This window comes from Mustela putorius, unplaced genomic scaffold (genome assembly GCF_011764305.1).
Source record: "Mustela putorius furo isolate JIRA1106 unplaced genomic scaffold, ASM1176430v1.1 tig00000127_pilon_pilon_pilon, whole genome shotgun sequence".
NCBI classification, from domain to species: domain Eukaryota; kingdom Metazoa; phylum Chordata; class Mammalia; order Carnivora; family Mustelidae; genus Mustela; species Mustela putorius.
Window position 1 is genome coordinate 11,831,194 of NW_025421288.1, and position 121,896 is coordinate 11,953,089.

Genomic DNA, 121,896 nt, shown 5'->3' on the forward strand with positions numbered 1-121,896 from the left:
TGCCCTCCAATTCTCTCAAAGCGATCCACGGAACACCTGAATTTTCTCTCCAGCACTCTGCTTTTGCATGAGAGTTCTTTCTGAAACATAAACTTGACCTTGTCCTCTCCTTGCGTCCACAACCACCGTGGGCTGCCCCGGCCCTAAGAGTATACTCCCAGCCTGTGGCAAGCTCCATATGGCCCAGCCTGGCCACTCTGACGCCATCTCGCTCCAGTCTCCACCTCTGCCCCTCTGGTCCGTGGCTTTCTCGGTACACGGACTCCTGCACCCACTCAAGCAGTTCCCTTTCCCCAGAACATTCCTTTCTGTTCTCAACTCCAATGTCACTACCTCAGAGAAGCCTTCCTATTTCCTTCTTTTTCTTCCTATTTTCTTTATACAATTTTGCCAGGAATTAATTTGCTGTGGTTCTCCCGACTAACTCGGTTAGTCACAAACTAACCGGTTTGTTTCACAAACTCGTAGAGCGCTTCCTATGTTCCAGGGGACTGTTAACCCGTTTAGATCCTGTGACAGCCACCTTATGAGGACAGACTAGTCCCCATTTTGCAGGTGAGGAAACAGAACCCCCAAGAGCTCCGTGGCTTGAGCGATGTGATGTGTTCACTGCATGATGCAGCTGGACTGGGGAATACAATCTGCGCATCTCCAGGGTCCCTGCCAGACCACACACCAGACCCTGCCTATCATGTCTGCAGTCTTCCCAGGGACTGCCTGCTACCTAGTGGATCCTCAGTAAATATTTGCTGTTGGGATGACCAAATACCTGCTGGGATCCAAGGGAGACTGTGCCCCTATCTGCTGGCTGAATATGGTGGGAGAGGTCCTCAGGATAGGAATTCTTCCTTTTGCTGGCTGTCCTGCTCTGTCCAGGGCATGCCAGACGTAGGAAATGCTTTTCCCCCATTGTTTTCTTGGTTAATATCACAGCCCCAGTAACTTGCAAGCATCACCTCCTCCAAGAAGCCTTTCGGGACTGAGCACCCCTCCCCCCACAGTAGAACCGACCCCTCCCACCTTTGTGCCCTCACGGTATCCTATACAGACTGCATATATCCTGCAAAGACCCGATGTCCATGATGGCACTTGTCCTAGTTTATACCTGATGTACATACCACTATTATTAGACCATTTTGCTGTTTCTTTTTTTTAAGGTTTTATTTATTTATCTGAGAGAGAGAGAGAGAGAGTGAGAGAGAGATCACAAGTGGGGGTGGGGGGAAGGGGTAGAGGGAGAAGCAGGCTCCCCACTGAACAAGGAGCCTGATGTGGGACTCTATCCCAAGACCCTGGGATCATGACCTGAGCCAAAGGCAAACACTTAACTGATTGAGCCACCCTGGTGTCCACTTTCACTGTTTCAAACGGTCTCAGTTTGGAGGCTAATTTACATGGTCACTGGACCCCCCAGGCCCTGGCCCCCACACAATGTGGGTCTCATGCACACCACGTTGCAATTAACCCCAGTGCCAAGCACAGTGTCCTGCACAGGCTGGCGCACTCTCTGGGGGAGGAACGAATGAATGAATGATGTTGGGTCCGATGATTAAAACTGCCATCTATTTGAGTAGCAGCAGAAAAAGCAACTATCAGAAGACATGGTTTATAGTTCCAATTTCATTACTAAACTAGCTGCATGACCTTGGCCAAGCTGTTAAACATCTTGGGGTCTTAGACTGCCAGTTTTTAAAATGAGTGGGTGGGATTAGATGACCTCGAAGCTCCATGCCAGCTCTAAGATTTTGTGATTCAATGCTAATGTCCCCTCAGAGATGAGGCTCTAACAGACTATAAGAGAGAAGTTAGTGCAGCACCAAGTAAATGCACCAGCAAGTCCTAGGAAAGAGACAAGAATACGGATGCAGCTCCGGAAATGTCTAGAAATACTCCCCACTTTTCTCTCGCCCAGCCCTGCCCTGCTGCTGGCAGTTTTGACGTAGTTCATTTCTTCCCCCTTTCTCTCTCCTTTTTTAAAAAAAAAAAAGATTTATTTATTTGAAAGACAGAGATCACAAGTAGGCAGAGAGGCAGGCAGAGAGAGAGGAAGGGAAGCAGGCTCCCTACTGAGCAGAGAGCCCGATGATGCGATGATGTAGGGCTCCATCCCAGGGTCCTGGGATCATGACCTTAGCTGAAGGCAGAGGCTTTAACTCACTGAGCCACCCAGGCACTACCACCCCCTTTTCTCTTTAAACAGGAAGCTCCTTGAGGGCAAGGGCCAAGTTTTAGACTTTAAAATCTCGAGGACCCAGCAGGGAGTTAAAAACTGGCCCGTATTTTTTGGTTGCTGACCCTAATGGTCATACGGAGATCCAATCAAATGTGAGACAGTGGGCAGCGGGGTTCATCAGAAGTGCCCTTGAGAATGAGGAGACGGTATTGGAAATGAGGGGCATTGCTCTATCGATAGCAGCCAAATTACATGCCTGTGTATTCAAGAGCAACTTAAAAGGCATATAGAGAGGAAGAAATATGGTCCCTTCAAGAGGAATAATGTAGATTCAGAAAAAAGAAGACATTGCAGATTCTATATTTATCTCCCAGCAAGCTGGACTTGAGAATTCGATATGCCCACTTTTCTGAATTGGTTGACTACAAAAATGCATGAAATATAGGAAATAGTAAATGGGGGTGCCTGGGTGGCTCAGTCGGTTAAGCAACTGCCTTTGGCTCAGGTCATGATCAGGAACCTGATTGAGCTCAGCCTTGGGCTCCCAGCTCAGCAGGGAGTCTGCTTCTCTCTCTCCCACAACTCCTCCCCCCTACTCATTCTCTCTGGAGCGTGCTCTCTCTCTCTCAAATAAATAAATGAAAAATCCTTTTTAAAAATATTTTATTTATTTATTTGACAGACAGAGATCATAATTAGGCAGACAGGCAGGCAGAGAGAGAGAGGGAGAAGCAGGCTCTCCGCTGAGCAGAGAGCCTGATGCGGGGCTCGATCCCCAAGGCAGAGGCTTTAACCCACTGAGGCACCCAGGTGCCCCAATAAATGAAAAATCTTTAAAAAGGAAAAAGGAATAGTAAATGAGTACTGGGGCTATGGAAAATACTAACCTTTATGCAAAACATAAGCCTTCACCATTATAAACATGTTTATTAAAAGCTTGGATATTGGTAAATCTTGTAATCAGTTTCAATAATAAAGACTAAGGCATAGACATATAGTGTCTCCCACTTTCCTCAAACCAATAAATTATACAGAGATAGAAAGTTTACTAAGGACACGCAACTCACCAACGAGACAATAACTAGATCAACTGTAGAAGCAGAACTAGTAATTGTGACAAAATCAAAACATGAACCCCAAGCTGGGTGGCAAATCAAGTATAATTGCAAAAAATACAACATGAAAATCTCACCTTAAATGCAGTCAATATTTTCTTGTGGTTCCCCCGGGGATTGTGAAAATAGATCTAGCCAGAAAGAAAAAGACAAGTGAATACATTTCAGAGTTTAAATATTTAGCAAGCATTTGGGGGGAAAAAAGAAGATCGTCATTTGAAAATTACACACGTCCAATATTACGAACAATGTAATTAGAGGCATTCGGGGGGAAAAAAGTTGACTGGCGATATTAAGCTCATAATATCACATTGAAAGCTGTGCTTCTGATGTGGACTCTGAAGACAGCACCCAGAAACTGGAGGCGGTAGAGATCAGTGAAACCGAAGGACTAGATCACAAGAGAACCTGGAGTAAAGAGAGCAAAGCACTTGCCCTAAGATCTGCATCCTTACCTCCCGGTAGGGGTTTTGGGTTCCATCAGCTCTATTCTGGCTGAAGGGACAACTGTAAGAACAGTTCACCTCCAACAAGAGCTGTTCCATCAACCCATTGCTTCCGGAACCTATGTGCCTCTCTGTCCAAACCAAGCCTACTTGTGCAGAGGTTCAAAGCCCTCCCGTATCTCAAAAGCACCAGTATGCTACATTATTCAAGGAGTCAATAAACAGGGACAGATTAGTGCCAGCCAAGCCTGGCACTGTTTGAGGCACTGGGGATATACCAATGAACATGAACAGAAATGTGCAACTTTTCCTCTCCCCTGGGGTCCACATCCAAGTGGAATTCTCTCTCCAATTCCTGCTGTCTACACAATCGTCTGGTGATTGACTATAATGATGATTTTTCTCTAAGCAAGTCAAGTCTTCCCAGTATGTCCTCCATGATGTGGAGTGTCCAAGGGTAAAAGCCAAGCTTTCTAATTTTTCAGATCTCCTGTCTCCATCTTAGCGCTCCATTTAGTGTTGACCACAAGGGTACTCAGTAGCAAAACAAATTCTTCATGTAGGAAAAAAGAGAAATGAGAAGAAAGAGGAGAACCAGCAATCCCATCTAAACGTGTTGTCTTCTAGCGTCCATAGGGTGTTTGTGTGCATTTTTCCATTTGATTCCACAATAATCCCAGCAGGAAACAGGGCAGGAGTTGTTATCTCTGTTTTATTAAAGAGAGAACGGGGTTCCTGATAGGTTAAGGGCCTGGATAATAACATACTGGTAAGAACTGGTAAGAACCTCTCATAAAGGGGCCGAAGAAGGACTAGACTTAGCCAAAGCTAATAAAAGGTAGGGGATGTTCTTACAGAAGATGGGCAAAGATCAGACCCACTAGGCAGATCCAGGAACAGGCCCAAGTGTTTAGGTAACTAGCCCCTTGGGGATGCTGCTGCAACACTATAAGCTCTCATCAGCTTAGCCAGTGAACAAGCATAAGGTTGCAAACAGACCTGGAAACCCCAGGGTGCCAAAAAGAGCCCCCAACGAAGCCCAAGTGTGGTGAGGCACAGGGCTTAGCATTTTTGAAGACCCACCCCTGGAAAACGCAGGGAATCCTCCCTTTTAGAAGTGGAAGTGATGGTGGCCTCGCCCTGAGGGGGAAAGCAAGGCGGCTAAAAGGAGCAGGCAGTTCCCAGATGCTGCTGGAGCTGCCCTCGCAGCGGAAGTCAGCCCCTCACGTCAGGAGAGGCAGGTCCGCACAAAGGCAGGCTATATGCCCAGAAAAAAAATGGCAGCAAGGAGGCATTGGGCCAGGGAGAGCTGTGGTCCCATAGTCCTGCAGAACGGATCAACAGCGCTCCACGAAACTTACAAGAATCTCATGTGCTAGTCACGTTCAATACTACGACAATCCTCAGGGCTTTTCTGGCTTCCGTTTTTTCCTCCTGATCACTTGAGATTTTACTTCCATCCTCAAAAGAAAGCCTTCTAATCCCTGAAAACCCACAATCACCCAGCACATTTTTTCTTCTTAACCTTTCCTAAGGTTGACACCGTTAAGTATGTGATATTGATTTTGGAAGGTTTTTGATGGATTCGAATGTGGCCTGACTCCTGTCTTGGAAGAACTTACAGTCTAGTGGAAGGAGGTAGAGGGAGATGTTCAGGAAATGATTAGCAGGAGTACAGAGTATGTGCTTGAGGGCTCCAAATGGATGCGTAAAAGAGACCTCAGGAGGGACGTGATGATGACGGAGACACAGAATCCAGGAAGAGAGGAAAATGGAGATCAGAGACATCAGGGGTGGGGAGGAAAGAAAGGCTAGGAGCTAGAAAGGGAAAGAGAAGCTCTAAGTGACTACTTGCACTCCATGTCAATTTACCTAAACATTGAAGCATCTTTACTCAAAACTTTCCTTAAAACTAGAAGTCAGAAACATAGTAAAACTGGAAGTCAGAAACATAGTAAATGCTCATAATTGGAGACTATTATGTGCTAGACATTGAGCTTTAAAACATTACTCATTTGAGCGTTAGGCATTTTCCCACTTCATAGATGAAAAATGGAGGCTTTGAGGAGTTCATTAGGATCAAAGAGCTGGTAATTTAGTCTCTGACGTCAAAGCTTTTTAACCACTGGTTATGCTACCCCAGGGGCATCTTCAAAACAAACTTCTCTATTTTGGTTTAGACTTCCACTGTTTGGGACATCCCTACTTCCTCCTTAACTTTTAAGGGGTGCAGAGAAATTAGAAATAGTTTGATTTGGTTGAAGAGACTATACAGTTCTCCTTCTACCCACTAAAGTCTCCCAAAAGAAGCAGGTGATCTGGACTTTGACTCTTACCATTTGTTGGGTGTCAGCTTTGCTCAAGAAGGCAGATATTTATTAATATCTTATTAGGTGCCAGCGTATTCCAGCCAGGGATCCTCTCCTCGGTGTTTCTAGAAGGCACCTTTCTTTCCTTCTTCCCATCCACTACTCTGCCTCTCCCTGCAGTCACAGTTGAAGCCACATAGTTTCATGGTACTCGTGTCCTTCTTGGGGAATCACCCAAGCTTTATTCTTTTTTTTTTTTTAAAGATTTTATTTATTTGACAGAGAGACAGTGACAGAGAGCACAAGAGAGGAGAAGGTCGTGGGAGCAGCAGACTCCCCATGGAGCGGGGAACCCGATGTGGGACTCCTTCCCAGGACTTTAGGATCATGATGGGAGCCAAAGGCAGCTGCTTAACCAACTGAGCCACCCAGGCACCCCCAAGCTTTATTCTTGAAAATATCTCTTTAAGAGCAAAGCAGTGAGCTTCAAAACACACACTTGCCAATTGTGATTTTGGGGGCATCATTGCTACCTGACTATCTCTTAACTTACCCCGCACATCTGCTTTCAAATACTAACAAAGATTGCCTGTGGAAAACCCATTGTGTATGTATATCATTTTTTTAAAGATTTTATTAATTTACTTGAGAGAGATAGAGAGCATGAGAGGGGAGAAGGTCAGAGGAAGAAGCAGACTCCCCGTGGAGCTGGGAGATCTATGCGGACTCTGGGATCATGACCGGAGCCAAAGGCAGTTGCTTAACCAACTGAGCCACCCAGGCGCAAGCCCATCGTGTATATCTTTTTAAATACTATCATCCATCCACCCCCCCATCCAGACTAGTTAACAAACGGCTTTCGACTGGAAAAGAGCTGGTTGCATTCTGACAAACCTTTACTTGCAGTACTGTTCCAAGTTGTGTTCTCTTTCCTTGCTAGCCTTTCTGTCCTCCTCATCCCTAATGTCTCTGAGCTCCATTTTCCTCTCTTCCTTGTCAACTGCCCATAGAACCTTCTTAGATTTCCTCCCAGCATACCTACCTGGGTTAAATCTATAGGAGGCATCGGCTGAAGGTGAGGAACTCACACTCAGGGTTGAAGGTTAACAACTTGAGAGGCTCGGGACCTTAAGGAAAAGGGCAAGACCAAGTTGAGCTACTTCGAGAACCCCTTCTCCTTCTCTTTGCCCCCAAGCGTGGGTTATAAGGACAGGTGGGAAGTAAATAAAGCCATTTATTTTGCAAATAGCAATGAGGCCTAACACTTGCTTAATCTGACAATGGCGAAAGTCTTTCTCTTAAAACAAGCTGCTGCCTTTTTCTATACCTGCAGACATCCAGTTGCCTCTGCTGCTTTTAAAATATATTTTACTGTAGTCCGAAGACTTAAAAAGGCTTTAGACCTGAGAAGGTTTTGGTGAAGATCTTCACAACAGTGCCCCTGAAAATCCATGAAGTCTGAACAAAAATGGTATGAGAATAAAGACCATTTCCCAGTGACTGGAACGCAAGAAGTAAGACCATATCAACAAATCATTTTTTTTCTCAAATTTTTAAATTTTAATTCTAGTTAACATACGGTGTAGATTAGTTTCAGGAGTAGAGCACAGGGATTGTGGGGTTCCACACATCGCACGGGGCTCATCACCACAAGAGCACTAACGAACCTGGTTTTGTTGTTGGGAGATGTTGCGGTCGGCTCTCGAAGACCGCTGGACTCCTCTCTGTTCCAGTAATTAGGCAAGCTGTTTAACCTTTCTGTACTTCGGTTGTCTATCTTTAAAATGAGTACAATACTACCAGGCGCATTAGCTTGACTCCCAAGGATGCTGTGAAACAGAGAACATTTTTAAAACTCCCAACATGTGCATGTGGAAAAACACCCTGTGGTAATAAATACTACTACCTCGGGTGTACGTAGTGCCTTTACCCTCGAGTTCAAATCCAGAGTTGTGATAGAAACAGAAGCGATCTTTATTTCAATTGTCTTTCTCCATCGGTCTTCCTGAAAGAGCGGAAGGTCGTTTAAAGAAGTTACATGATTCACTCCATATTCTTTCCCCTCTCCTGCATTCCTGGCTCCCAGGATCAGAGGTTAAAGAGTAGGAACCCAAGGCAGGGAGAAAAAGATCTGGGTGACACCTCTCAGCGAGACCTTAGCGAAGCCGAGAGTGGCGACCCGGATGCGTAACGCCCAAGCCACGGTCCTTTATGGGATTTATAATTTAAACGGGCCCCAAAGCACGAGATTGGCTGGGGAAATGCCCTGATCGCGGTTGGGCTGCTCGCATGGCGCTGCTCAGATACCTCTGGCCGAGCTCCGTCGACGTCCCCAGCCTGCTAGCCCGTCGGGCAGCTGTCGAGCCGCGGGAGCCCGTTCGTGGGCAGGGCAGGCGCGGCTCGGGCGGCCGCTGCCCCGTCGCTGACCCTCGCGCGAAGCTGCGCGCACCGAGAGGAGACATCTTCCCAGCCGGGCCTCCCGCGCCCGCCGCGGCCCGGGGCGGCGGGGTCGGCCCAGGGACTGGGGGCGATCCGCGCACCCCTCCGTGTGGGGCGCCCCGACTCGCCGGGGGCGGGGTCACGTCCCACCCGGGGCGCCGGGGGCACCGGCGCTGCGGAAACCTGAGCGTGGCCGAGGAGCGGGGGCTTGCGGGGCCACCTCCCCGGGCGCCTCGGGCCCGCAGTGGGCGCGCCGGCCGCCGCCGCCCCCGGGCCGTCGCGGAGACCACTCCCGCGCCTGGTACCTGTGGACGCCCTTGTCAAGCGCCCGGAGCTCCCCCGGGGGAGCCGAGCCCAGGACAGACATGCTACTCCCGTTTCCTGCCCCTTCGGAGCGGCGAGGAGTGGGTGAGGCGGGGCCGAGCCGCTGCACCGAGGAGCCCCCCGAGCCGTGGGCGAACGGGCCCCGCGGCGGGGGGCGCTGGGGCCTGCCCGGGGATGGCGGGCAGGCCGCCCTCGGCCCAGCGGCCGGAGGGCGAGGGGAGGGCAACCGGGGGAAGGGGCGTCCCCTCGCCCTGGGCAGGCCCGAACACGGGGCCGAGCTCGGACCGGCCCGGCCCAGCAGCCTGACCCCGGGAGACCCGGCTTTCAGGCGGGCAACGGCCGCTCTGGCCCAGGCCATCCGGCCTTCAGGTTGTGTGACTGTGACGGGCCGACTGGGGCAAAGGGCGGTTGAAGGGGAACGGGGCGCTTCTCCCTTCTGCTTGGGGGGGTTGTTGTGCTTTGTGGGGGGTCGGGGGGGTCACCACCCTCCCGGGAGAGGTGGGGGAGGGCCGCCGCCGCAGCTGGCCGGCGAGGGGCGGGGTCACAGAGGCGAAGTGTGTATGTGTTCGAGCGAGGGCGTGTGGGAGGGGAGGGCGCGCGGAGGAGGATCCTGGTCTGCGCGCAGGCGCGAGCAGCGGGTCGGGCCCGAGCCCAGGAAGAAGGCCCTGGGGGGAGCGGGGGCGGTGGGCCGGCGGGAGGGCGGGCAGGCTGACGCGAAGGGGGGCGGGGAGCCGCGTCGGCGTCGCCGGGCGCGGGCGATTCGAGGCCGACGCATCCGCGCGTGCGCGCGCCGCGGAGTGTCCGCGTTAGAGGGGAGTGACGCGTGCGCGTTCACGTGCGCCCGGGAGAGCGGTAAGAAACGAAGGGAGGCTTGAAGGGGGGTGGGGGTGGAGGCGAGCCGGAGGAGGGGTGGGGGGGCGGCGCCTGCGCAGTGCGCCGCGGAGAGCTGTGTGTATGTGAGAGTCTGACGGGTTCAAAATGGCGGCGGCTGCTTCAGCGGCTCCTCCTGTGTGAGGGAAACAACACCCCTCCCCGGCGGCAGCGGCGGCGGCGGCGGCGGCTGCGGCTCGCAGAGCACCTTCCCAGCGGCTGGGCCTGTCGCCGCTCCGTCTATCCTGGGCAGGGGGCGCTCCGGGAGGAGGGGCAACGCCAGGGGGCCCATCCCCCGGAATCCCTCCTCTGCGACTGGGGAGTAGCCGGGGGCTCGTCCCGCAGCGCGGAGCCCGGGCTGAGGGGGAGACGCGAGGGGAGTCCGGGCCCCCAGCCCGGCGCGCCGCGCCGCTCCCGCCCTCTCCGCCCCCCGGGGCCGGGGCCCGCGTTCCGGGGGGCCGGGGCGGCGCGGGGAGCCTCGGGCCGGCCGGTCTCAGCTGATCGGCCGCCGCTCCTGGGATCCGGAGGCGGCCGGGCGGCTGCTCGCCGAGGGCACAGCGAAGAGGGCGCTCCCCGCGGCCGGGGCTGGCCCGGGGTTCGGGCACGGGCTGCTGACCGCTGGCCCGGGGGAGGCGGGGGCGCCCCGGGCTCGGCGCCGAGGGGTCGCGCTCCCCTCTCCTGACGCCTCCGACTCCCGGTCTCCGAAGCTTGAAGAGGAGGTTTGATTCAGCAACTGTTTCCTCTTTTTCCGGGTCGCTCTGACCCTCTCTGGATACTGGGTTGATCCACGGAAAAAAAACGAAGACGACGTTTGGGATTTAATTTTTCCTCTCAGTTTTTGGAATCTTTTACTTCTCACTTGGACAAGAACTCACGAGCAAAATCCCCGGTGAGATTCCCCCTCCTAGGCCTTCCCCCTGGAAGTTTGGTTCACCGTGTTATCTGAAGTCTTAATGTAAAGTTTCTATTTCTTTTTCCGATGGGTGAACGATTGAAGCGCCTTACCTTCGGGGGGCCCAGCGAGATTTGCCATTTTTCCTCTCCGGCCCTGGCTGCTTTCAGTCCCCGGCGGTCCTCGCCCAGGGGTGCAAACACGGTTTCTTTTCCTCCCGACTTGGGACAAGGGCTTCCTCTAGGAGGGCTCCGCCACGAACTGCTCTTGCAAACTGTGTCATTGGGTCCTTTGGTCTCGTAGCAGTTTTGAAAGGATGCTATTAACGTGGCTGTAATGTAGTTGCAAAAAGGAAAAAAAAATATCTGCATTCCCTATGGAAGCCATTATCCTTGAGAATATTTAGAAAAAAAGAAAAAACCTTTCTTGGCATTACCGCTCGACCCTCGCGCAGTTCGGTCGTAATTTTTGGAAAGCTGTATTTTACTTATTTCTGTAGATGGATTCGGTCATTTTATTACTTTATTCAAAAAGATCTAATGTGATTTTTGTCCCTGATTTGCAACTCTCTTGAATTTGTTTCAGAGTTACATCTTGTGTTGGGGTGGAGTGTTGGTTTGGGAATGAAAAGATCCAGGGACTCTAGGAAGGAAGGCGACGATTGTGTGAGGCTTTCCTAGAGGGGTATGGGAAATTGTTTTGGAATCTTTCTTTATCCTGATTTTTTTTTTTTTTTTAATCATAGTCTGCCCTTTTTTCCTTTTAGTTTCTAATTACCCGTGAGAGAGAGCTAATTTGGTTGGGATCTGGATTTGTTCAGTGCCCGCTTCACCTGGTCAGTTCTCTACAGATAAAAGGCCCCCCCCCCCTTTCTTTTTTTGCCACTGCTGCCATCAAGGGGAGGCTGGCTTATTGTAATCCTGTGGGGAAGAAACAGTGGTGTGTGGCCCATCCACAAGGAACTGAAACCAACATCATCTCCTTTTGCCTAGGCCTCAGACAGTTGTAATGTGATTAATGTTGGTCGTGGCAGGGGAACACTTGCCCCAGAGCAGAGGGGTCCTGAACTGACGAGGAGGAACCAGATTTGTCAGAGAGCCTTTAACTTACACACATCTTAAATCCCCCTCCTGTGAAAAGAAAGCTTGAGTTTGGGGATGAGTTCTCATCTTTGCTTCTATCCTTATTCTTTAGTGTTGTAAACCTGGTTCCCAAGGAAGAGGAAGGCAGCCCTGGAGTGGTTTCTTCACAGTAATTTCAACAGAAGAGTGAGAGATGGAACCCGAAGAAGAAAGGATTCGTTACAGCCAGAGACTGGTTAGTATTTTATTCTCTCTTTTTCTCTCTCTCTCTTTTTTTTTTTTTCAATTTTGAAGTACAATAACTGTTTTGTCTCCATTTGTGAACCTACTGTGATTAAAACTTTCCAGGTGGCTTTTCTGTATACCAGAGGAGAGATGGTGTATTAATATCTCATTTGGTTTTTAGGCCAAGTAGTTAGAGCCTTAATATTCATCCTGTTTGGAAACGGACTTGTATGTAGCCTTAACTTCTATAGAAACTGTTGTAAATCAAAGGATTTTGTGGATTACATTGTGACAGGGATTACTAATTTTGCAATACTGACACTGTAATCTAAGTTAGATTAGAATGTAAATTTTAGGGACAAAACTGAGAAAGGATAGTTCTGTATCATTTTTATAGATTATGGTATGTCAGGATTGTGGCTTTGATCTGGGGGGTAGAACTATGGATTTTATTTTTATTTTTAACACAAGTAACACTGATAGGTTTAGAGGGTTGGTGGGGATTGATTGAGAAAGGGTAGAATACCAGAAGTTCTATATTTTGTATTTTGGGAAGGAAGTATGAAGATACATCATGTTGAAAGAAATTTTTACTTAGTAATGGTTTGGAGGGAATTTGCTTGTATGTGCATATGAATATTTCTTTCTTTAAGCCCTACTTTCCTCTCAGTGTTTCCCTATTGGAGTTTAAAAATTTGGTTTTTGTATCCCCTAGTCAAAGAGAACTTTATTAATATTTTCACCATATATTCATTTCAGAAATTTGCATTTGTATCTTTAGAGTAAGGTATGGGGAAAGCCAAAGAATTGTCTGTATTATGTGAAATTTGGTGAACTGAGAGACCTAAAAGATTACTAAAGGAATTTATGGTGGTTTTCTTTGGCTCTGCATTTTAGACTGAGTTTGGAGGAAAACAGACTGATTCTGTAATCATTTTCTGATGATCTCCACTCTTTTTGAGAAAAGGCTACTTTGTTTAAACGTGACTGTTAGAAAGGTGTGGAGTTCAAGTATATCCAGCAGGAATGTATGTTCTGGCAAGCCTTATTCCAGAGATTTGCCTCGTCTCTTAAAGCATATATTGAGAATATAGTTCTTTAACTTTTATTTATTTATTTAAAGATTTTATTTATTTATTTGTTTGTCAGAAAGAGAGAGAAAGCACACAAGCAGGCAGAGAGGCAGGCAGAGGCGGAGAGAGAGGCAAGCTCCCTGCTGAGCAAGGAGCCTGATGTGGGACTCCATCCCAGGACCCTGGGATCATGACCTGAGCTGAAGGCAGCGTCTTCACCCACTGAGCCACCCAGGTGTCCCAGTTCTTTAACTTTTAGAAATAAACTCTTATTCTTTTACTTTCAGAAATAAACTACGTATGTCAGTAGTGAAATTTTGGGTGCTTGTTTTGACATTCCTTAAACTTTTCTTTGGGACCATAGGAGAAGAAAGAGGATGCTGTAGAGTTCTCTTCCCAGGTGGTTATTCCCAGCTATATGGGGAATCATTTTTATCATGTCAGACTTGCAGAATTGTTGAGCTGTTATGTAAATACTTGAAGGATCTTGGATCTTGGGATCCAGTCTTTCAAAGGATGAGCTTTTCATTCAGCCAGAAAAAGTTCACATTTTTTAACAAAATAGGAAGGTAGTGGTAGAAATCCAGGGAATCTGACTTTTGTCCTGGTAAGATTTTTTTTTTTTAATTGTAAAGTGATTGCTACCTGTTGCACACATTAACCCTTTCCATATCTAGCATATTTTGTTTTTGGTTCATGTGTTGTATGAGAGGGCATCGGATATTTGGGGGAATCTTGGAATTTTGGGTAATAATTCTGAAGTTTAGGGTGACTGATGTCTTTTTCTAAGATTACATGACAGAATTACATCTGAAGTGTAAATTACTTCTGTAACATAACTTTTTTTTTTTTTTTTTTTTAAGATTTCATTCATTCATTTGACAGAGATCACAAGTAGGCAGAGAGGCAGGCAGAGGGAGAGGGGGAGGTAGGCTCCCCTCCCCGCTGAGCAGAGAGCCCGATGCGGGGCTCCATCCCAGGACCCCGAGACCATGACCTGAGCTGAAGGCAGAGGCCTAATCCACTGAACCACCCAGGTGCCCCTGTAACGTAACTTTTTTGATTTGAGAGCATAGTGGCAGTTTATTCGAGTGAAAAGTTTGCCTATTAGACTTTTAATGTTTGTCTCTGTGGTGAGTCCTCATGTTACATTGGTTAAGTTAGATCTCATTTGAGGAATTTTAAGACTACTATAATGGCTAATTTTTATAGTAGTTAGTAGTTTTTAAACACTGTGTCTGTCTTTAAAGTAGGTCAAAGTATAGAACTTACTTTGTTTTGCAGGTATTGGCCATAAAACACAAAGTTTGAAAGAGAGACAAATGACAGGTTTACTTAGCTTACTGATTAAAATTTGTGTGGCCTCATGCAATATATATTTGTCGAATTGAAATGGGTTACTTGGTACATTGATTTTAGTTTTACTAAATGTTACTTCCATGTTGTTTTAAGGGACAAAACCTAAATGGTCATCCCTTATGATACGCCTCTAAAATAGCCTTTCGAGAGACAATATCAGTATTAAGTCCTAGTCCAAGGGTGCCTTTGTCGGTCGGTGCGTTAAGCCTCTGCCTTTGGCTCATATCATGGTCTCGGGGTCCTGGGATCGAGCCCTGCAGCATCTAGCATTGGGCTTTCTGCTCAGCGGGGAGCCTGCTTCCCCTTCCCTCTCTGCCTGCCTCTCTGCCTGCTTGTGATCTCTCTCTCTGTCAAATAAATAAAATCTAAAAAAAAAAAAAGTCTGAGTCCAGACTCATTTCAGAATGATTTTATTGTATTTGGGACCATTTACCTATCTTTGAGAGAAAGAAAAGTTGTATTCTTACTAGTAAGACTACTGTTAAAAATTGAGTAAGTCATTTTAATGCTTTTTACTGAGATAGCTATTTCAAGTGCACAGGCTGAATTTGGTAAATTTTGATATGTTTATATCAATTTTGTGACAGGTAATTAAAGTCAGAAATAGTTAGTTTAAAAAAATGGCTTGCCTCTTGCTAAACTTTACTATTACATATGGAAGAGAATTGTACCTTTGAAGATGGTGTATATGTATAGATTTGGGGCATAAGCTCTACTTTCTGGAACTAGAATGCTTGTTTTGCAATGTGGGAAATGAATGATGTTTGACTATTCTTAAGCAAGACATAGTTTTGTTCTTTAATGAGAAGATGAGTCATTTTGTATATGGATTCCTAGAACAAAGCCAGACAGATCTCTAAGGCACGATGATGTACCTAGAAAGGGTATTCAAGTGAGAGGGGTAGAAGCTTCAGCTTTGGTGATGGGTGGATGTTTGATTGTCCTGAGGTGAAGATTATTTATTTCTGTATTTCTAGTAAATTTAGATGGAGGACTTTTTTGAGAAATATTGACGAGTACTAAAGATGGAACTTCTTTTTTTCTGCATTTTATTTCGGTAGCCAAAGTGTTGGAGTAGTTTTAGTTGTTTGTTTCTGACCATGTATATTAAGTATTGATTTGTAGGGAATATTCAGCATAATGTCTTACAGTTACTTTATCTAAGATGTTAGTTAGATCCTTAGCAATTATAATTGATGATCTTTTAGGTTTTTGAAATCATACCAATTCTGAGTAATCCTTAATTGCATAGAAAATCAAGGGCAGGGCGCCTGGGTGGCTCAGTGGGTTAAGCCGCTGCCTTCGGCTCAGGTCATGATCTCAGGGTCCTGGGATCGAGTCCCGCATCGGGCTCTGCTCAGCAGGGAGCCTGCTTCTCTCTCTCTCTCTCTCTCTCTTTGCCTGCCTCTCCATCTACTTGTGATTTCTCTCTGTCAAATAAATAAATAAATAAAATCTTAAAAAAAAAAAAGAAAGAAAATCAAGGGCAAAATAGCATGCATCTGAATACCATTTATATGCTACGTAGTATCGTTTTAATTAGAGACTTTTTTCATTTTTAATGGAAAAGATGACCTTTGGTATTTATTTATTTATTTTTAAAGATTTTATTTATTTATTTGACAGAGTTCACAAGTAGGCAGAGAGGCAGGCAGAGAGAGAGGGGAAAGCAGGCTCCCTTCTGAGCAGAGAGCCCGATGTGGGGCTTGATTCCAGGATCCTGAGATTATGACCTGAGTGGAAGGCAGAGGCTTAACCCACTGAGCCACCCAGGCGCCTTGTTATTTATTTTAATACACTGGACTATGTGTCCTCAACTTGTATAATATATTATACATATCATTACATTTAGTATGGAAAAATTCACTGGCTCCTGCCAAAGGCAATTGTAGAAATAAACGGACACCTGAACCAATGTAAAAGAAAGTGAAGACAGTATACTTCAGGGTAAGAGAAGTTACGGAATCTTATATGAAGGAGATGTTGATTTTCTTGAGAATTCCTGATTGTCAATGTTGATGATGAGATAAGAGATTTTCTAAAGGGTGTTATTATACTGTTAGATGTTCAATGCTGTTTATTTCTTACATATGTTTTTCTTTGAAATAGCTAAATCATTTATCTTTTTTAAGAAACTGGGGGCATTGAAGCCATAATGATATTTTCACCATTCTTTGGATTACCCTTACAGATTGTCCTCCAAGATTCAGTAGTATTTACCAGACTATCCCTTTTATAAACAGTCCCACTTTGAATGATCCCACTCTAAGTAAGGTTTTTCTGACCAGGAATGGACTTGGCAAAATGAAATCCTTCTTTTTTTAAGCCATATTTTCCGTATCTTGAAAGTGTCATTTTGTTAACAACTGGAAAAAAGTTATAGATGGTCTAAATTGTTGAATTTGTTTATTTATAATTATTTAATTAGATTTAACCTTCAGTCTGTGATGGTAGAGGAGTACATTGTTCTGAGTGTTGCAGCCTCCTTCCTGGAGATGTAGGAAAAACTTGTTGCCCATTTTTGGGTGATTCAAAATGCAGATAATGAGGGAACTAATTCTTTATTCTTATGCATCAGTTTTCCATAGTAAGCTGCATTTTGGGGACCCATAATGAGGACTGTATTTAAGCCCTATCACTTTCTCTTGTTTTATTTTGCTGAGCACTAGTCATTATCATACTTGTTTGTTTTGTTTGTGCGTCTCCATTGGAGTGTAAGCTCCTTGAGAGTTGGGAGTTTGTTTTGTTTATGGTATATACTGGATGCTTCAAATAATGCCTGACACACAGAAAGTGCTCAATAAGTAGCTTCAAAAAAAGAGAAAGTATTCCATCTACAACACAGAAAGTGCTTGATAAGTATCTGTTGATTTTGTTGAAAGCCCTGATAAATACTTTTCTTTGCTACCAGTTTTCTTGAGGCCCAGTGATAAGTCACTAGAATGAAGGAGGGTTTGGTGTGTAGGCATGAGCAGAATATCTGGATATTAGGTCTTGCAGTGTGCATAGAACCAGAAGCTTTAAGCTGTGACAGAAAAAATTTATACTTAGCACACATGCCAGATGAACACATTTATAGTATTTGGGCCATTAGAACAAATGAAAAAAAAAAGTCTAGTTAACTTTAAAAGCTCAGTCTGAATTTTAAGTTCTTCCCTTAATCCTGTAAAAATCTTCTGTTTCGAGGTTTTTGCTGGGTTTTAGACCATCTTAAAGTTGTGAAGTTGCAAGTGATGATATTTTGTATTATTCTGAAGTCCTAGTTTTGGCCATTAAAAAAGTCAAAGAATTGATATATTTACTGTATTCCATACAGAGAAACATACCATTATTTTATGTCCTTTAAAATTTTTCTTCTTGGGGTGCCTGGGTGGCTCATTTGGTTAAGCAGCTGACTCTTGGCTTCAGCTCAGGCTCAGGTCATGATTCCTGGGTCATGAGATTGAGCTCTGCAACAGGCTCCACGTTCAGCAAGGAGTTGGCTTGTCTCTCTTTCTCTCCCCATCTGCTTCACCCCACCTTTAAAATAAATAAATAAAATCTTCAAAAAAAATTTTTTTTTTCTTCTTGGTAAATGGACATCCTTGACTAGATTTGCTCTATGTGAACTCATTTTTGGAATAATACTCTATTGTCCCATTTTGGTTTTACATCAACAAATTCAGTATGTATGTACTGAGTACTGGGCTAAGTTCTCTCATACACAGTACCTTGTTTAATCCTCAAAACTGGCCTGTAAGGTAGATGGTATAGTTTTAAATTTTAATTTCTTTTTTATTATGGAAATAAGAGTTTTAGTCTGTGACTTGCCCAAGATCACAGAGTTGGTGGGGGTGGGGGGAATCAGACCTTGAACCTCATGTTTCTTGTGTTATTTCATACAGAAAACCAATGATACCAATTCCTGTTAAAGGAAGTTGTAGCCCGAGTCCTTTCTGTTTTTTTGAGGCTACTTTTAAAATTTCTTCCCTCACAGATATCTTAACATCCTAAATGAGATAGTTACAAATATTTGACAGTCAGTGTTTCATCATGTCTAGAAAAAGGTGGCACATTCTTTTTGTGAACTTTGAACTTACTGCATTTGATCTAGTAACGGAGCAGTATTTGTGCTGTTTGTATATATGTCAGACTTTTTATTTATGCCTGTCACTCATGTCATTGTTTTCTGTTTTAAATTTTAGATTCTTGGGGGTTTTCTCTATCTGTGAGTACTTGGTAAAAACTTAAGCCATAAAGATAAAAGGCAGCAGATAGTGACCAAGCAAGTGGTTTTGGCAAATAACAGTGGTGAAGGCCACCTTCAGGTAGGTAGAGAGGAGGAGGGAAGGGGGTGGCCTTGCCGGAGGCAAAGACAGCATAAGCTTTGCTATGGAATGGGGTGCTTATAAGGCCTAGTCTGAGGACATTCATTAGATTCATAGGACTAAAGTAGAAGATTTGTTTTGGAAGGCACTGTTGATAATATTGGGAGCACATTTTAAACAATTACGAAGGCCAGACATGGAAAATAGAGAGTTATTGGAAGTTGTGGTTTGTTTTTAATCAGATGGTAATTTGATCAAAGTGGAGTAATGTTTTTGCAGTTTCAGGTCAGGGACATGTCCAAGAATATTGAAATAAGTATCAGGTACCTGATCTCTAGGGCAGGGATTCTTGTAGTGTGGTTCCCTCATCAGCAGCATCAGCATTATCTGGGTATCTGGGAACATGTTAGAAGTACATTTAGGGGGCCCTACCCTATATTTAATGAATTAGAAACTCTGGGATTGGGGCCCAGCAATCTGGGTTTTAACAAGCCAGGTGATTTCAATATAAGCAGAAGTTTGAGAATAACTGTTCTGGGGGTTAGTTAGTAGCAATGGAAAGGAAGAGAAAGTGGGTGCCTGGATGGCTCAGTGGGTTAAGCCTCTGCCTTCAGCTCAGGTCATGATCTCAGGGTCCTGGGATCGAGTCCTGCATCGGGCTCTGCTCAGCAGGAAGCCTGCTTCCTCCTCTCTCTCAGCATGCCTCTCTGCCTACTTGTGATCTCTCTATCAAATAAATAAATAAAATCTTAAAAAAAAAAAAAAGAAAAAAGAAACAGTTTCAAGAGATGGTTGTGGCCCTCAGTGTGAATTCAATATGTAGCCTCAACCTTAATCCATTCTTTAGAGCCCTGGAATACACAACCCTCTCAGGGCAGTAATCTGGCCAACACACTCTTAAAGATTCTGACAATCACCTCAAAAGATTGTAGATTCATCATAAATACAGTGATCATTTATAGTACTTTTATAGTTTCCAAAGTACTTCTCTGTTTCTTGTGTCTTTTGATCATCTTAATACTCTGATCATCATCATTTTGGGGGGTTGCCAGAACTTGAGGATGGTGCCACCATATTTCACAATTCCAGCAGGTGCCATTCACGTATCTTAATCTGTCTGAAAGATGCCCTTGGAGTTGTGTGGTGAACAACAACAGCAAAAAATCGTGAGCCTTTTTGGGTGGATAAGATAAAGGAAAATTCACCCCGTATATTTGAGACAAGGGAAGAAAAAGCCCAATCTGATGGATAATAGTACACATTACTTGAGTGCACACTTTGTGCCTGATACTGGCACTTTTCACATATTAACTGACTTAATTTTAAGCAACCCTTTGAGATAGGTTCTGTGATTCCCATTTTCTAGTTTGGAAATTGAGGCATATTACAATTAAGTAACTTGTCTGAGGTTATCCAGTTAAGAGAAAGAATCAGGATTCAAAGTGGGCAGTCTGGCTCCCAAGCCTTCTAACCTAGATTGCCTCTTTTTCGACTTTGTTGGAAGATAGTTTGTATATCTTTTGTTGATGAACTTTGGATGTTCCCAGGTAGTATTTTCTCATTCAGGAGATTCATTTACATAGATGTCTTTTTTAGGCGCTTACACTGTGACAACTACTTTACTTGGGCCTTACTTTTTTGTAACTTCCAAATGCTGTGGTTTCAAGTAGTGCTGAATGTTTTGAAGAAATTAAGAGGGTGATGGAATACACTTAACCCTTAAATAAGTGGGGATTAAGGGTCCTGACCCTCTGCACAGTTGAAAATCCACATGTAACTTTTGACTCCCCCCAAAACTTAAGTACTAATAGCCTATTTCGACCAGAAGCCTTTTGTAACATATATAGTCAACACATAATTTTTTGTACTTTGTGTTTTTATAATAAAGTAAGAGAAAGGAAAATGTTGAGCAAATCATGAGGAAGAAAAAAATACATTTAAAGTACTGTACTGCATTTATCAAAAAATATCTGCATGTAAATGAACCCTTGTGGTTCAAACCAATGTTGTTCAAGGGTCATCTATACTTATTAGGGTGAGGATCGTTCCTTGAGATTGATGATCCCTAAAGGCTCCCTGAGAAGATGGCATCTTGAGACTGAGACCTGAGTGATGAGGAGCCATTCTTGTGAAGTTCAAAGACTTAGGGACCAGGTCTGGGTCAGCAGAGCTCTGGATAGAGGGACCAGCTAATGCAAAGCCCTGTGGTATGAATGGGAAAATATTACAAGCACTTAGCTTTGCGTCAGACACCATGCAAAACTCTTGGGATACAGTGATAACCAAGACAGGCATGGTCCCTCTGTTGTGAAGCTTCCAGTCTGTTGGGGAGTAACTGAGTACTTCTGTTAGTAACGTCAGTTACAGTTACGCAAAGGACTACAAAGGTGAATAGAGGATGCAGTGAGACTGTATAATAAGTGACCTAATCTAAATATCGGGAGTGGGAGGAGGCATCAGAGAACACTTTCTCTGAGAAAGCTTTTAAAAGGGAGACCTAAAGGATGAGTAAGAGGTAACCTGTCAAAAAGGAAGTGATTAGCATATGGAGAAACCCTGAGGTTGGAAGGAATCTGACCTATGTGAAGAACATATCAACCACACAAAACCAAAAGAGCTAGTGTTAACTGCTGAGAAGTATGTGGAGGAGAGAGTTAAAATCTTGACAAAGTAATAAGGGGTCAGGTCAAGTAGGGCGTTATTCTGAAGACACTGGGAAGGCACAAGTTTAGCAGAGGAGTAATGTGCTTGCACTAGTAACAGCTGCACTTTAGAGAAAGGATTAGGGAGGGAGTGAGAATGGATTTGGTGATGGCCAATTAGGAGGCTGCTACAGTGGTTTAGGTAAGAAACGATGGGAAGTATGGTTGAGAATACGCATAGTGGAGGTAGGGAGGTTTTGAGAAATACTTAGAAAACAAAATCATAGGACTTTGATTCCTTGGATGTGTGGGAGTGACTTTAAGGGAGTATGTGTAAGCAGACTCTCAAGGTTTTCTCATGTGAATAGTTTGTGGTAATAGTCCTTTTATTGAGATAGGGCACACTGAATGAAGAGCAGGTCTGGAGATTTGAGGGCATGAGCATAAACTCAGTTTGGAGCAGGTCTGAACAGATTGAATGTGAGTACCTGTGAAACATCTGGTAGAACTCTTGAGTAGGTAACAGACTGTGATTCTGGACCACAGGAAGGGTTTTTTGGCACATACCTGTGTCTCATTGGCATATGTCTGGTAAATAAAGTTGGGTAGGCATAGAGTAGCTTACAAAGGGAGTGAAGGGAGGCCAGAGAGGAAAATCAAGAGTAGTGGTGTCTTGGAAGCCAAGGCACTGTTGTACTTACAGTTTATCAAGCGCTGTGTTAAGTGTTAGTGTGTTTTTATTCATTTAATGCTTGTAACTATGAAGTAAGTGCTTTTATTATCTCAATTTTATAGATTAGGAAAATGACATAAGAAGGGGCTATATAATTTGTCCAAGACTACCAGATAACTAGAGAGATTACTGGGTTGGTTTTTTTTTTAATAGTTTTTTATATTTTTATTAACATATAATGTATTATTAGCCCCAGGTGTACAGGTCTGTGAATCGCCAGCTTTACGCACTTCACAGCACTCACCATAGCACATACCTTCCCCAGTGTCCATAACCCTACCACCCTCTCCCTACCCCCCACCACCCCCAGCGACCCTCAGTTTGTTTTGTGAGAGTCTCTTATGGTTTGTCTCCCTCCCGACCCCATCTTATTTCATTTATTCCTTTCCTACCCCCAAACCCCCCACGTTCCCTCAACTTCCTCAGATCAGGGAGATCATATGATAATTGTCTTTCTCTGATTGACTTATTTCATTAAGCATAATACCCTCTAGTTCCATCCACGTCATCGCAAATGGCAAGATTTCATTTCTTTTGATGGCTGCATAGTATTGAGATTACTGGTTTTTGAACCCAGGTTTGTCTGGCTCCAGTTTGTATTCTTTTTTTTGTTTTCGCTTTTTTTTTTTTTTTTTAATATTTTGCTTATTTATTTGACAGAGATCACAAGGAGGCAGAGAGGCAGGCAGAGAGAGGGGAATCAGGCTCCCTGCTGTGTGGGGCTCAATCCCAGGACCCTGGGATCATGACCTGAGCCGAAGGCAGAGACTTTAACCCACTGAGCCACCCAGATGCCCCTCCAGTTTGTATTCTTAAACGACGTTTCATACCAATGGTGAAAAAAGGAGGGTGGGTAATCAACTGAGGTGGATGCCACCCAGAGGCTGAGTATATTAAAGATGGAGATTTTCATTGCATTTGGCAACATAGAAGTTAATGGTGATTTTAAACAGGAGGTTCAGTGGCATTTGGAGCAGAAGACATTCTTCAAAGTAAGTGTGAGATTAAACAGATTAAACAGACAGGGAATGAAAAGAAGTTTAGAGAAGTTTGGCTGTGAAGAGAAAAGGTGAGCAGGTCATAGCTGTAAGTTAAAGTGCAGGATCCAAAGAAGTTTCTCTCAGGTTTTTGTTTGTTAGGTTTTATTTTAAGATGGAAGATGCATTTTTTTGTTAATAGCACTGTCATCTGTTATTCCTTCTTCTGTTATCCTTCAAATTTAATCAGTAGCTAAGACCTAATCAGTAGCTAAGATGAATTTGAGAAATTCATCTCTTTGTAGTTCTCACTACTACTACAAATGTTTGGACTCTTAGTCTAGACTATTGTAATAGCCTCTTCCTTGGATTTTTTGCGGGGGAGGGCATATGTTTACCATTATTTTTTAATATTGTGCTTCGAGGATTCAGATCATATAGTTCCTATCCTCCGTTAATATTCCTACTCTTTAAAGTCAGTGGTGGTGTGGGATGGACACTGGACTTTGGTTCACGATACCTGGCTTTGAATTTCAGGTTATTAAACTTAACCTTGATTAACTTAAATTTTTTAAACTTTATTTTTAAATTTTTATTAAGTAAACTCTACCCCTAACATGGGGCTCGAACTTAAAACCCTGAGATCAGAAATCATATGTTCTGCTGACTGAGCCATCCGGTCGCCCCTGTGAACTTTAACTTTTCATGTGTGGATTAGTGAAAATAAAAACGTACCTTTCGGAAAATTTTTTTTTTTTTTAAGATTTTTATTTATCGGTCAGAGAGAGAGAGAGAACACAAGCAGGGGGAATGGCAGGCAGAGGGAGAAGCAGGCTCCCCTATGAGCAAGGAGCCCAATGTGGGGCTCGATCCCAGGTTTGTGGGATCATGACTTGAGCAGAAGGCAGATGCTGAGCCACCCAAGCGTCCCTGGAAAGGGTTTATAAGTGCTTAGTTAACTTGAAGGGTTTTGCCATTGTAGGCACAAATTCCTTAGCCTGATATCAGGCCCCAGTTGACTACTAAGGTCTTATTAGCTACACTTACATTCATTTATCTTCCAGCCAAACCAAACTACCTTCTTGGTTTTTATTTCCACACACTTATGCTATCTTGTCTCCCTGTCCCTACCATAGTTTTCATGTTCTAAAGCCATTTTGTAATACTGTTTCCTTAACCCTGTGTATTGAAGGCAGCCTTTTCTAAATCCTCATGTTTTTTTCTCCCTATCTCTAATGGTATCTAACTGGATACAAGATAGAAAGTTTAATTATGTCTTCTTTTTTTTTAAAGATTTTATTTATTTATTTGACAGACACAGAGATTACAAGTAGGCAGAGAAGAAGGCAGAGAGAGAGAGGGGGGAAGAAGCAGGCTTCTGGCTGAGCAGAGAGCCCGATGCGGGACTTGATCCCAGGACACTGGGATCATGACCTGAGCCGAAGGCAGGGGCTTAACCAACTGAGCCACCCAGGCGCCCCTAATTATGTCTTTTTTATATGTTTTGTGAGGACAAGGCATGACTTCCCTGGCACACATATGGCATAATACCATTAATATCATTGAGACTCAAGTTGCTGGTTGGTTAACATTTCCAGAAGACAAAGTATAATGTAATAAAATTAATCTCCCTTCTGTGTTTCAGTGCTGACAGTTATCAGAAAGATGGTGGTTAGAACAATCAAAGAGGAGAGCCAAGGAACAAAATTTGCCACATCTTGTTCTGGTCATTAGAGAATGGAGGAATGGACTGTTCATTTCTTGAGACCATCTAGTTACCCTTGTTCTTATATTGTGTTCACTGGCCAATTTCATAATTAGTTTTGTTCCCCTGTTTGTTGATATTAGGAAATGGGTTTCCTGGATAATAGGCTCATAATATTCATAGTCTAGACTAGGCATCCTGAAGAAGTTAATTGGCAGTCCTTTTGTCTTGAAGAGTTGAGTGGTAGCTTACCAAGATCCCTCCTTTGAACTTCAAAAGGGCAAAAATGTCCACTTAACAGTAATAATGTCTACAAATACTCTTCATGTGCAACTGTTTGAACATGGTATATAGAATGCTAAGGTACTGTTCTCCAGACCCTTTTCTTAGGGAAGCATTTCTTTGAGTAGATCTTCTAGTTACAAATTCTCATAGGATAGTCTAAAACATCTTTTATGCATGACACCTATCGCAGCTCTATTTACTTGAATTATTGTTTGATTGTCTGTTTCCCTTTCAGATTGTAAGCATCATTAAAGGCTGCTATGATGCCTTTTCTCACCGTTTTATCCCCATGCTTGGTACAGTGTCTGGTCCACAGTAGGCATTAGAAGGGATTTTTTCGTGAATATGCATCTCTGAAATGCTCTCCCTCCAGCCCCATTCTGCCTTCTTGGTGAGCTCCTAATTATCCTCCAAAGCCCGCAGATACTCTCCTCTTGAGTTCTCCTCAGTTAAATTCCTGAGGCACTTTATATGCATTTTTGTTGTGGGACCAGTCACTTTATGTTGTAATTATTTGACCATGAGCCTCTTTTCTTTTTAAAGATTTTATTTATCATTTATTTGACAGAGAGAAAGAGAGGGAGCACAAGCAGGGGAGAGGCAGGCAGAGGGAGAGGGAGAAGCAGGCTCTTCAGAGCAGGGAGCCCAATGTGGGACTCAATCCCAGGACTCTGGGATCATGACCTGAGCCAAAGGCAGATGCTTAACCAACCACCTGAGCCACCCAGGTGCCCTTGACCACGAATCTCTTTTCATCCAGCTAGAGCAGACTTCTTTTTTTGTTTGGTTTTTTTTAAAGATATTTATTTATTTATTTGACAGACAGAGATCACAGGCAGAGAAGAAGGCAGAGGGAGAGGTAGGGAAGCAGGCTCCCTGCTGAGCAGAGAGCCCAATGCAGGGCTCGATCCCAGGACCCTGGGATCATGACCTGAGCCGAAGGCAGAGGCTTTAGCCTACTGAGCCACCCAGGTGCCCCTAGAGTAGACTTCTTTAAGGCAAGGATCATGTCTTAATTTAAGTGTTCAGAAAAATATCTGTTGAATTGAACAAAATGTGTTGTGCACTTGCTAAAAATACATAAATTGTATAACATAATAACTGAACCCTAACAATGGAATGAACCTAACAATGGAAAGAAGGCTATTATCCAAGCTTTATTTTATTCATCTGCAAGGTCTTTCTCAGTTCTGATAGTTTAAACTAGTTGTTTTCAAAGTGTGCTCCTGACCCACGTCATCTGGGAGCTTGTTAGAAATGCAGATAATTAGGTCCTACCCCAAACTTACTGAATCAGAAACTCTGGCGATGGCTGAGTTCAACCAGCCCACCAGGTGATTCTGGTAGATGGTGAAGTTTGAGAACCCCTGGAATTACTTTGGCAGTTTATCTGTTTCCTGTGTGTTCCAGAAAATCATAGTTAACCATCTTAATTTAAACTTCAGAGCTTAAAGTTATTTTTAAAGCTTTCTTCATGTTGTTTCCAACCAGTTGAATTTGTGGACGTTTTTAAACTGATCATAGCTGTGTAACCGGACTGTCTGAATCAGGCAGTCAGTTCAGAAGTGTTGGAAGACTGCGGCTTACAAGCTATGTGCATGTGTATTTATATCTGTATGAATGCACCACACACACACACACGCGCTTTTCTATCAGTGGAAACTCTTCTTGAAGAGTGATTAAAGGAAGGGAAAGTTAAAGTACAGGCTTTACGAGGCAGACTTGAATGAGTGTTATGGCAGAACAAGACATCAAACAGTAGAGGTTGGTTTTTTGCAGTAGCAGTTAGATATACTTAATGCACTTCCTATACCAAGGAGCTTATTATTATTAGCACATAGTATTGAATGAGTTTCAGGTGTACAATATAGTGATTACCAAGGAGATTTCTTAGTGATAAATGTTTGCCTCAGTGTTACCTGTAACAGGTTGTTGTGAACTGAAAGTGCTGATTGTTGGTATTCGTTGACTTCTTGCACAGGGAGTTGTGAGTTGCACACTTTACTGGTAGAAACCGTGTAATAATAGCTTATCTCAGATGTATATTTTGTGCTCAGCGCCATGCTAAGTGTTTCATATGTGGCCCATTTCCACCATTGTTTTGGCTTAATACCTTGAATTTAAATTTACTCTCTTTTTTTTTTAAGATTTTATTTATTTATTTGACAGACAGAGATCATAAGTAGGCAGAGAGGCAGGCAGAGAGAGAGGAGGAAGCAGGCTCCCTGCTGAGCAGAGAATCCAATGTGGGGCTCCGATCCCAGGACCCTGAGACCATGACCTGAGCCGAAGGCAGAGGCTTTAACCCACTGAGCCACCCAGGCGCCCCAAATTTACTCTCTCTTTAAATAAAGGGAATCTTTTAGAAATGGAATTCCTAAAAAGAACTACTTTTAAGGTACAGTGTTGCTGCCTGGTTGAATGGTTCCAGGATTTAGAAAACAGTATCATTTTTTTCCATTTACCTTTCGTACCTTTATTTATAGCAGCATCTCAGACTTTGTAACAGAGAGGCAGGTGGAGGGCGGGGTGGGGGGGGGGAGACGCAGACTCCCTGCTGAGCAGAGAGCCCGATGTGGGGCTCTGTCCCAGGACCCTGGGATCATGATGTGGGCCGAAGGCAGAGACTTTAACCCACTGAGCCACCCAGGTGCCACGCTTTTTTTTTCTTTCTTTCTTTTTTTCTTTAATTATAATTGCCTTTCTCCACGTCTTCTGCCTATTAACTATTTCTTAGTGGGGTTATCAAAACTATAAGAATTATAATAAGTTCAGAAGTTTTGTTCTTTAGTTTTGTGCTCATTTATTCAACAGACGTCAGGCTTACTGTTGGTGTTTAATAAGTACATTGTGTATACAGAAATGAATATCTTGTATCCTGTTCTTGTACTCTGATAAGAGCCACATAGACAAATAATTATGCTATACTGTGATAAATGAAATTTAGGAAGTACAAGGTACAGAAGCAAAAGAAAGGAAGGAATGACTGAGGAAGAAATTCAAAGAGGAGGTAACTACTAAGTTGGGTATTAGAACATTAAGTATTGTCTGAGCAGGTCAGAAGGCAAGGAAGGAAATTCCAAGCAGAGGAACCAGCATATCCAGAAGCAAATACATATGAGACTGTTAGAAGATCAAAACATCATTGCCAGTAGTTGAGGGTTACTGGAACATAAGAATGGGAGGGAATCTGAGATGGGAAGAGTCACTCATGTAAAGTAATACGTACTTCTGCAGTTGGTAATGGGGGGACATTAGAGGAAGTGTAAACATGGCGGAGGCTCGATCATATTTCTTATTTATTTATTTATTTATTTTAGAGAGAGAATGAGTGAGTGAGAGTTGGGGGGAGGGGCAGAGAGAAAGAGAGAGAGAGGCTTAAGGAGACTGCACTGGGTATAGAGCCCAACTCAGAGCTCAGTCTCATGACCCATCGTGACCCAAGCCAAAATCAAGAGTCGGAGGCTCAACGGACTGTGCCGTCTGGGCGCCTCTAATTTTTATTTTTATTTTTTTAAGATTTATTTATTTGAGCAAGCAAGAGAGAACACATGTGCACATGATGGGAGGGGCAGAGGGAGAGAGAATCCTCCAGCAGACTCCCCACTGAGTGTGGAGCCCAACCTGGAACTCAAATCCCAGGACCCTGAGATTATGACCTAGGCCCAGACTAAGAGTCACCCCTTAACTAACAGAGCCACCCAGATGCCCCTAATTTTTATTTTTTATGTTAATTTTTATGTCTATGGTAGTATATTTAATTTGCCAATTATTGAGTGTACTTTATGAAAAACCCTACCAGAGATTCTTGGCTAATGTCATGAGGTATCAGTATAGATTTGGATGAATTTTTATTGGGTAAAATTAGTTCAGAAACCATTTTATTTTAATTACTATATGAATCGCTTAATTTTTTTCTAGACTTTTTACCTTGTCCAAGTCAGAGCTAATCATATAACATTCATTCGCTTGGCTTGTGAGCTTTCTCAGTTTATCTCCCTCTGTTCACGGTGTTAACCACCATGTTGTCTTCTATGTTATTTATGAAAATATTAGGAACATCCCAAACATTATGTTATGGAGGACACAAACAGTTGGGGAGACCCATTTTCTTCTGTACTTCATTTCGTTTTTTACCAGTTCTTCATATGTGACACAAAATTATTCAGATTCTATATTTTAAAAATTCTGGGGGTGCCTGGTTAGTTTAGTTGGTAGAGCATGTGACTTGTGATCTCAGGATTATGAGTTTGAGCCCTACATTGGGTGTACAGTTTAATTTTTTATAAAAGCATTATAAAAATTCTGTACAAAGCCTTATTAAAGGTTTTTATCATTTCTTTTTTTTTTTTTTTTGACAGACAGAGATCACAAGTAGGCAGAGAGGCAGGCAGAGAGAGGAGGAAGCAGGCTCTCCGCTGAGCAGAGAGCCTGATGGGGGGCTCGATCCCAGGACCCTGGGATTATGACTTGAGCCGAAGGCAGAGGCTTTAACACACTGAGCCACCCAGGCTCCCCAATTGTATTTATCATTTAAATAAATTATATTTTTTGCATTTCTCCCTTTATGGAATCCATGTGGGCATTATAATAGCATATTCAAGAAAGGCTATGTTTTTTTTTTTTAAAGATTTTATTTATTCATTTGACAGAGACACAGTGAGAGAGGGAACACAAGCAGAGGGAGTGGGTAAGGAAGAAGCAGGCTTCCTGCCGAGCAGAGTGCCCGATGCGGGGCTCGATCCCAGGACCCTGGGATCATGACATGAGCCGAAGGCAGACGCTTAATGACTGGGCTACCCAGGCACCCCAAGAAAGCCTGCGTTGATATTTGTGCCATCTTAACTCAGGTTGTGACTTTATACCAGCGGTGAGCCAATGAACCCCACTGTGTAAAAGTAGAATAGGAATTTCTAATGCCATGGTCAAGTGTGTGTGGTGGTTTTAGATGAAGAAAGGCAGAACATCTCTGCCTCTCAACCTTCCCTGTGTAAGAACAGCCTTCTCATTCTACATAGGTTGATAATTTTCTGATCACCTGATGTAGCTCCTTAATTTGGTGAGAGACTTAGTTTTAATACCCATCTGAAAAGAGAAAACAATTGGCTAAAATTTCTCAACCTTGTTCTGTTGTAATAATCATTTGAATGATTGTGTATACCTGCCCATTATTAGTAAACTTCATTGGCTTCTGCTGAAGCTCTAATGGGAATTGAATGGCAAGCTGACACATGTCCATTTGAATCAAAATCTGTTCATTTCACAAGCCTCTGATAGGTTCATTGACAGCAACTTGAAACCAGAGCACTGGCTTAGCTGTGAAATAGTTTCTCTTCAGTTTCTGAAAAAGAAGTTCTTTTGGGTATAATGCTTTTTTATATGCTATTAAATTCTAAAAATAGTTTATTGGCTAATTGTACTAAGGGATTAATTGATACTAAAAAGACTCCTAGAATTGTAATTAAATACAGGGATAATACAAAGGACTTGAGAAAAATTCAAATAGGATTTTCCCATGGGTAAAATTTTGTTTACCTTTTTCCATACTGATCAGTCTTTTAGAATGTAATAGTGATAACTCTCCACAGTTTTTTAATGTTTTTGCTTTCTTCCCTCAACTTTGATAGAATCAGTAGTTTTAAGAGGACTCCCCGTCCCCCCTCCAGTGATAGAAGTTACATATGCTGGTTGTGAAAAATAGAAGAAAGTCGCTCATGATCCCAAACTTAACCAGCATCACCATTTTAGCATATCTTCCTTCTTTTTTTTAAACCATGCCTAAAAGTATTTTTATGGGGGTGCCTGGGTTGCTCAGTCGTTAAGCGTTTGCCTTTGGTTTGGGTTGTGATCCCAGGATCCTGGAATCAAGCCCTGAATCAGGCTCCCCACTCAGCGGGAAGCCTGCTTTTCCCTCTCCCATTCCCCCTGCTTGTGTTCCCTCTCTCTCTCTCTCTCTGCCAAATAAATAAATAAAATCTTTTAAAAAAAGGATTTTTATATACTTGAGATTATGCTTGATATAGAATTATATCTTGCTTCCCTAATTTATCACTATCATTTACATGTCACTAAAAACTCTTGTGCAAGTTTACACTGTGGCGTCCTCTAATTTATTTGTTCATTTTTCTGTTATCGGGCATTATGTTGTATTCACTTGGGGGGCCAATCAAAATAAAAACACAATGAACTTAATTATGTATTTGTTTTTCTACATTTCTGAGTATATGATTGTTCCCTAGAAGTGCAATAATTGAGGTTATAAGCAGTAAAAAACTTACGGAAAGATGTAAACATGTATAGAGTAAACTGGTGTAATGAACTGTATACTTAATCACCAACTGCAAAAATCATTGACAAGAGGAACTCTTCTTTCATCTGTGTCCTCCACTCCCTCTCAGTTACTTTGAATTAAATCCCAGATGGGATTTAGTTATTTAATCTATAAATACTTCAGTTTTATATATCTAAGTTTTTAGTAAAAGTTAAACTTAACAGTTTGTGAAGTATAATGCACATAACAGAAAAGAGCATACAACATAGACTGCTTACAGTTCAGTGAATGATCACAAAATAGAACACCCTTGTAACTACCATTCTGTCAAGATTTGGAATTGCCACCACCTCAGAAGCTTCCTCATGGGGTACCTGGGTGGCTTAGTGGGTTAGTAAGCCTCTGCTTTTGGTTCAGGTCATGATCCCGGGGTCCTGTGATTGAGCCCCGCATCAGGCTTTCTGCTCAGCAGGGAGCCTGCTTCTCCCTCTCTGCCTGCCTCTCTGCTGACTTGTGATCTCTCTCTCTCTCTGTCAAATAAATAAATAAAATCTTTAAAAACAAAACAAAGCAAAACAAAAAAATAAGCTTCCTTATGCCTCTCCCAATCACTAGTTTGTTGTTCTTCCCCAGTGGAGACTTCTAGCACTATAATTTAGTTTTACTTGATTTTGAGCTTTTAAGAAATGTAATAATATAGTGTGTATTCTTTTGTGTCTGGCTTGTTTTACCCCAGATTGTGAGATTCATTCATGATACTCTGTAATACAAAGACTTTAAAAGCATAGCCATATTACCAGTATCAGAGTAAAACTGAGTAAGTTCCCTTTTATGGACCCTGACCATTTTATGGACTCAGGACCAGGACCCTGAGGTCATGACCTGAGTTGAAGGCAGAGGCTTAACCCACTGAGCCACCCAGGTGTCCCAAGATTTTATTTTTAAATAGCCTGTACACCCAGTGTGGGGCTTGAGTTTACGATGCTGGGATCAAGAGTCACATGCTCTACTGACTGAGCCAGCCAGGTGTCCCTGAACAATTTCTTATATCTTTATTGTTCAGATTTCCCCAAATCATTTTTTTTTTAAAGTGGTTGGTTGTGTCGTTTTTCAGACAAGGTCCATCCGTATGTTTTGTATGTTGCTGTGTGTCTGAAGTCTCTCTTAACCTTTTGGTTGTTTTTCCCCTTTTTTTCTTTTTCTTTTCTGGTGGAAAAAAGTCTTACAGAATTTCCCACCTTCTGGATTTTGCTGTTGTATATCCGTAGTGTCATTTTTAAAAAAATTGAGATATATATATATATATACATATATATATGTATATATGTATATATATATATATATCACATACATTAGAATGCACAGGTTTTGGGTTCAGTTGGGTGAGTTCTGACAATGTGGAGGCTATTCAAAATAGCATACAGAACACATTTCCATCCCAGTGGGAAGTTCCCTGGTGCCCGTTTGCAGTTAGTTTCCCTTTCCTTCCCTGTAGCTGACGTGTATCGCTGTAGATAGGTTTTCTCACTGGGTGTTCCTATATATATGGAATTACAGCAGGTTATCTTTTGTGAGGGGCTCCTTTCATGTAACATTATGTGTTCGAGATTTGTCCATGTGTTTTCATAGTTCTTTTTATTGCTGAACATATTGTGTATGTATACCACAGTTTGTTTATTCTCTTTTTGATAGACATTTGGGTTGTTACCCATTTGGGGTATTATGGATAAGGCTGTGATACTCTTATGCAAGTTGGTATGGATGTGCTTTCGTATATGAAGCTGTACTTGCTGGGTCTTATGATAGATGTATGTGTAACTTCGAAGATAGCTAAACTCCTGAAGTGCTGTTCCATTTTATACTCAACCCCACCAATGATGTATGGGAACTGCCCCCGCCCTTTTTAAAAGATATTATTGGGGCGCCTGGGTGGCTCAGTGGGTTAAGCTGCTGCCTTCGGCTCAGGTCATGATCTCAGGGTCCTGGGATCGAGTCCCGCATCGGACTCTCTGCTCAGCAGGAAGCCTGCTTCCTCCTCTCTCTCTCTCTCTGCCTGCCTCTCTGCCTACTTGTGATCTCTCTCTGTCAAATAAATAAATAAATAAAAATCTTTTAAAAAAAATAAATAAAAGATTTTATTTATTTGACAGAGTAGGCAGAGCAGCAGACAGAGAGAGGGGGGGAAGCAGGCTCCCTCCTGACCAGAGAGCCCAGGGTGGGGCTCGATCCCAGGACCCTGAGATAATGACTAGAGCTGAAGGCAGAGTCTTAACCCACTGAGCCACCCAGGTGCCCCAAGAATTGCCTTTGTTCCATATACCTGCAAGAATTAAAAAAAAAAAAAAGATTTTATTTATTTATTTGAGAGAGAGAGGGAGAGAGAAAGAGTGGCCAAGCACAAGCAGTGGGAGGGACGGGGAGAAGCAGACTCCCTGCTGAGCAGGGAGCCTGATGTGGGACTCTGGGAACATGACCTTAGCTAAAGGCAGTTGCTTAACCAATTGAGCCACCCAGGCACCCTCATTTGGTTTTTGAAATCGGCCATTCTAGCCGGTAGAAGTAGTATCTCATTATTTTAATTTTGTTTTTCTCTGATGCTAATGATATTGAATGCCTTTCCATGAACTTATTGGCCATTTGTATATCTTCTTTGATGAAATGTCTGTTGAGATCTCCCCCCCACCTTTTATTGGCTTGTTCATCTTTTAATTTTTGATTTGTAGATTCTTTATTATATTTGGATACAAGTTCTTTCTTAGATGTATGAGCCACAAATACTTTTTCCAATCTGTGACTTGTCACTTTATATATTCTTAATGGTTTATTTTGGTGAGTGAAATTCTTTATTATCATTCTTTTGCTTTTATGGGTTGTTACATTCTTTTAAAAATTTGATCCTAGGGGCACCTGGGTGGCTCAGTGGGTTAAAGCCTCTGCCTTCGGCTCAGGTCATGATCCCAGGGTCCTGGGATTGAGCCCCACATCGGGCTCTTTGCTCTGTGGGGAGCCTGCTTCCCCCTCTCTCTCTGCCTGCCTCTCTGCCTACTTGTGATCTCTCTCTGTCAAATAAATAAAATCTTAAAAAAAATAAAAATAAAAAAATAAAAATTTGATCCTAGAGACAACCTTTTGAGGGGGAATAATATGGTTCTCATTTTGCTCATTAGGAAATAAAGGCCCGAAGAGGGAAAGAGAATTGTCTTAAAGTTATGTAACTATTAAGTTGTAGAGCAAAGCCTGGAAACCAGGTCTTTTCAGGTTGAATTTCTTTCCGTTACACCATATTCTCCCTTTCTCTTTTCCCATTAACTGAAAATGATACTGTGCTCAGCTATTTTTTCTTAGCGTTCTGTCCCCTCTTTTACTTTGGGCCTTTGCATATGCAGTTCTGTCTGAGTTGAACACTTTTCCTCCTCTCTTTTTAATTCTGTATATTATTCAAATTTCAGCTTAGATGTTATATCCTTTAGGAATTTTTTTTTAAATATTTTATTTATTTATTTGACAGAGAGACACAGTGAGAGAGGGAACACAAGCAGGGGAGCAGTAGAGGAAAAGGGAGAAGCAGGCTTCCCGCCAAGCAGGAAGCCTGATGTAGGGCTTGATCCAGGACTCTGGGATCATGACCTGAGCCGAAGGCAGACACTTAATGACTGAGCCTCCCAGGCGCCCCACCTTTAGGAAATTTTTGACATCTCGCTCCTTTCCTGTTAGATAAGGTGCTCCTTCTCCTCTTTTCTGCAGATAGCAGAATATATCCTGATTGTCTTTCTACTTTACTCTCTGTGGATTCTGAGGGCACGGCCCATGCCACACTTAGTAACCAGAATATTAACAGTGTCTGGCATATGGCAGGTGCTAAAAAAAAAAAAAAAAAAGTTGTGAATTCAATTAACTATAATTCTTTCCTGGGGCACCTGCTGGCTTAGTTGGTGGAGCATGGGACTCTTGATCTCAGGGTCCTGAGTTCAAGTCCCATGTTGGGGGTAGAGATTACTTAAAACAATAATAATAAACTGTCTTAAAATATATACATACATATATACATACATACATAAATACAAATAAATTTCTGTCCCTAACTACTTGTGACAGTTTTTTTTTTGTACTGTGTACTTAAATTCTGTCATGTATTTAATTTAGCATTTTTGTGTAGCATCATGAGGTTCCATTTGAGGTTGTTGAATTTCTGGAAGGATTACAACATATTTTAAAGTAAGGGTTACAAAAATTATTTTTATTCCCTAGATACCTAGGAAGTGTTTAAAATTATTGAATATTTGACTAGGTTTAAGAAGTTTTCTTTACCCATTTACTTTCCTTTTTTTTTAGAGAGATCAAGAGTGAGCGGGGCGGGGAGAATGAGAGGTGCAGAGGGAGAGAGAGAGAGAGAATCTTAAGCAGGCATCACGTCCATCATGAAGCATGATGTGGGGCTCCATCTCACAACCCTGAGATACAACCTGAGCCAAAATCAAGAGTTAACGCTTAACGAACTGAGCCACCCAGGTTCCCCCCACCCCATTTACTTTATTTTTATCCATTTACTTTTACTACTGATACTGTCAGAGTGAGCGAGCACGCACAAGCAGGGGGAGCAGCAAGCAGAGGGAGAAGCAGGGTGTCTACTGAACAAAGAGCCTAAAGTGGGACTTGATCCCAGGACCCTGGGATCATGACCTGAGTCCACTGCAGATGCTTAACTGACTAAGGCACCCAGGTGTCCCAGTTACTTATTTTTTTTTTTTAAAGATTTTATTTATTTATTTGACAGACAGAGATCACAAGTAGGCAGAGAGGCAGGCAGAGAGAGAGAGAGGGAAGCAGGCTCCCTGCTGAGCAGAGAGCCCGATGCGGGACTCGATCCCAGGACCCTGAGATCATGACCTGAGCCGAAGGCAGTGGCTTAACCCACTGAGCCACCCAGGTGCCCACTTATTTTTTTTTTAAGTGGGAGAGAGAACATGTTCAAGTAGAAGGTAGGGGTTAAACTGTATAATTGCCTGAATGATACTACATCTGAAAAACCAATTTATAAATTTAATAGCTACTGTTTTTGTCTTTGAACAGCAGCAGGTATTGATTCCATCTTGTATTTCTGAAGAATAGATAGATTCTTAAAAAGTAACTTGAAGCATTTATCAAAGTTGATTTAGGTTAAAAAATATTCTTTTTTTTTTTTAAAGATTTTATTTATTTATTTGACAGAGAGAGATCACAAGTAGACAGAGAGGCAGGCAGAAGGGGAGGGGAGAGCAGGCTCTCCGCCGAGCAGAGCCCCGATGTGGGGCTCAGTCCGAGGACCCTGAGATCATGACCTGAGCCAAAGGCAGAGACTCAACCCACCGAGTCATGCAGGTGCCCCTCCAAAATATTCTTATTCTTAGGAAATACACACTTAAGTATTTAGTGGTGAAAGAGCCATGGTATATGTAACTTACGACTCTTAGATGGTTTGGGACTAAGTGAGGAGGGGAAAAAATATATGTATATATATATAACCCCCCCACCCCGTGTATATATATCCACATACATATGTACAGGCAGTTTTCAATTTGCATGGTAGTGTGGGACTATAAAAATGACCATGCAAGCTGAAACCACACAGGATGATCAACAGAAAAATTATGAAGTGACTTTTTAAATCTTTTGTTAAAATTCTCAAAAACTATTTCATTGTTGACTATATACATGAAGAAATGATAAAGTAAAACTAATATTTGGTATGCTTATTTATTTAGGTTTAATTTAAAGCATTAGAAACATTGAATATTTTTGTTTTGTTTTGTTTTTAAAGATTTTATTTATTTGACAGAGAGAGATGAGAGAGATCACAAGTAGGCAGAGAGGCAGGCAGAGAGAGGAAGGGAAGCAGACTCCCTGCTGAGCAGAGAGCCCAGTGCGGGCTGGATCCCAGAACTCTGGAATCATGACCTGAGCCGAAGGCAGAGGCTTTAACCCACTGAGCCACCCAAGCGCCCCAGAAACATTGAATATTAAAGTGTTTTGGGGGTTGGTTAAGCATCTGCCTTTGACTCAGGTCATGATCCCAGGGTTCTGGGATCAAGCTCCACATTGGGCTCCCTGCTTGGTTACAAGCCTGCTTCTCTCTCTCCCACTCCCCCTGCTTGTATTCCCTCTCTCCTTGTCTCTTTCTGTCAAACAAATAAGTCTTTACAAAATAAAAAGTGTTTTAGGGGCACCTGGTTGGCTCACTCAGTAGAGCATGTGACTCTTAATCTCTGAGTCATGAATTCAGGCCCTGTGTTGGGCATGGAGCCTACTTAAAAATCAGCCAATCAATAAATAATAAAGTGTTTTATTTCTCGAGGTGCCTGACTGGTTTACTTGGTGGAGCATGCATCTCTTGATCTTGGGGTTGTGCGTTTGAGTCCTACATTGGGTGTACAGGTTACTTAAAATCTTTAAAAAAACAAAATAAAATGTTTTATTTCTTAGTTTAAAAACTTATTACTGAGTAGTTTAGGGGCATGTGGGTGGCTCAGTTGGTTAAGCGTCTCACTCTTGATTTCAGCTTAGGTCATGATCTCAGGGTCATGAGATTGAGCCCTGCTTCAGCCTCCGTGCTGAACATGGAGCCTGCTTAAGACTCTCTCTCCCTTGGGATGCCTGGGTGGCTCAGCTGGTGGGGACGGTGCCCCACATTGGGCTTCTTGCTCGGTGGGGAGCTTGCTTCTCCCTCTGCCTGCTGCTCCCCCTGCTTGTGCTCTCTGACAAATAAAAAAAAATGAAATCTTAAAAAAAGTGTATGTCTCTCTCCCTCTCCTTCCACCCCCTACCCTCTACTTGAACATGTTCTCTTTCCCACTTAAAGATAAATAAATAATTGGGACGCCTGGGTGGCTCAGTCAGTTAAGCATCTGCCTTGAACTCAGGTCATGATCCCAGCGTCCTGGGATCAAGTCCCACATTAGGCTCTTTGTTCAGCAGAGAGCCTGCTTCTCCCGCTGTCTGCTGCATCCCCTGCTTGTGTGTGCTTGCTCACTCTCCCCCTCTGACAAATAAATAAGTAAAATCTTTAAAAGATAAATAATAATAAAAGACAAAAAAAAACTCCCATGTTGTATAGTTTAAGTAATGCTTGCCTGCTCTTGTCATAATTTATGATGTGGAGCAAATGTCTGCAAATGTCTTTTGGATGCCATGGCTTCCATCATTAATCCTTTGCACTTTCAGTGTCATGCAATATCTTTGAGAGTTCTTTAAGCTTTTTTTTTTTTTTTTTTTTTTCCTTCTGGTGTCACTTCTCTGGGACATCTTCATCCTTGTCGCCACAATAAGTTTCCTTATTTATGTTGAAAGTTTACCTGTACTCAGTTCCTTTGGTGCATTTAACTCCATTTATTTCCTGTTCAGATTTTACTTCCAGTTTTGTCCTTTTTCATCCCTGCCCTGCCCTCCCTGCCCTTCCTTTTTTATGTAGGCTCCTTGCCCGGCACAGAGCCCACTGGGGGCCTTCACAGCAAGACCCGGAGATTAAGACCTGAGCTGAGATGAAGAGTCAGATTCTCAACTAACTGAGGCACCCAAGCACCCGTCATTTCTTTCCTTCATTTTCACCTTTGTAGGCCAGTTCCCTCTCTTGATTGTCCATTTTTGTAAATGGGCTTATCACTGGTAGAATAGGAGGAACACAGCTATACACTTTGCTGTTTGTGTGTACAGAACTGAAAAATGTGCCCGGTGACTCATCCCTAACAGACTGAAAGAAGTGATGAGATTGGTTCCTGATCATGATGCAAACTGTTATTTACATAGTGATTTGTGGACTGAGAAACTTGCAGTAAAGTTTGTATTTTATGCAACTAGTCACAGTTCATATATACCATGGTAATTAAAATTTGATGTTACTTAATTAAAATGTGGTAACTGAAATTTGTGTTAATTGGGAGTATGCAAAACCAGTACTACCAGTATAAAGAACATGTACAAATGAATATAAATGCTTTGATTTTTATAATGTTCAAAAGATGAACTCCTTGTGGGAAGATTTATGTTACTGTATTCATTTTTACTGACTTGTAGCTATAGTTTATAGGGAGAATCAGATGATGAGACTATATGTATATAAAAATGCTTTGTTAACCGTGACACATGATAGAGAACAATTGTGTGTTACGGTAGGGCAACGGACATATACTGAATAGCTCTAGTAAAGCCAAGGAGTATTTTAGACATTTTACGTTTATTAGGCATGTTATTTGATTTTTAAAGCAACCTCTGAGGTTGGCAGTATTTTATACAATCTCATTTTATAGGTGAGGAAATTGAGGTCCACACCAAATCCATATCTGTTCTACAACTCCATTCTTTATGAGTGTTGTTGGAGATCCTCCTATAGAAAATTTGATAGGGCAAAATTGAGACTAAAACATGAGGAAAGGAGGATTTTAGTTTTAAGTTTATGAGACTTTAGGTGGTTAGATTCAGGTTAAATATTTTGGCAAAAATACTGTACCACTGGTGTATATTTATTGGATCCTTCCATGAGATACAGTATCAGGTTGCCTCACTCTTGGTGATGCTATGTTTGATAACTTTGTTACAGGTATGACTGTCAGGTCTTTCCTGTAAAAACATATTTTGTTCTTTGTAATTAGATATAACTTATGAAAAAATATTGTGGGATGGTCCTCTTCAGCAACTTTTCACTGATCATCTGTTTATTGTCCTTGCTCTGATATGTTTTGATCTTTAAAAATTAAGAAATAGGGGTGCCTGGGTGGCTCAGTGGGTTAAAGCCTCTGCCTTCGGCTCGGGTCATGATCCCAGGGTCCTGATCCCAGGGTCCTGGGATCGAGCCCCACATTGAGCTCTCTGCCCCACATTGAACTCTCTGCTCAGCAGAGAGCCTGCTTCCCCTCCTTCTCTCTCTGCCTGCCTCTCTGCCTGCCTCTTTGCCTGCTTGTGATCTCTGTCAAATAAATAAATAAAAATCTTTTTTAAAAAATTAAGAAATAAGTTTTTTTAAAAGATTGTATTTTTAGGGACGCCTGGGTGGCTCAGTTGGTTAAGCAGCTGCCTTCGGCTCAGGTCATGATCCCAGCGTCCTGGGATCGAGTCCCACATCGGGCTCCTTGCTCCGCAGGGAGCCTGCTTCTCCCTCTGCCTCTGCCTTCCACTCTGTCTGCCTGTGCTCGCTCTCACTCTCTCTCTCTGACAAATAAATAAATAAAATCTTTAAAAAAAAAAAAAGATTGTATTTTTAAACAGTCTGTACAGTCATCATTTGGCTCAAACGCACAACCACAAGATTAAGAGTCACCTACTCTACCAATTGAACCAGCCGGGAGCCCACCAAATTACCAAAAATTTTAAAATTAAATAACATATCTTTTATCATAGGGAAAACTAGATGATCTCAGGAGAAGAGAAAAGGTCCAAAGGCACCATTGAACTTTTTTATTTTTATAACTTTGTAATTCCTAAATTATTTTATTTTCTTATTGTTTGTAAGCATAAGGATCTTTTCTGTTTCTTAAGAATCTTAAAATTTTCTTAGGAGGGGAGGGGCAGAAAGAGATTTTTTTTTTTTGAAGATTTTATTTGAGAGAGAACATGTGCAAGAGAGGGGAGCAAGAGCGGGGTGGGGGGCGGTGGTGGAGGGACAGAGGGAGAAGCAGACTCCCTGCTGAGCAGGGAGCTGCAGCCTCGGGTTCCATCCCAGAACTCTGGGATCATGACCTGAGCCAAAGACAGATGCTTAACCCCAGGGTCCCCGAGGGAAAGAGAGAATCTTAAGCAGATTCTATACTCAGCACGGAGCCCAGTATGGGGCTCGATTTCATGACCCTGAGGTCATGACCCAAGCTGAAATTAAGAATCAAATACTCAACTGACTGAACCACCGGAGTGCCCCAGTAATTTCCTAAATTATTATTATTTTTAAAAAGATCTTATTTATTTGACAGAGATCACAAGTAGGCAGAGAGGCAGGCAGAGAGAGGAAGGGAGGCAGACACCCCACCCTGCAGAGAGCCTGATGCGGAGCTCGATCCCAGGACTCTGGGATCATGACCTGAGCCGAAGGCAGAGGCTTAACCCACTGAGCCACCCAGGCGCCCCAAATTTGTTTTTTTTTTTTAATTGTCAATTAAAATGTTCTGAGTTTGTTTTTTCTTTTAATTGTCATCAGTAAGCAAAATATAACAGTCAGTTTTGGAAACTTTAGAGAGAAACAGAAGTTGAACTTGGTTGGTCTCAATGTAGTGGCAAAGAAAAGAGAAGAGTTATTTCATGGCTATAAGTAGGTAGAACTGGGTGGACTGTGGTGATAGAACTTCAGGAATCAGGATTAAATAATGGCTTCTCTGGAAATGTTAAATCTTGAACGGGTGAGGGAAGAGAGCCAAAGAAATAATTTTTAAGATTAATTATTTATTTTAAATGATTTTATTTATTTATTTGACAGAAACACAGCAAGGGAAAGAGAGCACAAGCAGTGGGAGTGGGAGAGGGAGAAACAGCCTTCCCACTGAGGAGGGAGCCCTGTGCAGAGCTTCAGGACCTTGGGATCATGAACTGAGCCGAAGGCAGACGCTTAAGGACTGAGCCATCTCGGCACCCCAAGAAATCATAATTTTAGATAGGAAGGTGGGAAAAGCACAACATAGAACTTAGTTGTGTTGGGGTGCTTGGGTCGCTCAGTTAAGTGTCTGCCTTTGGCTGAGGTTGTGATCCTGGGGTTCTGGGATCAAGCCCTTCGTTGGCCTCCTGCCCAGTGGAGAGTCTGCTTCTCCCTCTGCCCCTCCCCCTGCTTGTGTGTGTGCACGCGCACACGCTCTCTTTCTCTCTCTCCCGCTCTCTCAAATAAATAAAATCTTTAAAAAAAAGCAAAAAAAGAACTTCGTTGTTTTAGTATCTGAGTGAGATTACTGAGACTCACTGGGAGGGTGAAGAGGTAACTTAATGATAGGGGCAAGATGAAAGAGAGCGGGATTGCCCCAGTATGGTGGGAAAGGAAAACTGTAATTGTTAGCTTTTAAGCTATTGATGTTCTTTAAAATGTCATGAGGTCATCATTTGTAAGGAAAGATGGTAGAAGGGGGCTAGAGTTTGGGAAAGGGACTTGAAACAGCATGTGTACTATGAACTGATGCCGCTGGATGTAAATGAGCACTACCAAATCTGTAGATGGAAAATAACTATTTAGTCTTCTTATTTATTTATTTGCTGTAGAAAACTCTTTAGTCTATTATTGGTTATAAACTATAATGCCATGTTTTTCCCATCATTTTAGTGGATTTTATCTCTTTATTCCTTAATTGGAGAATAAGTATTTTATAAAAATTTTCAAGGATATGTAGCTTTCTGATCTCATTTAGGATCATGTTAATGTTTGAAACTCTCTGAGAACCTGGCTGAGTACTAAAGTTAATTTGTAGCACTAGCAGTAAAGATTTCCTGAACTAATATAAATAACCGGAAAAACTATGCAAGATGGAAGTTGAAACAGGGCTAAGATTTATTAAAGTGTCTGCCATGTGAGTCCAGAGTATGTAACCAACTCAAAAACAATGCTGTTATGAAAGATTTGGTGTATAAGAGTAGAAATAAGCCTTGTGTATTTTATCCAGGCTTAACCACATCTCTTTTGCCATCCTGGGAAAGATCAGGTTAAAAAATAGGCTGTTCACTGGATTTCAGGAGTCATTGAACGTAGCTAAACCTTATTAAACTAAGAAGAAAAGAGAATTTCAGGGATCAAGGGCTTCCCCAGGGACTGAGTAGTTCCCTTACATGAGAGATTCTTGTAGCAGGACTCCTAGCTGATCTTCTAGTGGTGATGTAAATCAAATTGGTACATACATATTGATTGAACAAAATGTCTTTACTAGATCATTTATAGTTGGTGTAAAGAAAATTACGGGGTTTCTTTGGTAGATAAAACTCAAATCATAGATTTTTTTCCCCCTTTATTAGAAACAAATCCATACCATAAAGTGCAGTCCACCTGAAACTGTTGTACGTCACCTAGAATTAATGAAAATAGTTGAGATATGGGCCTACAGTACCTGGCTCAGTGCAATTCTACTTAAATCTCTTAAAACTTTCATTAGGTTCAGGATGCTACAACCATGTTTAGCATGGTTAATAAGCCAATCAAGTACTTGAGAATGTTCATACTACTTGCTTTATTGAGGCTGACAAATAAATAAGCAGATTTTTCTTTTGGAGCTCTTTAACAAGGGCAAAAGTTAGAAAGTGTTTTCTTGGGTCGCCTGGGTGGCTCGGCGGGTTAAAGCCTCTGCCTTCGGCTTAGGTCATGGTATCTAGCCCCCCATCAGGCTCTCTGCTCAGCAGGAAGTCTGCTTCCTTCTCTCTCTCTCTCTCTCTCTGCCTGAGATCTCTGTCAAATAAATAAATAAAATCTTTAAAAAAAAAAAGTTTTTTCTTTACTCCTGAATTAACTCAGTATTTTCTTAACAGGACTATAATCAATGTGTTAAATTTCCTGTGAGTTTGCTTTAGTGTGGTTTTGGAGTTCCTTCTGGGTCCCAGCATTTGTGTGACCTTGAACAGGGCACTTCCTAATTTCTCTGAGTCTCGGTTTACTCATTTCTAAATGGGAAGGGGCGATAATGATATCTTCTTAGGGTTGTTTGAGGGTTTAATGGGATAATGAATGTAGACTGCTTAGTAAACAATGAACTTACAATAAATGGTATCTATTATAATTTTCAAAACTGAATAAGTTATATGTATTTCAGATCTGACTAGTTTTTAATTATGGAAATAAAATATGAATGCACTATTGAACAAAATTAAACTTTTACAGATAAGGTTAAAGAGGCTCTTGAACTCTCCAATCCTAATCCTTTCCTAGAAGTAACCATTTATCAGTTCATGTATCTTCCATGTCTTTTTCTGTACACACACAATTTCTACTTTATATTAAGAATGAAAAAGATAGTAATTTAGTATTTTTATAAATATTTATAATTACTAGTTACTAGAATCTGTGTTTTGTAGGGTCAGTAACCAAAAGATAGCAAAATTCAACAATGTGGTATGATCTTGAGCCAAACTATAGCTCTTTTTTAATACACCTAGAAAGATTTAATCAAAGGGAAGAAGCTAGAAGAAATAAACATAGCTTCAGCTATTTAGCTTAAAGATGTATATTTGCTTTTCTGACCAATAAATAGATCAAAACATAAGAAATTTACTGTCTCAGCTTATCCTGAATTCCGTAACTAGGGGTCAAGTTACTGTTTGTAGTCTGACAAGTAAGAAATACTTCCTTTTCTCAAAACTGTGAAAATTTTGCCGCTTTCTTTTGGGGGCAAGAAAAACATTTTGGGGAAGGATAGTAGGAAAGAGTAATTGAACTATTAGCTTATCATCGATCGTCAAATATATTTGAATTACCTTTGTAGTGACATGTGGCATTTTTGTTTGTAATCTCTACACATTAGGAAGTAGATTCTAGGCCACTTATTGAAGAAGATTGATCTTGAAGCGTTGTTAGTTGTTCTCCTAAAGCCATTTGTTCTGACAGAATTTCCTTTAGAAATAAGGGAATGTCAGGAGGAAGAGGCCGCAGTTAATTTGGGAGCAGCCGTCTGAGTTGGAGAGTATGGACTTGACATGATCTCTCTTGCGGGAGTTGAAAGTTAGTTGGACAAAATTATGTGAAGAGGGGTTAGTGGACAAAGGAAAATGCCAAGTTAAAATGGTGTTATTTCGTACCACTGTGGGAGAGTGGTGGTAGAGGGAGGAACAAGACTCCGCTCCTCTTCATCCCAGGGTTCAGCCTGAACCTGGTGATGAAAGCCGAAGGACAGAGCGCCCAGTTCAGTGTATTTGTGTGGGAATGTGGAGTGAAGTTCCTTTTACCAGAATAGAGATGTGAGAACTTCCTTTGTTTGGATGATATCATGGAGGGTTCCAGAGCAGGATTGAGGTTAGTTTGTTAGTTTATGCCTTGGTGAGTGTTGTTTATCTGGTTATCATGTGAAAATATAGAACGATTTCAGTATATATTGCCTTGGGAGATTCATATACATACATTAAATCCCTTTCTTGGTAGCTCATTTTCTAAGCTTTGCTTCTGTTGCTTCTTCTAAGAGCTAGACTGTCCTGTCCAGTATAGTAAGGCCAGTGTCACATGCTACTGAGCATGTGAAGTGTGGCTCATCTAAATCGAGATGAGGTTGTAAAATACACACTGCGTTTGAAGAGTTAGTATGGAATAAGAATCTAAATTATCCCCAAATGTTTTTATAATGACAATGCCCTTTGTCGGGGTCGGGGTGGGGGGGATGTAAAAAGGTGATTTTATTAAAGCACCCGGACAGGACCCATGGGCAGAAAGAGATGCCAACATATTGAAATGCTGTTATTGATTACATGTGAATCAATTGTTAGATTGATGTGAATAGATTTGTTAGATTAAAATATATTAAAAGTGAATTTCACCTTTAAAAAATACAGATGCTAAGAAAAATTACACATGTAGCTGACATTATCTTTCTTCTGGGCCTTGCTGGTTTAGGACAACCTGCAGTAGGGATAAATAACTTTTTCTTGCTGTAAAAGTTTATATGGGTCATTCCAGAGATGTTGAGTAGTTTAAGTTGAATAAAAATGTTTAAGCGGTCGTTTAATTTCTGCAGTCAGATTTTTTTCCCCCTTGGGAGGAAAAGTTTTTTTTTTCCAAGTTTGTATTTAAATTCCAGTTAATTAACATACAGTGTAATATCACTTCAGGTATAGAACTTAGTGATGCATCACTTACGTACAGCATCTGGTGCTCATCAAAACAAGTGCCCTCCTTAATACGCATCACCCATTTAACTCCCTTCCCCCTGCCTGGGGGAAGGTTTTTTAAAATTTAATTTTATAAGTCAGTGGGAATGCAGGATTATAGCACCAAATTAGTGTGTTTTGTGCTGTGTGCATGCATGCATGTGTTGTTTTTCAGGAATTTCCCATATTGTAGTGATCGTGATCCAATTTATATCCATGTTCACAAGGCACAGGTCCTCAGCATTCCTGCCTAATTGAGCCTGTCCATGGAAAAGCATTACTTTTCTAGAAGAGTCCTGGAACCAGGTGCATTCTTCAGCCCAGCTCTTATCAGCTGTTATTCCTGAGGAATGTGGAACATTAATCTTAACATGATGTCAGAGTTCATATTGGGGGATCCCAAGCCAGTTTTCTACATTCATGAAATACATTTTTCCCCAACTGTCTTATTTTTATTTATTTATTTTTAAAGATTTTATTCATTCATTTGACAGAGAGAGAGCACAAGCAGGCAGAGGGAGGGGTGAAGCAGGCTCCCTTCCTAACAGAGAAGCCAACCCGGTTTCAGTTCAGGAGTCAGTCCTGTTTAGTCATTGCATTTAATTATGACTCTTTAATCTTTATCTAGAACAGAGGTCAGCATACTACAGCCAATGTGCCAAGTCTCTCTAGCCACTTGTTTTTGTACAGCTCACCAGACAAGAATAGCTTTTATGTTTTTTCCCTATATCAATGAAAAAATTTAAAATTCACATAACGTAAAATTAACCATTAACCATTTTAAAATGTATAATTTATTGGCATTGAGCATATTCAGTACATTGTTTAACTGTCACCTCTGTCAAGTTCAAGACTTTTTAAGCACCCGAGAAAGAAACTCTATCAGTAAGCGGTTTCCCCATTTCCTCTCCTGCTGCTTCTGGTAAACACTAGTTGACTTTCTGTGTTTGTGGATTAACCTATTCTGGGTTTCATATAGATGAAATCATACTATATGTTACCTTTTATGTCTGGCTCTTTCCACTTAGTGTGTTTTTGAGATTCATTCACATTTGTAGCATTTATAAGTATTTCATTCCTTTTTACGACTGAATAATCATTGACATAGGTATACCACATTTTGTTTATCCATTCATCTGTTGACGGATATTGGCATTGTTTCTGTCTTTTAGCTTTTTTTTTTTTTTAAGATTTTACTTACTTGAGAGAGAATGAGTGAGAGAAAGAGCACGAGTGGGGTGGGGGAACGGTGGGAGAGAGGGAGAGGGCAAAGCAGACTCCCATCTTAGCTGGGAGCCTGATGCAGGACTCGATCCCAGGACCCTGGGATCATGACCTTAGCTGAAGGCAGATGCTTAACTGACTGAGCCACTCAGGCGCCCTCTTTTAGCTATTTTGAATAGTGCTGCTATGAACATCTGCGTATAAGTATTTGTTTAGGTACCTGTTTTCAGTTCTTTGGTTTTAACATTTTTAAATGGTTGGAAAAAAAAAAGAGGCGTAGTATTTCATGACATACGAAAACTATATGAAATTCAAATCTCAGTGGCCATAAATCAAGGCATGTGTAGTCTGTGGCTGCTCTCTTGCTGCAGTAGCATAGTGGAGTAGTTGTGATAGAGACCGTATGTCCCACAAAGTTTAAAATATTTATTCTCTGGCCCCTTGTAGTAAAAATTTGCTGGCTCTGAACAGTCCCTCTGTTTTTTTGTTTTTTTGTGACATAAACTGGTGTTTTGTAGGTTTTTTTTTTTAACTAATAAGACTTTTTTTTAAGATTTTATTTGTTTTAGTGAGAGAGCACATGAGCAGGGTGAGGGGCAGAGGGAAAGGAAGAGAGAGAGAATCCTAAGCAGACTCTTGTGTAGAACCTGGTGTGGGGCATGATGCCACGACCCTGAGATCATGACTTGGGCCCAAATCAAGAATTGGATGCTCAATCAACCTGGAAACCCCAAGACTTTATTTTTACTTCTTATTTCTTAAGATTTTATTTGCTTATTAGAGAGAGCAGGGGGAAGAAGGAGCGGGGGAAGCAAATTCCCCACTGAGCAGAGAGAGCTGATGCAGGACTCAATTCCAGGATTCCAAAATCATGACCTGAGCCGAAGGCAGAAGCGTAACTGACTGAGCCATGCAGGGACCCTCAGACTACTATCTATCTATTTATTTATTTATTTATTATTTTAAAATTTTATTATTATTTTTTAAAGATTTTATTTATTTATTTGACAGAGATCACAAGTAGGCAGAGAGGCAGGCAGAGAGAGGAAGGGAAGCAGGCTCCCCGCTGAGCAGAGAGCCCGATGCAGGGCTTGATCCCAGGACCCTGGGATCATGTCCTGAGCTGAAGGCAGAAGCTTAACCGACTGAGCCACCCAGGTGCTCAGTTATTTAAAAATAACTTAATTTTTAAAGGAGTTTTAGATGTGCAGAAAAATTGAGCAGGAAGTAGAGTTCCCACATACCCCGTCCCAGCCCCCCCAGTTCTCCTTCTGTAATGTCTTGCCTTGGTTGGCATATTTGTTAAAACTGATGAACCTACATTGACATGAGATTATTACACAAAGTCCATAGATTCCAGTAGAGTTGCACCCATGTGTTTATAATTCCTTGGGTTTTGACAAATGTGTATTGTCACATATCTGCCATTAGAATAACATACAAAATAGTTTCACAGCCCTAAAAAAATCTGTGTTCCACCTGTGTATGCCTCCCCATCTCCTTTCCCCTCACAGCAGCAGCTATTGATTTTTTTTTTTAAGATTGTATTTATTTATTTGACAGATTTTATTTATTTATTTGAGAGAGAGAGAGGGAAAGAGCATGAGACGGGAGAAGATCAGAGGGAGAAACAAGACTCCCTGTGGAGCTGGGAGCCCGATGCAGGACTTGATCCTGGGACTCCGGGATCACGACCTGAGCTGAAGGCAGTGGCTTAACCAGCTGAGCCAGGCAGGCGCCCCTATATGGACATAATTTAAAGAAAATAGACTAAAAATATATGTTTATAAAAAATAAAAAATTTAAAAAAAAAGAAAATAGACTATTTTTCATTTTTAATTTTATTTATTTATTTAAGATTTTATTTATTTGAGAGAGAGAGAGAGAGACAGCACAAACGGGGAGCGGCAGTGGGAGAGGGAGAAGCAGACTCCCTGCTTAGCCAGAAGCCTGACACAGGGCTTGATCCCAGGACCTGGTGATCATGACATGAGCCAAAGGCAGATGCTTAGCCATCTGAACCACCCAGGCCCCAAATAGGCTATTTTTTAGAGCTGTGTTAGATTTCATAGCAAAACTGAGTGGAAGGTACAGAGATTTCTCATATATACCCTGTTCTGCTGTGGGCACATAGATTCCTATCAGAATCTCACACCAGAATGGTATATTTAATAACACTTAATGAACCTACATTGACATTACTCCCAAAGTCTGCAGTTTACATTAGGATTCACCTTTGGTGTACATGCAGCCGGTCTTGACAAATCGCAATCGCAATGATTTGTATCCACCATTCTTGTGTTTACACAAAATCGTTTTCACTGTCTTGAAATCTATGCCCCGCCTACGTACATCTACATCCCTTCTTCTCCATATCCTCTGGCAACCACTTAACCTTTTACTGTTCATAGTTTTGCGTTTTTCCAAAATGTCATGTACATGGAATCATGCAGTATGTATATAGCGTTTTCAGATTGGCTTCTTTCATTTAGTAATACACGTTTTAAGTTTCTTCCATGTCTTTTCATGGCTTAATAGCTCATTTCTCTTTAGAGCTGAATAATATATTCCATTATCTGGAGGTACCACAGCTTGTTTATCGATTTACTTAAGAATGTCCTTGGTTGCTTCCACATTTTCTCAGTTATAAATAAAACGGTTGTAAACATATGTGTGCAGGTTTTTGTGTAGACTTAAGTTTTAAACTCCTTTTGCAAATTTTTTTTCATTTGTGCCTTATCTTTTCATTCTCTTAACAGTGTCTTACACAGAGCAGTTTTTTATTTTTTTAAGTTATAAAAATTTTTAAGCAGCTTTTAATTTTAATGAACCCCAATTTACCTGTTTTTTCATTCATGGATTGTGCTTTTGGTTTTATAGCTAAAAACTACTGTCAAGCCTAAGTTTTCTCTTATCTTCTGGAAGTTTAATTTTTAATATTTGTTTGTCCTTGCTTTGGCAGCACATATACCAAAAAAATATTTGAGAGTGTGCATGCATAGTTGGGGCCTGTGGCAGAGGAAGAGAGAATCCAGGCTGACTGCTAATTGTGGAGCCCATTGTGGGGGCTTTGTCTCATGACCCTGAGATCATGACCTGAGCTGAAACCCAAGAGTCAGATGCTTAACCTAAGACTGTGCCACCCACCTGCTTCTCTTCTAGAAGTTTTTTAGTTGTGTTTCACATTTAAGTCTCTGATCCATGATCTGTTTTGCATTAGTTTTTGTGAAATGTAGTAGGTCAGTATTTGGATTTGGGGGGAGGATATGAATATCTAGTTGTTAGAGCACCAGTTGCCGAAAAAGACTTTTTTCCCACACTGAAATGTTGAATTGTCTTTGGTCCTTTGTCAAAAAGTATAGTTGTATGAGTGACATCATTTAAAATAAATGTGTTTCTAAACTGTACAGTTTGTTTTCCTAAAATGTATTGCTTGTAAACTGGAACCTGGGTCTAGAAGATTAGAGTCATATTAAATATTTTGGCAAGAATGGTTCCTGCGTGATTGAGCATTTAAATTGTATTAAGTCAGGAGGTTCCCAGTGCTAGAATGTCCAACTGGTAGTGATGATTAAGATTGGCTAAGGCCATAACCAACAGATCTCAGTGTTGTAAATCTTTATTTTTCCTTCTATGATAAATTTTGTGGGATCATACTTGGGCCATGTAGCAAATAAATATTTGAATCTATACTTGTCAGGCCTGTGCTAGGTTCTGGGGAGATAGCAGTAAAAAGGAAGATTTCTACTTCCAGAATTTGCTTTTATCCCTCTAGGTTTCAAGACAATAGTGGGATTGTGTCTGTTCTTAGAAGGAGATACATTTGCATCTTAGGGTATATTGATAGCAGAAAAAAATGTTATCATTGGAAAAGTATATGCCAGTAAGTATAGAGTTTAAGTATGGAATGATACAAAAGGTCTGGAGAACAGATAGTGTGTTGGTTGCATAACATTGTGAATGGACTTAATGCCATTGAACACGCAAAAATGGTTACCAAGATAAATCTTAAGTTATATGCATGTTACCCCACTTTTTAAAAGTATGTGCCATTAATGATACATCACTGAGTTTAGGCCTGCCTCTGTCTTTGATAATTTTCATCACACTTCCTATTGGTCTATTTGGACTAGTTGGGAGAAATGGTTTCTGAAATAAAATTCTGTAGTTCAGTTCTGGTAGAGAGGAACAGGCAGTGATTTTATATTTCACTTACTGCCTCCAGTAGAGTCGGTCTTTGTGGCTTCTCAGCGAAACCCTTGAGACTTCTGGGTGTCCTGGATTGCCAGGCTGTGGGTGGAGCTTCAGCTGTGGGTGCAGGCTGGCTCTGCCTTTCACTGCGTGCTGTTTCCATTTGTTGCAGTTCATCAGATGCAAGCCTTCTTTTGCCGGGATACCAAGAGAGATCTATAACTTGAACCATTGTTGGGTCAGAATGCTGCAGTTTTGACCCCTGAAATCTTAAAGATTCAGGATGAGAGCAGTAACCGTAATGCTGATAACAGAGCAGTTGTTGACCAGTTTGCTGTGAAGGCAGGCCCTTCATTTTGGAAGTGAATCCAGTGATTAAAAACAAGAGCTTGTTTAGAGGGAAGGAAAGAACACCTTTATTTGTGGCCAGTGGAACCTGGATAACCTCTCTTGTCTTCCCTTTCCCTGAATTGACAGTGGAAGAGAAGGTGGTAGGAAAAGCTTTATTGATGGCTGTGGCTAACAGTGATAAGGTGAACTGTGAACTTCCTTAAGTCTGTAGAAATTTTATCCATCTGAAACCTTTAATTCCATTCTTGTTGGAGAGTATCTGGTTGTCAAAAATTCTCAGTTTTCAGTCTCCAGATTGTAGGTTTATGTGTATGGCCTTTGCTGTGGCAGAATAGAGAAATTAATTCTTGTTGTGCAGTGTTTTCTACGATTTTTGACCTGCAGTAAGAAATATATTATTCTATGTTACCACCTGTACTTTGCATACAGCTGGATGTACATAACTAACAAAAGTTTCAGGAAATGGAACTTACCCATACTACATTTTCTGACACTTTAAATTTCATTCTATTATTACTTCATTTTCCAAAAATGCATATATGACCTAAATTGATATATTTTTTAGTTTTGGGTTGTTTTTTTTTTTTTTTTTTTTTAAGATTTTATTGATTTATTTGACAGACAAAAATCACAAGTAGGCAGAGAGGTGGGGGGTGGGGGCAGGAAGCAGGCTCCTCACTGAGCCTGGGGTTGGATCCTAGGACCCTGGGATCAGGACCTGAGCCAAAGGGAGAGGCTTAACCCACTGAGCCACCCAGGTGCCCCATAGTTTTTCATTTTTATTTTTTTATTTTATTTTATTTATTTATTTTTTTTTTTGAAAGATTTTATTTATTCATTTGACAGACAGAGATCACAAGTAGGCAGAGAGGCAGGCAGAGAGGGGAGGAGGAAGCAGGCTCCCCGTGGAGCAGAGAGTCCGATGTGGAGCTCGATCCCAGGACCCTGGGATCATGACCCGAGCTGAATGCAGGGGCCTAACCCACTGAGCCACCCAGGCGCTCCTTCATTTTTATTTTAAGTAATCGCTGCACCCAAGGTGGAGCTCAAACTCATGACCCCAAGATCAACAGTTGGATGCTCTCCTGACTGAGCCAACCAGGTGCCCCAGTGATCTGAATTGATTTTTGTAACTTGTGGTTTAAAGATGATTGATGTAGAACAGTGGTTCTCAAAGTATTTGATTTATACTCAAGATTCTTCTATAGGGATCTGCATAGTCAAAACTATTTCCATAGTAATAATTAAGATGTTGTTTGTCTTTTTCTCTCATTCTCTGATTGGAGATTTTCTAGAAACAGTAATTTTCCAGAACTACATGATGTGTGATATCCTTGCTTGCAGAGCTAATGGCATGTATATTTGTGTACTCTTGTATTTCCTATTATTTCCTAAGGTAGTAGGAAATACAAGTGCTTATATACAGCACCTATACAAGTGCTTTTTCAGATATTAAAGTGCATTTTCAGTACTCCTGTTGTGCTCTTACTTTTGATTTATATGTACCTGCTATAATCTCTGTACTCTCATTGTGGTCCCGTGAATTATTACCCTGAAATCCTGAAATTTCCTTGAGCCTGTGTGGAAATATAGGCACAATGTGTTGCCTTGTTTTGACATTTTATAGAGAATTCCTCTGCTTTAATTTATAATCAGTAAATATATATAACCTATATAAATAACCTAAATAAAACATAAATACAGGGTATCTGGTTGGCTCAGTCGATTAAGCATCTGCCTTTTGCCCAGGTCATGATCCCGGAGTCCTGGGATCAAGCCCCACATTGGGCTCCCTGCTCAGTGGGGAGTCTGCTTCTCCCTCACCCACTCCCCCTGCTTGTGTTCTCTCTCTCAAATAAAATATTTAAAAACCTATATAAAACATATAAACAAAAGCTGTTTGGGGTCCTCAGTAATTTTTAAGAATGTAAGGGATTCCTGAGACTAAGAAGTTTGAGAGTTAAGAATGTCGACTTGGGGAGGGGAGGGTGTCACACCGTGTGTGTGCGCGCACGCGTGTATTTAAAAAAGAAAAAATACATGGCATGAATTCTCTACCCTTAACAAGTTTTTACGTATACAGTTTTGTTCACTGTAAGCACAGTGTTGTACAACAGATCTAGAAATTTTTCATCTTATGTAATTGAAACCTTAAAAACTTTGAACAGCACCTCTGCACTTCCCCCACCCACTCCCAGCAGCCACAATTTTACTTTGTTTCTGTGAATTTGATGAGAATATAGACTTTTTGTAACTTTTTTGTAACCAATCTTTTGGACCTAGGTTGAATTCCCAGCTTGGCTACTTGTTAAATTATCCTGGCTCAAGTTACCCAACCTTTTTGATTTTTACTTTCTTCATAACTAAAATTGATATTTTGCTATTTTATTTCATAGGGCTATTTTGAGGATTATATGAGCTAGAAAAATGGCCTTGAAAATACTTAGCATATAGGAAGCATTCATATGTTAGCTCTTACTATTTTTGAATATGTAGTAATACCTAGCCACATTGATATTCAGCTGTTGCATTTCTTTCTCTTTTTTTAAGATTAAAAAAAATTTATTAGAGAGAGAGAGTGCGGGCCCATGAGCACAAGCAGGTGGAGGGGCAGAGAGAGAGGGAAAACCAAACTTACTGTTGAGCAGGGAGCCCAGTGTGGGGCTCGATCCCAGAACCCTGGGATCATGACCTGAGCCGAAGGCAGATGCTTAACTGACCGAACCGCCCAGGTGCCTCCAGCTGTTGCATTTCTTAGCCACATTCACCTGTGTGAAGCTGGATCATTTAAACTTTCTGTAGGATCTTGTTCTCATTCTGCTTTTTCCTGTGCCTTTAGCCTTCTTAACTGGGTTTTGTTTTCCATATAAACTGTGAGATTCTTGAAAATAGTAGCTGTCTTCCATCCATTTCTTTCTGTTGTGCCTTAGACACTACTCCGCCTGTAGTAAGGACTTAAAACGTGTACTTCCTTGGGCAAAGGCCATGGGAGACACAGGTTTAGAATTCCCATGAAGATAGGGGCGCCTGAGTGGCTCAGTGGATTAAATAAAGCCTCTGCCTTCCGCTCAGGTCATGGTCTCAGGGTCCTGGGATCGAGCCCCATATCGGGCTCTCTGCTCAGCAGGGAGCCTGCTTCCTCTCTCTCTCTCTCTCTCTCTTTCTGCCTGTGTCTCTGCCTACTTGTGATCTCTTTTTGTCAAATAAATAAATAAAATCTTTAATTAAAAAAAAAAAAGAATTCTCATGAGGATAGTGGTGGGGAGAGAGCTTTTAGGGCCTTCTTCTGATTATTTACTGTCTATCTTAGGAACTTTCTTCCCACTACTGAACAGATTGCCTAAGAAGTATAGTGAAGGATAAATTAAAATTTATTAAATAATATCAGTTTCTTTGGTTAATCCTGTTCCTCTTGGCAATAAGAAATTCTAACAAATTGGCATACTTTTCACCAGGGTTTCTCTCATTACATTCCAACAATTTAAGAGAATCGTTATTATACCAAATAATTCAGATTAGGATGTTTTAATTCTTATGGTCTGTAAGTATGTATAATGATTATTTCTAAAGATTTAGAGCAACCCGGGCAAGCAGGTGTGGATTTTGTTTAAGCCTTTTATTTTTGTTGGACAGCCCTCTTTTTTCCTTGAATTTACTTTCAACGTTCTCTAGTCTTCTTTATTGGTAAATATATTTTTTAAAATTTTATTTATTTGTCAGGGAGAGAGAGAGCAAGCACAAGCAGGGGTAGTGGCAGGCAGAGGTAGGGGCAGGGAGCCCAATGCAGGACTTGATCCTAGGACCCTGGGATTGTGACCTGAGCTGAAGACAGACACTCAAATGACTGAGCCACCCAGGCGCCCGTCTGATTGTCTTAATGTCCAGGAGTTTGTTCTAGTATAAGCTCATTGCTGCTATGTCTTCTGACTCTACACTTCCCCTGTTCAGATTTGACCATTCTTTCAAGCTCCCTCTACCTAGAAGTTAAGAATGATATGAACTCTGTTACTTAGAAAAGGGCCTTCTCCTGAATAACACCTTCCAGAAATTAAACCTTCATATTAAATTATTGGCAGTGAGGGGGTGGAGAGAATGCAGTTGTTGGATCTCATAAAATTTCATCCCTAGGATTAGACATTTGGTGTGAAGAGATTTAGAGATGGTGTAATCAGAAAAGAGCTCCATTCCAAAGGGGTGGACTTGGAAAATTTATTAACTTATTGCTTGGGATGATAAAGAAAAAAATCTTGTCTGATGTTTAATGCTGTTTGAGAAGAGGCATTTGAAGTATGATTTATCTCTAGCCACACAGACCATTCTTTGGGGGCATGATGTTTGGTTTCCCAGTCCCAATTTTGATTCATGTTCAAAACCACAGTTGCTATTTTTTTTTTTTAAACATGTGCTGGCTACCTTGTTTCTGTTTAATTTGATCCATATACAGTCCTGGGTGATGGCTTCTATTAAGTAGATCATATATAGTGAGAGGCTAAACCAGGATTTGAACCCTGGAAACCTGGTCCAAACCCTGCCACTACTCTACATAGCCTCTCTCTTAATCTGTAAGGCACTTCACAGTTTGCAGAGTATTTGTACATATGTTCTTATTTATTTATTTATTTATTTTTAGATTTTATTTCTTTGCGAGAGAGAGAGAGAGAGAGAGCTTGAGCAGGGGGAAGGGGCAGAGGGAGAGGGTGAAGAGAAAGAAGCAGACTCCCCACTGAGCAGGAAGCCCAACTCGGGGCTCAATCCCAGGATGTCAGTACCATGACCTGAGCTGAAGCAGATGTTCAACCAGCTGAGCTGCCCAGGCTCCCCATATGTTCTCATTTAAACCTCACAGCAATCCTGTATGTTTGGTGAAATTCTTGACATTTTCAACCAAGAAAAAAAATGTCTTAGGGAATTTGAAGCTCATCAAGGCAGTACTTAGACCCAGGCTCACACCCACTTCTTACTCCAGTTCCTTTGTTTTCATTATGTAGTATTGCTTAAGATAATAAATAATAAATAGAGTCATACCTGAAGGTGATTTTTTTTTTTTTTTGAGGGAGAGGTGAGGGGAAGGGCAGAAGAAGAGGGAGAGAGAATCTTAAGTAGGCTCCATGCCTAGTGTAGAGCTGGACGTGGGGCTCAGTCTCACAACACTGAGATCATGACCTGAGCCCAAATCAAGAGTCAGACACTTAACTGACTGAGCCACGAAGGGTCCCCTGAAAGTGAATTTTCTAAGAATTTGAACTTGGCTGAAGGTGATTGGTAATATAAGATGTGATGCTTAAGTCTAGAGAAATTTAGCAAAGATGTGGCCATTAAGTTGCACTATTAGTTTCCCTTAGTAGCTTGAGTATAACTACTTTTTTTTTAAGGTTTTATTTATTTATTTATTTGTCAGATTGGGGGGGTGCACACAAGCAGGCAGAGTGGCAGACCGAGGGGGAGAGAGAAGTAGCCTCCCTGTCGAGCAAGGAGCCCGATGGGGGACTCGATACCAGGACCACGGGATCATGACCCGAGCCGAAGGCAGCAGCTTAACTGACTGAGCCACCAAAGCATCCCGAGTATAACTACTTTTATTAAATATTTTCTTCAGGGATGCCTGGTGGCTCACTTGGTTAGTGTCTGCCTTAGGCTTGGATCATGATCCTAGCGTCCTGGGATTGAGTCCCACATCAGACTCCTTGCTCAGTGGGGAGCCTGCTTCTCCTGCCTACCATTCTCCCTGCTTATGTTCTCCTTCTCTCTCTGACAAATAAATTAAAAAATACTAAAAAAAAAAAAAAAGAAAGAAAGAAAAAGTAAACCGACTTCAAGCATTAAACAGTCCAGCAACAAGATATTTGCCAGTCTTTTTTTTTTTTTTGACAGAGAGAGTGAGTGAGTGCAAGCATAAGCAGGGAGAGAGGGAGAAGCAGTCCCTTGCCATGGAGCAGGGAGATCAGTGTGGGGCTTAAAACCCAGGACCCTGGAATGGATCCAAGCTGAAGGCAGACACTTAATCAACCAAGCCACCCACGTGCCCCCAGTTTACCAGTCTTAAACTAATGTTCCTAGGTAGTTACAGGAGTGAAGACATAATTTTTTCTGCTTTAACTTGAGTTGGCACAGATGGGTAACTGAAAGCTCAGAAGGAAAGAGGTCTTGCCAGGATTGTAATGTAGTCATGACAGTAGGAGAGGGGAGGAGTGTATGTGTTTGTGGGGGACAGTTTATAATATCAGCTTCTTGATCTTTTGTCAGTTCCTTCTGGAGCTACTACTTCTACACATGAAATTTCATGACCCCTTTAAATCTCAAGTTTGACAGTTTGGAAAAAAAAGTCATATGTTGCTTAAGAAATTGACCTTTGTGAATCAAAAACCTATCAGTTCTAGAGAGAAGGGAGGTAGAGGAAAGCATCCTGATGACAGCAATGTAGCAAGACTGGAAGTAGGTGCATTTATATAATCTTGCTTCCAGGGACTACTTGCTGGCTCTCTAAACTTAACCGAAAGACTTCGGAGAAGATGCATGTGTGGCACATTTCATTGTGTTATTTACTGAGCAAATGTCTCAAGTCAGTGTTTTTCAGAACAAGCTGTCTTCTGAGGTCTGCAGTACCTTACTCAGTGACAGGCATAAAGATCATTTACTTCTTTAAATTTGAGATAAACTTCTAGGTTGTTGTTGTTTTCTCTTTTTCTGTAAATTGTTCTGGCCTAATAGGTACACTAATCTTTACCTTCCAGGAGCTGCAGTGGCATGGCTTGTATCATGTATTATACTAATGACTTAGAGTTGCATCAGTTGCATCAGTTACAGAAGATGGTGAAAAAAACTAGGCATTATCTTTGTATTCTGTGTTCTGGGTGTCTGTTTCTGTAGAAACAAATCAAGCAGTAAACAGAAGTGTTCAGGGAGTATTTGGGTCTCAGTGGATGTTCATTGGCTATTGAAAATAAAGTTAAGAAATTGGTTAGGTTGAGCGAGAAACTGAGTATTTCTGAATTCATTATTGTTTACATTTTTGGATGATATTTTTTTGTTGTGTGTGGATAATTTAAAGATTGTTTCCTTTCTTTTTTTTTTTTTTTTTTTTTAGAATAGAATTTTTTTTGTTTTTTGTTTTTTAGAATTAGGCTTTCTAAAATTCCTTTTTTTTTTTTTAAAGATTTATTTATTTATTTGACTGATCACAGGTAGGCAGAGAGGCTGCCAGAGAGAGAGGAAGGGAAGCAGGCTCCCTGCTGAGCAGAGATTCCTGACATGTGGGGCTGGATCCCAGAATGCGGGGATCATGACCTGAGCTGAAGACAGAGGCTTTAACCCACTGAGCCACCCAGGCGCCCCCAAAATTCCCTTTTTTGTTCTAGGAGGTAAATAATTAGAAAAAGCAAACCTTTAACATTTTAGGGGGGGATACAATTTCCTTTAGACTAATTTTTAAATGTCAGATAGTGAAAGTGATAAATTTAAAAAATGTTCTGGGGCTACAAAAAGGAAGTGAAAATTTGAAAGAATGGGACAGAAGGTAGAGTGAGGAATTAACACATCTTTACCAGGCTGCTTATGGATAAACTAATTGAATATTTTGCATGTTGATAGAAAATATAATATTACAAATACTTCTTTTGTCATTATCCAAAGAGAAAAGTAGGTATATTCGAATTTTTGTTCCTTTGAGGGAACAAAAATGTGCTTTTGGTATAACATCTGAACTCAGATTATTTTCCTTCAGGATGTTGATGAGGTGTCTTATCTTCATCCTGAACTTCAGAGGGTGATTTTGCTACTTAACAGCCAAGGTTTTTTCCTTTGCAGAATTGTGATGATATCATGGTTAAATCTGCAGCAAGCGCACTGAACAGTTGATTATACTAAATGGTATGTAGAAAAGCAGGCAATGGTGGTGGAAGGGATCCAGCACTTTAACTCATTTCTCAGCTAGTTGGTTTTGTGGAGGGCATATTTGTGGTCAGGCTAAGTAAGTGTATGCTGACTCTTTCAGAGAATTTTAGGATCATTCTGTATATATAGTAGGTATTTGACACCAGTTCTGCAGGAACCTTGAGGAGAAAGTTCACATTGTGTTGTATATCCAACACAAAGTGAAGCTCACTATCTTTGAGCTTCTGCCTTTTCAGATGCCCCTTTTTTCCTTCTAAATCAAGAGAGACTTAGTTGTAGATAAGCTTCTTGCCAAATTCTGTAGATATCTTCTTTTTATGGATTACTTTGTCTTTTTCTTGAAATTAACTGGTCTCGTAAAGATTTCATATGTAGAAAGTGTTCTGTGTACTGTTGATCTCTGCAGAAGTTGATGTAAGTTGCCCAGAAAATACTTGAGACTGACATAGCTGAACTTTCAAAAAGAAAGGCAAGCTTTTCCAGCCATGCCAGTTCATCAGTATGCCTTCTTTGTAATGTATTGGAGTAGTTATACATAAAAAAAACTAAGGGTGGGTTCTTCCTTAATCCTTGGGCTCAGGTCTCCTACTATTTTGGGGACAGTGTTACATGGATCAAAAGGTAAAAACTGTAAGGAAGTGATTTCCACTATTTTTGTACGTCCTTAGGATGTTCCCGTTACAATCCCCCATTAAGTAAGGTAAAATGAAATTATACAGATTTTCTAAATAAACATTATAACCTTTTTTTTTTTTTAAGATTTTATTTATTTGACAGAGAGAGATCACAAGTAGGTAGAGAGGCAGGCAGAGAGAGAGGAGGAAGCAGGCACCCCGCTGAGCAGAGAGCCCGATGTGGGACTCCATCCCAGGACCCTGAGATCATGACCTGAGCCGAAGGCAGCGGCTTAACCCACTGAGCCACCCAGGCGCCCAACATTATAACCTTTTTAAAAAAAGATTTTATTGATTTATTTGAGAGAGAGAGTGAGCAGGGTGGGGTAGGGGAGCAGAGGGACAAGCAGGCTCCCTGCTGAGCGTGGACCCTGTCCCTAGGACACTGAGACAAAGTCAGATGCTTAACCAACTAAGCCATGTAGGTGCCCCAAGATTATAATCTTTTATTTTTGAAAAATGCTTGTGCTCTGTCTACTTATATCTTATTAATGAGATACTGAGAAATCCAGTAGGGTGAGAGGGAAGCCCAAAAAAGTTTGAAGAGGTCACCTCTTCATAGAGGCGCAACATTAAGAGTCTGTATCCTTTGTCCGTGGAACTTAGTAGGTATTTAGTAAAGTTATACTTAATGAATAAACATTTCCTCTTGTATCAGTTCTTATGGTGGAGCCTTAGTCAACCCCTCTGTGCTAGTAGTTCTTCCTTCTGAGTTTTAATAACATTTGCATCTACTTGTCTTAATACATGTCACATTGAATTGCAATACTATAATTTATTTACATGTCTGTCTCCCCCTACTGGCCAGCAGTCTTCTTGAGGGCTAGAACTGTGCCTTTTTCTTTGTATGGGGAGTATTTGGTTGTTACTCCATAGTCAGTGTGCCCCTGTTTTATGAATGAGTTAAGTGTTCAGATAATAATTTTTATAGTACTCACATGCAGTGGGAGGAGGGTATAGACAGCAATCTGTCAGTGTGTGTTTGTGTGTGTGTGTGTGTGTGTATCTGCTTCTGTGTGACCTTGAGGTAGGTCATGTTGATTTCTCAAAACATGAAATAAGAGAAAATGAGAACAACACTTTAAAGTTCACTTGATTTGGGGGATATATATGTATTTGTATGTTTGTGAAGGGTGGGGGAGGATGAGAGCCTGAGCATTTTTCTTCTTTTAAAGTGTATGTAAGTGCATATTAAGGGTAATCAAGTGGGGATTTGGTGTATTTTGCAAAAATCCAGATTTAATCCATCTAAATTTTTAAAAATGTGCCCTCAAACTTTTTTTTTTAATAGCAATATCATGATGTGGGACATGAAAATCTAATTGTTTCTTGACTTCTTAAACCATCACCAGTGGAGGCTCTGTAATTAATTTTTTTTTCCCTTAGGCAGTGGAGTAAAATCAAAATCTTGGAGAAAATAGGAGATGAAGAATTAATCTTGGTAAAAAATATTGGCAATTTCATCTTTACAGAAAGTGTGTAAATAAATGTTAGTTTACTACAAATTTAGTGAATGAGAACAAATTTTACTAACATATATAATGTACTAAGTTCAAAGCACTCTGATATAAAATGGTTTCTGGTTAGGAATAGTAATATTTTTCAGTCAGAATAGCTGAAAGACCAGTAACATAATTTGTCAGGTAAAAACTAGAATTAGAATTCAGGAATGGTAGGGGGCATCTGGCAGATTTAGTCTGTGGAGCATGTGACTTTTAATTTCAAGGCTGTAGGTTCAAGCCACACAGTAGGCGTGGAGATTACTTAAAAATTTTAAAGATCTTTTAAAACCAGGAATGGTGAAATAAACAGCAGCAGACCTAGAAATGTAGTGTTCCTTAGCAAATGCCAAAAATCTCCCAACCTGGGGAAGATTTTTGTTAACCTCCTATCTATGAAGCAATTTTCTAATTTATAGAGTGTCATTTGTTTCCAAAAGATCCCACCACTTCCCCTCCCTTTGCCAGAGCCATTTAAGCTGTCTGGAGTCTCCTTCCTTTGCCAGTTTCTTCTAGCTGCCTCAAGCTGCTGGTGTGGTTAAAGTTTCATTCCAAACTAGTGTCAGCATAGACCTGTAGTTAAGACCATTGGTTCTAGAACCAAAGTGTCAGGATTCAAATTCCAGCGACACCAATTTTACTAGCTTTGTAACTTGGGCACATTACTTCTGTCCTTCATTTTTTTTTTTTTATAAAGCAGGGAAGATGATAATTTTTTTTTTTTTTAAGATTTTTTGTTTGATGGGGCGCCTGTGTGGCTCAGTTGGTTAGGCAACTGCCCTTGGCTCAGGTCATGGGGATCGAGTCCCAAATTGGGTTCCCAGCTTCACGAGGAGTCTGCTTCTCCCTCTGACCTTCTTCCCTTTCATGCTCTCACTCTTTCTCTCTCACTGTCTTGCAAATAAATAAAAATCTTGAAAAAATTAAAAAGAAAAGATTTTATTTATTTGAGAAAGAGAGAGAAATAATGAGAGAGCACAGTCGGGGGTAGGGGATGGGTTGGGGAGAGGGAGAAGCAGACCCCGTGCCAAGCAGGGAGCCTGACATGGGCTGGATCCCAGATCATGACCTGAGCTGAAGGCAGATGCTTAACTGAGCCACCCAAGCGCCCTGAAAGGATGATAATCTTTTTTTTTTAATTTTTTAAAAAATATTTTATTTATTCATTTGACAGAGATTAAGCAGGCAGAGAGGCAAGCAGAGAGGAGGAATCAGGATCCCCGCCGAGCAGAGAGCCCGATGTGGGGCTGGATCCCAGTATCCCAGGATTATGACCTGAGCCGAAGGCAGAGGCTTTAACCCACTGAGCCACCCAGGTGCCCCAAGGATGATAATCTTAATAGGACTGTTTACCTTCAGAGCAGTAGCCTTTCTGGGTGTCATTATAGTAACAGCCTTTTCCTACTTTATGCAACTTATTCCTTCTCTGCTTTCATTGTACCTTTGGGGATGAGAATTGCCTAAGCTCTCCAGGAAGAACTACTACTACTTCTTTTTTGTTTTGTTTTGTTTTTAATTTGTCAGAGAGAGACACAGAGAGAAAGGGAGCACAAGCAGGGGGAGTGGGAGAGGGAGAAGCAGGCCTCCCACTGAGCAGGGAGCCCGATGCAGGCCTTGATTCCAGGACCCCCGGATCATGACCTGAGCCAAAGGCAGACGCTCAATGACTGAGCCACCCAGGCGCCCCAGAAAGAACTACTACTTTTTTTTTTTAAGATTTTATTTATTTATTTGGCAGAGATCACAAGTAGGCAGAGAGGCAGACAGAGAGAGAGAGGGGGAAGCAGGCTCCCTGCTGAGCAGAGAGCCTGATGCGGGCTTGATCCCAGGACCCTGGGATCATGACCCGAGCCGAAGGCAGAGGCTTTAACCCACTGAGCCACCCAGGCGCCCCCAAAGAACTACTTCTCACATTTGGTAGATGGAGATATGTGAAGTTTTGTTTAATAAGAGGGCAGGAGTTATGGAAGGACAGGAGGAAGATGTGGAAGTCCCTAGGAGGTTTACCCTGCCAACCTCTGCCAGGTCTCACCACAGGTCTCTACCTGTGCCAGGTTAGGACACAGGGAGCTGGATCTAAAATTAGATATTCTTTGAATAAAGAGAAACAGACCTCTGGGTCTGGTACGTAGCTGATTTTCCATACACTATAGTTTATATAGGAGCAAGAGTGAGATCTCAGTTGGAACCAAATTATAGAGGACTTTATTTTAGAACACAGAGGGACCTTAAATTACTTATCTCCAAGGGAAAATTAGGATCTAGAGAAGTTAAATGATTTACTTAGCTGCCTAAAATCACACAGCATAGTAGTAATAGTAGAATTGACACTAGATACTTTTGCTTATAGACACTTCTTGTTTCTTGTTTTTCTGTTATCCAAAAAACTTAACTTAGGTCAATTTTATCTTTTTTCCCCTCTTCATTTGTAAAATAATGCCATCCTATTTCCTGACTTTCATAGGATGACTATTTTAGGTATAAAAAAAGAAACTATTTGATATAGAATTTAAAAGGATAAAATTGTACATTGGTTCTCTAGGAATGGTTTTGGTATGTTGTGTGATTTTTAAAAATTGTGGCAAAATACATATACATAAAATTTGCCATTTTCACTATTTTTAAGTGTACACTTCAATGGCAGTCAATTAATTAATTAATTCACAGCTTTGTGCAACCATTACCACTATTTATTTTTGAAACTTTCTGATTATCCCAAGTAGAAACTCTAACCACAAAGCAGTAATTCCCCATTCTTCATTCCTTCTCCTCACACAGCCCTGGTAACTTTTTTTTTTTTTTGGGAGAGAGAATGAGAGAGAGAGAGAGCATGAGAAGGGGGAGGGTCAGAGGGAGAAGCAGACTTCCTGCTAAGCAGGGATCCCAATGCAGGATTCAATCCCAGGACTCTAAGATCCTGACCTGAGCCGAAGGCAGTCATTTAACCAACTGAGCCACCCAGCCCCCCAATCCCGTAACCTTTAATCTGCTTTCTGTCTCTATGAATTTTCCTGTTCTAGGTTCCTCATATAAGTGAAATCGTATAATATTGATCCTTTTGAATCTGACCTCTTCCACTTAGCATGATGCCTTTAAGGTGCATCCAAGGTGCCCCATGTGTCAGAACTCCATTCCTTTTTATTGCTGAGTAAGATTCCATTATATCATTATCCTACATTCTCTTTATGTGTTTATCTGTAAATGGATATTTGGGACTATTTCTACCTTTTGACTATTGTGAATAATGCTGTTATGAATATTGGTATGAAAGTATCTGTTTGAGTCTCTGCTTTCAATCTTTTGGGTATATACCTAAAAGTGGAATTATTGGATCATATGGTAATTCTGTGTTTAATTTTTTGAGGAATTGCCCTGCTGTTTACCATACAGGCTGTACTGTATTATATTTCCACCAGCAATGCATAAGGGTTCCAGTTTCTCCATTTCCTTGCTAACACTTGTCTTTTTTTTTTTTTAATAATAGATATCCTAATGGATGTGAAGTATATCTCATTGTGGTTTTGATTTGCATTTCCCTGATGATTAGTGATACTGAGCATCTTTTCATATGTGTATTGGTCATTTGTGTTTTGTATTTTGGGTTTTTTAAAAATTTTATTTATTTGACAGATCACAAGTAGGCAGAGAGGCAGGCAGAAAGAGGGGGGAAGCAGGCCCCCGGCTGGGCAGAGAGCTTGACTCAGGGCTCGATCCCAGGACCTTGGGATCATGACTGAGCTAAAGGCAGAGGCTTTAACCCACTGAGCCACCCAGGGCCCCCCCCCTTTTATTAAAGTTTTTATTTATTTATTTGACAGAGATCACAAGTAGGCAGAGAGGCAGGCCGGGGGGGGGCTGTTTTGTTTTTTAAGATTTTATTTCTCTGACAGAGAGTGAGCAAGCACAGCAGGCAGGAGAGAGAAAGGCAGGCTCCCTGCTGAGCCTGACGTAGGGCTCCATCCTAGACCCTGGGACCATGACCTGAGCCAAAGTCAGTCACTTAACCAGCTGAGCCACACAGGTGCCCCTGGTTTGTTTTTTAAGATTTATTTATTTTAGAGAGAGAAAGCAAGCAAGCGCCTGTGCAGCTAAGGGAGGGCAAGAGGAAAGAGAGAGAGAACCTCAAGCCGACTCCACGCTTGAGGAGTTACCTTCTATTCCTAATCTGTTCACTGTCTTTTATCATGAAAGGATGTCACATTTTGCCAAATGCTCTTTCTGCATTTATTGAGAGGATCATTATCATTTTGTCCTTTTTTTTTTTTTTAAGATTTCATTTATTTGAGAGAGTGAGTGAGCACGAATGGAAGGAGGGGCAGAGGGAGAGGGAGGAGCAGGCACCCCCACAGAGCAGGGAGCCCAATGTGGGGCACAGTCCTGGGACTCCGGGATCATGACCTGAGTCAAAGGCAGACGCTTAACCCACTGAACTACCCAGGCACCTCTCATGCGCTGATTTTTAAATTTAATATTTCACAAGCACTTTTCAGTGTTATTTGTTGTAATAAATATGTTCATGGTCACATTATATTCACCAGAGTACATGTTAGCCTTGGGTGGCTTAGCCGTTTTCCTATAGGACAAGACTAGTTTTATGTGACCTTTAGAAAATGATTTCTCTTTCTCACCTCATTCCACTCCCCCAAATATCTAAGAAAGGCAGATGGTTGCTTGCATCAAGGAATATTCCCTGCTCAAAATTCCTGATTTCTTCACTCTGCTCTGTTCTTTTACTTTTTAGGTGTATAACGTAAAGGCATCTTAAGACCATGCCCTTTCCATCATTCTTTTTTACTACATGTTTAGAAAAGGGAATGCCAAAAGTTTCCATATAATGATTGATAACCTATTTGCATCCAACCTTGCCTCACTGTCTTTTCTTCATCATCTAGGAGAGATAATAGTATATTAGTATTTACTAGTGTATCGGTATATTATTAGTATATTAGATATTACTAATAGTAGTAACTGATATTAGTATAACTAATATCTAATATCTGTATCCCTTGAACTTGACCTGTCAGTACTTGGGTTAATCTAAGTGTTCATTTACATGGCCATTTTTATCATTTAATATAGTTAGTCACCGCTTGACTAAGGGTGGTGAATTTTTAAGGCAGTTTTAAAATTCTTTTCCTTGTTTGGATGCTGGACAATATAAGTTTGCTTATATAGTTTGGTTATCTAAACAGAATAAACCATTATTGATTATAAACTCACTGTGGACCCTGCAAAGTATAAATTGGTTTTGAGGGAAAATGTGGTTGGAATAGATTTCAGCGTTCACTTTGTGCCTGCTCTTTTCTGTGACACTTGGTTCAGTGAGGGCTGGGATCTATGGGAGACCAGTAACTGCCTCTGGGCTGCCTAAAATGGCCTGTATGGAAGTCATCTGGGCGTACTGGCAAGCCATTGCGAATTACCTGATTACCTGACAGTGTTGGTGGGTGGGCTGAAGGAGATCGATGGTTGCTTTCCTTAGTATTAAAGTAGCCTTGCCTTTTGGGTTTTACCTGTAGCAGATTGTGTTATTGCCTACTGATTTCCAAGCTTATTGCACGGATTGAAAATGTTCTTGTGCTTTTTTAAAAGATTTATTTATTTTTAGAGGGAGGACAGAGGGGCAGAGGGAGAAGAAGCAAATCCTCAAGCAGACTCCCTGCTGAATGGTAGCCTGACTCGGGGCTCAGTCCCAGGACCGTGAGGTCATGACCTGAGCTGAAACCAAGGGTTGGATGTTTAAACAACTGAGCCACCTGGGATTGAATATATATTTAAAACGCTTAGAGGTTTGCTATAGATAACTTGTTTACTTTCACTAGGATTTTTTTTTTTTTAAAGATTTTATTTATTTGTCAGAGAGAGGGAAAGAGAGCGAGCACAGGCAGACAGAATGGCAGGCAGAGGCAGAGGGAGAAGCAAGCTCCCTGCCAAGCAAGGAGCCCGATGTGGGACTCGATCCCAGGACGCTGGGATCATGACCTGAGCCGAAGGCAGCTGCTTAACCAACTGAGCCACCCAGGCGTCCCACTTTCACTAGGATTTATGTTAAGATGAGGATAGGCAAAAAAACAATATTCTTGACAGTATTAAAACTGATACAGATAGTTTTCACATTATTGCTGATTTATCAGTTGTAGCAAACAAAAAGAAAACAATCCAGATTCATTTTTCTGTTGTCTTTAAGTGGCTTGGCTAGAGCAAGTGCCTGCTCCATATCCTTATATTCTGTATTTTGGAAATGTAAATGGAAGAAGGAATTCTTGAATATAGGAAGAAGAAAAGCATATAAAAAGGAAGGAAGGATGGGGGAACTTCTCGCTACCATGTTAGAAATGTTGGGATAGTCAGGGTGATTATGTCCTCCTTACTGAGGAAGAGTCAGTAATGGTAGACCTAGGAAAGGTTAAAGTTTGAAAATGTGACTGGGATTTTGACAAGTGTTTTAGAAGTTACGGTGCACGTGAGGGGAGGGGGCATTTGCATTTATTTTGATCGTGTTGCCCTTGCTCTGTGGAATTCATCTTTTGGAATTCTCTTCAAAACATATAAATGAAGTATAGTAAGGAGGGGAACTAAGGATATCTTTTTTCTTTTCATTTTTAAGATTTTATTAGGGGCGCCTGGGTGGCTCAGGGGGTTAAAGCCTCTGTCTTCAGCTAAGGTTATGGTCTCAGGGTCCTGGGATTGAGCCCCCCCCCCCGCATTGGGCTCTCCATTCAGCAGGGAGCCTGCTTCCACCTCTCTGTCTGCCTGCCTCTCTGTCTACTTGTGCTGTCTCTCTCTCTCTGTCAAATAAATAAATAAAATATTTTAAATAAATAAATAAATAAAAGATTTTATTAATTTCAGAGAGAGCATGAATGGTGGGGAAGGGCAGAGGGAAAGGGAGAAGCAGACTCCCTGCTGAGCAAGGAGCTGGATGTGGGGCTCAGTCCCAGGACCCTGAGATCATGACCTGAGCCAAAGGCACACACTTAACTGACTGAGCCCACCTGATGATGTCTGTTATAAAAACAAATTCGCCCAGCTGCAGTAACCCTGAGGCTACTGATGGTGGCCGGCATTGAAGACTGCCATACCTTAGCCCAGGGGCTGTTCTGTTGCATCCCCCCATCCCCCGTGGGCAGCTTCACCAAGGCCACTTTTTGATGCCATTTCCAAGACTTTCAGCTACTTCACCCCCGACCTCTGGAAAGAGACTGTGTTCCCAAGTCTCCCTATCAGGAATGCACTAACCATCTTGTAAAAACCCACGCCAGAGTCTCTATACAGAGGATCCAGGCTCCTGCTATGGCCACCACATAGTTTTATACAAGAAAAATAAAGTGAATTAAAACTTGTTTAAAAAAAAAAACTCATTAGAAATTGTCAGTGAAAATACCCTCACCCTAAATCTATCTAAAAATATTTTAACCAGTGATGGCATTATTGAAATAAGTGAAAAGTCTACCTAAATTAGGTCTTCTTTTGGTCTTTGAGCTGGGACTTCAGGCAGCAAAGGTGCTAGGTAAGGGTGTTAGGAGTTTTGGGGACATATGGAAAAGATATCAGGTATCCCTCAGTGTTTTCAACCCAAATGTAACCTGGCGTGTTAAATCTAGCTCTCTACTGATAACAGTCATTTTTATTTCCTTTAATTTTTATTTTTTATGACTCATTCCTGCCCCTTTCTTGACCCCCATTCCCAAAAGACCTTTCCCCAATATCTAATTTTAAATTCCAGGTTTGGTTGTTCATAGCACATCCTAGGGTAGGGTTACTGTGTTTACCCTTGCCTCTACCATGCCCACACTGATTGTCCTTTGTGTATGTATTCAAGAAATTTCAGCAAAATTTGACACTGGCTAAAGTAAATACGCTAGAAGGTAAATTTGCAACAGGAGCAACATGTTATCTTTAAAAAAAAAAAAAATGGCTTGTGGGCACCTGGGTGGCTCAGTGGGTTAAGCCTCTGCCTTTGGCTCAGGTCATGATCTCAGGATCCTGGGATCAAGGGCCACATCGGGCTCTCTGCTCAGCAGGGAGCCTGCGTCCCCGCCTCTCTCTGCCTGCTGGTGATCTCTGCCTGTCAAATAGATAAATAAAATCTTTAAAAAATTAGCTTGTGAAATATTCATATACTATAAAACTCACCCATTTAAATGTATATAATTAATTGGCTTTTTAGTATATTCCCAGTTGTACAAATATCACCATTCTTTAATTCCAGAATATTTTCATTGCTCCTGAAAGAAACCCAGACCATTAACTGTCACTTCCTATTCCTATTCCTTTCCCCAGCTCCTGGCAACTACTAATCTACTTTCTATCTCTATGGATTTGTCTTTCTGGACATTTCTTTTTTGTTGTTTTGTTTTTATTTTTATTTTATTTATTTATTTATTTTTAAAGATTTTATTTGTTTATTTGACAGAGAGAAATCACAAGTAGGCAGAGAGGCAGGCAGAGAGAGAGAGAGGAGGAAGCAGGCTCCCTGCAGAGCAGAGAGCCCGATGCGGGGCTTGATGCCAGGACCCCGAGATCATGACCCGAGCCGAAGGCAGCGGCTTAACCCACTGAGCCACCCAGGCGCCCCTGTTGTTTTGTTTTTTTAAAGATTTATTCATTTATTTATTTGACAGAGAGAGAGAGAGAAATCGATCGATCACTAGTAGGGAGAGAGGCAGGTAGAGGGAGAGGGGGAAGCAGGCTCTCTGCCAAGCAGAGAGCCTGGTGTGGGCCTTGATCCCAGGACCCTGAGACCATGACCCAAGCTGAGGGCAGAGGCTTATTAACTCACTGAGCCACCCAGGCACCCTATTCTCGAGATTTCATGTAAATAAGATTCTATCATCTGTGGTACCTGATCTGTTGCATTTGGCTGCATTTGGCGTCATGTTTTCTAGATCCTCCCATGTTGCAGTTACATGTCGGTATTTCATTCCTTTTTATGGCGAAATAATATTCCACTGTGTAAATATACAATGTCAGTCAGTTGACATTTGGGTTAATACTGCTATGAACATCTGTGTACCAAGTTTTTGTGTGGACATAAGTTTTAAATTCTTTCAGATACGTACCTAGGGAGTAGAATTGCTGGTCATAAGATAACTCTATGTTTAATATTTTGAGGAACTTCTGAGCCGTTTCCCAGAGGGGTTGTACCATTTTACATTCCTGCCAACAGTGTACAGGGGTTCTAGTTTCTCTACATTCTCACTCTCACTTGTTATTGTCCACCTTTAAAATTTTTTAATTTTTGTTAAGGTTTCATTTTTTAAAAATTTTATTTATTTATTTGACAGAGATCATAGGTAGTCAGAGAAGCAGGCAGAGAGAGAGGAGGAAGCAGGCTCCATGGTGAGCAGAGAGCCGGATCATTTATTTATGTGAGAGAGAAAGAGTGAGCAAGATAGAGCGTGAGCAGGGGGAGGGGCAGAGGGAGAGGGAGAAGCAAACTCCCTGCTGAGCAGGGAGCCCGAGGGTGGGCTCCATCCCAGGACTCTGGGATCATGACTGACTGAGCAAGCCAGACACTGCCCCTATGGTCCACCTTTTGATATTGGCCATCCTAGTGCTTGTGAAGTGATGTCTCATTGTAGTTTTAATTTCCATTTCCCCTAATGACTGATAGTGAATATCTTTTCATGTGTTCATTGGCCATTTGTATATTTTATTTTCTTTTCAAGTTTTATCTGAGAAATCTTTATACCCAACCTGGGGCTCAAACTTAAATGATCAAGAGTCCCATTCCCCCACCTTTTCTTTAAGATTTTATTTATTTATTTGTCAGAGAGAGCACAGGTGGGAGGAGCGGCAGGCAGGGGGAGAAACAGATACAGGACTCCATCCCAGGACCCTGGGATCATGACCCAGGCCGTAGGCAGACACTTAACCAATATGCCACCAGGGCATCCTGAGCCATATCCTCTTCTGACTGAGCCAGCCCAGCACCCCTGTATATTTTCTTTAGGGAGATGTTCTAAAGCCAAATATTGATAGTCTGCTATTTGGAATGTTATTATTTAGGTTAACGTTCTTCTTTTATCTTATGTAAAGGAGTTTTTGCTTCATTAATTCAAATTAATTCATTAATTCAAATGTTCTTAAAGATGGTTTTAGAGAGCTGTTGTAGAGAGGCACCTGAGTGGCTCAGTTGGTTAAGCATCTGCCTTTGGCTCAGGGTCCTAGGGTTGAACCCTGCATCTGGCTCCCTGCTCAGTGGGGAGCCTACTTCTCCCTCTGCCTCTACTCCCCACCCTCCGACTTGTGCTATCTCTCTAGCTCTCTTTCTCTCTCAAATAAAGAAACCTTAAAAAAAAAAAAGAAAGAAAGAAAACTAATGTAGATACTGCTTTTTCCCCTATGAAAATACTGTATTTTTTTATCCTGAAATGTCCATAAAGAAGTTGGTCCCCAATCTTTAGTGGACCCTATTTGGTTATATTTCTATTGTAAATTTATATATCCAGGGTCAAAGAGGTATCAGAGGTAAAATTCACAAGTAGGGAACCAGTGACTCATCAAAATTTTGTTATGTTCTGTACATTCTGAGGACATTAGCTGACCTTTAGTTGAGAGAAAGATCTATAAGACAAGGAGAATTGATGTTTGACATAATAACTGAAGTTGAAAGTACATGACATTGAAGTGTGCACGTGTTTATGGGCTCTTTTAGATAGGCATGAAAAGTACATGATTTGATCCTTATGTCCCTCTCTCCGCAGCGTGGTACCATGCGACGACGCTATGAAGATGATGGCATCTCAGATGACGAAATTGAAGGGAAAAGAACTTTTGACTTGGAAGAGAAACTCCACACCAATAAATATAATGCAAATTTTGTTACTTTTATGGAGGGAAAAGGTCAGTATCATTTTGGTTCAGGGGACCTATAGTCCCTTGATGTGTAGGAGGTTGTAGATTCTGGGATCTGTGGGCTCGGAATCTATGCAGCAAAATATTGCCCATTGATGTTGTGATGCTGTTTATTTTCTCTTATTCTACAATGCCATTCAACACACAAACACACACTGCCCCATCCCCTAATCCTCCCACCCTGTGTGTCATTCCCTGCTGTATGAGAAGAAACACACCTTTATTAGGGCCAGAAGCATTGTTGGAGTTGTTCCCTGAAGTCCTTTCCCTTCTTCCATCCCTTGCTTCGGGTTTAATTAAAAATAGTACAGTAAAAATTCATTTATCCATGCATCCCCTCTCCCCAAACAAAACAGAGGTGGGATTCCGTGTGTACCATGAGGCTTTTTTGCTCCTTGGCAAAGTGACAGGATGTTATGGTATGTATTGTAGTGGACAGAATTAAATTTTTTGGCTTTTAAGAGACAGAGTGATGATAATTTCTGCTTAGGATTTAGAAGGTAACTCAATTATAGTACTACCCCCTGCTGGTTAAATTCTGTTTACTATGTAAATACAGACTTAGCAGACCCCTTGAACCCTGCCTGTCAGGATACTTTTCCTGTATCCTGAGAGATGCTTTTTATAACAAGCATGTATCTAACAGAGCAAAACTATATACACAGAAACAGCAAACACTATCTCTGCCTTATTACTTAGGATCTTTTTTTTATGGTCCTTTCATCTTTTTCCAACTATACCTCTTACTTTTCTAATAATTGTTTTCTTATGGTGACAGATTTTAATGTAGAGTATATCCAGCGGGGTGGCTTAAGAGACCCTCTGATTTTCAAGAATTCTGATGGACTTGGAATAAAGTAAGTATTGTTGGCCTAATTTGTTAGGTTGCAAAGAGATCATGTTACACCAGGGCTACAGACAATGCCATATTGATAACCCAAAGCAGTAGGTAATTAAAAATAATCCCCCATTTAGATTTTAAAAGTGTGTATTTTTCTTCTTTTGTTACAAAAACAGTTCATGGTTGTTCTAGTTAAGTGAGAAAATACAGGTGAGCTAAAAATAAATAGTTTTAAATCTCTTAAAATCTGTTACCTTGAGATACTTTTTCTTATATTTAAAATATATTGTTTTTTATATATTTAAAGTATATTGTTTTTAAACCTAAATACAAGATTTAGGAGTTTTTAGTACTCTAAGAAAAAACTCACACTAACTAGAGAAGGTATGCTTCCTGTTTATACTTACTGGTGTTTGTTTCATAGGATGCCAGATCCAGACTTCACTGTGAATGATGTCAAAATGTGTGTGGGTAAGCATTGAGCTTTGTGGGCTTTGTGTCTTTTAGGCAAAGATTTAAGATGTGGGACTGAGTTCTAAATTTCTGACTGAGGTTTAAGGCTTAGGAACATGGAAGTACATATTTGATTGAAGTACCCCATTTGAAGTAGTTTTTTTATAGAACACTGCTCTTAGCAACTTTGAGAATTTTCTCAAAGGGAGTTACAAAGTTGCTTCATTTAGTACTCATTAGGCATAGAACTCTATTTCTCTTCTACCTACTGTTTTATCGCTCTCTGTCCCTCCCTCTCTCCATGAAGAGCCTGTTCCAGGATATTTTATATCTTTGAAGCAAGAATGAAACTCATTCATATCTGTGATTCTCTTCCGTTCCCTCAAAACAGTAGAGAAATTTCCTGGAAATTTTCACCAATGCTACATTTGGTAACTTGGTCAACATTTAAAACTTTTTAAGCTGAAGCATGGAACTCTTAATCTGGGGGTTGTAGGTTCGAGCCCTGTGTTGGGTGGAGAGATTTTTTAAAATTGATCAGTCAATCAGTGTAAGCTAAGAAATAGAAATTTATTAAAATTTCTCTTTATGAGTGACTGGTTAACTTGTCTTTTGTCTGATTTATATTTTACTCAAAATTGAGGAAAAGAAAGGAAATTGGATCAATCTAATTAAAGAAAAAAACTTCTGTGTCAGTAAAAATTCAGTTCAATTTTGTGCAGACCATTTGGTGTTCAGGGCAGCCCTGAGACCCACCAGGAAGGATCCTTAAGAATTCAGGCATGGTCACTCTCCTGTACACATTAAAGCAGTAAAATGGTTTGAAACCTTTTGGAAATGTTTCAGACAGGTCATGGAACAGAAGGTTTTTCTAATGCTTTCCTCCCCACATTACTTTTTGTTAAGTTTTGTCCTCTATGTTGAAGTTCCAAGTGCACACTCTTGCTTTGGAAATTAAAATTGCAGTACTGTCTCTTAGCCACTTGAGGGCCCTTTTTAGATGGTTGGATAACTTCTGTTTTTCTAAGAGACGAAAGTCACATAACCCAGGTAGAGGAAGGTTCTCTAATTCCCTCTATTTTTTACTCCCTTACTATTTCTTTGTTAGATTCCAGCTGTCTGCCTGTCACTGTGTATTTCTTAGTTCCTAGCACAATCACTGGAGTATAGTAGGTACTCAGTAAATCTGTTGAGTAATTAAAATGCTTTCCCACTCTTCATAAAGCAGGGGCTCTCTCGGGACTTCCTGAAAATCATCTTGAGTATGTAAGATCTGTCAGTAGACTTCTTTTCCTAACAGACCTCCAGGACAGTAATAACTTAATGGACCACAGTACTTTTTCTTTGTTGGTCAGGCATTCTTACGATTTGTGATCCACAGTGCATTGCATCAGAATCCTCTGTGGTACTTGTAAAAAAATAAAGACTTCTGGATCCCATCATAGACTTATGGTATCCAAATTTTCCAAGCTATATAAATATAAGGACTTACTCAGTCCTTATTCAATTGAATACTCCTTATTCAATCACTGGTCTCTTTTTGGATTTTTTTCCCACTTCCTTCCCACTTTCCTATTTCTTCAGTAATATGTTCATTGCTAATAATGATCTTTGGAACCCCATCATAACCTTATATTTTTACAGACAGACATTTGGGTGGTCATAAATATCTTTGCCATGATTTAAAATACACCAGTGGGGCACCTGGGTAGGTGGCTTAGTTGGTTAAGTGTCTGACTCTTGGATTCAGCTCAGGTCATGATCTCATGGATTGTGAGATCGAACCCCGTGTCAGGCTCCGTGCTCAGTAGGGTATCTGCTTGAAGAAGGATTCTCTCCCTTTGCCCTCCTCTTCCCCTCCCCACCCCGCTCACCTGCAGTCGTGCTGTCTCTCTCTCTCAAATAAATAAGTCTTTAAAATAGAGCAGTGAGGGTGTCTGGGTAGCTCAGTGGATTAAAGCCTCTGCCTTCAGCCCAGGTCATGGTCTCAGGGTCTTGGGATCGAGCCCCTCATCAGGCTCTCTGCTCTGTAGGGAGCCTGCTTCCTCCCTCTCTCTGCCTTCTTGTGATCTCTATCTGTCAAATAAATAAAATCTTTTAAAAAATAAAATAGAGCAGTGATTATATCTAACCTAATAGAGCATAAATTTCAGCTGATGCCTAACTTTATATTCATCCAAGTTGTTTGAAGTCCAGATTTTTTTTTTTCTCGGATAACTAATGATTGTCAAAAGGTAGTCAACAAAATACTGGTGATTGTAATAATCCATTTTCACTAAATGTACTTTGGCTAGCCAGTCTTCTTTTCTACCTAAAGTAAAATGCTACATTTCCAGTGTTAGTTCATGTCCCATAAAGAAGAAAACCAGACTATCGTGTAAACTTCAGATCATGGGATATATTGGTTGAGAGTATAGACTCAAAACTGCCTGGTTTCATACTTCAACTCTACTAATTACTAGCTGTGTAACCTTGGACAATTTACTTAAATATAAGTTCAGAATAGTGTCTAACACACAGTACATGCTCAATAAATGTTAGCTATTACTATGATTCATTATTTTATCTAAGTATTCTGGTACATAGAGAGTCTTGGGTGCTTTGGTACCATTGGCAGAATGGAATTGCTTTTGCTTTGATCTGCCTTATTGAAGGAAAACATTCACTTTTTAAAAATTGTGGTAAAATACAAACAACATAAAACTTACTGTTATCATAGTTTTAAAGTATGCAGTTCAGGGGCGCCTGGGTGGCTCAGTTGTTAAGTGTCTGCCTTCAGTTCAGGTCATGATCACAGGGTCTTGGAATCGAGCCCCACATCCGGCTCCTTGCTCAGTGGGAAGCCTGCTTCTCCCTTTCGTACTCCCCTTGCTTGTATTCCCTCTCTCACTGTGTCTCTCTCTGTCAAATAAACAAATAAAATCTTTAAAAAAAATAATAAAGTATACAGTTCAGTGACATTAATTATATTCACAACTCGCAGCCATCACCGGTATCTAGTTCCAGAACTTTTTCATCACCTGAAATGCAAACTCCATATGTAGGAAGTAGTCACTCCCTGTTCCCTCCTATGCAGTCCTGGCAACCACTTTGTACTTTGTATATGGATTTGCCTGTTGTGGATATTTCATATAAATAGAAGAGTAAAATATGTAGCTTTTTGTGTCTGTCATATATGTATTATATTATGTTTCAGCATGTAATAACACTTCATTCCTTTTTAGTGATGGATAATAGTCACCCGTGGATAAACCACATTTTGTTAATGCATTCATTTATTAATGGACTTTTGAGTTGTTTCCATCCTTTAACTATTGTGACTAGAGCTGCTGTGAACATTCATGTACAAGTTCTTGTTTGACCATCTGATTTTGATCCTGTAGATTTATACCTAGGAGTGGAAATCGTGGGGTCATATGGTCATTCTCTTTTTAACTTCTTGAGGAACCACCACTCTGTTGTCTGTCACAGCTGCACCACTTTACATTGTTAGCAGCAAAGTCTCGACGGTTCCAGTTTTGCCAGCTTATGGCTGTCATTGTGAGTGTGAAATGGTATTTCAAGGCTGTTTTGATTTAGGCATTCACATTTTCTTCCAAAATATGAAGGGTACGTGTGATTCATTGCCTTATATTATCAGTTGTATTTTATCGTATTCCGCCATGTCTACTTTATTGTGGCCATATTCTTGTGGTAGTCTTGTCCTCCTCTTATCTCTGATGTGTGACGAGACTCCATACTTCTGGGAGGCAGGGGACCAGGTCTTGTACTACTTGTTAAACCCATGAAGTCCAGGTATATAGTAGGTGTTTGTTAGTTTCTTACAAATCGAGCAGTATTCTTAATATTACACAGCAGCCTTTTATTCTCTGTCTCTCTTTCCCTTTCTTGATCACTGTAATCTTAACTTTTTAAAGCTGTCCTGCCTTTCCATATCTTTTCTTAAGCTGCTGTCTCTGCTCACAATTCTCTGTTGACTCTTTCTTGTTTAGATTCTGTTTATTCTAAGGCCCAGCCTAAATGTCTCTTCTTTTCCTAAAAGGCTTCTCTAGTCAGTACAGTGTTATTTAAGAAAAAAAAATCCTTTTATTTTTACTACTGTTTAATTGACACCTACTTGTATTAAACAATTTATTTCATTGACTAAATCCACACAGCAGCTTACAAGGTGGTATTATTCCCAAGTTACAGAAGATATTGAGGTGCACAGAAATTAAATAACTTTCCCAACTATTATTAGAGATGAGATTTAAATTTAGGTATCGTTGGCTTTGAAGTTGGTGTTTTTTCCCCCATACTGTTTTGTGCATTCTGCCTTTTGTTGTAGTTGTTACAGTTAGTTGAGAATCTGATACCAGTCTTTAAGTCCATCATGGTGTCTTTATCATTCAGTGAATATTTGTTAAATGAATGAAAAGGGGGGTTTATATTAGAAATGCTTAACAGGTCTGGGAAGTAACTCTTTTAAACAAAATAATATATCACTATTTCGTATCCTTTATTCAAATTGTAAGATGGATCTAGGTCTTCAGACTCTTTAAAACAATGTAGCTCGGTGGATAAGAACATTGACTGTAGAGTTGGTCCAGGATTTTTGTCCTGGAGGTTACCTACTACCTATTTTCTCACCTATGAAATCAAAATTTAGTACTTAACATTTAGAATTGATGGAATTGAGTGAGATACTGAATATAAGATTTGTTTCTTGACCATATAGAAACATGCCATAGGGAGTTGCTTTTAATATTACCTGTTGTCTTTTCGACTCTCCGTGGCTTTATTTTCTATTGATTATCCTTTTGAGTGACAATTCTTTATTCCTGAGTATCCTAAATAAAGGATAGCTTGTTTCCTTCCACTTTTGTTTTATATTAATTATATTATATTATATTATATTATATTAATTATATTAATATTTATATATTAAGGATAATAGTGGCTCAGTGGAGATGATTGATACATCTTTCATGGCAGGGAGTCGTCGCATGGTGGATGTCATGGATGTGAACACACAGAAAGGCATTGAAATGACCATGGCTCAGTGGACACGCTACTATGAGACTCCAGAGGAGGAGCGAGAAAAACTCTATAATGTCATCAGTCTAGAGTTCAGCCACACCAGGCTGGAGAACATGGTGCAGAGGCCCTCCACGGTTAGTCTAATAATTTTTTCCACGTTTTCATTGTCACCAAGAGGGTTGTTTATACAATGGGAGAATGGGAGAATCTGTAACTTTTTATACATACCAAGATGAAATTGATAAACAAGGCAATTTGATAATAACCTTCATTTTTAGGAAGTTCATTATTTTTAAAAATCACTTAATTTTATATGGGGAGGGGCCATTTAGTTCTGATCACCAGTAACCTAATTTAAGAATAACATTGGTCTTTGCATGGAGTGGAGAACTGTCTTAAAATTCACTCTTTTTTTTTTTTTTTTAAAGATTTTATTTATTTATTTGACGGAGATCACAAGTAGGCAGAGAGGCAGACAGAAAGAGAGAGAGGGGAAGCAGTCTCCCTGCTGAGCAGAGAGCCTGATGCGGGGCTCTATCCCAGAACCCTGGGATCAGGACCTGAGCCGAAGGCAGAGGCTTTAACCCACTGAGCCACCCAGACACCCTTAAAATCACTCTAAAAAGCTTGAGGGAAAACTATTTTAGAGACAAGTGATCATTTTTATGAGATGGTTTCTGGAGCAGATTCCACTGGATGGCTAGTAAACTGACAAACCATCCTAAGGGAAAGTTGTTTGTTTTTGATCCTTCACTCTCCTGAAGGTAGATGCTGATTTAGCTCATCTCTTTGCAAAGTAGTAGCTGTCTACAGAATGTTGAAACACTTAACTTCACTTTTGAAATATGCCTAGTCATTTTTGGACCATTTTTATTCATTTAATTCCTATGTCAGAACTCACTTGAGTTATATATTAGGTATGGAATAGCAGAACTAGCAACTATTCTAATCATTTCTTTTGTTTTGTTTTGTTTAAGATTTTATTTATTTGACAGAGCGAGAGAGTGAGAGAGAGAGAGAGAACAAGCAGGGGGAGTGGCAGGGAGAGGGAGAAGCAGGTTCCTGCACAGCAGGAAGCCTGACGTGGGGCTCAGTCCCAGTACCTTGGGATCATGACCTGAGTTGAAGGCAGACGCTTAATGACTGAGCCACCCAGGCGCCCCTAATCATTTGTTTTGAAGTCAAGATCTTGGGTGCCTAAGTGGCTCAGTCAGTTGGGCATGTGTCTTCAGGTCAGGTCATGGTCTCAGGGTCTTAGGATCAAGCCCTACACTGGACTTCCTGCTCAGTGGGGAATCTGCTTCTCCCTCTTCCTCTACCCCTCCCCACTGCTTGTCCCCCCTCCCCCAACTAAATAAATAAATCTTTTAAAAATAACAATAAAAAAGTCAAGATCTTAGTGGTTTTGTGTTTTTTTAAAGATTTTATTTCTTTATTTGACAGAGATCACAAGTAGGCAGGCAGGCAGAGAGAGAGGGAGAAGCAGGCTCCCTGCTGAGCAGAGAGCCCAACTCGGGGCTCCATCCCAGGACCCTAGGATTATGACTTGAGCCGAAGCTTAACCCACTTAGCCACCCGGGTGCCCCAAGATGTCAGTGTTTTATTCTATTCATTTAAATTATCCCTATCACACCTTTTGACTTTTAAAGTTAAAATATGATAATTGCTTTTAATAGTTATTTTATATATACACCTATATTCAGCTTACTAGTAATGTTATTATCATAAGACATGGATAATGTACAGACCAACAGGAAAATGTTCTCAGTATTTCACTATTATCTGAAGAGACAGTATATAATTTTTTGTCATTGCTTCTTGTTACTGGAGATCCTACAACTAAATAGAGATTTTCTTGGGGTGCCTGGGGGCTCAGTCACTTAAATGTCCTACTCTTTTTTTCTTTTTTTTTCTCAAGGTTTTATGTATTTGTTTGTGAGAGGAAGAGTGAGAGTGAGAAGCAGACTCCCCGTCCTGCAGAGTCCCCATGAGGGGCTCAGTCCCAGGAACCTAAGATCATGACCTGAGCTGAAGGCAGATACTTAACCGATTAAGCCACCCAGGCACCCCTTGTGTCCTGCTCTTCCTCTCTTGACCCCAGGGTTGTGAGTTCAAGCCTGACGTTGGGCTCCACATTAGGGTCCATTCCAGCCCCATATTTTAAAAAATAAAAAATAAGGGGTGCTAGGTGGCTCCATTGATGAACCATCTGAGTCTTGATTTTTTTTTTTAAGATTTTATTTATTCGACAGAGATCACAAGTAGCCAGAGAGGCAGGCAGAGAGAGAGAGAGGAGGAAGCAGGCTCCCTGCTGAGCAGAGAGCCCGATGCAGGGCTCGATCCCAGAACCCTGGGATCATGACTGGAACTAAAGGCAGAGGCTTTAACCCACTGAGCCACCGAGGTGCCTCTGAGTCTTGATTTTATTTGGGTCATGATTTCAGGGTTGTGAGATCAGGTCCTGCATCAGGCTCCTTGTCGAGCTTGGAGCCTGCTTAAGATTCTCTCCCCAGATACCTGGGTGGCTCATTCGGTGAAGCAGCTGCCTTCAGCTCCGGTCATGATCCCTGGATCCTGGGATGGAGCCCCTGGTTGGGCTTCCTGCTCAATGGAGAGCCTTCTTCTTCCTCTGCCTCTGCCTCTCTTCCTGCTCATCTTCCCTCTTTTCCCTCTCTCTCCAATAAATAAATAAAATCTTAAGGAAAAAAAAAAAGGTTTTCTCTCTCTCCCCCTCTGCCTTTCCCCACTGGTTCTCTCAAAAAAAGAAAGAAAGAAAATAGAATAAATGAAAAATAAATACAGAATTTCTCATTAGGAAAACTTTATCTCCCTAGGATGATAAAAATTCTTTTTACATTAATTATCACCTGGTCATGTGGAAATACAAGAAGACAGGTGGTTAGAATCTAGCCTTGTTAGGGGCACATAGGTGGCACAGTTGGTTAAGCATCTGGCTCTTGTGGGTTTTGGCTCAAGTAGGGATGTCAGGGTCTTGAGATCAAGCCCCTTCTTAGGCTCTGAGTGTGGAGTCTGCTTAAAGGATTCTCTCCCTCTTCCCCCCAATGCACTGTCCGTCTCTCAAATAAATAAATCTTCAAAGAAAAAAGAAAGGATTTAATCTTATTATTAGTCAGACGTGGTCCACATAACAAAGAATAAAGGGCGCCTGGCTGGCTCAGTAGGTAGAACATGCAGCTTTTGGGGCACCTGGATGGCTCAGTGGGTTAAAGCCTCTGCCTTCAGCTCAGGTCATGATCCCGGGGTCCTGGGATCAAGCCCCACATCAGGGTCTCTGTCTGCCTCCCTCTCTGCCTACTTGAGATCTCTGTCTGTCAAATAAATAAATAAAATCTGTTTAAAAAAAAAAGGACCCTGCAGCTCTTGATCTCGGGGTCATATGTTCAAGCCCCATGTTGAGCATAGAGCTTGCTTTAAAAAAAATGATTTTTTAAGGCACAATTCATTGGTTTAAAATAGAGAGGAATGTAAGAATCACTGTAACATTGTTTATAAATTGTTTATAATATTTACAAATGAACATTGTTAATATTTTTTAAATTTCAATTTAAAAGTGATTGTAGCGGGTACCTGGGTGGCTCAGTGGGTTAAAGCCTCTGCCTTCAGCTCAAGTCATGATCCCAGGGTCCTAGGATCGAGCCCCACATCAGGCTCTCTGCTCAGCAGGGAGCCTGCTTCCTCCTCTCTCTCTCAGCCTGCCTCTCTGCCTATTTGTAATCTCTGTCTGTCAAATAAATAAATAAAGAAAGAAAGAAAGAAAGAAAGCCTTTAAAAAAAAGTGATTGTAGCTATGAAAGTAAAACTTATGGGGCGCCTGGGTGACTCATTTGGTTAAGGTTTTGGCTTGATGGTACTCTCAGGTTGTAGTATGAGGCCCCACATTGGGGCTCTGTGCTTGGCAGGGAATCTGCCTGTCCCTCTCCCTCTGCTTCTCCCTCTACTTGCATGGGTGGGCACGCCCTCTCTCTCTCTCTCTCGGATTTATAAATAAAATCTTTCTAAAAAAAAAGTAGAATTGATGCATACTTTTCCATTCTTAAAATTTAGAAATGTGTCATTACATAGGAAGCCCTTTTTGTAACATTCTTGATTTGTTCATTTTGTCCTTTTAATGATAAAAATGCTACATCATTTAACAGAAAAATAATGAACCATTAAATGAAGGAGTAGAACTATGGAAGGACTCAAAAATAGAAAATTCTTTAGAGGGCAGAGAACAATGCTTCGGTATTTTTTAGAGACCCAAATCATGTTCAGGAAGATTGAGTGAGCTATTACCAAGGTCACCTCCTGAAAGCAGAAAAGCTTTTGATGACCTTACTATGTAGGCAGTAATATGCTTATTCTGCTGGGGTATTTATTTATTTACTAGAGTATTCCCCCCCCCCCCACAGTGTGTCTCCATATATCTAGGTCTTTTCTAATATATCTCAATAATGCTTTTTCAGAAATCAACTTTATTGAGGTACAGTTGACATACAATAAAGTATACTCATTTTAAGTGTACATTTCAGTGAGTTTGAGTAAATCTCATTCATGTAATAATCTTTCACATAAAGTACATAATCTATTGTTCTCTGTGTCATTCACACCTTCAGAGTTAGCTTATTATTAGTTCAAGTACCTGCCACATGCTGAGCGCTATGCTAGGTGTTAGAGGACCTGTGGAAAATAAGGTCATTCTCATTCTCAAAGAGCTTAAAGTCTCACCAGGAAGAAAAACCAGAGGATGGACATTTCTGCAAACCATGATAATGATGAGTGCCTCAGAAGTGAATAAATACAGTGTTGTGGAGACAATAGGAAGCACCCCCCCCCCAACAAACTGGAGGAGAATTAGGGAGGGGAAGCTCTTTGGAAGAAGTGATAGCTAAGCTTGATAGGAAGGAAATAAGGAGACAGAACGAAAACCAAAATTCCAAACAGAAGGAGTCCTCTGTGTAAAAGTAGGCATAGGGAGAGAAAGGTGGGCAGCCTTTTGGTGCCTTTTCTGGGATGTTAGCATAAAGTGGGATTCTCTTGTGAGAAGAGAGAGATTGTTTTCTGCTGTCGTTCCAGCAGTACCTGAGAGGTAGATTAAAAGCAACATATAAAATATGCAAATTGGTAGTAGGGAAATTAGTTCATGGAAGGCCATGAGTTGTGCGTGTATGTGTGCACGCAGCAGATGAATAGATGAATTCCTAGGAATTGGACTTCTTATCAGTTTGGCCCTAATATTGATGCAGAACAGGTAGAACTGGTGATTACCCTTATGGGAGACTTGCTCTCACATGGAACTGGCCATTTAGCAAAAGGCCTATCCAGAGCCTAAAAGATTAATTTAAGGAGAAAAGTATGAGTACCTTAACACAATATTCTCGGTAGTCAGATGATACCTAATAATACCAGTTAAAGAGAGGCCTGGAAGTGTAACTTATTGCTGCAGGTGGGCAGCCAATTTCTGGCCAAAGAAATTCAGGTTTCTCTGAATGAACAATTGATTAAAGAAAAAATACCCATGTGTTCTTAACCCTTTCTTTCCCCATCCAGACATAAGAATTTGTGATGTCTTGGGGCGCCTGGGTGGCTCGGTTGGTTGGACGACTGCCTTCGGCTCAGGTCATGATCCTGGAGTCCCGGGATCGAGTCCCACATCGGGCTCCCAGCTCCATGGGGAGTCTGCTTCTCCCTCTGACCTTCTCCTCGCTCATGTTCTCTCTCACTGTCTCTCTCTCAAAATAAATAAATAAAATCTTAAAAAAAAAAAAAAGAATTTGTGATGTCTTGAGCAAGTAAGATCTTCATTCTTCTTTAAAGACTTTCCAAAGGAGGCACCTGGGTGGCTCAGTGGGTTAAAGCCTTTGCCTTCAGCTCAGGTCATGATCCCAGGGTCCTGGAATCGAGTCCCTCATCGGGCTCTCTGCTCATCGGGGACCCTGCTTCCCTCTCTCTCTCTGCCTACTTGTGATCTGTCAAATAAATAAATGAAATCTTTAAAAAAAAAAAAAAAAAAAAAAAAGACTTTCCAAAGGAGAATACCAGGAGTTGGGAGATGCTGACCACTACATGAAGAGAACAGAAAGTAGATACTGTTTGAGGGAAAGAAAGGAAGCTAGAGTTCATTCAGTGTTCTAGGCCCAGTGGGTGTTAGGTTAAAACTCTTGGCTCCCTGAACAGAAATCCTTTAAGGTAAAGTAGCAAGTTAACTTAATTTGTTGCTCTTCAATTTGCATGTCATTGGTGATCCCTTCTGGCCACTCCCACAGTTTACATCTGAGTGTTCCCCTAGACACCTCCCTCACGTCACTATGCACAGATTTTATGCATTTGTCCAGGTTTGTGTTATAAGGGAAGTAAATGATCAAATGAAAGATTTTGTTGGAAAGCTTAGCAGATACATGTGTTTTATAGCATTAAGCTAGATATTCACTGTGTCAATATTGTACTGAATTCATGGTTTGGCTCACAATAAATTAGCTACCTGAGACTGTTTCTTGGAGGTCAGTGGTGGGGAGGTACACACGTTTGGAGGTACATGACATGCTACAATTCATTATAAAGTGCAAATAAGTTCATACTGTTTTCACTTCTTCTTTCAACACATATTTAAAATAGATTCCAGGGCGCCTGGATGTCATAGTTGGCTAAAGTCTCACTCAGGTCATGATTCCGGGGTCTTGGGATTGGGATCCTGGGATCCAGCCCCACACTGGGCTCCCTGCTCAGCAGGGAGTCTGCTTTTACCTCTCTCTCTGCCCCTCTCCCCACCTTGTGTGTTCTCTCTCATGCTTTTTCTCTTTCAGATAAATCTTATTAATGGATGAATGAATGCATGCATGCATGAATGAGTGAATTAGATTTCTAAATTCTTACAACATTATTTTTGAAAATTTTAACATGTATTTACATGTAATCCTCATAATATCACTTTGAGTTAATTATCCTCATTTTACAAATGAGTTCCAGGGACTTGCATGTGATCCTGAGAAAACATGACAGCCCTGGAAGTTCTGATTCCTAACCTAATAGATTCTATAGCAGACTATAGGATTTCTTTCCTTTTCCAAAAAAATTATTTATTTCTATTTTTGACATTTGAGCTGCTCTAACAGTGTTACATCTTCTGATAAATTTATCAGTACATTCCAGACAGTGCCTTTTATTGAATCAGAAAAAGACAGCTGATTCTGCCATTACTGACACAGAAGAGATACTGTGACTTCATTTTGCTTAGATCTATCTTTATGATCATGTTGATGGAACCATTAATCTTTGTTCTCACTGAATAATGATTTCTAGAATGTTTGCTGCTGACCCCATGATTCACCAACAGATTGCTTGTTCATAATTAAATTATAGTCTTTCAGGGGTCCCTGGGTGGCTCAGCTGGTAAAGTGTCAGACTTAATCTGAGCTCAGGTCTTAGTGTGAGGGTCATGAGTTCAGGCCCTGCGTTGGGCTCCACGTTGGGTGTGGAGCCTACTTAAAGGAAAAAAAGTCAGTAAAATAAATGAAGTGTAGTCTTTCAGACAGAATTGAGAAATTCTGTTTTCCTGACTTTAAAATTCTCTTTAATCCCAGTCCTCCCATTGAATCCTAAATGTTTCCTCCTCCTTTTTAAAGGTGGATTTCATTGACTGGGTAGACAACATGTGGCCAAGGCATCTGAAGGAGAGTCAGACTGAATCAACAAATGCCATCTTGGAGATGCAGTACCCCAAAGTACAGAAGTAAGTGGCTTTTCCTGAATTTCCTCAGGTGTGTTGGGAAGTCAAAGTGATAGCAAGGACTGGTTCCTCCCTTCACAGCCTTGCTCTATGTCCTAAATGATCAAAGAGATGAATTCTTGGGCGCCTGGGTGGCTCAGTTCTTTAAGAGACTGCTTACAGCTCAAGTCATGATCCTGGAGTCCCAGGATCGAGTCCTGCTTCAGACTCTGCCCAGTGGGAAGTGTGCTTCTCCCTCTGACCCTCTCCCATCTCATGCTCACTCGCTCTCTCTCTCTTACTTTGTCTCCCAAATAAATAAATAAAATCTTCCCCCCAAAAGATGAATTTTTTAAGCAGTAGGCTTTACAGTTCGAAGGAGGGAGTGTATGTAAAAGTGTCATAACCGTGACTACATAGGTCAGAGAAAATGTATGGTCTGATATTACAATGATTTGAAACTGCATTCCTCTCACTGGGAATTGATTAGGCACAAAGTGGGATAGTGTGTGAAAGGGGAGAGTGTGGCATTGGGGTAGAGCAGGCTCTCTTTTTAATCAGTGCACTAATGCTGCTGCTTTTTTTGGGTCAGGTACTGTCTAATGAGTGTTCGAGGCTGCTATACTGACTTCCATGTGGACTTTGGTGGTACCTCTGTTTGGTATCACATCCATCAAGGGGGAAAGGTACGGTCATAGTCATGATGGGGGTTGGACTCTGAAGCTGATTTTATGATTCTGCTTCAGTTCATGCATGCTTAATATACCCTGGAAATGAATCTGTTAGAGAATTGTCCCCTGTTCTAGAGAGAATCATAGATTAAGTTGACCTTCTTGGCTAGACTTCAGTAGGAATTAGTATTCATCTGGTCTGCTGTCATTACACCAATATTGGCACAGTACTTAGTAAAACTCAACAGTCCTGTTTTTAGATTCCCAGGGCGAATTCTCCACATGAAGGCAAGGGAGTGGTTTTAGGAAGACAGGATAATTTTTCTACCTCGACGTGTAATAACGAAGTAAAAGGCAACAGAAATTTTGTATAGATTCACAACGATATCAGAAATTAGAATTCAGACCACCTTTTCCTATATGAAGGCATTGATCTGAACTTTGGTCAAAGGAAGCCTTTAAGTCCTCTCCAAGGGTATGAATAGATTTTGAAATATTATTCTCATTCAGAAAGAACTATATTCCATCTTACCAGATTGTTTCTAAATGCTGTGTGAGAACAGAAATCTGGGATTAATGTCAGGTTTATAGTATTGTACTCCTATGGTTACCCTTTTTTCCCCTTGCTGGAAGTGGATGCTTTGTCAGAGAAAAAAGTAGAACTAGAATGAAAACCGATGCTTTTAAAATATGAAGTCTTAATTTAGAACAACTGTACCTCCAAATCCAAAGTCATTTTGTTTACTTTGGATTCATTTAACTGGTATCCTAAGTTTTGTCATTTTGATCGTGGTTACTACCCTAGAACAAAGCAACCTAGGCCTGTCTCTTCAAGACATTGTACCTAACTGTCCTTCTTAGGACTGTAGAGGCCAGGTAACTCGGGGCAAGTAAGGGACTATTTAGGTAACAAACTGAATACACCGCTTCTCTCTCAGCCCTGGATCTGTTCTGGACTCTACAGTCAAACCCCCAAGAAGCTCTAATACCATTTCAACAAGTCAAAAAAAGATCTACTTCTTTAGGGCCTCTAGAATTTCCCAAATGGTCAGGTTCTGTAAGCTAAGGGAATTGCTTGTTGCTTTTCTACCTCTTGACCTTACCTTGTACCCATTTATTAGTTGAGGGAGACGACTGGTCATGTCAATAGCTGTTAACAGACTGAAGTTTTTTAACTCACAGGTCTTCTGGCTCATCCCCCCTACAGCCCACAACCTGGAGCTGTACGAGAATTGGCTGCTGTCAGGGAAACAGGGAGACATCTTTCTGGGTGACCGGGTGTCAGATTGCCAGCGCATTGAGCTCAAGCAGGGCTATACCTTCGTCATTCCCTCAGGTAAGCAGGATGGGGAAAAAGGGGTTGTTTAGCCACTTTCTTTTCTTTGAGAAAAAGAACTGATGGATTACCACCAAGAATGGTGATAATTGGGTGGGCAGAAAACAATAGTGTCCTTTTCAGTCATTATGGAGTATCAGATGCAAACAATTTGGATTTTTTTTAAAAAGCACTGATTTTCCACTAAAATCAGAATTGCCAGTGGTGGGGCGCTTGGGTGGCTAAGTCGGTGAATGTCTGCCTTCAGCTCAGGTCAGGATCCCAGGGTCCTGGGATTGAGACCCACGTTGGTCTCACTGCCCAGAGGGGAGCCTGCTTCTCCCTCTCCCCATTCGTGCTCTTGCTCTTGCTCTTGCTCTGTGCATTCTCTCTCAAGTCAGCAAAATCTTTAAAAAAAAAAAATCGCCAGTGGTGGCTTTTCAGATTTACATGTTTGGGCCCCACATGAGCTCTAGGTAATCAAAGTCTGTTAAGGATAGGACCTGGTCAGCATGCAGTATCTAACATCCAGATAAGAGCTCCCTGTTCTAAGGGATGGCTGCAAGGGGTGTAGAAATTAGTGATATTTTTATTGGGTCACTAGTCCTAAAATAAATAGAACACAGATTTTGGAATCACAGACATGTATTTAATTCTGTGTATTTACCTGCTAATACCACATTGGTCAAATATTGAAATCGTTGTGAGGGGTAAACGGAAATACTGGGTAATCTCTGGTACCGTGCCTTCACAGTAGGTGCTCCCGTAAGTAGAAACAGCATGTGTTAAACTTGCTGTATGCTAAACACTTTACGTGCATTTTCTGATTTAATGCTTACTAATAACCATATAAAGTTTAATTTTTATAGAGGATATTGAGGCTGCAAGAGATTAAATAATTTGACCAACCACTAAGTGGCAGAATCAGAGTAAAATGTGTGATCTAGGAGTCTTTTACCAGGTCTCTGAGAATGCCGTGTTATAACATGTGCTAAAGCCATTGCCCCTCCACTCCTTTCTTCTAGGCTGGATTCATGCTGTGTATACTCCTACAGACACATTAGTCTTTGGAGGCAATTTTTTGCATAGCTTCAATATCCCCATGCAGTTAAAAATATACAACATTGAAGATCGAACACGGGTGAGTAACTCTGCATAGAACTGGATGTGGAAGAGATGACTGCCATTTAAGAGATGTTATAAGAGATTCATGGGTAGTTACTTCAAAACTTCAATTTTTCCTGAATTAAAATACATTGTTTACATTTCAGGGACACCGAGAGGAAAGCTTTAACAAGATTTACATGCTTAATTTGGAGGACACTAATTCTTTGAGGTTCTTGGTATCTTGGATTTTTATAGGGCTAGAAATGGACATTTGGTAATTGATGTTTTTAAATTTTATCGTCTTAGAATAATTCGATGTAATAAGATATATCAAGTCAGGAGTCACAGTGTGAGTTCATGTATCTTTACTCCGATTAGAATGCCCCACCCAAACCGTTGTATTTGAATAATTCAGGGTACATACTGCTTTTCCCATCTGGGGTTCCTTGAGAGAATGAAGTCCTTCAGAAAATGATTGGCGCATCTTATTTTCTAGGTTTTCCCTGGGAGGGTACGTAGCTGATACCATTCTAGATATAAAGGAAAAAAGTTAGGTACTTACAACGTAGTGGATGCCCTTGAGAGAGTTGGTAAAACTTTTTCTGTAAAGAATCAGATAGTGGGGGCGCCTGGGTGGCTCAGTGGGTTAAGCCGCTGCCTTCGGCTCAGGTCATGATCTCAGGGTCCTGGGATCGAGTCCCACATCGGGCTCTCTGCTCAGCAGGGAGCCTGCTTCCTTCTCTCTCTCTCTGCCTGCCTCTCAGTGTACTTGTAATTTCTCTCTGTCAAATAAATAAATAAAATCTTAAAAAAAAAAAAAAAAAAAAAAAAAAAAGAATCAGATAGTGAATGTTTTAGGCTCTGTGGGCCATACAGGATCTGCTGCAAGTACTTAACTGCCTTGTAGAATGAAATACTTAAACGAATGAGAATGGCTCAAATAAAATAATTTTATTTAAGGACACTGAGATTTGAATTTCATATAGTTTTCCCATAAAACAAAATGCTCTAATTTTAGTTGTTGGTTTTTTTTTTCAGTCCTTTAAAAATGTAAAAAACCCTCTTAGCTCGCAGGGCTTGCAAAAATAGGCAGCAGACCAAATCCACTCGCTGCTGTTTGCTGGCCAACCCATGTCTTCGGAATATAGGGCTTAATTCTTTAGTAGAACCCAAGTCAGTAAGGGCTGAATTACATATGATTAATGTATAGATGGTATTGACCTTAAAGACCAATTAGAGCATAGAGTCTTTAGAGGGTGTGATGTTCCCATCTTGCTCTCAAGTAGTTCAGCAGAATAACAGGGTAGATGATTAGCAAATGTGGGGAAATGTTGATGGGGGTGAATCTCGAATAATGCTATAGGCAGTGTTCTGCACTGCTCTTAAAACTTTTTTGTGGATTTGAGGGGCACCTGGGTGGCTCAGTGGGTTAAGCCTCTGCCTTCAGCTCAGGTCATGATCTCAAGATCCTGGGATGGAGCCCCACATGGGGCTCTCTGCTTGGTGGGGAGCTTGCTTCCCCTTCTTCCCTTTCTTCTGCCTGCCTCTCTGCCTACTTGTGATCTCTCTCTCTTTGTCAAATGACGCCTGGGTGGCTCAGTTGGTTGGACGACCGCCTTCGGCTCAGGTCATGATCCCGGAGTCCCGGGATTGAGTCCCGCATCAGGCTCCCAGCTCCATGGGGAGTCTGCTTCTCCCTCTGACCTTCTCCTCGCTCATGCTCTCTCTCACTGTCTCTCTCTCTCAAATAAATAAATAAAATCTTTAAAAAAATAAAATAAAATCTTTAAAAGATTTTATTTATTTATTTATTTGACAGAGTTCACAAGTAGGCAGAGAGGCAGGCAGAGAGAGAGGGGGGAGCAGGCTTCCCTGCTGAGCAGAGAGCCGGATGCGGGACTTGATCCCAGGACCCTGGGATCATGACCTGAGCCGAAGGCAGCAGCTTAACCACTGAGCCACCCAGGCGCCCATAAAATAAAATCTTTAAAAAAAAAAAAAAAAAAAACTTTTTGGTGGATTTGAAAGTTTTCAAAGTTAAATTTAAAGATTTGCAGTTAGGGGGTGCCTGAGTCCCTCAGTCAGTTGAGCGTCTGCCTTCAACTCTGGTCATGATTTCGGGGTCCTGTGATCGAGCCCCGTGTCATGCTCCCTGCTCATCAGGGAGTCGTCTTCTCCCTTTGTTGCTTCGCTGTGATCATGTGCTCACATGTGTTCCCTCTTTCTTTCTCTCTCTCTTTGCTCTCTCTGAAATAAGTAAATAAAATCATTTTAAAAAATCACAGTTGGCACCTGTGTGGCTTAGTTGGTTAAGCAGCTGCCTCCAGCTGACGTCAAAATCCCAGAGTGCTGGGATCAAGCCCTGTGTAGGGCTCCCTGATCACTGGAGAGCCTGTGTCTCCTTCTCCCTCTGCCCCTCTCCCACACTCATGCTCACTTGCTGTCTCTCTCTCTCTCTCTCTCTCTCAAATAAAGAAAATCTAAAAAGTAATTTAAAAACAATAAAATACCACAATTAGTGAAGAATTTACAATTTTTAGAAGGAACGGTCATTGACCTATTTATTGTGAACATGCTCAAATATTTTGGTTCCTATTTTGAAACCTGTGTTTTGGGACATCTGAGTGGCTCAGTCATTAAGCGTCTGTCTTCAGTGCATGTCATGATCCCAGGGTCCTGGGATCGAGCCCTGCGTGTCAGGGTCCCTGCTCATCAGGAAACCTGCTTCTCCCTCCGCCTGCTGCTCCCCCTGCTTGTCTCTCTTTCTTTCAAATAAATAAAAAAAATCTTTAAAAGAAGAGACCTGTATTTTGGTTAACAGCTACCTATTACCTTACTTACACACAAGAGTAGTAGTGTTGGAGTTATAGGGATTCCCTGTTAGAATTAAAAAGAGGCAGTTCTGGCACCTAGGTGGCTCAGTTGAGCATCTGCCTTCGTCTCGGGTCATGATCCTAGGGTCTTGGGATCAATCCCCACCTTGGGCTCCCTGCTCAGCTGAGAGCCAGAGTCTTCCTCTCCCGCTTCTGCTCCCCCTGCTTGTGTTCTCTCTGTCAAATAAATAAATAAAATGAAAAAAAAATGATGATGATGATGCAGTGCCCTTATTTATTAGGGTGCCTGGGTGGCTCAGTTGATTAAGCGGCTCAGGTTGTCATCCCAGGGTCCTGGGATTGAGCTCCGTGTCACAGAGGGAGAGACTCTTAAGCAGGATCCCTGTTGAGTGTGGAGCCCCACACTGGGCTTGACCTCATGATCCTGAGATCATGACCTGAGCCGGAACCAAGAGTTGAACATGTAACCAGCTGTACCACCCAGATGCCCCTGCAGTGCTTTTAAAATAAATTTTAGGGGTGCCTGATTGGCTCAGTGGGTTAAAACCTCTGTCTTCAGCTCAGGTCATGATCCCAGGGTCCTGGGATCAAGCCCCACATGGGGCTCTCTGCTCAGTGGGGAGCCTTCTCTCTCTCTCTCTCTCCCTGCCTCTCTGCCTACTTGTGATCTCTGTCTGTCAAATAAAATAAAAATCTTGAAAAAAATAAATTTTTATAAGGGTACCTGGGTGGCTCAGTTGAGTGTGTGCCTTCAGCTCAGGTCATGATCTTGGGGTCCTGGGATCGATTCCCCCACACGGAGTCTCCTGCTCCCTCTCTCATACACCCTTGCTCTCTCTCTCCAATTAATAAGTTCTTTTTTTTAACAAAAGTTTATATGTGTTTGTTTTTGGTTTTTTTTTTTTTTTTTTTTTTTTAAAGATTTTATTTATTTATTTGACAGAGAGAAATCACAAGTAGGCAGAGAGGCAGGCAGAGAGAGAGAGGAGGAAGCAGGCTCCCTGCTGAGCAGAGAGCCCGATGCGGGACTCGATCCCAGGACCCTGAGATCATGACCTGAGCCGAAGGCAGCGGCTTAACCACTGAGCCACCCAGGCGCCCTATATGTGTTTGTTTTTTAAGAGTGATGAAACTACAAGAAAATAGTTAAGTTTGAAATTTCAATAATAAAAAAATAGTTGATTTTTCAAAAGAAATTTATGTAATTTCATAATAAAGTACTCTTATTTAACTCAGAATCATTCTGAGGTAATACCACCTATCTACTCTAAGATTCAATCTGAAAATTAGGTTTTAGAAACTATTCCCCCTTTTTTGGATAAAATTACTATTATTATGCCTTTGAGTTACTGACTTAATTGATAAGTTGCTCTGTTTGAGGGAAGAAAAGGAGAATGTGTATTTACTGGCATAGGTGAAACGAGTTACCTTATCTCTGCTAGCAGTTTGTTGCAGACTGTTAAACTTAAAATAACTGATCTTGATTTAACTAATATTCCTAGGCTTTGTTTATCAGAAAATGTCAAATTTCAGTCTGACCACATTATTCCATTTTCCCTAAATATAGTTTAATTCTTTCATTCTAAATAAGGAACTCCTTGGTGTTTCTGTAAAATTTCATTGACTCCCCTTCATATGTACACACAGTGATATTATTATTATTATTATTATGATTGCTTTCCACACCAACCTTTTATGTGCCAAAACCAGTCTGGCATTCATTTAATATGTTACTTTATAAAAATAAAGTGTGTTATAAATTAAGACAGTGGTTTGGTTTCTTTTGCCATGCCAGTGTGGAAATACCGTACTATTTAAACTTGAGTGTTGGTGATTATTCTACTGATAGCACTTAAAAGCTCCATAATTCGTAAAGAGGATTTAAAAAAATTCCCCAGGGGCGCCTGGGTGGCTCAGTGGGTTAAGCTGCTGCCTTCGGCTCAGGTCATGATCTCAGAGTCCTGGGATTGAGTTCCGCATCGGGCTCTCTGCTCAGCGGAGAGCCTGCTTCCCTCTCTCTCTGCCTGCCTCTCCATCTACTTGTGATTTCTCTCTGTCAAATAAATAAATAAAATCTTAAAAAAAAAAAAAAGTCCCCAAACAAAAAAATTATAATCCAGTCTTAGAAATTTATATGTTCTGTGGTGTCTGGTAACAAAGGTAAAATATAATGAGGCAAGTTGGGTGGGTGTGTGGTATCTTGCGTGTTTCTAATGCAGTCTTATGAGTTCCAAGTAAAAAATCAAAAGTTTAATGTCTTTTTTTTTTTTTAAACTGTCAATACTCACCTCTCAGCAGAGTACCAAAGGGCTTTAGAATTTTGGGTTGTCCTGAACTTTTCATAAAGACCCTTCCACAGGGCACCAGGTGGCTTAGTTGGTAAAACGTCTGCTTTCTGTGTGGGTCATGATCCTGGGTCCTAGGATCCAGCCCTGCGTTGGGCTCTCTGCTCAGCAGGGACCCTACTTTTCCCTGTCCCTCTGCCTGCTGCTCCCCCTGCTTGTCTCTCTTTCTCTCAGTAAATAAATAAAATCTTTAAAAAGAAAAAAAAAGACCCTTCCAGAAAAGTGTTAATATGTGTAAAAGGTGAGCAGAGAGGCCTGTGTTTTATATTTAATTTGGGTGGACCTGGTATCTGTTAATTATTGTGGTTCCCCCACACACCTTATCAAAAGTAAATTAATTTGATCTTTGTAAAAACAAATTTAATTTATGTATTTTTAAGTAGACTCTAGGCCCAGTGGGGCTTGAACTCATGACCCTGAGATCAAGAATTGCATGCTTTACCTGCCGAGCCAGCCAGGTGCCCCTAATTTGATTTGAAAATAAAAGAGGAAATACTGCTTTTAGTTGTTAAAACTGTAATCATTTAAGATGCCCAGACTCAGAGCCCAGCTGGTCTGAATTGGAAACCTAATGAAAAGTACCTGCCTCTCCTGCTTTGCAATGAGGAAAGTAGTCTCATTCCACAGTCATGCTCTGTGACCTGGTGAAGGACTTTGAAAAGGGCCTTCCATCCAGATCTCCTTAATTCAGGAATACTACCTGACATGAAGCTTTGAAAAGGAGATGAAAACCTTCTCAGTTGCATATTCAAAACAATCTTAAAAGTATTGTTGGGCCTCTCCTTTTGAAAGCTATCCTCTAGGCTTTCAAGACAGCAAAATATATATAGGGTAGTCCCCATTGTTGGTCTTCCTCACTGATTAATCCATGCTGATTTGCCTTTGTTTCGACTATGCTAGAGCTGAAGGGCAGTTCTTTTTGTTATTATTCAGTTGGAATGATTTCATGCTGCTTCTGGAGGGAATGAAAGGAGCTAAGGCAGTGGCTGATTAGGCCATGTGGTGCAGCAGTCTCATTTGTGGACCTGCCATTAGGGCAAACTGCGAAGTACTGTACAGACCAGCTAAGAGCTGATGGTGGGAAAATACAGTCTTGTGTCCTAGACTAGGCATAGCTTGAGAACAGGTCTCTCTAATCATACTGTCCTATAGGTAAGGACGTAATAAAAGCATATAGCTTCATCTCATGTCCTCTTGTCCATTAGATTCTTTATCCCGTGGTCTTCTAATTCAGGTTAGAACTGTCGTAAAGGTAGGACTGTTTGGCAGACCTTTGTATCCCAAGAACACTGAAGCAGTTTTCTCAAGTGTATTGTGTTGTACTCTAACACTTTACTCTCGGTCCCAAAACTTACTTTTGATGCTTTCCCAAGATACCTTCTTAGTGGTGCTGAAACTTTATTTTGGTGATCATTTCCCAAGACCGACAATTTTTAGGTTGAGAGATCCACTTAGGTTCTTGTTCCAAATGCCACCCTAGGTGTTGACGAGAGTGTTTTTCTTGGGTTAATTTTTGCAGTGATATGGTGTGTCTTACTCTCTTTCCTTGAAAATTGTTACCAGCTTGTTTTTCCCATTATTTTATTCCCACGTAGGTTCCAAATAAGTTCCGTTATCCATTCTACTACGAGATGTGTTGGTACGTGTTGGAGCGCTATGTGTACTGCATAACAAACCGCTCCCACCTAACTAAGGAATTTCAAAAAGAGTCCCTCAGTATGGGTAAGTGTCCTGCGTGAACATGCATCTACCTGCTTGGAACTACCAAGTTCATTCATTGGAGTTGAACATTGGTTACAGCTGAGCTCCTACCCAGACATGAATTACTAGGCAACATGAAGTATCTGGATCTCCTCTTTGTCTGAATTGTTAATACTTAGCTCCTTAAGAAAGATAGTCACTTCTCTACTATATTTATTATCTAAAGAATGGTCTTTGGTACAATAAAAACTAAATGTCGTCATGCTAACTCTTAACTGTATTCCAGGCACATTACTAAGGAGTAAATTCTGTTATTACCTGTAGGTGTAGGTATTATCCTCATTTTACAGATGGTGACATTAAGTTTCAAAGAAATTAAAAAACCTGTCCATGATCCTATAGTTTATAAATGTGAAAGCTACAGTTTTAGTCAAGTTGGTAAGTCTCTAAAATCTATACCCTTAACCTCTATGCTTTAATGTTTCCTCAACTTATATTTTGCCATCCATTTTATTGGATGGCAAGATACTTTGTTAGTTATACATTTTTAGGTTGTTTCATGCCTTGAGGTATAGAGGAGTCAACAGTGTAACATCCTATGGTCATGTCTTTCACAGAATCTTCGATCTAAGCCAGATAATTTTTTTTTGCTTCAGCATTTTCCTTTGAGGATAGTTTATATTCTTGTTTGAAAATAAAAAATGATCACCTAGTACATGAAAGCAGGATACAGAATTTAATTTTATATGCCACATATCCCAACGCAATCATAGTCATACACATACGCAGTGAAAAAGATTCAGGGGTGCCTGGGTGGTTCAGTAAGGTAAGCATCTGCCTTCGGATCAGGTTGTGATCTCAGGGTCCTGGGATCTAATCTCTCAGGGTCCTGGTGTCCAGCCCTGCAATGGGCTCCCTGCTCAACAGGGAATCTGCTTCTCTCTCTCTCTCTGCCCCTCGTCTTACTCATGCCCTCTTTCTCTCAAATAAATACATAGACGCTATAAAAAAAGAAAGGAAAAAGGATGGAAAGAAAATACCAGCTGTTGAGTTGTTACCCAAGGTTAGAGGAATAAGGGATGACTAATACCTACTTCTTTGTACCATCTTACATTTTCTAAATTATTACTGATAAACATATTACTTGTTTTCCCATTTGGATTGGCTAATTAATTTTTATACTTTTTTTTTTTAAGTTTTTACTTAAATCCCAGTTAGTTAGCAGGCAGTGTAATACTAGTTTCAGGTGGACAGTATAGTGATTCAGCTCTTCCATAGAGCGCCTGGTGCTCCTCACAGCCAGAACGCTCCTTAATTCCCATCACCTGTTTCACCCACTCCCCCACCCACCACCCCTCTGGTGATCCTCGGTTGGTTCTGTATAGTGAAGAGTCTGTTTCTACTACTACTTTCCTCATAAAGGACCAGTGAACAGTTAACAGCTTTTCCTTCATTAGATCTTTATTTTGACTATCAAAATCTTTTTTTAAAAAAGATTTTATTTATTTATTTGACAGAGATTACAAGTAGGCAGAGAAGCAGGCAGAGAGAGAGGAGGAAACAGGCTCCCTGCTGAGCAGAGAGTCATACATGGAGCTTGATTCCAGGACCCTGGGATCATGACCTGAGCCAAAGGCAGAGGCTTTAACCTACTGAGCCACCCAGGTGTCCCTATCAAAATCTTTTTAAAAACACTTGCTTTGTTTTGTTAGCCATATTTGAGATTTCTTTCTTTTTTTTTTTTTTTTTTCAAGATTTTATTTATTTGTCAGAGAGAGAGGGAGAGCGAGCGAGCACAGGCAGACAGAATGGCAGGCAGAGGCAGAGGGAGAAGCAGGCTCCCTGCAGAGCAAGGAGCCCGATGTGGGACTCGATCCCAGGACGCTGGGATCATGACCTGAGCCGAAGGCAGTCGCTCAACCAACTGAGCCACCCAGGCATCCCCATATTTGAGATTTCAATTCCATAGTTTAGTTTTATGACCAAAACTTTAAAGCTTTTTTTTTTTTAAGATTTTATTTATTTGACACAGAGAGAGAGATTACAAGTAGGCAGAGAGGCAGGCAGAGAGAGCGGTAACCCAGGCGCCCCATAACCAAAACTTTTAACAGAACTGTATGTGCAGGCACCTGGGTGGCTCATAATGGTCTTTGGTACAATAGCTCGGGTCATGATCTCAGGGTCCTGGGATCGAGTCCCGTATCGGGGCCTCTGCTCAGCAGGGAGCCTGCTTCCCTCTCTTTCTCTGCCTGCCTCTCTGCCTGCTTGTGGTCTCTCTCTGTCAAATAAATAAATTTAAAAACCAAACAAAACAAAAAAACTGTATGTGCTTCGTACTGACTGCTTTTTAAAAAGTTAATGAAGGGGCACCTGGGTGGCTCGGTTAAGTGTCTACATTTGGCTCAGATCATGATCCCAGGGTCCTGGGACTAAGCCCCACATCGGGCTCTCTACTCAGTGAAGAGCTTGCTTCTCCCTCTGCCTGCCACTCCCCCTGCTTGTGCTCTGTTTATGTCAAATAAATAAATAAAATGAAATAAAAAGTTAATGAAATTATAACCCCAAATTTTAGTCTGGACTTGGAATTAATTTATAGCCATTGTCAGCTGACTTGTTTCTAGCACACAGTTCATGGACTCTTCAATCTTTTGAAAAATCAGTTGATCATTGCCTTAGCTGTCCCACTAACTCCGGATCCTGTTCTTACCTGTAACTACGATTTTCAACAAGTGGCCATAGCTGGGATAAGGAGAGACCATTTTAAAATGTCCCAGCTTTGGGTGCCTGAGTGGCTCAGTGATTAAGCCATTGCCTTCGGCTCGGGTCATGAACTCCGGGTCCTGGGATAGAGCCCTGCACTGGGCTCTCTGCTCAGCAGGGAGCCTGCTTCGCCCCCCTCTCTGCCCGACTCTCTGCCCGACTCTCTGCCACTTGTGGTCTCTCTGTCAAATAAATAAAATCTTAAAAAAATGTCCCAGCTTTGTCATTTATAACCCCAGGGTCCCTCCCATGCCGCCTGTTTCTCTCGTTGATCACATGGTCAAGTGGCTTGTTCTTTTTTTTTTTTTACTGGCAGATTTGGAGTTAAATGGGTTGGAATCTGGAAATGGGGATGAAGAAGCAGTGGATCGAGAACCAAGGCGCCTGAGCAATAGGCGTTCTGTCCTCACGAGCCCCGTAGCCAATGGGGTCAACCTGGATTATGACGGACTGGGCAAAAGCTGCCGGAGTCTTCCAAGTCTGAAGAAAACCTTGTCAGGGGACTCCTCCTCTGACTCTAGCCGGGCCTCCCATAACGGCCAAGTGTGGGATCCCCAGTGTAGTCCTCGAAAGGACAGGCAGGTGCATCTGACCCATTTTGAGCTTGAAGGCCTCCGCTGTCTTGTAGATAAGTTGGAGTCTCTGCCACTGCACAAGAAGTGTGTCCCCACAGGGATAGAAGATGAAGATGCTCTTATTGCCGACGTGAAGGTAAGGGTGGGTTATGTGGCATGGGAGCCACTCATCTGGCTCGGGAAAGCAGCATCGCATTTCTTAGAAAGTATAGGAATTCCGGGTAATCTGTTTCATTCAGAAAGAAATTAATATTTACTGGTGTGTGTGTGTGCTGTACAGTGTTAGAATTCCTAAAGTGAGGTTAGGTCCCTGCTGTTGAAATACTAACATTTATATGTTCAATTAGGACTTAAATTTAGTCCTAAAAAACACAGATTTCAGATTCATTCTAAAAATAAAGGAGACTCTTCGTTTTTAATACTAAGTAATAGTATTAGGAAATACTATTTAAACAAGTTACCTGCAGATGAAGAGGCCTGTTTCAGAATAAAAGTGGCCAATAACAATCTCTAGCAGTCTCACCCCAAGCAGATAAGGAAGAAGCTCTTTTCCACTGGTTGATGTTGAGTAGCTTTCGCATACTTAGTTTCATTTTTATCTACTTTTAAGATTTAAATTTTTAAAACCCATTGGACAGCTTCTGAGGAAGTGTCATTGTAAATAAACATAATCTGTCCCGTGGCGCCTGGCTGGCTCTCTCAGTGGAGCATGCGCCTGTTGATCTCTGGGTAGTGAGGTCAGTCGCACATTGAGCATAGAGGTTTAAAAAAAAAAAAAAAAAGACAGACATAACCTATCTGATTGCTAGATCAGGTTTCTTCATGTTATATATTTTTCTTTTTCAAGAGCTCTCCCAGTATTAGTGATTTTTCAGAGCTGTCCCACCCTTCATGTATTAGTCTCAAAGAAATGAGCTTCTCAGGGGTCCAGGTATCAACTGTCTAAACTGGAGGAAGTTCCTTTAAGTCTTTCCTCACAAGTAACCATTACCATAAATCCCAAAAACTCTACAGGCTGGGAATATCAATTTTCTTTGTAAGTCATCATTTGGAGCTACAGTTTGGATGCAGGGCATGGATATGTGAATTAGAAAGCTGGTTCGCTATTGGTAAATAAGTGTTTATTTTCAAAATTTGTCATACAGATTATTTTAAGCCACAGAAGTATTTATATTGAATAATTTTATGTGGCCCTAAGGAAGATGGGCTTAATATCTTAGTATGTCTGTTCCATTTCTGATTTCCTGATTCACATTTTTCCTTGGCCACTTCTGCCAACCACCTCAGGAAAGAATTCTGTAATCTGGGATAGGACCTGAACTTTTCTTTCTCCTGCTTTTTCTTTTTATGTTAAACTTTTTAATTGTATCTTACTGTTTAGGCATCAGTGAAAGGGTAAAAGACTAGAGGCAGAAAAGAGTGGTAACCTGGTGAGGTTGGTCCTCTCCAGTAGTGACAGAAGTGGGACAGTTGGTTTTGTAGTTTGGTTTTACAAGGTTTGTTCTAGAAGAGACAGGTGGTATCATTGTTGCTTATATTTAGGGGAGGAAATGGCAGAGGTCTAGGTAGGTGTGGTCTTGTTTCTATAATGATTAATATGCTGCAAAACAAACTTAACCATACTTTCCCAGACTCACAAACTAGATTCTTTTTTTTTTTCTTTAAGATTTTATTTATTTATTTGACAGAGAGAGATCACAAGTAGGCAGAGAGGCAGGCAGAGAGAGAGGAAGGGAAGCAGGCTCCCTGCTGAGCAGAGAGCCCAATGTGGGGCTCTATCCCAGGACTCTGGGATCATGACCTGAGCCGAAGGCAGAGGCTTTAACCCACTGAGCCACCCAGGCACCCCACAAACTAGATTCTAAATTCACTTTCCACCCTAAAGTGAGCATTTAAATTTTTTCTTTTCCATTGTGATAGGACATACATTTTTATACTTTCCTGAGAGTTTGATTATAGCATCTTTACCTTTTTCCCTCAGACGTTTCTTTTGTATGTAGCTATTCCATCATAGATACCTGTAGGAAACATTAAATTAATTAACTTGCCTATAGGATCCCTAAAAAGAAAGATTTCTAAGTTTATATCTCACTGACATTCTTTTGGTCTGGGTATCTATATTTCTGAATCATGAAAAAGAATAGGGGATTTGACTTCATTGAATCCAGTTGTCGGAAGCCATATTATAATCCACTGGTCAGTTGTAAAGGGTCAGGTGTCATGATAGAAATACAGATGCTCCCTTAACTAAAGTAGTTAAAGATATTTGAGGAGGCAGAGTGGTAGAGGAAAATATAGAAAAATTTGTGTCAAATATCTAAGCAGAGTGAAAGGAGGCAGGAAGAAAGGGAATGAGTCAAAAAGATCTCTAAAGAGGGCTCTGAGCATTATGGAAAGAGTCTAGGGAGAGCTTCCTTCTGTTTGTCAGGAAGCATGAAAAACATGGTTGCCATCACTGGCTAAGGTAGAGTGGCGTAGAGACCAGAGCATGAGGAGGGAGTGGCCACCAGGACGACCTACCTGCGGGGGTGACAGCGTTTGATTATTCCTGCAGGGGCTTGTCCACACCTTGTCTTGTTTGCCCTGATAACCGTAGTTAAAGTAAAGCTGATTGCAGAAGACGGCAGGCTGAGACCCCAGCTCTGCAGGTAGTTTTCACTTAAGGTCATGTGGATAATCATGCCTGCATTTGACCGTTTATGTTTAGTCTGAGCTTCAGACAATAGTGAATTTAGAGCCTGAATACTTTGAGAATCTGAACATCACCAAAAAGAAAAGAAGCACTGGATTGGGTAGGTGCCACTCCCGCACAGCTGGAGACTGCAGTGCTCGAGAACTTGGAGCTGGTAGCATAGAGGCCTGTGCTGCAGTGGAGGACGACAGCAAGCCTGGAGTTTACTCTTCCTGCAAAGAGAGGGATTGCTTCTTGGTGCGGCCTGTGTGGCTCTCACGAAGAGCCGGTAGCGGGGATGAGAGTAGAAGTGATCAGATGAAAGATCCGTAATTCTGTATCCCTGAGAGAAGAGGCCTTTCTCGTGATGGTGGGAAAGGGCTTTGAAGATTCCAGACATTAAAGTCCACGTTGTTGAAGAAAGATTGTAGAATATAAAATTGGAAGGGGGTTTGATTTAAAAGGGGGCATTAAAAAGTGTTGACTTATTGGTAACAGATCCGGGGAAAGTAGTCAGTAGTGTGTCTGGGAGGTACGTTGACTTGGACTCCTAAAAGTAGAATGGAGTTCTCTCGCACTGTGAGATACTTCGCGTCTCTGAAACCGGGAAGTCTTGTGCTTGATAGATGTTGACTAGAGACAGAACTTGGTGCAGTGTGTATAGTACACTGCCATTAATGTGAGAAAAAGTTTCTTTTGTATGTGCATCGCAGAGGTGCTGGAGAGAGGGACATGCCATCTGCTGCCAGTGGGGTCACAGCAATGTGGTGGGCGTCAGCTGGAAGACTAAGTTTTTTTTAATCGGACTTTACTGTGTTGTTTGTATTTATTTTGGTTATAAAGGAGCTCTTAATATACGTACATAAGTAAAAGATTTTTAGTGTATCAGTGTATTTGGCTACCCAACTCAGTGAAACAAATTCAGTGTTTACTGAATATTTACTTTATATTATATTACTAAATATATGTATTTACTAAATACATGTATTTACTAAATACATATATTTAGTAAATACATATATTTAGTAAATATATATATAGTATATATTATATTACTAAATATTTACTTTCTTGGTTTCTCTAAGCTATTTTGATGAGCTTAGCAAACATGTGACTTTCGGTCAAGATACTAGATATATGAAAGCCTATTTTCTCTAAAATAACATCCACCTCAGTGGAGCTATTCTGAAAATTAATGATAATATTAGTAGAGTACTTAATAATCCATATCACTGTTAGAGAAAACAAAATTAGATGTTACAAATCTATGAAATTCATTTATTCCACTTCTCCGAATAATGCCTGCCTACTCTGTGCCAGGAAGCAGGCTGAGTGTTGGAGTAAATATGGAGACCTGCTATGGATCAAGCCCTCAGGGGGAGTACAGGTCAATGTTGGAGCAGCCATTTAAATGGGCTGAGAAAGTCAGCGCGTTCTAGGTTTTACAGGCGCTGTGCGTGGTGTAGGGTGCCGAGTGAGCACTGGGTGTAGTGGGTGGATCCTGTCCTGAGGGAAGGAGGTACCAGTCTTCCTAATTCAAGAGTTAAGGGGCACCTGGCTGGCTCAATAGAAGGAACATGTGACTCTTGATCTTGGGGCCGTGAGTTTGTGCCCCACGTTAGGTAGGGAGATTACTTAAAAATAAATAAATAAGGGGCCCGGGTGGTTTAGTCAGTGAAGCATCCTGACTCTTGATCTCAGGGTCATGAGTTCAGGCCCCACATTGAACTCCATGCTGGGCATGGAGCCCACTTCAAGAAATAAATAAATAAAAATAAAAAGTTAGCCTCGCCTGGGTGGCTCACTCAGTTAAACATGTGCCTTCTGCTCAGTTCATGATCTCAGGTTCCTGGGATTGAGCCCCTATCAGGCTCCATGCGCAGCAGAGAGCCTGCCTCTCCCTCTCCCGCCCCCCTTGCTTTATATGTGTGAAATGAATAAATTAAATCTTTAAATAAAATAAACATTTCAGGTGAGCTCTTAAATAAAAAATAGAAAGTTAATAAACTTTCCTGTTAGATGATATAGATTCATTGCCAACATTATATAAATGGCTCTCAACTTATAAATTCCAGAGTTGTTCTTTGTGGTGCATAGACTACTACTGCTGCTCTGATCTGAGATGCTAACATTTTGCAACCATGATCTAAAAATTTACAGTCGGCTCCATCTCAGGAGTGTGCTGGAACTGAAAGCAGAGAGTCATGGTTTCAGATAAGTATAGACACTATTCACAAGTTTGCTTCATCTGACACTTTGGGGGTGACTCGGATGCTAGTTAAAGAGAACTGGTAGAGGACCCTGTATTGGATCTTAATCTTTAATAAAACTAGATGAGGGGGGAGAAGGCAGCCTCTATAAATAAAACTCCCATTTGCAGTTTTTACTGTTATTTGTAATAATTCACACATTGTTAATAAGTGGAAAGTTTTATTTTGTTTACTTATACTTAATATTTTTTTTTTTAAGTAAACTCTCCACCCACTATGGGGCTTGAACTCACTACCCCAAGATTGAGTCTCATGCTCTACTGACTGAGCAGCCAGGCACCCTTAAATAGAAAGTTTTAAATAATTTAACAGCTACAAGGCATATAAGGTTAGATTAAAATGCATGTAATTCTTCAAAGTGTTTTTATTACATTCTTGTATTACATGTCAGGTTCTTACTAATTCTGATCTTTATTGCCTATCTTATTCTAAATTAATAGAAAAAATCAGCCTTGTTTAATTAATGATTTGGAAACTTACTTGGAGTGAGTTCCCTAGTATCTTATCTGGTTTTTGTCCTTTCCTGGTGACCTTTAGGGTTTTCACTTGCTACAACATGACAATATGTTTTCCTAAGTATTCGTTTTTTATCATCCCTCTAGGTTAGATAGGACCAAGACCAAAACAAGGATTTTCTAAGAAGACCTCCCACACCATCAAGGAAAGTTTGTCAAACATAATAGGCTGATGGCACTTGGTCTTTGAGTCTTAAGATAAAGTGCAGACTAGAGGTTCAGGATTAAGATGATCATAGAACCTTTTCAAGGAAGAGCTCTACCAAAAAGCACAGAACTCCCACCTTTCCTTGGTAAACTACTGTGAATATGTAATAGCCCCTGGCCTAGACCCCATAAAGCCCATATTGTAGCCCCTGGCCTAGACCCCATAAAGCCCATTAGCCGCTGACTCTGCACCAGAAACTCACTGAGACAACTGTCCTGAAAATAAATAAGAATGTTTCCTAGCTAGGTTCCCAATGGCCTGAGGGCTTTCAAAGCAGCATCTGTAATTCCTGAAAAAGCCAAGTTACATTTATGAGAGTCTAAAAATTACATAAATCTGGATCCAAAAGATACACTGTAGCCTGAGAGAGAGTGTGTTCAGTCTGAGCTTCTCCCTAACCGTGATCAGTGCATGGAGAGTGTGTGACACACATCATTCAAGGGGCTGTCAGAAGTGGCGTGGTTGAGGTGTCTGATAAGATGCAGGGTCGCCTGCTTCATCCAGGGGACATCAGGAATGGGGCAGGCAAAACAAACGACTAGATAGGAAATGTGCAGGAGTGCTGGTGTCCTGGAGAGTCTGAGGAGACTGGTGGGTAATGGAGTTGGCAGACACAGATTCAGTGGCTCCTTGTGCTGGTTCCGTGGCAGGAGAGTAAAGCACCTGGACCTGAGATTGAGCCTCAGCTCGCTGGACTTGGTCGTGATGGAACTGCTAGAAGCACTAGCTGCCTAGGCATTGCTGTTCGGTGGTGGAGTGCCCAGTCGCAACCAGAGGCAGGCATCTGTTGTAGAAATAGTTGATATTAAACAGACATATGTATTGAATATCTCAATATTGGTTGAAATGTGTTGTTCCTGAAGGTTTTTCTGGAAACACGTATGTTCGTTGTGAATTCTGGACTTGGGAGAGCAGCACTGAGGGCAGGTGAAGCAGGCGGGTGTGCCGGCAGAAAGGGGGCTCAGAGGAGCTCAACCCGGGTGCCTGGCTCTTGCACAGGCTGAACTTCGGGCGACTTCCTGTTTGCCTGAAGAGCAGGGGGGACGGTCGTGTGTGTTTGCTCCCCGGGAAAGAGTGCTGCTGTAACAGTAAGAGGTGACCCTGCGTTGAAGGGTGTGGACGGAGGCAAGGACACTCACGGGCGCAGATGCAGAACGGGTTAAAGCCTTTCCTTTCGCTGGCGCCTTCCGAAGTCGGCCGGAGGGAGCCCTCTGGGGCCGGCCTTGGGTTCTCCTATTGCAGTGGTGGTGGGAGGGAGGGGGCGGGGGCCGGGGCGCGGCCTAGCTCGCCTCCTGGGCAGCCTTTCCTCCAATCACGGGGCCGACAGCCCTCGCCGAGCACACCCCCTCCCGACTCTGCAGCAGGACGGCTGGGCCCTCTGCCTGGCTCGCTCACTCGAGCTCAGCTCCCCCTCCTGCCATCTTCCGTTGCAAAGCATTTCTGGGAGCTGCATGTGGGTGACGCAGCAGCATTGTTCGCAGGCACAGGAAGCCGCGGCTGAGCTGAAGGGCTCGAGAAGGAGCTCAGAACACGACAGGCTGCTCCCTCCGGGTAGCCTGAAGGGTTATAACCGGACTGCCCTGCCTGATGTACTTTGGGAGATTCCAGAATTTTCAAGTAAATTGGTATTTTCCTAGAGGGAGAAAACCTAACTCCTTCAGCACAACTTCCAATACAGAAAACAAAACAAAGACGCTGGGAAAACTTCAACCAAGAGCCTCGGCAGCTCCAGAGCGACGAGAAACGCAAGGTCAGGCGGGCGGGCGGCAAACCCTTTCTGACTCGGGGTGTGTGTAACTGTAGGGACTTTGTCTCGGCCGAGAGGCAGAAGAGCAGCCTGCCGGGCGGGTCCCGGACAATGCTCAGGTTACTCAGTGCTGCGGGAGCCCGGGAGCCCTCACCGCACTTGTGCCCTGTCCTGGTGGGCTCTGCTTTTGAATTGGGTCGCTGGGCTTTGGGGAATCCTTTTCCCTTCTCTGCCCAGACGCCCGCTGTTCTCTTCCCCTTCCTGTGATGTGTGGGGTGTGGGCTTGTGTTTGAATGTTCTCCCGAATGCCAGGAGCCTAGATAGGCGTCAGCCTTTCCGCACTCCACCCCCGCTCTCCGCTCCCCGTCCCAAACCCCCTCTGGTGAAGGGTGGTGGCTTCTTTATATGGTTTCTTAGAGGGCCTCATCTGGAGTCTGCCTTTTTGGATGAAGCGGGGTGAGCTTGGTTGTATGGCCCCAACAAAATAAGGGTTGGAAGGAAATCTGCATTTCCCTCCACACCCACACGGACCCCAGCAAGTGAGCGGTATATGCGTGAACAGCTGCCCCCCTCCACCCCCACGCTGAGGCAGTTTCTCCACCTACCTTTCCCTGTCCCCCACACAAAAAATCGTGCAGGTAGAAGGAGACTGCTTTTGGTGAGCAGTTAGGTTCCTTTCCTCCTCAGACAATCGCAGATCTTTCTGTGCGGTCTGTTTTGCTGAAAGTGGAAAGTCCCTGTTTGTGGACAGCTCAGTGCTCTCCGGCAGAGGAAATGGGCAGAGTCCTACTCCTCGGCAGTATGACGTGGGGGAGGGGAACTATGTACTCCCTAACACACACGTTGAATGGACCTGAATTTTTCACCCTAGGGAGATTAGGAGCCCGTACCAGAGCCTAGTCCCACGTGGCACCGCACCGCCTCTTCACCCCCACGCTGGGCTGGGCGGTGTTGAACAGGAGGCTTCAGAATAGGATGCCATAGCAACTTGAAGTAAATAAAACGTCTGCAAATGAAATCAGTTTGGGGGAGGGTGAGAGGCATCTGGAGACTTGGCAAAGGGGATCTTCGTGGGGGAGCTTCCTGGGTGTGAGTTTTAAAGGGTCTTTCTGAGTCCCAACTCTGGGATTTGGATCATGATCCTTAGGTTAGGATGAAAATGCTTGGTAGAGAAGTGCTTCATGCCTCAAAAAGTCCTGGTCTTCTAGGCAGAGCCTGCAGGAATATGGAAATGATTATTAAAGATGGCCCAGGCGTGCTCACGGTCCAGGATCAAAGTTTAGTTGTTGAAATAGTTAATATACTAGGGAGGGCAACCTGAAAGGAATCTTGTAACTTGCCTTCTGGATTTAGGGGTTTTTTTTGCTGTTACCTTTGCATTAGGGCTCATGAGGTCAGGGAAAGAGGGATTTCATTCTGCTAGGTCTGGGATTCAGAAGTTTTCTGTGTAAAACATAAAGACTTGTTTCCAAGTAACAGTAGACCAGCATGAATCACTTCAGCGGCAGTTTCTTACTGTCGCATTGTCTTCAAGTCGTTCAGACTAGATTGGCTAAAGCCATCAAAACTGTTGTCCCCAAGATTGTTCCTGCTCTGTTTATAAGAATAAAGCCAAATACTTGACTTTATGTGTGTGTGTGTGTGTGTGTGTGTGTGTGTGAGAGAGAGAGATTGATCAATTGATTGGTTGATTTGAAGTTGAGATTGCTGTAATCAACTTTAAAAGAACAGAGCTCTGGGTTGAATCAAGACATTAAGACTCTGCGTTTCATATTAATCCAGCATTAGCCAGTCTTTTTTGCCACTTTGCTGAGATCTACAAAATGAAGGCAGTACTTACTTCTTGATAATATTCATTGACTGGTATTGAGAAGTTAAAGGGGCAGTATAAAGTTGTACCGCCATATATAGAACTGTATGACAAGTAACACTTGTTGCCACGTAGCTAGCTAGCTACTTCAGTGTACATACCAACTGCACAGTGAGTATGCGAGTATGGGGTTGGGAGCAAAGGTAAATTCAAAGTCTTGATAGTACTAGTACTAGTCGGAGTTTTCTCTTTCATCTTCAATTTGTTTTACAGTGAGTCCTGTAAACGAAGGGAAAACACAGTTGCCAGCCTGCCCTTCCCATGTCGGTTTTAGGGACTGGGGCTAAGTCTTGATGCTGCTGGGAGTCGTCGGCTCTTTGTTCACTGTGCCTTGCTTTTCCTCCCCCTCTTCTGTCCTATCCTACCCTCAGATTTTGCTGGAGGAGCTTGCCAACAGCGATCCCAAGTTAGCCCTCACTGGAGTCCCGATAGTGCAGTGGCCAAAAAGGGATAAGGTAAGGAGCTGTTCTTGATCTTCAGGCTGCTGAAGCATTTTGCTGGCTGGTCATCACCGTTCCAGGAAGAAAAAGCACAACTAGAGGCAGACAGCTTTTGGCACATGAAAATAAACTGACAGAAAATCATTACTCTGTTCTGTTTTAACTCTTAGGTCAGGATAAGTGGCTATCTTTGGAGGTGACTCTCTTAACAGAACTAAGAACCTGCCTCCAGGTTTAGATCCAAAAGTGTACATTTATTCACCAGAATGGATTTGTTCCTATCCTTCTGGCCTGGTGATTCAGTTATTTTCACGGGTATTTTTTAACTAGTCAAAATAATTACATATATTTAAATGGCTGGACTATTTCAATGATGGAGTGAGTGCACACACTCAGGAAACCCCTTAATTTGGATTTTTCGGTATCAAATTGAAAAAAGAAGGAAAGGAATGACCTGTCAGCTAATAAATTGTCATTTACGAGTTTTCGTTAGGTTCTGTATGATTTTTTTCCTGTATTGTCCTTTGTCACGGTTATTTATTAAATAAAAGTAAGAGCTCGCATTCTGATCTTTGCCATGAGTTTGGCAAATACATAGGCCCTTCTTTGGTGTCCCCAGTTGAAATTTGCAGAGCTGTCACGTTTTAGGAATGTTTTAGATGTATAGCTGTGAAAGATGTCTTAAAAGAACCACTTCCTAGGTGGAGAAGTCCCACCTAGCCGATGCTTGACCACATGAAACTGCCTCAGAACAGCTCAGTCATTTCTCGCTGTTGTATGTTTTGTGTCAGAAACATGTTTAAGGTACCCTGGAAATTTGAAGAACTAAAAGACCCAGTCCTTGTTCTTGAAAAGATCACCAGGACAAAGACAAGCAATAAGATTATAAACGTATACCTAAGAGAGAGATTCTATACCTAAGGGCTACTGGAGTGTATGTTATGTACCAGATTGAGAATAATAAAGAAATGAGCAAGATCCGTCTCCCCCTCGAGTAGTTAACGGTCTTATTTATGAGTATCTTCTGAGTAGGACTATTCAGGACAAGGAAATATCAGAGGGCCCCTGGATGGCTTTGGTACATAGAAAGCTCCAGGGAGTGGGGGTGTCACAGCTCAGCAGAGTGAGACGGATGTGGGTGAGGTGAAAAAACTGACAAGATTGGCAAACCTTTTCTGTAGAGGTAATACACAGATGACAAATATAATAAAGGCAATAAATATTTTTGGTTTTGCAGGCCATACAGTCTCTGTGGCAACTTCTCAACTCTGCAGTTGCACGTGAAAGCAGCCATAGACAATACGTAAACAGATGAGCGTCACTGTGTTCTGGTCACATTTCATTTACAAAAATGGGCAGCGGGCCGATGTGCTCGTGGGCCATAGTTCGCCAAGCTGCGTTATCTTCTACCTTCTCCAGTCCTCAGAGTTACTTGATATATTTGACCTCGCTGCTTTCTCTTTCCAGCTTAAATTCCCCGCCCGGCCAAAGGTGCGGGTTCCTACCATCCCCATCACAAAGCCTCACACCATGAAACCGGCTCCTCGGTTAACACCCGTGAGGCCTGCTGCTGCCTCCCCCATCGTGTCAGGAGCCCGGCGGAGACGGGTGCGCTGCCGGAAGTGCAAAGCGTGTGTGCAAGGAGAGTGTGGTGTTTGCCACTACTGCAGGGACATGAAGAAGTTTGGGGGGCCCGGTCGCATGAAGCAGTCCTGTGTTCTTCGGCAGTGCTTGGCAGTAAGTGGCCTGCTGGGTAAAGAACTTGGGGGAGGGAGAAGACAGGTGGTGCCAAAGGGACTGAAGTACAGGGAGTGAGAGTTCTAGAGACTTCAGAGATGGAAAGAAGTTTCTGTCTCTTTTTGGCTTGCTTTGTCTGTGTCGTTTTTTTTTCTCTGGGCTCAGAAGTGACCCTGTTCACCTTTTCGACCTTGCTTGCCCTGTTTTCAGCTAAGAAGGCAGTACTGCAGGGACAGAGGTCCCTGCCGTCGGTCCCTCCAGGCTAGGTGGGTTAGGAGGAAGGGCCTGTGAGGCCTCGGGCTGACTGGTGAGAGTGAACTGGTCTCTGTTTCCAGTTGCCAGCCGGTTGGTTCTCCCGGTCTTCCTCCGCTGGCCACCCAGAAGCTGCTCTTTGCCCAGTTTCCACGCTCCCTGAGAATTACAGGAAGCAAATCACCCGTCTTGAGTTAAAGGGAAGCTGAACTGATAAGCATCTGAGTCTGCTCTTTTCTTGGTTTTTCTTTGTCCTCTTGTAGCCCAGACTGCCTCACTCTGTCACGTGTTTCCCTCTGTGGAGAGGTGGATCAAAATGAGGAGACACAGGACTTCGAGAAGAAACTCATGGAATGCTGTATCTGCAATGAGATTGTTCATCCTGGCTGCCTCCAGGTGAGGAGAGGCCTCAGGGCCCCCTGAGGGCTCAGCTGGTAGAATGTCTGAAGGCACCGGGTGGAGCATGCAGTGGGAATGTGTCATAAGAGGCCACCAGCGTCCCTAATATGGACCGTCATCTGTGGGTCACGTCATAGTCTAACATCTTTCGTTGATTCAGATGCCTGGTTTGTGTGTCAGCCACTGTGTTAGACCCTGAGGGATAGCCCAGGACAAAATAACAGTTCAGTTCTGGAGCTTGCAGTCTGGCCTCCAAAGAGTATATTTGGAGTCGCCAGGCCAGGCCTGGTCTGTTTTGGAATGCTTTGTGCCTTTAAGCATCTGTGCTATGTACTTCAGTGTGTCTCTGAATATGAGTTCCTGAAAGATGGTGAGAGTGATGGTATCAGCTAATGTTTAATGAGTGCTTATGCTCTGTCACGCTTTGTACGCACGTGAGGGCCTCTAAGAAAGTAATAGGGAAATTGGTTCAGTCTTTTAAGAGGTCATGTCCTTGGGGCGCCTGGATGGCTTAGTGGGTTAAAGCTTCTGCCTCTGGCTGGGGTCATGATCCCAGGGTCCTGGGATCGAGGCCCACATTGGGCTCCCTGCTCAGCAGGGAGCTTGCTTCCTCCTCTTTCTCTGCCTGCCTATCTGCCTAATTGTGATCTCTAGCTATCAAATGAATAAATAAATAAAATCTTACAAAAACAAAAAGAGGTCATGTCCACTCTTCAAGCAGGGACCCTGGGCCTAAGTGTGTGCAGAAGCTCCTTAAATGATACTAATGTGTAGCTGGGGCAGAGAACCACTGATTGATTGATTGACTGACTGATTCTGAGAGGGAGGAGGGGAAGGGCAGAGGGAACGCAGGCTCCACTACCAGCTCCAAGTCTAATGCAGGGCTCCGTCTCACAGCCCTGTGATCCTGACCCAAGCCAGAATCAAGAGTTGACCCTTAACCAGCTGAGCCACCCAGGCACCTGGAGAACCACTGTTTTACATGCATTCTCTTGTTTACATCTTCTTCTAAATTTTTTTTTAAAGATTTATTTATTTGAGAGCGAGAACACATGAGTAGAGGAAGGGACGGGGAGAGAGAATCTAGAGCAGACTCCCGCTGAGCACCGAGCCCAATGTGAGGCTCGATCCCACCACCCTGAGATCATGACCTGAGCTGAAACCAAGAGTCACACACTTAACTGACTAAGCCACTCAGGCACCCCTCTTGTTTACGTCTTGAAGACAGCCCTGTGAAGTCAGATCTACCCTATTCATATTTCTTTCAATCTAAAGGGCACTGGTACTGGTATTTTGTTGATTTCTCCAAGGGTGACAACTGTATCATGACTGCCACCTGGCTGACAAGGATTGTAAGATACTGTTAATTGTGAGATGCAGCCCAATTTCAGAAATAGATGTGAAAAAAAATATGCATCTTAGGATCAGTAAGATGCGATATCCTCTCCATGTCGATAAAGAAAGTATTTACTATACGCTAAACATTTTTCCTAAACACTTAACAGGTAATTCATCTACTCCTCACTATAACCCCATAAGATAGGAGTTGTTATTTATCCTCACTTTATAGTTGAGAGCACAGTGTCACAGAGATGAGGCCACTGGTGTCAGAACCCAAGCAGTCATAATTATTGTGCCCCACTATCAAAATAAGGTCTGGCACCTTCTGAATTGTGGGGTCAGTTCCTTCTGCAGAGTGGCAGGAAACTTTCAAGAAAATGAATGTGTCAGGAGAGATAAATATATACATGTGTATGTCAGGAGAGAGACCCCACATTGACCCAGACTCTTGGGAATCTCCACAAACAACGACGTGTTTACGAGTAGGTAACTTCCACGTTCTTCCCAACTATGTGGCTATTACTGTATGATACAGGAGCCTTAAGAAACAGGCCGGGGTGGGGGTGCCTGGGTGGCTCAGTCAGTTAAGCCTCTGCCTTCAGCTCAGGTCATGATCCCAGGGTCCTGGGATCGAGCCCCGCATTGGGCTCTCTGCTCAGCAGGAAACCTGCTGCTCCCCCTGTTTGTGCTCTCTTCCTCTTTCTCAATAAATAAAATCTTCAAAAAAAATAGAGAGGCTGGGGTTTCTTATATTTTGGGTTTTTTGTTTGCTTCTAATGTGCTAGATTGTTAACATCCCTGTCTTACTCTAGATGGATGGAGAAGGGCTGCTTAATGAGGAATTGCCAAATTGCTGGGAGTGTCCAAAGTGCTACCAGGAGGACAGCTCGGAGAAAGCCCAGGTAGGGGAGCTTTTTCCAGATTGCTCTGGAGAAGAAAGGAAACGCCAGGCTTGGAGGATGGCTAGAATACATTTGCCTTTGCAACTTTATTTACATGGTTTTTCTGACCCACAGAGATTATTTTGTATTGTGTCTCTTTTTTTTTTACCTTTGCTTAATTATTTTTTCTTTTGTTTGGAATTTTTAATGTTTGGGTTTTTTGTATTACTGAATACTGTTCCACTTGGGGTCTGCAAATCGCTGAGGTCTTTTTACACTCTGGGACCCTAGGCAGCCCAGACAGCTGAGTTATTTGAGGAGGGGGCGGTGAGGCGAGCACGGTTGCTCCTGAGGAATGAAACTAAAGGGAAGGCAGTGACCTGAGGCAGTGGGTAAGTACAGTGGTGTGCTGGAGTTTCCAGTTAAGCAGGCTCACATTTTTGTCCTCTTCACCTTTGTGGCCTTGCAGAAAGCCCTGCCCTTGTGCCCAAACATGTCCCACAGAAGTAGCCCCTCCCTGCAGGGGGACCAGTGCCATGACCTTGGCCCTGAGTAGTGGAGGTTGCTGGCCCGGTGGGTAATGCTAAAGGGCCAGAAGGACTCTGGTTACTCAGACCAGCAAGAACAAGACCTGTTGAGGGCACACCCAGAGGAGGCAGCTGGCCTGGTGGCAGCCAACCAGCCCCCAGTGGTCCCCTCATGGCCCCATTGCACAGGAGCAGAGACAGATTTCCTTGTCGTCTGTTTCTGTTTTCCACTTGGGCACTGAGGTAGTTGAATTTCAGTCTAACTGTCTTGGGAGTTGCGGGGATGTAGAGTTGACTAGTGCTGAAGTTCTCAGCTTCAGCAGGTACCCCTCAGGTTCTTATACTGGAAGCTTCTACATTTTTTTGTCCTTGGCGGCAGTAGCATAGTGGTGGGCGTTTGCCTCCCTTCTCGAGCAGGTGGGCCGACAGATTCTGTGTTCTAGTGTTACCTTCCTGCATTGTCAAAGCCAGCACCCAGGAGGCGGTCATTCCCTTCCAAACATAGTGCTCTAAGAAAGTACAGAGCAAAGGGAGCGGGGCTTGTTGCTGAGGGACAGAAACGGTCTCCTTGAGGAGAATATGAACACTGCTGTCTGATCCCTAGTGGAACACTGGTTCAGCGTCATCAGGCAGAGTCACGGTGGGCGCCAGGAAGAGACAGGTGCCCTGGGATGAGGTGTTGGCCCTGGTGGAGCACTGGCTTCACTGAACCCCAGTTCCTCCTCTTCATCTGGCGCACATGCCTCTGGAGCATTGCAGTTGCTCACAGAGGTTCTCGCGCTCTGCTTTGTCTTCCGTGGGGTTGGACTCTAGGGATAGGGTGGGGTGTGGAGGGGAGGAAGCAGCCTGGTAGAGTCTGGCTCAGACACTGGAGCTAAACGTGGTGCTTACTGCTGTGAGATCCGTGTCCTAGTTCAAATGGTTTCTGTAGGCTGCTTTTCTTCTACCACAAGCATCTACCATCAGACACCTCTCCAGGGTGAAGGAGCTAAATTAGAGACAGAATTAAAATGGTCAGATTGCATAGGGGTAAAGTTGTGGTCTCTTTAAAGGATATCTTTATCCAGGGAATTAAAATCCCAAAATTTGGGGCAAGAGATGCATAAGGTGGGCTGTGGAATCATGCAGCTCAAATTTGGGTCTCACTCCTCTATACTTGGACACAAACCTTTGTGTCACACACAGGTAGATTTCCCAAGTGACCTATTTTAAGGGTTTGGTCTGTAATCAGCTTTCTCCAGCACAGGCTCGGGCCCGGTTGCTGATGTGGCAGATCGTGGACTCTGAGGAGGTGACCACCCTGTAGCCTGCAGCCACCCCTTTGCCCGTAGAAGAGCAGTGATCTGTCTTCTTTCTCGTCTCCGGAGAGCAACAGTGAGGCTCGCTGCAAATTTAAAGGGTTTTGGAGGAAAGTACTGACGGGGCTTTTTGGGGGCGTGTTTTGCAGAAGCGGAAAATGGAAGAGAGTGACGACGAAGCCGTGCAAGCCAAAGTCCTGCGGCCCCTGCGGAGCTGCGACGAGCCCCTCACGCCCCCCACCACACTCACTCACCCACCTCCATGCTGCAGCTCATCCATGACCCGGTCTCCCCCCGGGGTATGGTGACTCGGTCATCCCCTGGGGCTGGCCCCAGCGACCACCACAGTGCCAGCCGCGATGAGCGCTTCAAACGGCGGCAGTTGCTGCGGCTACAGGCCACAGAGCGCACCATGGTACGGGGAAAAGGAGAACAATCCCAGCGGCAAAAAGGAGCTGTCTGAAGTTGAGAAAGCCAAGATCCGGGGATCGTACCTCACTGTCACGCTGCAGAGGCCCACCAAAGAGCTCCACGGGACATCCATTGTGCCCAAGCTGCAGGCCATCACGGCCTCCTCTGCCAACCTTCGCCATTCCCCCCGTGTGCTAGTGCAGCACTGCTCAGCCCGAACCCCCCAGCGTGGGGATGAGGAGGGGCTGGGGGGGGGGAGAGGAGGAGGAGGAAGAGGAGGAGGAGGAGGAGGAAGATGACAGTGCAGAGGAGGGGGGTGCAGCCAGGCTGAATGGCCGGGGCAGTTGGGCTCAGGATGGAGACGAAAGCTGGATGCAGCGGGAGGTCTGGATGTCTGTCTTCCGCTACCTCAGCCGCAGAGAACTTTGTGAATGTATGCGAGTGTGCAAGACGTGGTATAAATGGTGAGCAGGGATACAGGGATCAGGAATAGGGGTATGGGAGTAGGTGGCAGACTTTCCATATGAGAACTGCATGCTTCTTGGCATCTGGAGGCTTGCTGGGTCCCCAAGGACTGAATCAACTCAGTCCGTTCCCTAGACAGTGGGTCCTGTTAAAGATGCGGCTCTTTGTACCTGCAGGGGTCCTCGGGCAAGGTTGGCCCTTGGCTTCCTCTCCCTGCTCTGCACTTTCCCGCTTCTCTCTGCTGGGTGTGCGAAACTGATTTGGGGGTTGGATTTGTACAGTTTGTGTCAAACCTTTAGTCATCAGTTTTACCCCCCTCTCGTAAGTAACCTGTACTCAGCACACATGTGCTGAGAGCCTGTCTCAGTCTCAGCTGTATCAGTCACACCCGTTGCTGCTGACCCAGGTGACTGTTCTCGAGCCCCTGCCTCGTTTTTCTTCTCCATCTATAGAAAGAGGTGGACATGCTTTTTCAAAAAATGTAAATGTTTTCACCGTTTTCCAGTTTTTGTTCTTATCCCCCAAGTCTGGACCCTAATTCCTTTCTTGAGGAAGCAGAGTCGAATTTTGAGCTTCCTGAGACTTACTCATCCTTCCTAATGAGACCTGCCATTTCTTCTCAAGCTCAGCAGTGAGATACTTAGCGGAGAGAAGAAGTCCCTTGAGATGATGAACAGACGTTTCCGTAGGGCATTATTTTTCCTTTTGTGCCTAGGCCCTAGGACGTAACATATTCTTTGTATCTGGGCCAAACAAAGTTAGAGTAGTTTTCAAAATGTGATGCTCAGACTACTGGTGGGCCACTGGCATTGCCCGGCATCATGTTAGAAATGCAGATTCTCATTGCCTGTTTCAGTACTTCTGAGTCAGAACCTTTGGGGGTGGGGCCAGGCCATCTTTTTTTTACACGTTTTCCAGGGGCTTCTGATACACGTTAAAGTTTGAGACTCACTGCTCTATCATAAGCAGCTTGTTTTTACCATACAAGTCTCATGTGCCATTGGTGAAATATTTTCAGTCTTTAAATAAAGACCTCATTCTTGGCAAATGCGAGTTTATTTCCCAAATCTGAATTAATATGTGATCTACCCAAATTGTCCTAATATTTTCTCTTTGTAGTGCTAGCGGGCCTGCCTGGTTCTGTCCCTCAGTTTCCAGACCAAGTCACATAAGACACATCTTATGTGCTGTCTCCCCTTCCCCTGCTGACCAGACTCTGAGCCAGGCTTGGGGGCAGGGGCCGTAAAATATTAAACAGAAGCCTGCATGTTGCAGTGCTATTTATGGCCTGTGGACTGTAGATTGCAGGGGGAAGGCGGCCTCTCCCTTCCAGTTCTGGTCTGGATTGGAGCAGAAAATAAAAAGACAGCACTGAAGCAGAAATGCAAGACAGGGAGAAGACTGTCCTGACCTGATGATAAAGACCGTCTTTCGGCCTCATACAGGGATGGGCTCTTTGTAGGGCTTAAGGCAGGATGGATTGTAGCTGTGCTGAGGACATCCTGCAGCCCGGGCAGCTGGGTACGACTGACAAGGGAGAGAATTGGAGGCAAGTCTAAGGCTTCAGGCAGTAAGAAGTCAAATTTTTTAATACGTCCTTCTACAAGCTTTGGTGGGAGCCATATTGTTTTAATGCAATTGAAGGGTTATAGTATTGTCTGCTGTGTGTTCCTAACAATTGTGTTCTCAGCCCTTCCAGAGTAAATTGGTGAACCGGATCAAGTTCACTACTTAACCTGTATGGTTGCCGTAAAGGACAAGTCCTTTTCTCTGAAGCAAAAAAAAAAAAAAAGACCAAAACCAAAAACAATTAAAAAAAAAAAAAAAAAAAACCCAGGGTGTGGTACCTGTCTGCTTATAGAAGAGCCTAACCAGGCAGGGTGGCTCTCCACGTGCTCTGCTTCTCCCAGAAGCCCGCAGCACGCTTTGATGGGAGCTCCTCCGACAATGGGTATTGGGTTATTGACAGCCAGTTCTCTCTCTCTCTCTCACAGGTGCTGCGACAAGAGACTTTGGACAAAAATTGACTTGAGTAGGTGTAAGGCTATTGTACCCCAGGCTCTCAGTGGCATCATCAAGAGGCAGCCAGTCAGCCTTGACCTCAGTTGGACCAACATCTCCAAGAAACAGCTGACGTGGCTCGTCAACAGGCTGCCGGGTGAGCAGGCAGGGAAGGCTATAGGCAGTGCTGCTTCCCATTGCTTTAGGGCTGGGCACCTGGTGGCTCAGTCAGTTGAGCATCTGCCTTCAGCTCAGGTCATGATCCTGGGGTCCTGGGATCAATCCTGAGTCGGGCTCCCTGCTCAGGGGAGGGCCTGCTTCTCCCCCTCTCTCTGCGTGCTACTCTGTGTGTGTGTGTCTGTGTCTGTCTGTCTTTCTTTTTCAATAAATAAGTAGAATCTTAAATAAAATAAAATTGCTTTGGAGCATATTGGGCAGCAGCTCCATGCCATTGTCATCTTCCTGCTTGTTAGCAGGGGTTCCACCCAGGGCCCCTAACGACCAGTCCCCAAGGCACCACTCCAGACTAGCTGGAGTAGTCCATCATCACCCCAGATAGAGCCACTGACAAGATTTGAGTGTGATACTGCCATGATTGGCCCCTTAGCATGCCTTCTCTCGTCAGCATTTTGGGGTCTTAGAAGACAGGAAGTCACTAACGCTCACTACATTACTGTGGTAGGAACTAAGCAATTGGTTTTTTTACCACCAAAGCGAGGAAATGCAATAGAGTATACGGTTGCATGTCTGTCTGTTCCCGTTGTAGGACTGAAGGACCTCCTCCTAGCAGGCTGCTCCTGGTCTGCAGTATCTGCCCTCAGCACCTCCAGCTGCCCCCTTCTCAGGACCCTTGATCTTCGGTGGGCAGTAGGAATCAAGGACCCTCAAATTCGGGACTTGCTGACTCCACCGGCTGATAAACCAGGTATGCTCTGGCCCTGACTTCTCTGTGTTCATCTTAGGGTAGCTTTGTCTTTCGACAGACTTTGTCTCAGAAACTAAGGAAGTGTCCAGAACGATGCTGTGGATGAGTACAGATGGAGGGCAAAGTGCCGGGTGGTGTGGATGCGCAGGTTAGCTGTTCACAGCCGGCCACCTGCCTGCAGGCAAAGGAGGGACTCCGTCTGGGACGCAGATGGTGTAATCCTGAGGAAGTCTGGGAAGGCTTCATGGTTGAGGTGGGACGTTAGAAGCTGTTTGCATTATGGTCTAGAAAAGTGTGGGAGTGTGGGGAGGAGTGGAGCGTTCCACACATCCCCTTTTGCTGTGTGAGGCAAAATCTAGCAGCTGGGAAGAAAGAAAATGTGTCTGGTTTCCTAGAAACTGCCCCCACAGCCTACTCACTCCCCGCAGGCAGGGCTGGGTGTGGGCAGTTCTGCTTAACCCCTGCGAGGAGGCCTGGCTTGGAAGGAGCTGAGGCTGCCCGCAGCTTTGGAGCCAGCTTGAGGTAAGAGTTTTGACCTAGGCGCCGGCCTTGCCTGTGCAGGTCAGGACAATCGCAGCAAGCTCCGGAACATGACTGACTTCCGGCTGGCAGGCCTTGACATCACGGATGCCACGCTTCGCCTCATCATTCGCCACATGCCCCTCCTCTCTCGACTAGACCTCAGTCACTGCAGCCACCTGACAGACCAGTCCTCCAACCTGCTCACCGCTGTCGGGTCTTCCACTCGCTACTCCCTCACGGAGCTCAACATGGCAGGTACGCCGCCGCGGCGTCTCAGGGCCGCCCGCCTCCGGAAGGGCTCAGCCCTCCCTGGAGCTTGACCAGTGAAACAGAGAACCTGGGTTTGTTGGAAGGGAATTAACTTGTTTCCTCATATCTGGACAAGGACACGGATTTCCCTCTCTTCTAACTGATTGGCAGATGGAAGCCTCCAGTAGTTGTTGGCTGCTTAAGGGCGTGGCCATTGCCGGCTGCAGTTTGGTCGGCCTTGGCCTTGGGGTGTGCGAGGCAGAAGGGGCGCGCTTCTCGTCTCTCAGCCGGGTAGCTTATGAGACAGAGGGCTTTTGCTTAGCATTCTAAGGAAAAGAGCTGGGGAGCTGAGCGGCGGAGCAGGCTCTTGTGGCTGTGCGCACATGGCATTGCCCTCATGGTCCCTTTCCTCACAGGTTGCAATAAATTGACAGACCAGACCCTGATCTACCTACGGCGAATTGCCAACGTCACCTTGATCGACCTTCGAGGATGCAAGCAGATCACTCGAAAAGCCTGCGAGCACTTCATCTCAGACTTGTCCATCAACAGTCTCTACTGCCTGTCTGACGAGAAGCTGATACAGAAGATCAGCTAAAACACACGCAGCCCAGACTGAGCAGGAAACCGATCTTCCCCTGACTCCCCAGCCAGGAGAGCCTCTCTCCCCAACCCTGCACGGGCTCTGAGGCCAGCGTCACACTCCCTCTCTGCTCTCCTGTCCCTTGAGCCCTTCCCCTACAGGCGGGGCAGAGAAGGGGGGTAGACACCAGGCTTACCTGCCGGCTCCTCTCCTCCCAAGGAGAAAGGAGTAGCAGACTGATCCGAATCCGAGGGGAGAGCACAGGCTGTGTGCTGTCAAGGTGCCTGCTCGCTTTGCTCGCCTGCCCGCCTGCCCGCTTGCTCACCGGCCGGGAGGCCGGGCTCTCAGTTTTGGGGTATCTGTGCAGCCGTCATCCGTGCTGGGCCCTGGTGCCCTTCTCCCCATTCATGGTCCCCAGCCGTGCCTGGTTCTGAGCAAATTTCCAGGGAAGAAAGCGGCCCCGTCTCCGTGGCCCGGTTCTCCTCGTGGTGTCCAGTGCGTGTCTCTCCTCCCCCACACTCTGCCGGCTCACGCAGGAGGGGCCAGCGGCCCCCAGGAAGGCCAGACCCG

At 42.4% G+C, this 121,896-nt stretch overlaps 1 protein-coding gene and 2 long non-coding RNA genes across 3 annotated transcripts; 1 reads left to right on the forward strand and 2 right to left on the reverse strand.

Annotated features, from left to right (window-relative positions):
• The first annotated feature begins 9,553 nt into the window (after nucleotides 1-9,553).
• On the forward strand, nucleotides 9,554-121,631 carry KDM2A (lysine demethylase 2A). The gene is given in 25 exon segments (XM_045065655.1): nucleotides 9,554-9,658; nucleotides 11,763-11,885; nucleotides 72,538-72,676; nucleotides 73,467-73,545; nucleotides 73,954-74,000; nucleotides 78,957-79,135; nucleotides 86,624-86,730; nucleotides 87,299-87,392; nucleotides 88,560-88,713; nucleotides 89,718-89,833; nucleotides 96,574-96,700; nucleotides 99,756-100,150; nucleotides 109,667-109,750; nucleotides 111,203-111,472; nucleotides 111,988-112,014; nucleotides 112,016-112,120; nucleotides 114,277-114,366; nucleotides 116,320-116,409; nucleotides 116,412-116,591; nucleotides 116,593-116,835; nucleotides 116,837-117,045; nucleotides 119,041-119,204; nucleotides 119,814-119,972; nucleotides 120,534-120,749; nucleotides 121,160-121,631. Coding segments are annotated over 24 exon segments (3,498 nt in total). The 5' UTR covers nucleotides 9,554-9,658; nucleotides 11,763-11,843; the 3' UTR covers nucleotides 121,342-121,631.
• LOC123387642 lies at nucleotides 100,130-103,430 on the reverse strand. Its single transcript, XR_006602143.1, has 3 exons — nucleotides 102,535-103,430; nucleotides 101,983-102,032; nucleotides 100,130-100,240 (listed from the first exon to the last, which is right to left on the reverse strand). It is a non-coding gene; the product is annotated as an uncharacterized LOC123387642 (long non-coding RNA).
• LOC123387641 lies at nucleotides 105,968-108,480 on the reverse strand. The gene is made up of 2 exons (XR_006602137.1): nucleotides 108,031-108,480; nucleotides 105,968-106,462 (listed from the first exon to the last, which is right to left on the reverse strand). It is a non-coding gene; the product is annotated as an uncharacterized LOC123387641 (long non-coding RNA).
• Nucleotides 121,632-121,896: the final 265 nt, after the last annotated feature.